The following is a 144,179-nucleotide window of genomic DNA, read 5'->3' on the forward strand; positions in this document are numbered from 1 at the left end:
ACTACATAAACTTAAAATATCGAAAAATATACAGCGCGCGAATTTTAAATGAGAATTTCCGAAAACTTTTCGGTCTTAATGTAGGTAATTGCACGGCAGTTGCCCATACTCCAGCCCAACCCAAGCGACAGTCAATGACGATCAGTGTACGAGTATAGTATGCACTCCGTATAGCTGCTGTTTGAGGATCTTCGTACATCCGCACTTGTTGCGTGTTATTGAAAGTGGAGCAACTTGCCGCCGCCTTTCCCTGTTCTTCGCAGATGTGCTGACCATTGGCAGCTACTAATGACGTTGATAATGACGATAAAAATGCAGATGATGAAGGCGATCATGTAGTTGATGCACTTGCGTTGGCACTAACTTATCTGCTGGCAGTAGTAATTACAGCAGTTGCGCCTACTGACGTACGGACAAATGGACGCTTCGGCATGCATACAGAAACACTGGTGCGCCTGCGGGGTAACTCCGTTCTAAAGGTTCTTCTCCAGACTTAATTTTGTATTTGTTGAATTACTAACTTTTTTCTTTATTAATTTTAAACGGAAATTACGAGTACAGGCAGTTTGCTCCCGAGCGATGTGTTCTGGCAAAAAACGTAGGTGGACCATTTCTAATAATGAAAATCATTAATAATTTTTAAAAAGTGCATTAATAAAAAATCAAACAACAGAATTTAATTTATTATTAATATTTTAGTTGTTTTCATTTAGCTTTATTTAGTTGATTATCTTATTCGATTAAGAGGAAGAACAGTACAGTAGTTAATGAGTTTTTCGCTTCGAAATTTATGATTTTTTATAAAAATTAAATTTAAAATTGAAATATTTTTTGCATGCATAAAATTTTGATTTAAATTTAATATTTTTGATTTTTTATTGAAATATTTTTATTGATTTTAATGTTAAGTAGTTCATAGTTAAAATAATTTTTGAAATGATTTTCTAGATATAAGATTGAAATTGAAATTGAAGAGATAAAAGTTTAATTTTAAGCTATGTTTAGATTTGATTTCTTTTTAAAAGTTTACAGATAAAATTGCTTATAATAATTACAAAAATATTTTTAGTTTACTAAAGTTTATTCACATATAACGAAAGTTAATATTTTATTAAAAATAAAATTATTTTGTTTATTAAATAAATATTAGCTAACGATTGTCATATTTCTAGTTTAAAATATTATTAATAATAACTTAATTTAATAACATATTTAAATTATAAATTTTAATATTTTCAAGAACATTTTTAAATAATTCAAGCTAATTAAAATATCACATGCTTACGAATTACGAATTATTAATCAATATTAAATAAACTTTGGTGTTATGCAAATAATTCTTCAGTCAAGTTTTAAACACTATAAACATCTAATCAGTTATGTCGAAACACTGCTCCAAAGAGTAATAATATAATAATAATATAATGATAATACGAGTAATTTCCATATCTTTGATTCCCTAACTATTCATCGTTTTATAATATTCTATATTAACCAATTCGCATGCGAGGTGGTGTGGTGCTTAAAAGAATACCACCAAGATATTCCCTCAAGAGATTTACTTTGATATTTTATTTATCATTTGGTAAATACAAAAATTTTCCATCGATATCCCGATTCGGAAAAATTGATCTATTCTTTAGAAATATCTATATTACTATACAAGCACATTTGAAAAAAATATTGATTAATTTGTCATACAATTTTCGAACTTCTAGTCAAAGGACTTCTAGAACTTCTAGTCTACTCAAAGGAAGTAGTTTTCTGTCGAAAAAGAAATATTTTCGTAAAGAAAATTCTCTATTTCTGTGTAGTTTATAAGAGATCACTCGACTTGTGGCCTGGCAAAATGACAACCAGGAAGAGTAACCGCGATAGTATCAGTTGTTCCACAAAGTTTTATCAACTCAACTTTGTGGCTACCTTCAAATTATTGTATGATATTGTAGACCTACTGATCTTTGGTAGTACGAAACCGTGCCACAGCTATATGCATACTAATCCTCTAATGACAAAGTCATGCGATATTGTACGATATAGACTTTATACTGCAAACGTTCTGGTAAACGGACGTATTCACAAACGGACAACTCTTTTAACCAAACAATACCAAAACAATATCACAGCTTCAATTTTCTTACAAAGTGAGTTCCTATAACCGGTGTTAATTACTAGTCTCATCTCTCGGAGTTCACCTAAAATTACTTTCTCTGTATTAGTATCTGTCGTTTTTAGTCCTTAGCACATTTTTATTCATATATAATTTTGTTATCAATTTCCGTAAATGATATATCGTATATGCAATAATTTTGGAACTCGTAAAAAATTTATTAAAATTTATTTATGTGTCTTTGTGATATTTGAAATAATTTGTTTTAAAAAATTTGACTTAAATTAATTTTAAAAAGCATTGGCTGTAAAAACTAATATCACAATTTTTTTTAGAATTCCTATATATATACGTAAATATATATATAATATTATATACATTATCCTTATAATTTTATTATACAAAATGTTTTTATTTTATTTAGTTTAGTAATATTTTAATATATTGTATAAATATTAATTATTAACTCTAAAAGGCATTTTGATAAAAATTTATTATAAAGTCTTAAGCTTAAATATTTATTAATTATTGCTCAAATTATTTTTATTACTTAAAATTTAGAATAAAGCATTATAAAAATATGTTTGGAAGCGACTTTGAGTAAATATACTTAAATATTTTAATAAATTGTTTAATTCTTTTGTCATGTTAATTGGAGTGTTTATTATTAATTAAGATTTATGATTATTAAGAAAAGCATTTAATGCTTATTAAAACTTCTCGGAAGCAATAAGTTTAAAATTTTAGTTCACATTATTTCAATATAATTTATTAATTTTAATTTTATTATTATTTATTAATCAATTATTAATTAATATTTCTTTATTGTTATAGTTCTATATACACAATAATGTTGAGAAATATTTTAATTAAAAATGCATTAAAATTTCGATGTATTAATTTACAATTTAATTTTTCATTAATTGCTTATATGTCAATAAATATTTTAACAATTTCAGATATAAAAAATTTTATAAGGCACTTCCGTGTGACGGAAATTAATACATTATACATATTATTTTTAATTTACTTGTATACGTATTAGTTATAAATAAAACTGACTATAATAGCTTACCGATCGAGGGATCTATTATCAAAAAAACAAAAAATATTTCTTTGGTTCTTAAGGATTTTTTAACTTCTACTAGCAAATTTACTCGGAGCAGCTTAGTTTAAAAGTGTTTAAAAAAATATGTCTCAAGTATTTCAACTCAAATAATAATTTAATTTATTATTGAATAAAATAGAAGAAAAAGTTGACATAGGCATTGACGAACCCTTAAAATCCTTCACACTCGCAGTCTTGTAACAAACTGCGAAAATCATGTTACAAACATAGATCACTGTCTGCTATTTTTTCAGTTTGTTTTTTTTTTACGGTCAATATCTGTCACTTGCAATTTGATATATGGAGGAAATTAAAGTAAAAATGTTTTCTAAAACCACTGATGATAAATTTTTGGACGCATCCGAATACCATAATAGCCGTATGGTCAACCTAAAATTTCACTAATATTATTTTATTATTATAAATTATAATTAATAATAATAAATATTATTTATTATAATACATAATAAAAATTAATTATAAATTATTTATTAATTAATTTCATTATTAACTTTAACTAATTTATACAATTAATTTGTATTAGCTTTATATATCACTTTATCTGATCTTATCTACTTTGATTCACAAGAAGGCAAAAATTTCCTACATATGTACACACAAATAGACAAACTAGATCTATTCCTCTTGGTAAGGTGATCCAAGCATGTCCGACTACACTTATAGTTTGTTAAAAATATCTTGACTAAATAAAAATAATCTAAATTTACAATAGTCTAGAGAGTATGTTGCTGTATATAGAGAATTTCATTGCTGCTATTTTCTTTGATAGTTGGTTACTGAACCGCACAGAGTGAACTTTGCTTTAAGATTTTCTATAAAAACTTCTTTAAAGTCTTTAAAGACGAATATAAGAACGGATGCAAAAAACAGAGGGACAATGTAAAGCGTTGGAGAACTATAAAGTTTCCGTCAGAGACTGTTGAATTTTCCATTAAACTAGACTTCAAATACTTGTGTTATTATATTCAAGTAACAAAATAGTAACGTCAGGATAAGAGCTTTAGAGAGTTGGAATGTAATGCCTAGGACAAGAATGGTTTAAAATTGGGAACTGCATTTTGTTGTAACCAATGGTATTACTGTCAGCACACAATTTGCCGCATAGTTGGGAGTGATTCAAAAATGATGAACTATTTTGTAGTACTGGATGCAACATATGAAATTGTTTTTAGAACACAATTCGTTGGACAATTGGGAAAGTTCAATATAATTTATGGCTTTGTAGTTGTAAATAATGAAATATTAAATACTGCTCGAGCTTAGCGTTGGACATAATCTAATAAATATTAATTTACGTGCCCACCTGCCATCGAACAACTTTGTGTTGTTCTCTTGGGTCTTCACTTAACGACTTAGGAGATTTAAACTACCTTGATTGCGGATTTAATTGTAGTTCTTAAAATTTGTTTTTCAATGTGTCTCAAATATCAACGCCTTGTTCTTTAATACTTCAATCCTTTAATTCTTTTTTAATATTTTCAGAACAACCGTTTGTCAAGTTAAGTATGCAATTTGCATAAAGAGCTAAACTCTCCATCAGCTTTAATAGTTTCATAAAATTTGTGGAAATTTTATTGAAGCATCCAGAACACAAGCCATTCAACCAAATTATCAGAAAAATTCCTCCAAATTTCACATGAAAATAGAAGGATATTCCAAAATTTTATTTCTGCAATAAAAGCGCACAACATAAGCAAACTTCCTCCGACCCAAGCAACGACAACGCAATTTGTACTTCATGTCAGTAAAGTTGTCGTAAATTTTTTTAGTCCTTTACCTTCCACTGTCGTATCCTTTTATTTGTCTTGACTTCGAAATGCATAATTTAATTGGACACACTTTAGAACTGGCTTTGAGCTAGACAAGATGCAAAGCATGCAGCGACCCTGCAAAAAGTGGACAAGGACCTTTTTTAGAACAATATCGTAGATTGTTATCAGCGACAGTGCGGCAAGGACAACGTGTTATGCATTTTCTACTAGAAGCTCCTTTAAATTGCTGCGATGTTGAAGATAACCCCGTATTTCAGTTATTCAAACTTGATTCACTCTATATTGTTTTTTTTCGTATTGTTTTTCCAGTATTTTGTTAATGTTGCTGGTGTAGTGCTATTGTTATTTATGACGTCATTTATTTGCACGTAAAAGTTTGTAGGTTGTAAACTATGAGCTTTATTAGATTTTCACAGCAGGACATAAGTGAAGTTTGTTTTTTGTTCATGCCTTTTGAGTTGCTTTTATCACTTTAGTGGCATATACTTCTGGTCAGGTGAAGTTGCACCTTGTTGGATGGCAAGCTGTGGTTAGGAGTGATGAATAGTTAAACTGTTGTAGTAGTCTTGAATTATACATCACTTGATCTGCACGCAGCATCCGCAATTTTATTATGTACTTTCATTATCAAAAGAATAATAATCATTGCTGTTTCTTTCTATTGTGATGTATTATGAGATGTAGGTAAGCAAGATATTGCAAAATATCTCATATATAATACACATGTCTCATACTAACACCACTTTATTATTTTAACACCTAAAATCAAATCAATCTTCATACACCGTTTTTCGTAAAACGATTTTTATTTTGGTTATATTTGTTAATTCTTAAATAACAAGAAGCAAAAAGCCAATAAGCAATATCATTAAGAAATTTGATGACATTTCTTAGTAAGAAATCTTTTCAAAGACAGGATCTTGAACCAAAAGATTTGATCAAAAATCTGAAATTGTTTGGGATAGCTTGGCAAATGTTCTTCAGGGAAATCAGAATAGATTTTATAGGCCGCGATGAACTATTATATTTTTTAGCAATAAATAGTAATACTACCTACAGAGTATCTCAGTCAGTTAAAGCAAGAAATTTGCCTTAAGAACGTATTGTGTTTCCTTTAAATTTTGAAATTATTTCAAATCATCTGTAAACTCTCTACAGAATCTTAGTCAGTTAGCATAAGTCATTCACCCGATATGCATATTACAGTTCATTAAATATTTGAAATGGATTTAAATCTTCTAAAATACTTTCCACAGAGTCTTAGTTAGTTGGAACAAGACATTCCCCCGTTAAGAATATTATGTATCATTAAATATTTGAATTGACTTTAAATCTGTTGTAGTATATATGATAACACAGTCTCATTGAATATCTACCGATAAACTAACCGAAATTGTATTTCTCGTAAGTGATATCCAAAATGATTTTCCAGGTTTCAAAATGTAAACTCACTGACCAATCTATTCAAATCAGCAAACTCTGTATTATTATTCAAGGAGTATTTACAATATCTATAAAGTGTTAAATAAATTATCTTGCCTCAAGCGTCATTTTCATTTCGTTAAGCCAATTGACTGTAGGAGGAGTCATGATTGTATCTATTAAATTAAGCCTCTTACTTTCAAATTAGCTTCCATTGTTTGTCAGAGATAACAAAAACCATTTTAATTTCATTTTTATAGTTTTGAAGTGTAAACAAACAGCAAACAAATACTTAAGTCTTTCTACACCACCGATGAACAAAGCCTCGAAGATCTTCGACTGCTGAAGGTGCCAATTATGATAAAAAAGAGAAGAAAAATTGTGTTTTATATGTAAATTTCTTAAAGGTATTAAAAAAGTACAATAAAATTCTTTACAAGTTTGTTTCGATATAAAATTACAATGTTTAAGATTTTAAGACTGGCTTTGTGGCAAAGAAAGAAGGGATTATGTAAATGACACATAGAACTCAATGACTAGAGAAAAAAGTTGCTAACTATTTTTTACCGTAATAAAAAAAGAATTATGAATGTTGCATATTTAATTAAACCCAAAAAAAAGAAAAATTAATTCAACAATATATTTCCATTCTAAATAAATCTAAATAAAAGCAATAGAAATACTTATCTATCGCATATGTTGTATATCTTAAGAGTAACTTTAAACATAAATTTAATAGGAATTGGTGTATCTGGAAGGAAAAATTAAGCTGAACAGAAAATACTTGTTTATAATATGCAAAATCACACCGCAATATCATGGACTTAAAGTTCAAAAGTATGCAAAGTAGCAAAGTAGCAAAGTTTCACTTAACGAAGTCATATCCTGGCATATCCTGTAACAATGGAACACAACGCCGGCAGCAAATATCAGAACTTAATGAGTGAATTTGCTGTGGCACGTCGAGGCATGCACAAAGCAAATAACCGCTCGGAGGAAGTGCAAAACAACATCACATTTTGATTCGGTTCTGTGTCAGGATATTCCCACGCTTAAGGCTAATGAATGCCGTGAATATCGCTATTAACTGCCGCAGCTTGTGAGCTTGTGGGTGGGCAGGCCTCAATGACTGGCAGGCATGCATGCATTCCGGTTCGAGTTTCTTGTACCACAAAATGACTTCCTAACACGAAACCGCAAAAGTCGGCAAAAGTCGGCGAAAGTCGGAGAAAGTTGCAGGCGTCAAGTAAATTTCGCGCTGATTTAAGGCTTTGCTGCAATGCAGATTGCGTTTATTATTTCGTCCTGTTTTTACTTACTTTGTGCAGTGCACATCGAATGAATTAATGAAACCGTTTTAAATGCAAGGATACTCTGCAACAAAACATGTCACAACTGGGATTAATGAGTATGTGGAGAGAAACCGTGAAAAAGCGAAACTTGGAACGGAAAACGGAAGTGAAGTTTACATTAATATTACATGTGAATTTTGACGCTAACATGACGCTATTTGCAGCAATGGGACATGTAACTGATGAAATCAATGGCAGCCAACCCGAAGCAGTCAATAGAGCAATTTTATAAAATAAATTTAAGCACGCGTAGTAGCGCTCAAAGGAAATAAATAAATTTTAATCAAAACAATATTAAAATTTTATGTAAATTGGTTGCTATTCGTTAGCATCAACAGTTCATTAGCAGCTGAACTCACTAGAGAAGTTCTTCCAACGTACCCACTGAGAGATGGCCAAAATAAATCCCGCGTGGCAGTTGTCATTAGGCATGAAAAGGCTGCATAAATCACGAGTGAACAATATAAAAATGTCCAACTAGCCACAAATGTGGGATTGATGTCGCAACTAAACCAGAACAAAAACATATAACGTATAACGTATAACGAATAACAACAACGGCAATGACAACGACAGCAGTAGCAACGTAGCAACGTAACGACGTAACAACAGTAGCAGCAACAATGGCAACATATGCAAATGCAACAAACAAACAAGTGCACTTTTTCATGTTGCAACATAGAAATGCACTACAGCTACAAGTGCTGTAGTGACAAAATGTTGCAAGCTGCACTGGACTTGTGACAGCAACAAAATAATCAACAACAACAAAGACAACTACGACAATAGCTTTTGTTGCCAACAACGGATGCAATTCGGCTTTAGCAAATAAAAAAAAAATTGATTTATTTTCGGCAGAATTTTTTTCTCCAAAAGAAATTAGTCAATTTTAAGCAACAAATCGACGGAATGTTCAGTTGCGAGTAGCTACGTCAGCAATACCACAGCAACACCGCATAGCACTACTCGTACTGCTTTTGTTTATGTTGATTGTGATGTTGTGATTTTTTCCAATTCATTTTTTCCAAATCCTTCATTGTGTTTAGCAATACGTCATCAAAATTAGCAACTTCCCCATCATGATAGCAATTCTGTTGTTGCTGCTATTGTAATTATCACAGCTGTTGTGATGAGGTGATTATTGGCAGCGTAAAGCACCAGAGACATAATTACCTACGTTTTCACATAAACTTGAAATGCTCTGAGATGAGTTCAGTTAATAACGCCCTATGCCCTTCAATACATCCAAATATGTTAACACATTAATAAAACTACTGTCAACAGAGGTAAATAATATTGTGCTCCCAGAGGATCTCCTCTCATAATTATTATGATGAATACAAGTTCGAAATTCGGTTATTAACTACGAGAAGGATTTTGTATATAACATAGAGGTATACCGAATAAATCTAAATTCATTTAAAATAAAATAAAATTATTTTAAAATATATAAAAGGAATGAAGCGGATCTTATTATCTATGAAACAGTAATATGGATATTAACAACTGAAACAATAATATGGATACAGTAGTTGACAGAATTAGACACAGAAATGAATAAGCTAGCGATGTTTGAAAAAATAAACTATAAATATTTGAGCTGTTACTAAAAAATGGAATACATCGTATCACGAATAACAATCAAATTAATCTAGTAGTCGAAGGTGATACAATTATACACAGATACCAGAATCAATAGAGATGACACTAAAAAAGAGAAGAATAAAAGGATATTGTGAATAAACTTTAAGTTCTAAATGAACTTTATTATCATAATGATGATGTAAGACAGTTCTCATGTACCTTTATACGAATTAAAAAAATTATACATTGTGACCGAAAAGTTTTCGGAAATTCTCATTTAAAATTCGCGCGCTGTATATTTTTCGATATTTTAAGTTTATGTAGTTTGGCAGCACTGTCCTTAATTACTATGCCAAAAATGGGAGCGCGATCTGTCAGACAGTTCGTTTACGGCAGCTGTTGAAACCAGTTCACCTCAGTAGTGCGTTGCGAAAAACAATGGAAAAAAATATTGATCAAAGAGTTTGCATCAAATTTTGTGTTTCGAACGAATTTTCGTGTGCAGAATCGTTGCGAATGCTACAAAAGGCTTATGGGGAATCAGTTTTATCGAAAACTCAAGTTTATGAGTGGTACAAAGCCTTTCAGGACTGTCGTACGACCGTCGAAGACATGCCGCGTTCTGGACGACCTTCGACCTCTACCACCGACGAAAACATTGAAAAGGCAAAGGAAATCGTGTTCAAAAATCCTCATGTGAGTGTTAGAGAGATAGCACGAGAGCTAGGCATCGGTCGTGAGATGGCTCGTTTGATTTTGGTGGACAATTTGTGTATGCGACGTGTCAACGCTCGGCTTTTTCCGATTCACCTCAATTTGTTCCAAAAACACCATCGTGGACAGGTCTCGTTAGACATGCTTGATCGTGCCAATTCCGATCCAACTTTCATGGAACGCATCATAACGGGTGACGAGACATGGGTCTACGAGTACGACATGCAAACAAGCCAACAATCATCGGAATGGAGAGGAAAAGACGAGCCGAAACCGAAAAAACCACGCCAAAGTCGCTCGAAAATCAAGGCAATGCTGATTGTTTTCTTCGATATTCGTGGTGTGGTGCATCATGAATTCGTCCCTGAAGGACAAACAGTCAATAAAGCCTATTATTTGACTGTTTTAAGACGTTTGCGTGAAAATATCCGCCGTAAACGGCCTCAATTGTGGAAGGATAATTCATGGATTTTTCATGACGATAATGCTCCCTCGCACCGAGCCAACATTATCAACGATTTTAAGGCCAAACATTCAATAAATACCATCGAACAGCCCCCGTATTCACCTGATCTTGCACCGTGTGACTTTTTCCTGTTTCCCAAACTCAAATTACCACTCAGAGGAACGCGTTTTGAATCCATAGAAGACGTAAAACAGAATTCGCAGAGGGAACTCAAAGCCATACCGGAAAGCGCCTATAAAAAATGTTTTGATGATTGGAAGAAACGTTGGCATTTGTGTATCGCTTCTAATGGAGCATATTTTGAAGGAGATAAAATAAATATTGATGAAGATTAAGAATTTTGCGTTTTATTTAAAATTTCCGGAAACTTTTCGGTCACAATGTATATTGAATCAAATGTCGTAATAGATTAACGGAGTAAATTTTTTTCTAATCATAACTCTAAGTTCTCTGCGGAGTCTTCATTTGTCGGGTTGTATAGGTTGTATAACTACTTACAAACAACAAAATTATTCACGATATTATGAATTAGTGTTAACATTACATTCACCAAAATACTGAGAATTTAATCTCAACCCAGCATAGTTTTCGCTTTCTTATTTAGTCAGATATTCTTATTTAGTCAGAATTGACGAGATGATTAACAGATATAAAGAATAAAAGTGTTTGCATTATGTAGAGTGAAACATCTAGACCTCATTTCTGTTTCTGTCATCAAACGAATCTGTACGAAGTCGCTATCTGGCCTTTATAATAGTATTAAAAGAAGTCTGAACCTTGAACTAAAAATCTCTGTAAGGCATGTTAATAACTTTAATATATATCCAGGTTGGAATTATAACACAAATGAAACACTATGCACGACGTATATAATGCGAGTGAAGTACGTCTCATCAGAGCTCATTGCTCTTGAACAAAGACCTGGAATGCGTAAGTGCTTGCCTACTGACAGTATGAATCCTATTAATAATAATAATAATATATGAACCATCACATATTTCTTCTCTAAGAAGCTGAAACATTTGTCGTTTATCAAATTATATATCAAATATATAATCCATTGTAACCGACTAATAGGTGATTGGATTATTTCTGTTTAAATTTTTAATCCAAATTTAAGTTTAAGTCAAAAAAGATACTCTTGATCTTGAAAGATACTCTTGCTACTAGTGGAATATTCGTCAATTAAGTGCATTATAAAGGTCTGGCTATACCATATGCAAAAATAAAACAATTTCAAGAAAAAAATCGTTACTTAAATTTTAAAAACAACAACAAATATATATAGAAAAATTAAATAAAAAAAATTTTTTTAATGAAATTAATTTTTATTTTATTTTATTTATTTTGAAAAATTTTTTTAAAAAGTAATCATAACCAATATTTTACATATTAAAAAAAAACTTAAAACTATAAATTATATTATTTTATAAATAAAATTAAATTAAATAAATTATTTTTTTAATAGTATCAAAAGTAGTTAGCCTATTTGAGCAATAATAAAAAACTTAAACAATTTAAGAATTATTTTTTTTATTTTATTTTATTTTATTTTATTTTATTTTATTTTATTTTATTTTATTTTATTTTATTTTATTTTATTTTATTTCAATACAAACAAAACATTTTTTAAATTTTAATAAATTCAACAGAACAGAACAGAACAAATGATATATATAATTTTTAAAATTATACAAATAAATAACAAATAAAATTGATTTTTAACAATTTTAAAATTTATTAATTTAGTTAATAATATTTACTAAAAACTGGCTTTTGTGTGTCTCATAGTTAACATGTGAAATAATTTTTTTTGATCAAAAGTTGAAAAATAAGAAATATAAATTAAATGTAAACCAAAAAAATTATTGAAAATTATTATTAAATTCAAGATTAAGAAAATCATTAATTTTGTTTTCATTAAATGAAACAAAATATTTTTTTAAAACAAAAATTGCAAATATTAAAATTTAATTTTAAAAATATTTTTTAGGAATAAAAATTTTGTGCCCCTAGGAGAATTCTTTGTCTTTCATTAAGTTTTTTTCAATCTAAACATGAAATAAATTAAATTAAATTTTTAATACAAATTGTCTTTTTGCTTTTAATAAATTAAATATAAAACTAAACTTAATAATACAAAACTTAAAAAGTAAACTAATTCTTTTTTTAAATAAATTAATTATAAACATTAAAATGATTCGGTTTTGTGGGTCCTTCAAACTGTTCACATCTTAAATCATACAAAATTAATTTTAATCACTTAATTAAATAATAATTAAATTAAAAGTGATAGCACTTTTCCTATTATATCAAATCTAATGTTTGTTGGCATCACAACCATCAAATATTGAAACCCCAAATGATTCTCAAGCCCTAAGTTAAGCCCCCGACAAAAGTGGAATGCTATGAATCCGTTTAATTTTTAATTAAAATTATAAACCGACAAAGTTTTTTTTTTTTGGCAAAGCTACAATGATAATAAAATAATATTGTGAGGATCATTAAAGCAAATTAAACAAAAAATAGAGATATTAATATGAACTCGAAAATACTAGATATGTCCCTTAGACATATACAGTAGTACATATCTAGTTGTCAAATTGCGATCTGGTAGGTGTGTAGAAGTAAACAATAATGTAATGGCTAAGCTTCTCTTATTTATACTCGTATATCTGGATAGAAAAAATTTAAAAAAGTGGTAATTTCAGATAAGTGCAATTTGAGCTAAAAGTTTTGAAGAGAGAAAGGAGTAGACACAATGTGGCAAGAATAATCAATATTTTTCACAGACGAGCTATTGGCAAGATTTGATTTTTTAATAATACTTATGCACCTATATCATAATAAAAAGGAATAGAAATATATATTTAAGTAGCTTTATATAACACAAAACTTGAGAAGAAATGCAGAGAGAGAGAGAGAGAGAGACCACAAATATATAGCTGTTAAGAAAGAAGAATGGATTGTAAATTGTGACATAAATACAAATCTAACAAGGGCTTAACGGTGAATCAATTATTTATTTTCAAATTATGTTTAAATTACTCTTCTATATCCATCGTTATGACATGTTCTTCGAGCTAATGATAACAACGTTTAAGAAAGAACCTTAGTGAAGCATTACTGATAATTATGTGTTTAGCTCACCCACCGATTTCTTATACATAAAAATGTTTTCAACTTACAAATCTAATAATTTTTTGGAACTTGATGAAGTCTGCATATGTCAGGTATGTTCTGACATAACTTTCCTTATAACTTATAACTATTTTAATGCCTTAACACCTATTTTAGTAAATTAATTAAGAAACTGAATTAAACTTAATTCTCAGTCTTTGCAGAGAGATTTTTGTCGTATCGTATAAACGTTAAACTAAGCTACTCTTCGTATATTTGCGCTTGGTTGATCTCTTTCTCATCGCAATCGAGAGAGCGCGTTTAAATATCATCGGTTGAGTACGAATTCTACTAGTGTTTGAGTATGAATTACTGTTTGTGTATATGTGTCGCGATAAACTTGTACACTCAAATACCTCCTTTGAACGTCCCTAAGCGCTTTCTGTTTTGACAACGATCGGCATATTAGCACCCAGACCAGAATGCATACTTGGATCCTCGTTCTTTAACAGTATCGGCAAATTCATTTTCACATCTGCTGATAGAGGCCGTGGAGATTTTGATTCGGTTGTTGTGTTGCTGCCGGAATTGTTATTGTTGTTCAATAGCGTTAAATTGTTGTTGTTGTTGTTGAAATTGCCCGTGCGTTGTTGTTGCTGCTGCTGGTGTTGTTGTTGCTGTGATTCGTAGCGTGTATGTGTTCGCATGTGTCGCGTGATCATATCGCGCCTGCACGCTGCATATGGACATTGCGGACATTTGTAGGGTTTCTCGCCGGTGTGTGTGCGCTGGTGCGTTGATAAATGATCAGAACGGGAGAACACTTGACCGCACACTTTGCACGTGTACGGCTTGACGCCAGTGTGCAACCGCATGTGACGTGTCAACATATCAGAACGTGCAAATGAGCGATTGCACACCTCGCAAGAGTAGGCTTTGGCAATGTCGTTAGTTGGATTTCGGGATTTATGGCGTGATGCCATGTGTTTGGCAAGGCGATCATGTAACGAGAACATTTGACCACAAACAGGACATGCATATGCGACATCAGAACCTGGAGGCATTTCTTCGACAACAGGTGAAACATCCAGATTGTAACGCCAAGCAACAGATTCCTTTGTGGTGGGTGAAGCGACATCACCTTTTATAACGGGCACGCCTACAATTGTTGTGGTGGTATTATGCGGATGCATAGTGTGCATTGGCATTTCCAGTTTAATCATAGCAGCAGCTGCGGCTGCAGCAGCGGCATGTGCAGCTGCGGCAGCGGCGTGCGGTAAACTGTAAGGTGAAACTGGAGCAGAACTGGATGTTGATGTGTTAGTAGCGGCGGTCATGATTGAACTTGTGCTGCTTGGCGATACTGAAGGAATGCTAACTGCGGATAGTGAATGCTGGCTTGGTGGCAACATCATTTTTGGTGTAGCTTGTGGTGGTGGTGTCAGGGTTTTAAATTTTTTAGCGCTCAGCTCATTAGTGGGCGTGTTGCCACGACTATGTACTGTTAAGTCCAGAGGGCGATCTTGGGGTGGTGGCATGATGGTTGGATCAGATGTGTTAGCGACATGGGATGAAGGTGAAGAAGGTGCTGAGCGTGTAGCATGTGTTGAGGCTTCACTGCGTGGAGGTGATGGTAAAGCAATGGATACTGTCGGCGTAGGTGATTTCTGTCCGAGAATAGTTCCGTATTGGGTGTTAGTAGTCAACGGCAGTGGCGGTGTATGTGCCATATGTGCAGACAACGACTTTGTTTGGCTTGTGGGTGAAATTTCGTCAGTCAATGAAGAAGAGATTGAAGAGGGTGTGTGCTGCATGGGTGAAGGATAAAGATCCTGTCTTCGACGAAATACTTCATTCAAATATTTTGTATGCAAATAGTAACCGAAGAGTGGTGATGGTATGGGGAAGTAGCGATCGTATGGATTTGGCAGGTGATGTTCAGTCTTAATATCGACGTGCAGAGGATTGTCCTCCAGTAACTTTGTATTCGATATAGCGCTCATAGGCGGCATTTGCTTACAGTCATTTGATAATAACTGTAAAGGACTCATGCTTATGCGCGGACTGTCATTGTCACAATTCGACATATGTTCCGATTCGGCTTCATCCGCACTCGCGCCACCGCATTTGTTATGAAGTGTACCGTGCAATTTCTTGATGTTGTTATTGTTGTTGTTGAAATTAGCCTCATTCTCATTCTCGTTGCTCAGGTCTTCTAATTTAATATCCAACGATTCATCGACTTCGGAATTATTATTATTGTTAGTAGCGACATTGTTGTTGTTGTAGTGCAATTTATCTACCACAGCTGAGAGACGTCGGCGCTTGCGTTGTTTCCACGGCATAACGTTATTGTTGTTGTTGTTGCTGATGTTATTGTTGTTGGCCAGTAAAGATTCATTATTATTGGTGTGCTGTTCTGCGACAATAGCTGCTGCAGCAGCAGCCGCCATAGCCTGTTGCTGCAAGCTCAGCGTCAATGGAAAATGCTGCGGCAAAGGATACTGCAGATGCGCATATGGCGCATAATGTTGGCTGTGCTGGTGCGGCTGATAGTGTTGACGTTGATGATGATGATGGGAATTTGCATGATGCCCCATGGGGTCGGTACCTTCTGCCATAGTCATCAGGTCAAATTTACGTGAAATTGTTTCTGCTAAAGGAAGAAATGCGACGAATGGTGAATCTGATGTGCTTAATGCGATGCTTTGTGCTAAAAGAAGTGATTCCGTATCATTTGGCGTTTCGAAGAGAGATCTGAAAATATAAAATAAAAAAAATTACTAAGCAAAAAATATTATTACAGATCTACAAATAAATATTTAAAGTCTTTCAATTTTGATGTCAATTTGTGTTCATCGTTCGCAAATCAGTCATGCATCGAAAACTTGAGCTGAGGCGTAAAGCGAAAAATGCTGACAGCAGCAATCACAACAACAACAAATAATGCTGTTTGGCAAGACCTCAAGGCAGACCAAGGGTTCCTCAAAGAAATGCTTACGCTTACACATGGGTAACATAAATTTTAGTGCTGAAACGGTTGGAACGGTTGGGACGGAGCAGGAACTCAGTCGGTTGTACTTTATTTACGCTGCGTTGGGTTGTGACGATGGCGACAATTTTTTCTATTAAATCTACTTTTCACTGTTGTTTTTATTGGGTTTTGGCTACACGGAGTCGGATGTACTTTATTTTTCCGCAAGATTTTATGGTCTGCAAATTTATTACACTAGCCTGACCAACAGCAGTACCAATGTTTTCACATTAGCTAACTACAGATGACACCGGTCTGACCAGTGAAAACCACCTACCGGCACCGCCAGGCCTGCTATAACGTAAGTGAAAAAAATAGACGTTTTCAGTTGGGCTTAATATTCGGCATAACGCCAATTGCAACCAAAAGTTGGGATGATAAGGCAACATGTGCGTACATCAATAGACACTTTATGATGTAGGCTACCTTACACAGTTGTTGATGCGATATTTAGGACACAAACTTTGCTTAAGAATTGCTAAAGTCATGAAGACTACAATTGTTTCAACGTTAGCCACCTTCTCTGCGACACACCGTAGTGTGAATTGTCGCCAACATTGCATGTACTGCAACAAGCTCAGCAGTGCGTCTGTGGGTGGCAATGGGCTTACGTTTGGTAGTAGGGGCCATGCCTGCCGAGACCATGACGACGTTTGCTGCATTGCGCTTATCCTTGTGAAATATGGATATTGTTGTGTTCATTTGTGCACAGGATATGAGTAGAACTATCAGTAAGTCCGCTTACTGTGCATAAACCGTGTTGGTGCCTTGCTGACAGGAGTATGGGCAACAATTGCTTCAGTGGCGCATGAAATACTTTGCCATTGTTTGCTGGTAGCATGCCACGCCAGAAACATAAACACAAACTCGATTTAGTGTAAACAATTGCCGGTCACATATGCTTTAAGTTGGCAGTGACGTTGCACAGTGGAGCAAAGTGGTTAATGAACTATTAATGTGCTTAGAAAATTATTAAAGAAAAAGGAATGAATATAGTGTTAACAAGATCCTTTCACCATTCCTAGTTGAATGAAACCAGAAAAAATTTTTCAATAAAAAGGCAAATTGACATTCAATACATCCGAATCCCAAAAATATTAAAACATATATAATTATATATATTATTAATTTAGTGCCGAAAATATTAACTGGGGTTAACTTCCCATAACTTCTCATTTACTGTATCCTTGCTGCACTTTTTTCCACAGTGCATTTTTCCGCAAGGTAGTGCTTTTTGTAAAAATTGTAAGCAGCAAATTTCTATCACTTGTGGCGAAAGGTCGTGTGAAAGTGTGGTGAGAAAATGAAAAAATCCTTTTCAGATTTACAGAGGCGAAAAGGACACGTAAACGAGTTCGGGTTAGAGTTGGCGTGGTTGGTGTTGACGTTGGAAGTTTACGGCATGTGCCGATGGCGCGTCCTGCATTTAGAGCATGTGTTGACTCTGCTGATGATGTGCAGTTTAATGGACTTAAGTCCTGTGGCAACGGGCAAATATGGCAGCATGCAAAACTTACAGCAAAACGAAAATAAAAAGGAAAGATATAATGGAAGAAGGACAAAGAAATACATATTGTTAAAAATACAAATTAAAGGAAGCCAGTTGAATTAATTAATAAGAAACTTTTTGAAATTTTAAAAGTTGTTTGAAATTATTGTTACTAAGTATATGAAATTTTTTTAATATGGTAACATAATGGTTTACCAGTATATTATATTTCTTTAATGTGGCAACACAATAGGTCACCAGTTGTTTAGCATGTAGATCTCGAGAATCACCGTTATAACCTGAAAACATTAATTACAATATGTATGGTAAGACTTTGCTTGAGTTAGAATTTTAACCGGAATTTAATGGACTATTACTTGATTTTCTTTCAGGAGAGATAGTGTCGGTTCATTTTTTCTTAAAGTTGAATAGAGAACTGGAGAATTTACAGTGAAAAACAATGATAGAAATGAAGAGTAAGAAGTGAATATTAAATGATATTGTTGAAAGTTTAAAACTCATAACTATAATGTCTTATGTATTGATTTTGGAGGGATTGCATTTGTGGAAATTTGAGGGTATGATCTGTCGAGTATTAAGTAATACAACTACGGTTAAACGCAGCTTTGTAATAATAAATACAATTCATCTGACAAAGCTATGGAATTGTATTTTACCTGTTCATGACTCCTTCAGAAAACATTAAGCAGTTAAATGTGAAACGTTCTGTACCGAATAAAAGAGAGTAAAAAGAAGCTCACGTATGAGGCTTTGAATAAGCAGTACGATATTTATCCTATTGAGTACTTCAGGACATTACTTTGCCTGCTATTTTGCTTTCTATAACAAGTCTATTAAAAAAATCTCATTCTAAAGATTTATATTAGTTTAATCAATAAATACACTTTAGGCGTGTTAATCTGAATATGACGGAAACCAAACATTGTCCCCACATGTAGTCGTCATATACATTAGCAGAGCTTTGTATGAGTCCATGCATTTTAACAATTTGACTTTATTCCAATGTTATTAGGACGCAGTTGGCCGTTACAAATGTGACAATATTGACGCTATGGTGACTTCATCTGTTGTAATAGGATTTTTCCATTACTTCTCTCTGGTATGTGTAGTGCAGAAACCACAAACAAGTTAACTTTGTGGTTTTTTATGATCTGCCATTGTGATGATTCCACAACGACTAGAAACAATGGAACAAACAGAATTAAACTTTTTAAATTAAAACTAACCGAAAACAATAAATTCTGGCAAATAAAAATAAAATTTCAAGGCCAGAAGGCAAAAGTTTTATTTGATTCAAATTTTAATATCATATCTGTTGTGAGCCGACAACTATGAAATATTTTCGTAGAGACTACAGAGCAATCGGGGAGCACCAGAACACATCGGAATTATTGGCGTGAATTTATTTTCATAATTAGCATAAATTTACAACTTTACACTTGTAATTATGCCAAAAGTTTTAAATAGAAAAATTATTTAAAAAAGGGCATTGATTTATGTGTTCTTTTTTACGGATATAGTAGTCACATAGTCTCTTTACTTCTTTATAACAAATTTCAACTCATCAGTTGCGGACTAGTTTGTAACACGCGAAATTCACATGAGTCCTGAAGGCTTCTTTATGGGTCGTCGGAAAAAAAATTCCTCGACAATTAGGAGAACTAAGCCGACTGAATACCGGCTGAGGAAATTTATGAGCAGAACAAAATCAAGAATAAAAATAAAAATAATAAAAATAACATCATTTACCAAAAAAATTAAGAAAGAGAAGACTATTACCTAAAAAAGTGTTTAAAAGGACGACTTTAAGTGACTGCAATTAAAATGCTTGGATGTGTTGGGGTGTATGAAATGCAACCCTGCTAGACTTACTCTTTAATTGCGCTAAAATGATTTTTACACTGTAAATATTTTTGGATTTTTTCACATTGCATCTTCTACTTTTTATACATTTCAACTGGCATTTTTATTTCTGGCTAATTTAATATAATTATGGCAGCATAGCAGCGTAAGGACACAAGGATACTAAATGAAAAAATAAAAATAAAAATAAAAGGGAGCTTAAAATAATCGCGTGAGTTTTGCATTTCATTGCTGTTTACACTTGTATTCTTTTGTTTAGCTTTTATTATTTTCCTTTATTTCTTAAAAAATTTGAATATTTTTTATTTTTAGCCATACAAGCTATTACCGCATTTTTGCGCTAAAAAGGGCGGTCATTTCGTTAAGTGGATAATGTGAAAATTTGTCATAAGGCGTTTATCTGAGTATCTACTTTGCTTGCTGCTGTCAGTTTGTTTTAATTTATTATGCAATACTGAAAAAATAATAAAGATTTTTTTAAGTATTTTTAAGGCAAAAACTAGTGCAACAAAATAAACGATAATAAAATTCTAAATAAAAGCTTTAAAATAAAGCAGACGCGATTTCTCAGTGCCAAGTCGGGGGTTTAGTATGCAGAAACATGACAGGATAATTGGGATACAAAAATTTTAAATACTATGAGGACTTAAATATAATATTTATATATGCAATATTATGTTTTTACATTGCAAATGTTTATAGATAGGTTTTGAACGGGCATTAATTGGGAAATCATTCATTCGTTTATTAGTGCTATTAGTTGGCACTTTGTTATTTAATTTTTCCATTTTTTTAGTGTAGTTAGCTAGAACTTTAATTTTAGACACTTTGGGCTATGCTGAGCAATGACTGATTGTGTGTGTGGAGTGAAGGAGTTTACTGTGTGATATAAATTCATATTGAGACTACAATTGAGACTACAGTATTTGCTTTTTTTTGTTTAATAGCAAATTTAGTTTTACAAACATCATAAAAAGTAAGAAAAAAGTAATATTTATATTTTAATTTAATCCAAAACAACACCCGAAGAGTTTTGATTTTTGATTAAAACTGAAGGAACTCGAATATTTGAATTTATTATTTTCAAATATACATAATACCCATTATGAAGAGTTTGTTATTTATGGCATAAGCACTGTTTCAAAAAAGAGTAACCTTGGAAGTCCTATATTCTCAACTACAGTTCAAAAATCAATTCATAGAAAAATTAAACCGTCTATATCTGATTTTTTCTCATCAGATATAGACGAGGTGCAGTGACGCCAAACTCAAAGACGTTGCCAGGTCACGTTTTACACAATTCGGAATATGTAATCTGGGCCATGTTAAAAAAATGTTACAAAAACTGAAATAATTTTAAAAAAATATCAAAAAATATTTTTTTATTAAAAAAAATGTTTATGAAAATTTCAAAACTTTGCGCAAAATGTGCGAAAGCTTAAACGGTTAAATAGAGCCATTTGTCATTTTTATGGGAACATCAAAAAAAGTGTCAGAAATTTTTTTTGTGTTTAATAATTTGTTATAAATATATTTTTTCAGCTTTCTGTTAAAAAACTATGAAAAAAAACTCCAAGCTGGTTTCATACAACTTTATTTTATCTGCAAGTGCAGCAAATTGCAACGCAAATTTCATTTCATTGTCATTTTGTGCATTATGACAAGCTCTTTTGCTGTTGACAAGTGCCAACAACAAAATACCAATAAAATTAAAAAAAAATAAAAACAAATTTATACAAAAGCTTATATAAATAAATAATGTGAAAATGACAATGAGGCTACTGTAATTCACACAAGCGCTAAATACACGCGATATTTAGTATGGAAAAATGCACAAAAACCAAAAACAATTGGGAAATTACAATTAAAGCACTTTTGCAATGGTAATTAACAAAAAATAATTATGAGCTCATACTTTAAAGTAATTAGATGGTTACACTGTAAAAAAACTGTACTTGAAGTACTCTTACTAACTCTAAACATGGCCATAACTTTTACTATTGGTAATGATATCATAAATTTTTTATTTATTTCATATCAGTTTTATATTTCTTTTTTTTTTGATTTTATTTTATTTTTTTTTTTGTTACTTAGAGGCCATTAGCCAGTAAATGAAGACGAGACTGACAGTTCCATGCCTTCTTGTCGTCTTGTTAAGCTTTTAAGCAAATAAAAATTGCTAAGTACATAGATAAACAAATATACAACAAATGTTGCGCAGTTGTGTGTATAGCAACATTTAACAATGTTTATATACATGCGAGAGCATGAGTTATTTGTATGCTTGATCGCCCCCATATCAGCGGCAATCAACGCTGATATTTCATTTATTAGTTTTGTTTTTATATTTGGAATTCCTATTAAAATATGAACACTTGCATTCGATATTAGTGAAGAGCAGCTTCGAAATGTGAAGAGGACATTTAACTGAATCAACATTAAGAAGATGAATATATTTAAATAAGTCTACAAAAACATTCCAAAAGCGTAGAACAGAAGAAGTTAGGATGAAGCTAAAGTATTTTTTTATTTAAAAATTCATAACTCACTAAAAGTAGCAATACACTGAAGCCCAGTCTAAATCAGTCATAAATTAAATTAGTCTTAAATTATTATTAAATTAGTCCTAAAGTGCTAAAATTATTTCCAACATATTTAAAAGATAAGTCATGCTTTACTTTAATTCTATCTTAAATTATGTATTATATGATGATATATTATTTTTGTTTTTAATTATTTCTAAGAAAAAAAGTAATATAAAATGTTATTGTGTTATTCAATAAATTATCTGTAGGAACATGATATCCAGAGAAACACAGGTTAGTTTGACATTGTGTGTCTTAGTTATAACTTGTATTGCATACAGTTCCGTTGATTATGACTACAAAAACCATATGTAACATATAAAAAGTTTTAGCGTTTGAGAGAACCTGATGGATGGTTAAATTGGTAGGATAAACGTGAAAATAAATTGCACTATAGAAACCCTTAATACATGGCATTTGTAAGTGATTGTGTATATAAAATTTCAACGATTGCGAGGGCATAGTATGGTTAAGGAAAAAATGGATTAATGAAGTAATTAGATAAACGTGATTAAAGAATCGTCAAATTGGATTATAGGAAACAATTAGCAATGATTACGGTACAACTGATCCATCAAGGGCTATACTGCTGTAAAAGATTTATGAATTTATTTTTATACTTTTTAATAAATGTTTTTTTTTAATTATCAATAAATAACATAACTTCAATTGAATATTCATTATGATTACCAATAGAGATTAAATAACAGAAGAGTACATTCCAAACTCTGCAAACCATCCAATAACAAACGAAAATCCTTGAAATGCAATTGACGCCATAAAGTGGCCTGCAGTTACACTTTGTGAATCTCAACAAAATGTCTAAGTGCAAAAATTAAATAAAAGAAATTAATGCCATAATGAATACTTCAACGCAGATTTATTGTTGCCATAATTGGTGTTGATAAGTACGGCAACAACACAAAAACTACAACAATAACAACAGCGAACAAAATCACTCAAGTATGCGATCATGACAGTCAATGCCTGAAACAAAGTTAGTGAAGAAGCGAACGTACACAAGCATAAGCAAACATACAATACAACAGCACAACAATAAAACCATATATAACAATAACAAAAATAAATAAAAACTCAAATAATGAAGTCAAAGAAAACAACAATAACACAAACAATAATAACAACAACAACAAAATATGGCTAATAAAACAAACTTCATAAGTGTTAAACACTTAACATTGGCTTAACTTATGAGCAGCAAGCACTGAAAAAACAAGAACAAAAAACTCATAAAACAATAAAATAAGAAAATTAATAAAAAAAATCATCAACACTCCTACGCTTAATGCAAACTGCGCGTTTCATAGCCAATGAGCGCAGAGTTAAAACTGTTTTTTTTCATTCATTAAATTTCAATATTATACACAATAAAACGTCTACAAAAACAAAATGATAGAAAAGCAGCTGTGAAGCTTTTGCTTGCATTGAAGTGTACACGACAGTGTATGAGGGGGCACGCCACTCCCCCACATGAAAAATACGAACGAAAAATTTATATAGCAAAAAAGCAGCTGCTGCTGTAGCAGAAAATTATTTACAATTACACAACAACAACACAACACAGAATAATGACAAAACAAGCAAATGAGTGTGTAAATTGTTAAAGGTGATATGGCAAGCAATAAACAAAATGTGGGGACTGCATAAAAATGGTGTTCGTACGTACGTTCACGTACATTGCGTTTAGAAGTATTAGTTATAAATTTTTGTTAGTGTTAGTATTTTGCATTTTGCTCTCTGGCAATTGTTTATTAACAATATTTTAGCTTAATGTTAAGTGTTTATAATTGTTAAAAATATTCTGCGTATCTAAGCTCTAACTGTTATACTCTATTAACAGAACTTACTGCACTGCAAGTAAAATGGGTACGGAATTTTTTTATTGTCATCTTTTTACGTATTAGAGCTTGTTTCTTTATTATGTTTTTTTTTTTCAATCAACAAAACTATTCCACTAGAAACATTATTACAAAAAAAAACAAAAAATAAACGACCCTTCAACCTAGTTTATTGTAGTGAAGTGTGGACTTAAGTAGTGAGTGAATTAACCATAGAGTGGCGCGATTGTTTTACTATAAAAATTATAACACTTTTGATGTTATTGATCCGCAAGCAATTATCGTGCCGTGTATCAATTGTTTACAATTGAATATGATTTATTTTGTGTGAATATTTTATTTATAATTAATTTTAAAGTTTTTTTTAGATAATCTGTTAAGTTTTGATTGGTTTTATTGGCAGTAACTGCCTACGGTTAATTCATTACTGAGAAAATAACTGCAAAAATTTTTTAAGTTGCGTTTGGAGTGTGAATTCAAGGTCTTTAAATTTGGTCTGTAACAACAAACAATAGAAATTATTTAAAATAGTAGTATTCTAACACTAATATATAAAACAATATATGTAATAGTTACGCGCTTTTGTTTGTTTAATTCTAAGAAATACATTGCTACTTCAAGCACCTAATATCAAAAGATAAGTAGAGGATGATAAGAAAATAATTACACAAAATGTGTGTGACTAATTTAACTAAATATTTATATGCAGAGTATATAAGCAGGGTATATCAATAAGTATTATTCATTCAGAGCTCTAATTTTTACCATTTCCTTTCCGATTATATTTCAATTCTTCAAGTCCGCAGAAATGTGGCTAAATTTAATTGATGAAACCTTAAATTTCTTTCGATTATGTTTTTCAAACGTTTTCTAAAAAACAATACTTCGTGGCTTTGTAGTATATTTTTTTAAATATATTTTGTTATAAAATTTATTATTCAAATCCGAATAACATCACAGTTTATATCATTAAAACACAATGTGTCACTTATAAAAGCATCATAAATTCACCTAAATTCACCACACTGCCTTATAAGTGCCGTGCCAACAGAATTCCTTTATGCACTTACCGGCTTGTGTTTGCACTTGCAATATTGGAACGATAAACATAAATTTGCAATTTTATGTGTTAAATTGGTCACTTCGGCGTGCAGGAATAAGAACAAAAGTAATAAAAACAACAACAACAAGGAACAACACAGAAGCAACCAAATTGAAGAGTCAATTTGATGCAAGGTCAATTTTATGGACTAATTTACACGCACATACCGACACACACGTATTTGTGTGTAATCGCAACGAGTGAGGCAAAATTGCTGAATTGCTGCCACTGTAAGTGCTACTAGCCACTAGCTACTCCGCTGCAAGAAGCTAAGCGCCTGCGCCACAATTGCATGTTACCGTTTATGCTTATTTAATACTGATTATTTTCTTAATATAAACAGTGCGATGTGCGATTTATATGTGCCCGTACGTCCGTTGTCTATTTGAATGCTGGATGGCTGATGTTGACAGTGTTGCTGTATCCTGTCTCGTTTGCTTGTAACTACTACGATTGCGATTGCTGCTACTATTTTTCCTGCACGTAACACAATTCTAGCGAGTGAGACATGCTAATTTCAGTACGGCTGCCGCTGCCACAGCCGTTGCTACTGCTACTTAATGACAATTCAATGGTTTAATTTAGTTGAAAAACTGCACTGCACAGCAACAGATGGGGGAACGAAACAATAATGGCGCACTTGTTGTTTTTGCAATGAAAACGGTTTGAAAATTGTTTTTCAACACACCACGCAAGTGTGCCGGGTAAAGTAGAAGAAGAAAAATAAGATCTAGAGCAATTGGTAACAATTGTTGAGACAACGGCAGCGACGCAGCAACGTAGCGACGTGAAGGCAGGATTTGTTTTTTCCTTGCGCATGGCATTTTGTTGTTGTAGTTGCGACTGCGTATTGTTACACCTATTTTGTTTTTTTATTGGTATTGGTATTGATATTGGTATTTTGTTTTACTTATTTTTACTTAGTTTTCTTTGGTTCAACAAATATGTTAAGTTTCATTGTTAAATTGACTTTGATCACGCGAACTTTTGCTACTGCAGGCGAACTTTTTGTTTTGACCATTGAACGTCGTCGTACGCGTTCGGAACGGAATGGAACGCCTGCTTTAGCAGCTTTTGCTTCTGTATTTCATGCCTCCTGCTTCGGTTATTGCCGTCGTAATTGTTTTTGCTGTCTTTGTTTTTGTTTTTGTTTTAAGTGTGCTCTTGCTCTGACCACTTTCGTTCCTTTATTTTTATTTTTATTGTTCCTTTTTGTTTTTGGTTTTTAAGTAATAATTGCACTCAACGGAAGTCAGTAGTGAGCTTAATTTAATGTTATTGTTGTTGTTGTTGATTTTGCTGTTGACCAGGCTGTAATAGAGCTCGAGGTGCATATTGCAAAAATAATTACATTTGACTTTGGCGGTAGGTGAAAAAACAAAAGCAAAAATGAAAATGAAAAGAAAATAAAAATAATACTCGTAAGTTGGATAAAAAAAAAATAAACGAGAAACAATTGTGCTTAAGAAAAATGTGCAAAATGATTACAATTTACAAGAAGAAAATAATAACATCAGCAGCAACAATTACAACAACAACAGCAACAATAACAACCGACAAATTCAAGATAAAAGTATTTACAATTGAATTTGAATGCAATTTAATTTTATTTTATGTAATTTTTATTATTATTTTTATTGCTTATCCTGCCTGCTTCTGGGCCATAGGCAGCAGAATACAAGAGCGGGCGGCAGTGTGCAGCAATGGGAGCAACTGTAACGAAAGCAACAACACAACGGCAGTAGCAGGAAATGACTGCAATATAAAATTATCCACTCACAACTCTCGCTGCATGCAACCTGGCCATGGCATAATCATAAAAAACAAACAATTTGCTGGCAGTCGGAGTGCTTGACATATTTAACGGAAGCTTTTTATATAGTTTCTTAAATAGTATTATTTACCATTATAAATAAATGATTGCTTGTACTTCATATAATTATATTATTTAACTAAAATTACTTAAAAATCGTTATTTACACAACGCTGCGGGCAAGTGTTGTGCTCGTACGCTTAGGTACAAACTGCGATACCAACGAAATCCAGACATTTGCATGTCTTGCTGCGCAAATCACAAACCCAAGAGTTCTGTTCGAAGAGCTTCTAAATACGAATATTATTAGGTTAATATTAGTTTTCTTAATTAGTTGTTGTAAATTGTTAATTGGATAATATGGTAAAAACAGATCCTTCACTATTTAACCTTATTATATTTTTTATGGTCGAATAAATTTTCTTACTTAGCTCGGTAGCTCAGTGAAATGAACTACCCAACTAAAGGCAGGTTCACATTTCTGTGCACTTTTTAACTTTGGCTGCCAAAGCGGATCAAGATGTTTTACCTTTTCAATATACAAATTGTTTACAAACAATGTTGAACACAAACAAATTATTCAAATGTCAAAAATTATCAAAACAATATTGCCAAGTCAATGAAAAGAAATTCAATTATTTTTTTGGAAACAACCATTATAATAAAATTTTATCAAATAAATGTTTAAAATATTAAATAAATGTAATAAAAATTTTAAAAAATACAGATATTTACAAAATTTATTGCAAATGGTCATTAAATAATGAAAAATATATGCACAAAATGATCAAGTTTTCGGTTAAAAGTTTTCTAATAATGATGATTAATTTTTTTTAATATAAATAAAACAAAACGTTTTAATAAAATTATTTTTTATTGAAAATTTCTATATTCATATATTCATTTAAATTCACATATGAAAATATTATCTTATGAAAATACTAAAATGGCAGCCCTGGCGATTTAGTCTCGACTTAGCCACCTCGAAAATATGCTAAGTATCGACACATCACTACATTATCGGCACAACTTAGAATTTCCCTCATTTAGAACGCAACTTAGCCTAACTCGCAACATGTCGTGTGCGAGTTAGGCTAAGTTGATGCTAAACCAAATGAGACTTTTCTTGGGATTTTTTACACTGCACACATTTAGCCACTTAGCCCAAAAAAGTGTGCGAGTTACATTTTTACAGCTTATATCAGCTGTGAATATGTTTTGATTTCAGAATTTTGTTTACATATTTTGCAATAGCGGAGCAAATTGATGAATCATTTTTATTTATTTAATTTTTCGAATTAATTTAATTAAATATTCGCCGTAAGATATTGATAAAGAAATTTTTAGAAGAATATCCAAAGATAATTATAAAATAATTAAATCTGATTATATGACAAGAACATTGCTTCTTTATATAATTTAATTACAATAATGTGTGGAATAGTTTTTTGGCTAATTAGTAAAACCAAAAAGATAATATTCAACAATTCAACTAATACATAAAATATATGAAAAAGTATAGATTAACTACCCTATTTACAATTTTAAAAATCTTTAAAAGACGATACATAGAATTATATATCATTTCAAGGTATGTAGGTAAGTAAAGTGGCATTAGCTCAGAAAGGCGTTTTAAGGATAGGCATATTAAAACCAGCGTGACACATTAATAAATACAAGCACATGGCTACATATTTGGTTGAATGGCTTTTCGAGCGTCGGTAGACATGTATTACAGAAGATTCGACAAGGCAGGTCGAGCCTGGCCCCTTACCATTATACAGCCCCGTGCCCTGTTAATACAGATATTAATCTAGTTATTTCACAACTGAATAAATGACGCTCCACTTCAAATTATATGGATTCTTTTATCGAATCAATTGTATCATAATAACTCTATTTCAACATATTGAGAGTCATTTTTGTTAATGTTATAATAACCACAAATGATTCTAAATCAACTTACAAGATTTGCTACGATAGTTTCGACTGCTGCTTCTTATTAGTGACTTCACTTTTAGTATTTTTATTATTTGATAATTTATATCTTTACTAATTGTCAGTAGGTAAGTAGATATTAAAAAATCAATTATGTTATTAAGTCCCTAACATATTTCTAATTGAGATCATAAATCTTTAATGTACCCAGCAAAATATTGTGGTTCAATATAATGTTTCTTACGTTTACATTTTAAATAAACTAGTGGCTTTGGTAACTAGTTAGCAAATTGTGATTTGATCTGTTATACCATAAGCAAACATAATATTTACATATACATCGATATACTGACAATAACTTTTTATGATGAACTAGTAAAGTTTCGAGTTACTGCCTCAATTTACTCGTTACTTGTCCATCGTGTAATTAAGTTTGACTAAGTTTTTGAAAATGCATTTAACGGTACATGATTTGCTTTAGTTCAGTCTTAAGCATTCCTACCCGAAAAATAATTATTTTGCAAACGAAGGGTGATATATAGTGATATATAGGTATTACAGCTATCAAGCTTTATTGTGTTTTAAAAGTTTTATCAATATTATGAATACTCATCAGTTGCGCACTGAACTTTTTAAAATTCTTGATGTGAAAATAAATAGAGTCGAAGACCTCAAATTAAAAATATAATAACAATGATAAAGGCGAAAGATCCTAATTTTAATATTGAGAATTTTAAAATTGTGCCTTTTTTAGATAACACTTCTGTGACTAATATATCCTTAGTCATGATAACTTAACTCCTTCAGTTCGTAAGAAAAGTAATCACATTGGAAAGTATTAGAAGTGCAATAAAAATATTGGTGTGGGGTTCGACTTAGTAACGGTAACGAAATTTAGGACTCCAATCGAATAGAATAAATTTTTTCGAATGGTTGTTCTTTAAACATTTAAACTGTTAATATATTTACTCGTCAGAGTAATTTCAACTAATAGTTGTGGTTTAACTTCGATCTTGCAACTTTAGTAGTTATTTTATTATTATATCTCAGTTGTATAAAAAAATAAAATTTATTAATGAAGTAACATAATTTATTGTTTCTGAAGTTAATTTTTAAATATTAAAGATAATGATATTTATATTTTATTTTTACAGCGATACTATGTACTAACTTTTATTACAACTAATAATATTTTTTTTTAAATATTAATATGAAACAACTTGATACTAACGAGTACACAACATTTTGTTGGTAAAATTAAACCAACTAATAGTATTTATCGTATATAAAATAATTTACTAAAATGGCAAATGGCAAATGGTAAATGGTATATACTTCAGGCAATTCACAATAGAAAGACGGCAGCTTATCGATAATTACGAGTATTTTTAGTAATAGAAACGAAGCCTACAATTTGACTTAAGGGCGGTTGGGGGTTTTTGGTAATTAACTGAACATAAGTTTTGTTAAATCTTTTTTAATTTTCTTTTACTAAATTAATCAGCAAATTAAATGCTAATTACCAGTTGAGCTTTAGTTGACCTCCAGTTCAATCTGGAAACTACGTTCGAAAACGCCTAAAACTACAACCAAGACCAAGTAAGATGGTCAAAGCGAGGTGGGGGAGAAGTGTGCGTAGACTGTTACTCTGGTAATACTAATGGAGAACGCCTGCGACTAAGAGTTCCATGATTTTTAGTGTTTTTTTTTCTTCTAAATTATATAAAATATTCAAGCTTAGGGGGCAGCAATCATCATTAAGCGAGACGCGCATATAATATTTTTAAATGTTTTTTATTGTTAATTTTTTTGTTTAAAATTTTTAAATATTAAATTTAATTTTTTTTTCATGTTTTAAGTAGAAATATTTAATTATTTGTTTAGTTAATCTTTGGCGATTTGTGCTGTTGGCAGCTTTTTGCATTATTCTGCGCTCTTACTGCGGGGAGGCTTGCGTAATTCAGAGATTTTATGGATTTTGGATTTTTAAGTAAAGTCCAATACTCGTAAATGTGCTAATAGTTATGTGCATGGAATTGAAATAGGTTTAGGGGCTTACAATGCCATAACTCAAACAGAATTCATTGAAAGGAAACGTTGATTGTTGGCTTCAGATTGTTGATTTAATAATTTTAAGAGACTTGAGCAATTTATGTAAAGTACCTGGTTTAATGGGTTTCAAAAGTTGTATTGCCCCATAATAATAATTCTTTTTTCCAGTTTTTAATGCGGCAAGTAATGTAGGCTTGAGCCTTAAGCCTGCTTTATCAGTCCTTTTGTGCCTTTAATCAGGAATGAATGCAGTATCGTTGCACTGTAATTTTTATTTCATAATCGACTTTTTTCCATGTTTAACTTCATGAGAATGCGTATTTGTAAATAAAATTGCATTTCTTGTGAAAGCAGGTGAAATTTGGCTTCGTCTGGCCTGTCTGCTTGGCCGCCTGAGTGCTGCTTGCATTTCATTGCAATTTACGAAAATGCAATTTAGATTAATAAATGCAGATAAATTCGAAAAAATTTTTATAATACTTAATAAATATCAGAATTTCAAAAGCGATTCTTTTAATGCTTAAATTCGACGCCAACACCACCACCACCGCCGCCGCCGCCACAACCACCAGCGCCTTTTCAAAAATTGTGCCAAAGGGTGATCCTTATCGGTAGCACAGGCAGGCATTCATACCGCTTGCAAATCAACGTGAGGGGCAAACTAGTACATCTCATATACATAATTTGCTGTATCATTTTTGGCAATTTTTTTATGAATTCTTTTTTTCTGGGTTTTTTGCATCTTCAAATTTTCAGCCAGAAAGTTGCATTGTAGGTGCGCAATTGTAATTTCTTGCCAAATTGGCAAACTGAAAACGAGCTGCGTTCACAGACTTTTAACATCAAAAAAATTATTTAGAAAAAAGTCCGCCAAATTGAACCACTAAATTATGTTCTGTGCTTTATTTTAGAACAACCAAAAATTGTTTTGCATTATGATTTTATCGGGTGGCGTGGCTCTGTTGGTTCCCTGTTCCTAGTTGGCTCAGATTTGCTGTGCTCTGCTGTGCTGTACTGTGTTGTACTGTGTTGTACTGTGTCGCGCCAAACGCACACAAAGCAGCCTGATAAGGATCTGTCGACTGCCACAGATTCTCATAGCTGCTTTTTTGCAATTGAGTCCTCAGTTTGATTTATGTGCGCGCAAGTGTTGCACTTTGTGGTTTAAAAATTCATTCAAATTTATTATACTAAATTCTAAATTATTTTCAAATATTAAAGAACTAAACAACAACAACAAAAGTCAACAAATCAGTTGACAGAAGACAGGAACAAAACAAATAAAAAACAACTCACAACACTGGCAAGTTGCGGTTTGAAAACATTTTCCCACACTTTGCAAGGAGCCAAAAGCTATGAACCAAAGATACGAGTACTCGCCAACAACAAACCACAAGGTTCATATATACATTATAGAAAAAAATCTATAAAAAATTTAAAAAATTAATTATAAATAAAATGCAGCAAAACTAAACGGCACTGTTGCACTGCTGAAGCCTATGCAAATGGTCAGGTTTCGCTAAGCTCCAGTACCACTCGTGAACCCAAGGCAGCTCAGGTAAATCAAGTAACTCGACCAACTCGGGCAGCTGCAAAAAGCACTTAGCTCCCGCATTAATTAAGCCGCGCTTGTAAACTGATTTAGCAGCAAACTACAACTTAAACACTTCAGCATATGTCGTTTCATTTCGTATACTGTTTCCTTGGCTTACTAATGTATCCAAATAAAATTTATCTCATTTTATGCATTGTCTTAGTTATAGCATCATGTTAACTGCATATCCTCGACTGAAGTCAAGTGAAGTCAAACACCCGCATTTACGGCTAACCACCAACAGCAACCGCATCGCTAAGCTCAGCCAAGTGTCTATATCAAGTGGGGCTGATGACGTCGGTTTGCAATATACACCAGAATCCATTATACGCATTGTGCTGCAACTGCAACTGTATCTTGCAGCTGCAGCTGCAATCGCAACAGCAACAGCGAATCGAAAACGAAAACTTGCATTTGCAACCGCAAAAACGACGGCAACAAGCAACACCAACTGCAGTCATAAAAAGAGCGCCTGTTCGTCAGTCTTTCTGCCACAGTTGTATCTGGTATCTGTCAGGGTGTCGATCCGTCGTCTTATCTGTCTAGTTTGGTGCGCATTTGTTGCTCCACTTCGCCATAAAATCAATAGTTTAAGCTTTGGTTTGTTTTACAACCGCAAGTTTGTCTTCAACAAAATTTTATGTCGCTCGATTTTTCACATTTGTAAATCTCGTATCTGGCATTTATGTAGATACAAATATTTTATTGACTTTGTGGTAATAAAGATTCTTTTTTTGTTTTCTATTTGAATTTTTTTAAGGAATTTTTGTGGCGTATCTCTCTCCACAATTGTCCATTGTTGTTGACAACAAGTTTCGTTTTCCAAGTGACAAGTGAACATTTTCTTTTGTTTTGGAATTGAGTACAGAATAGTTGGAATTTTTAAAGGATATCTAATGTGAGAACTCATTGAAATGGGTGTTAAATAGTCATTCTAGATCTTGAGATACATTTATTTTATGCAAAAGTGTTAGTTTACCATCTTTGATCAGATGGGTTTAATTCAAATTAAAAAAAGATTCTATAAAAGAAAAGATTTGAGAACTTTACACTATTTTTGACACATTCTGTAAAATACAGCACTACTTATACTCTACACACAATATAAAAAAGCAAACAATATATTGAGTTTTGCGGACAAAATTCTCATTATGGAATCTGGATCTGTACAATAATGATTAAAATTCAGTAGAATTTAAACTTTAATTAATTGGATAAAAATCGAAAAACTGTGTTACTGGTATGATATTTCAGATAATCATTACAAATCACCTTGAGCTGAGCTAAGGTCTATTAATATTGACATTCGGTTCAATATTAATCGACACACAACTCCCAATCTCTGGAAATCAAATAATGCATTTGATACATAATATTTATAAATCACATCTCTATAAGCGAAATGAATCTTTTTTAAAATTATTAGACATTGTGGCTACTTAAAAACTTTGAATTTCCTATGCTTCAAGTTTCGAGGACGGATTTTTTCTTATTTAAATTGTTTACAGAATGGAGCTACTAATAAATCTTCAATTTCCTAACCAATAAATTTCCAGGAGGGAAGCTTTCATGTCTTAGTTTTTTAGAGATCCGGGTTTAAGTGGGTTTAAGGAAGAAAGCCACTTTTTTCTAAATTTTTAGAGATTGGGCCACTAATAAACTCACAATTTTCTATGTTTCAAGTTTTCAGTATGGAAGCCTTCTTTCGTAACTCTTCTAGAGATGAAAGCTGCCAATTGATTTCACAAAAATCAGATGAAGGTATTGGATTTGGAAGCCATATGGCACCAGAATAGATTGTTTTCCAAATACATATATGTGATCATGTACTGTACAAAGATTCAATGCCACTAAACTATAAATAACTCGAATACGTTTTGTTTCCGAAATTTGGTAGATGATAGCTAGCTATTATAATACATCCATCCATTCATATGAGACGAATTTGTTGTAGAACATTGCCTTAAGTGTGGTATATGTGCGAAGAATCACCACTCTAATGCCTCACAAATAGTTAACTGCTTTTTCATAATTTTTTCCATCAAATTTTATACCCTCTGCATTTAGCTAACCTTTAATTTCGATAAGATCACCATCATCCGTTCAAATCCACTGTCGTCTTTATGATTTATACGCTATGTCAGAAGTAACTGGCAGATTGTTAAACACTTCCATGCTTCTGTCTTGCTTTGGTTTTATTTATTAACTAATATTTATTTAACACTTTTTATTATCTAATTTCCAATTAAAATAAAGAATTTAATATCCATTAATCAAGATGCAACGAACTGCAATCTGCAGTTGGTACGGACATGGAGCCATAAATCGCATGCTGTCGCGTCATATGCAAAACTCTTCCCCTGCATTTAGTAGCGCTTCACACACACCTTTTTTCAGATTTTTGCTTAAATACCACTAAAACCAACAGTTATGATAAGATATTTAATTATAATTATTATTAACTAATATTAAAAAATAATTACTTGTATTAAAAAAGAGAAAAATAACTGAAGGCGCACCTCGAAGTAACTAAAATTTAGAAAATTCATAAAAAAAATTATATTTTTTGTAAATTAAAAATATTAAATAATTATTTTCTTTAGTTTTGTGGCCTTAGGGAGATGGCCAAGTTCAAAACACAGAGACAGACCAATCCGCTGAGTGTATTAGTTAAGCCCCAAAAACATAGTCAATTTGCCTAAATTAAAAATCTATTAACACGTTCAATACAAGTGCTCAGCTGCCAAAAGTCCGCGATAAAATCTAAATTGCCAAAATAAAATAAAACTAAAATGATCAACAAAAAAAAAAATAATAATAAATAAACAAAATAGAATTGCCACTTGTGCTGCATAAATTATTGTAGGTATATTCATTCCCAGTGTTTCATCTATAGGAGGTAAAAAAAATTACAAATTTTTAATTTTAATTTCAAATTGTTTGTTGTGTTTTTGCAAAATTTCCATAATACGCGCTGATTTAAGGAAAATTAATTAGCATATCAAATACAACATAATTTGAGATAATCGCCCAGCAGAAATGCCACCAACACACTTGTACACATGTTTCTAAGCGTCTGTATACAAGCGCGCGCTAGACATGAAACATGTTGCTCTGCTGCTGTGTATGGCGGTGGCTGTGTTAGTGTTTAGACACACAAACATGCTTTGAAATTGTGTCTTTAAGCGATTTTCTTGTAGATAAGCCATTAAACACAATAATTAATTTAATTAATTTGTTTATTTAAGCGTGCACTCCTCCAATGGCCCGCCGCTTAACAGTCTAAGATGTTGTTGTTTGTTTTACGGCAATTTCTCGTAGTTTAAAACAATTAAAATATTTTCATAAATAAAATAAATAATGTAAAAAATAGACAAAATATATTTTCTTTCTTTAATTTTTTCATTTTTTAAACAATTTTTAATTAATTCGTTTTGATGAGTTTAACAGCAATAAATTTATAGTAACAGAAAATGGCAGCCTTGAGGCCACAACAAAACACATATCAACACCTTCAAAATCACAACACATATTGTTGTTGTTGTTATTATTATAATTGTTGTTGCTTTGGTATACCACCAAAGCAACATTGCCATATCTGTGTTTGTGTATCTATGCTGTCACTTTTGTAACCGTTATGCTTTTTTCAATTTCTCTGATAATATTTTTACTGCTGATGTTGTTGTTGTTGTTGTTGTTGCTAACACATCACATCAACTTCCCCCTTTCAAAATGTTTTAACGTCAAAGAAATTATGTCTTTAGGCATATTTTGTCAACTCTGGCGTCAAAGTTGCCAATAAACTGCAAAATCCATTTGTGCATTTGTGCATTTATGCATTTGTGTACACAATGAAACCACAAAAATAAATCAACGGAAAAAATATTGAAAAAATTGTGAATAAAGTGAATAGATTGAAGTTGGCAAATCTTTCGAGTGGTAAAAACATAACTCAAACGCCAAATGCAGTTAAATAAAAATAATAAAAAAAAAAAAAACATTCATTTTAAATGCAAATTCTCATGCACATTTGAGGCTCAACGGATTTCACATCGAAAATCTGCACTTGCAGTTCGCCAAGCAACGTCAACCAACAACAACAACAACAACAACAACAACAGACCAAATGGTGAAATGTTGCTGCCACAAAACGAAAACGGCTTAAAACCGTAAAAAAAATATTGAATCTTAACAAAAATTTATAGTAGAAGAGGGAGGAGAAGAAGTAGAAAAGAATATTAACAATTTATTATTGAAGGAAAATGTAAAACGCATTTATTGAATTTTTGTGGTTTTTAACGATTTGTTTGATTAGATTTTTTCTCTGTTTTTAATTTTTCATACTTATTTTTTATTTTTTATTTATTTTTAATTTTGGTTTTTAGTTTTCGGATTTGGGATTTGAGATTTCTGTGGTCATTGTGTGGCGCAATTGCCTTTGAGAGTTAAACGACTCAACTTAATGTTGCGTTAATGTTGCGCTGCACACGTTATGTGGCCACAATGTTTGCGGTGCACCCATTTGCAAATGTCTCCCTAATATTTTCGCAACCAAACCGCATACAGACTCAACGACATCAACACACACGCACATACGCACACATAAACGTTCGCAAATGCAACACTGCAAAATGCAGCACGAAATCAGGGTTGGCATCTGTGATGATCTATGATGTGTCGGTGCACTTCGCCTATTTGATATTTTTGGATTTTCTTTGTTTATTATTATTTCTATTATTTCTATTCTTTTTAATTAAGACTTTTGTTCATTATTTAATTCTATATATTTAACATAAATGATTTAATTTTCCATTTACTGCTGTGTTATTCGTAGGCTTCAGAAATGTGTAGAAAATTTATTACAGTGCTGTACATAAATCAAACAATTATTAGCCTTAAAATATGTTTTTCAAATATAAATGAAAATTTTTATAAAATAAAATTAATATTTATTTCAACAATCTACACAAAACCACTTCCTACATCACCTCCTCACCTCTACTCTACCCGCCAAACCGCGGCTCAGCAAGCAGCAACATTTTGTGTAGTTGGTAGCAATTTCTGCTGGCAACAAATTAATTTCAACTTCAACTGTCCATGCTAATTTCATTGTTGCTTATTTGAGTAATGTTGCGACTGCCGTTCGTAATGTAATGTTGCTTTAGCTAATCCTCGACTACTCTGGCACATTGGCTGTGGCTACCCTTACTTTTGTTCGCATTGCATCTCAGCCGCTTCGATATGGTTGGCTTTTATAGAGGCTAAGGAAGCTTACACCAGAGAATAGCTGCATTCTGCTATGATTTGAAGCTCAGGGCGATTTTTTGATTTTTAGATGATCATTTTTAGTGCTTTTTGTACTGAAGCTAAAGTTGCTCGCACATTGCCAGTCAATTTATTGTTGCTATTGCAGCTACAACGATTGCGTGGAGGTTGCGTTGCAGTTCATTTGGAAAGTTTATGATTTTACAGAAGCGCTAAAAACTTAATTTTCATATAAATTGAATTTATAAAGACATAAATAAATAAGGAAATGTAAGCGGATTGGTTACTGAAGTAACCAAAGGAACTGCGTTTATGGCAGAGCAGCTTACCAAACAAATGTTGAAACTTATAGTGATCTGATCTTAAAGAGATCGAGAGGGAGAGAGTTATTAAAGTGCATTTTCTTTTTTGCGATAATTTAAATGACACACCATTGAAGAATAGATAAATACTAAATAATATGTAATAATTAAGTCAAAAATTAATTAACATAATGGTTGATATAATATGTACCCACAGTATTTTAGTATATTTTTCAACATTTTTGAACGTTTGTTTTGACCATTATTATTCAAGACCACCTGTAATTTTGCGAGTGAATTTATAATTCCTTCGAACTTCTTCGACTTAATGACGAAGAACTGGGTCAAATTTCAGCAGCTGTTCAGCTGTCCAATTAAAAGAGTTTTGCCGACTATAGTCAATTGGGGCAAGATTCGAGCTATACGATGAATGCATTAAGACATCCCAACAAATATAATGTTTAACACGAGTGACACATTACACAAATGTCTTTATAAAAAGACTGTGGCCTGAAATGTCACCTTCCAAACATTACATCGTCTGATGTAAATAGATTATTGTTGCCAGATATATAACCATCAGCACTATCTAATAACAAAATCGGCATAATACTTTTTATATTATCTAATAAAATATCTAATAAATTTTATATGGATCCATATTATATGCATAATATGGATCGAAAACCTGGCTAGCTAACTCCGAAGCCGAAAGAAGACGCAATCATTTATCAATCGATGCTTGCGCAACATATTAGGCATATGGTGGCCTAGAACGATTTCAAATGAAGAGTTATGGAGAATCACGGACTAAACAAACGTAAACGACGAGATAAAAAGAGAGAAATATGGTTGGATTGGTCACCCACTGCGTAAACCTTATGGAGATATCGCGCATGCTGCACTTACTTAGAGCGCTCAGGGGAGTAGGCGCAGAGGCAGACCAGCAATGACCTGTAGAAGGGCAGTTCAGCAGGAGCCAAGCAAATCGTTTGACGAGTTGAGAGCAAGAGCACAAAATACAAACTTGTGGAAAACTTTTAAATACTCCTTAAACTCCTAACGAAGTATGAAAATAAAAATAAATAAAATGGAATTCTACAATATTGATATTTCTATACTTCAATAAAAGACGACTTGAAAAATAATATCTATCTGAAGTACAACTCTAAATTTTTAAAGGAAATTTCTTTTCAATAAAAATATATATTCTGGATTTATTTTAAAAGAACCCAATAAACATCTACTACTCTCAATCTACTATTGAACCAAACTACTCCATTTTATACAGACTGTATATTACCTTTGTGCATATAATAATAAATGTTTTATAATATTGTATAATATCCATTTTACACTCTTACACTACTAATTGAACGGTATAGTCTGCTTGAAATATTACTGCCCTACCGAGCTATAATTACATTTAAGCGAAGGCGTGCTTAACATGTTGCTGTTAGTTTCTTCTATTTAACAGTAACGAAACTCATTAGCGCTGCTAATTACTCTGTTGTGCTCTGTTGTGCTTCTGCTGTTAATTGTTGAGGCACAAACATTTTCTATATTTCCTATGCAAGATCGATCATATGGAGTTGATTTTTATCTTACTTTCGCATTTAAGACTAATTTTTTGGTAATAATAAATTTTATGGCATTTTCAGTTTTGACTTGAGCTCATTTCAACTTAATTGGTTAAATATTAAATCAAAAGATTTATCAGATTTTAATAACTCGAACCGTTAATAATTTTTAATGTTTGTGGCTATTATGGTTGTTATTGTTGTTGTTGTTGTTGTATTTTTATTTTCATTTTTCACAATAAATAATATCAACTAAGGATTATGCAAATGAGGCTATTTTTATTTTATGTGCCTTTTTATTAATTTTATGGGAAAAATGTTCGCTTTATTAAAATATTTCTTAATGAATTGCGTATTAAACAAAAACAAAAACAAAAAAAAAACAATTTTAATTAAGCAAAACACGTAGAAAACAAAAAACAACATAAACTTTTATGAATAAAACATTTTGGTTTGGCATAAACAAAAATTATAAATTTGTCAAAAAAAAAAAATAAATAAATAATAATAAACATGTATATACATAAAAATTTACTAAAATTACTTAACAAAAAAAATTAAAAAAATGTTTTATTTATTAAATAAGAAAAAAAATCTTAACAAACAAAATTAAGACAAAATAAAGATAAGAAAAAACGCGACGACCAGCGAACAAAATTCTGTAGTTCCAATTAACAAAATTGCAGTTAATAATTATAATAAAAATTAAGGAATAAATATTAAAAAATGTATATATAAAAGTTATAAACAAAAGCCGTATGAGGCGGGAATAAAATTATTAGCAGCAAGTTTTTCCTTTGACCACTTAAGTACTGACAACTTCGCTTGGCTGGCATTTTTATTTCATTTTTAATTTTTAATTTTTATTTTTTTATTTTTATTTTTTAATTTTTATTATATTTTGACTCATTTTTATGTTTTAATAATTTTTTATGTTTTGCGCTAATTAAAATTTGTGTTGTAGTACGAGAATTCGTTACTTGACCACATTTTCCGCTGACCCAACGTAGTTGGTGTGACCTTTTTAGCGTGGATTTCATTATTTCTTTCCTTATAATTTGACACTCTAGGAAAGTTTTTTAATATTTCTCATAATCAGAATACTAGCAACAAATGTGCTTCATTTAGAATTTAATTGTCAGTAGAAAATTTTAGAATTTCAACAACTTTACGATTGAACGTTTTTTCCGTCCCAGTTCTTGTGCAATAAAAATGCTGCATGCGATTTTGGCTCAAATTTGCAGCAAATCAACTTCAAAGCTATTTTTCATATAACAAAAAAATCTATCATTATAATTGATTGCAATTTCATTTGAATATATGTATTTAATATTTTTTTAATGAGTAACAAAAACAAATTGTTGTATAAGTAAGTTAAATTACACATTTGCACAAAAACTCACATCAATAAGTTTCAACATGTAACTATTTTATAGCATGCTATAAAAAATATTTAGTGCTATGCATTTTTAATTTTATATGATAATTTTGCTGCAGTTATTTATCAATCACCATCATAAAAAAAATATATTATAAATTATCAAGTAAAATTACATGCCACGGAGAAGCAATCAATCTTTTTACTTGTACGTTAGTCAACAAAATAAATTTGTTCAATTTAATAAATTTTACAAACTTTAATACCAAATTGGTCGATCGCACTAACGTTAGTTAATAAATAAAACAAAAGCTTTAAAATCGAGAAAAAAAATATAATTGTTAAATAGCAACAGCGACAAAATAGGCAAAAACGTCTAGAACGTTAAACAATTTCAATGGCAGCAGTTGCAGTTGCTGTTGCTGTTGCTGTTGCCTTAACTCTTTAACGGCTCTGGAAGGTCACAGAGCCACAAATGACTTCCAACTCCTCCGCCTCCCATGCAAGTTACGCACGAAAACAACACAAAAACAGCAAAAGTTACAACTGACAATGCAACTCAAAATAGCAATTCAATGTTGAAAAGTTAGGAGTTATAAGGCATTTCCAATCCAAAAAACTGTGACAGGCAATTCGCTTTACAAGCAAACAGATAGACGCGGACAGCCGCAGACAGACAGTTGGACAGACGGACGACTAACTTACACATGCGTGCGACTATTTATGCGCATAAATTTATCTATGCGAAACATTAAGAAAGACGACACTTTAATGCGCAACTGGACAGGCTGGTATATGTGATCGATCTTGCCGATCTTACCGAACTTACCGCTTGCAATGATCTTAGCAACCGCATCGATTGCAGTGGCGATTTTGACGCGTGAGCACCGCTCGAGCACATGCAACACATGTGTGTTGCATTGCGTATGGCCAGTGTAGCTCATATAAGTCCATTTGAAGGCGGACTGGTGTCAGAGTTTCGGTCGATCCACCACCTCAAAAGGCAATGTGGAGTAGTCGCTTGTATGCGTGCCTATATGTGTAAATATCCATTTTTATTGTTTTATTAATTTGTACATATTTTAAAATTTTTTATTTAATTTTATTTCATTTTTTTAATATTTTTTATATATTTACTTTTTAAACAGACATTTTAGGCACAAGATCGATCGAGAGCACCTGTGCATTGCTTAAATAAATGTATGTATCGGGTGTATACATATATTAAGACATACATCATAAGAAATTAGTGCTTACTTTTTTGTGATTTATGTATATATATGCTTATACTATTTATTTACTATTATTAATTAAAACCTGTGAAAAAAACTGTGTAAAAATGTCATTATAAAAATTCCCAACTATTAATTATACATGCTTAATATTATTATAATTATTTAGTTTAATTAAATTTATATAAAAAAATAATTATGCATAATTTTAATCAGTAAAAATAATAAAATAAAATTATTAAAAAAAAATGAAGAAAACAAACTCTTAGCTAATCCTAGCCACAGCATGGTCCACTGTTCAGAGCCGCAATTTCCTGCAATTAATTCGCATGCAACTTTTTTGTTGCCAGGTTTTTTTCAGCGAAGTTAATTCATTATATGTAACTTTATTTTTTGTTTATATTTTTTTATGTATTTAATTAGTAATTAATACCACTACAATTGCTATAAAGTCCACTATTAATATGAAATCTACTTTTGTAATTTAATCAAACTGCGTAACAACATATAAACGATAAATAATTTTGCTTATAAAAATAATGAAGACAATCACTCTTCATCAAAATGATAAATTACCCGGAATGTTTCCCTTATCGTAAGCTAATAATAAAAAATATTTGAAATAAAAAAATGTTTAGCATAAAAATAAAAATAAATATAACCATAGTATATATTTTATTTTTTTTAACATTCGTTTGTAATGTTTTTGTTTTTTTTTCTAAAAACAATAAATTTGCATGTAATCTGGATGCAAGCGAAAATGTTGTTAAACTTTGGCTGGCAACAATGTTTAGATGCAGAATGCAAAGCAAAAATGCTTTGCATTTTCGATTGATGACTTCCTTGCTCCTTTTCAAAGATTACGACAGTTTAATATATAAATAATATATTTTCACGATTAGAATTTTCTTAATTTATACGAATTCACTATATATAAAATAAAATTTAAAATATATGTATATAAATTTTAGTTTAAATAAGAGATGATGTTTTGACTTCTTTTAGGAAACCAACATCTTTTATTTTATTAAGAAAAAAAGAGACCACCTTGAATTATTATTGTTATTAAAGAAAATAAAGGTTGGCATGAATACACCGAATATTTTATTGCTCAGAATAGAAACCTTAGAAAACTACACAGAGTTTAATTTGCGAACGTGAATAATATATTAAAGTCACAAAAGTCACATTCCATAATATGTAAATAAAATAAATTAAATTAGAAACTTACCACAAAAAGTTTAAACAGTTCATTTAAATTGAGTTTGTGATTTGATGTTCGATTTAAGTCTGAAAATATAAAAAAAATAAATAAATTAGTTTCGAAAATATTTTACATATTTAATATATAAAATGTGTTATATAGTTTCTTAGTTAAAAATACAAAAATTAAAAAAGAAAATTTATATAAAAGCAATCATCGATGATGTGAGATGCATAATTAAGCTCACATTTTTTACAGAAGTTGTAAAGAATTTCTGTAAGCGACATTAAACTGTAATGAATTAACAGTAAAGGCAGGGTGGGCAAAAGCTGTTAAGATTTTTATATCACCCAATAAAATTTTATTGATATGTTAAACAAAAATTTTTAAAGAAATATTCAGTAAAATCATAATCGAACTGTAGCCAACACATCAAGAACAATAAAAAAAAATTTATTTAAAAAAAATGTGACTTCTAAAACCAATCGTAAAGGCATCCTGCCGTGCATAAAAACATAAACATAAAATTTTAATATTGCATCACTTTGACTATGACAGTTGGCGGTTTATTGTTACAGAAATCTATTTAAATGCCTCAGAGCAATGAAATATTCCAAAATTATTGCATTATTAACAGGTAATCACAGATGCATTTTCAAAGCTCGGAATGAAAGCGGCTTTTTAGTAAAATAGTTCACACAACATAAAAACACAAAGCGAAGTACTTCCACTTCTTTAAAGAACATTATTAAGAGAACTATGTGAGCACGGAACATACCTCCAGATACGATTAAATACGATCCGTACATGAATATAAAATTTATATGATGCATCATTCTATATGGACGAGATTCGTCAGGTTTCTTGATTAAGACATTATTTCATTTCAATAAATTGAAGTTAAGAAGCTTTAACTTAATTATTGCCGAAGAAAATTGCCAGCTGACATGTATTAGAAGTAAATGCACCAAATTGCGTGATAAAAAATTAAAGTCTATAATTTACAAGTTTTATTATTTTGTAAATACTTTACGACTTTTTCAGTTTAATATTTTGTATTTAATGTATTTCTTTAATGATAACAATAGCTTAAATGAATTTATTTTGTGTGGCTAAACTAAACAATTTCGTTTTGACAAATTAGGTGAGGTCGCAAAAGTCACCTCACATGCGTTAAAGTCACCTATTAAACATTTTAAAATGCAATTAAAATTCTTCAAGTCATTCAAGTCGACTTTAAAAAAATATTGCTAAAAAATAGTTATTAAATTATAAATAATTTACGATCCCATTAATGAATATAAAAATCAAACAGAAATATTATTGCCAAAGCACACCAAAGTGCAATGCAAATGTATGCTATTTTGCAGCACTTTTTTTATTGCTTGACTTGTTGAACACACAAATACTTATATAATGTCTCACAGTTAAAAATGTTTAATTTAATATTAAATTAGTTCATTTAATATTGAAATAATAAGTTCTTCCTAAATTGAATTTTCTTCATTTAGGAAGTTCTAATAAAAGATTGAATAAGACTTAAAAAGTATATAAATTGTTGCTTCATATTGTAAGAATCTTAAATTATTATAATCAAATTATATCAATTTGTTTAGTTGAGATTTATAAGATTGTTCTTCTATTTTTTCACTTGTTCAGTGTAAAGAAAGTAATAGGTTTTTGACAACATGATCATCATTATTACTTAAAGCTACGATACGATGTGGCTGCATTTTGGCTTCTTTTAAGTTTTCTGCCATTTCTGATTAACTTCCTTTAAATTTCTTTTACCAAGAGTTCTCATACCTTTGACGATACACTTAATAACACGTGTTTTTCTTTACTCTAAAGCATATCAGAGTTCTGTTCTTACAACTTTTACTATCCTTCTCAATCTCTGTGATTTTACCAACATATATTTTTTAATGCTTAATACCTATATAAATATTAAATTATTTAGACAGCATTAAACTGTCAACTGCCAAATCTATTATACAAACTCTAATTTTCTTATAATTTCGAATCTATTATATTTCTTTTTCAGCCTCGAATTCTATTTACAATAATTATGACTTAAAATTCTCTCAGGCACTCTTCGTATCGAATTAGTGGATTGATCTCAGTTCTTTTTCGAAAATCGAATTTAATGACTTAAAGTAACTAAAAATATTCAAATGAAATAAAGTTGCCGCAAATCCTTAAGGCGAAATACAATCATCAGGAAAACGCTTATATAACTTTGCCGCCAAAAACAAAGAAAATAATTAACAATAATGTAAAATGAAATATTAAAAAAACACAAAAATAAATGTTTTAAGGGTAATTTAATGTATTTAATATAATTCAAACAATATATTGAAAAATATTATAAAATAGAATAGATATGAAAAGTATAAAAGTAGTAATAGAAAATAAAAATCATATAACAAAATATGTAAATAAAAAATGATAATAAAATAAAACAAAAACGCTAAACATTTTATAGAAATTAAAACTTAAAAAAAATTAGTAATTGTAATTATAATTGTAATTGTAAATAATTGTAAAATAATTGAATAATTTTTTAAGTGTATAATAAATGCATTACGCACAAAAGTAATAATAAAAGATCAAATAAAAGCACCGTTTTAAACAAGAAGAAGAAGAAGAAGAAGAAGAAGAAGAAGAAGAGAGACAAATATAAACAATAACAAAAATGCAAATTCAGGTGCAAACTTCATTAATCAAAATTTAATTTATTATTTATGTAGATTGAGAATATGAATAATAATAATGATCATAATGTCAAATAATGTAATTGGCCGTTATCATTATGACTTGTGTAAGTCATAAAATTTTATAAGCACTACCACAACGACAATTGCTAAAGCTCGTTTTGATCATTTAATAAAATAATATAGTGGAACAACAACAACAAATCTTCGTGAGCACAAATCAATACGAGTAACATATTTGTTGCTGTTGTTGTTGTTGTTGATGTTGTTGTTGCGATCGATGCTGTTCGTAAATTAACAAGGTTTTTAACTTCGTTTCGTTTCAAATCATTAAACACTGCGAAAGCTTCTTAATATGTATTTTGCATTGACGTGCTTAGCTGTTATTTTGTATGCGTGTGCTTGCTACTGTTAGGGGGGAAATGTGTGCAGAGGGAATGAATGCACTAACGACTGACTAACTAACAGCTTTGTATGCAGTTAAACAGGTAGCCTGCCTGGGCATAAGTTAATAAATTTCAACTTTTAACAACAATTAAATTGTACTTAGTCCCTGTCCGTAGTAGTAGTTGTTGTTGTTGTTACTGATAATACCACTTTAATGTTGTTGTTGTTGTTGGTGTTGCTGTTGTACGTACGCTGATTGTCTGCCATTGAGTATTTTGTAGTTGAACGTGTTTTTTTTTCATTAACTATGCCAGGCTAGCGTCGAGACAGCGTGTCTTTCAGCGAATTAGCCATTATGTGGTGGGGGCTTATAAAATTAAACATTTTTATTTTCAAATTAATAATAATAATAATACAATATAATAACAAATGCATATATAAAAAATATATTTAAATGAATTAATAGATGCACATCAGTTATAAATGTTGTTGTTGTTGACTATTCGAACTAACCAAACTGCCACATGCAACTTATGAGCTATGACTACTACTTGAGGCCATGTTAAACCTATGAAAAATCTTACAAACAGATATAAAAAAAAAATAATTTCATATATCATACTAAATAAAAAAATAAATATGAAATACTAAAATTTTAAAATACTTAGAAAATAAAATAAAAATAAAATTAAAAACAATAACAATAATAGAAAAAAATCTATGAAAGTTGCTGCTTGTTAGTTGATTTGATGTGGTTAACGAGTAACGAGTAAAGATTACAGACCAACAACCAACAACCAAAGACCAAAGACTAAATGCGCAATCCGATTTGTTGGAGGACGTTGATTGATTAAGTGTTAGCGACGTTTTAAATTGTGCTTGAAGACATTACAAAAAATCCGTTGCAACAACAATAATAACAACAATAACAACAGCGAGTAAAATAACAAAAGTACTTAAGCAAATGACTAACCACATTCGTATTCATATTCATGCTACCAAAGCGAAATTGTTGAGAAATGCAGGTACACATGCCGCCGCCGTAGCGGAGAGGGAGTGAAATGAACTTTTTTACCATAATTTTTGAGTTATGAATTTAAGTTATGTTAGTGTTGCCACCCTCAGCGCAAAAAAAAAATAAAAACAAAATTAGTTAGAAAAAGTAGCGAGAAAAACAAAATAGAGAAAAGAAAAGATACGAGCATTTGTGTTAAAAATAAATTAAGTGGGCGTGTCATTATGTGTGGTGGCGGCAAAGTTATAAGCAAAATTATGTGGCAAACAAAAGCCTTGGAAGGTTTCTGAAATTACTTTTTTTTGTTTTCAGATTTCTTAGACTTTTTTTTTTTTGTTAATTAATTTGAAGAGTTCGTAAGTTAAATAATTAAGAAAATTAAATCGTTTAATCCAGATGATTGATGATATAAAACAGTAAATACTAAAACTATTATGCATAATATGCACAATACTATATATAAGAAGTAGTATACTTATCTATACACATATATACTCTATTTCAAAAATTCGTGGAAATTTGTTTTCATTAATGGAATCCACGTAGTATGTTCAGTGCAATTCAAACTTTACTGATAAAACTTGTATACGTAAAAAATACATAAATCACATTTTTCTTGTATAATATATTTATGTTTATTATAATATATTTAATATAAAATTTATGACGAACTTATAAATGAAACAAAATGAGAGGAGGCTTATATCTGCTCGTTTGTCTTGGGCATTTGTGTTTTGTACTCGTATTAACAGAGTTATGCGATTTTTGATTGGTAAATCTAGGGTAACTTCTTCAATCGAGATCCACTTTTAGTGCAATTTTCCTTTTTCGATTGATGAATCTCGAGTGAAATATAAAATACTCGAGATTAATTTATTTAATTTAATTAATTTATATATTTTGCCAGAGTACCGAAATTACTCTAAAATCAACAGCTGTTTTATTTGACTTGATAGACAAAGTATGATTTGATTCGATATACATATGTATTTATGAAAAATGTAAATGTCTACTAATATTACTACAAAAATATTGGATTATTCTAAAAATGTTAAATTGAGCTGCAACATTTGACACAGCGAGAGTAAATCTAGGGGTTAATGTAGAGTAAGTCGAAGCATTCCAATTGAAGTGTTCAGGCTTTCCGCCTCGCCTCGTGTCCGCTTTGTGTTCGGCTTCATCTTGTTGAAGTAATTAGGTTTCTGCTCCTCGACTTAGGTTGCTTTCAATTAAAATTTCACCTATTCATAAAACGCTCCTATTTCCAAACAATCATTTTCTTTTTCACACTTCCTATGTCCAACCATATTCTAAGCCATGTATTTATATTTCTCGAGTTTTTTTTCATATTATCTGTTTCATAGATCTCGCCACGCTACAACAACAATGTAGTTGTAGTTGTTGTAGCCCGTAGAGAGTGATGAGCATCACTTAGTCGTCAACCTTTTTAATTTTCTCATAATATTTTATACCGGCTTCAAAGGTTTATATGTCCTATATATGTTACTATATTTCCCCTCCGAGTTCACATACTTGTTTTTTATTACTATTCCATAAGGTACACATTTTGCGGATAGAAAGAAATAAATAGATTCCCTTTAAGTGAAGTGAGTGTATGCTTGAAACAAAAACAATAATCAATGGTTTTCTGATGTCATTAAATATAAACCACTATACATTGTTTACACTTGAGATTTTAGAAACTTTTCTTACAGTGTATTTGAATTCTTGCCACAAAATTCGTTTGCTTTTCCCACTGGAAATTTGATCAGCATTAAATTTTAGAATTTATCTAGATACTTTTATATTTTATTTTATTTATTATTTTAAAATTTATTTGTAGAATTTAGCTTTTTTGTTAGTTTATCTTCCGAATTGAGTAGGCGTTTTGTGTGGACCAAAAACTATATAACACAGCATGGCGCAATCATAATTACTCGCCTCTGATGTTTTGTTCCATTTAAACCGAGCAGTTCATTGAAAAGATCAATGTCTCTTGTTTTCTAGTATGTACGCGCTGCTGCATTGGAACGCGATAAGACCGTCCTGATAATGATACGTTCTCGATGATGATGCCTTGCTGTTGTTTTTGTATATTAACTAATAAACCAATTGCAGCAACATAGCATAACAGTGGAACAGTGCAGAGCACACACAACACAGAGTCGAGCGGTAAATTATGAGCAACAATTGTGGGTGCAAATGTTGCTGTTGTTTATTGTTGCTGATAAGCGAGCATCAAGTGATCAGTTATTATCAGTTTCATTGACACGTTTTCAAAGAAAACTTATTTATGTAAACTATAATTTACAGTTGGTTGAGTTGAGTTGCGTTTATGTTTTTTTTGTGGGGTGGTTCGGGGTTAAGAAATAGTTCACAAAGCCAAAAACAAGCAGAAGAATTTATGATATTAAAATTCAACTCAATTTAAATACGAATTTTAATTAAAATGCAATAAATGCATTTTGCGTATACTGCCACGCCCATGGCAACAATCTATTATAGTTAAGTCAAATATTAGTATTTATATAGATTAATAAATTTATGAGTAATAGTTGACTTGTATCTGCAAATCCGTCCATCCGCCGCGTCGTTTGGGTCTATTTATTTGCAATGCAAACTCAATTGCCGATTGAAGTTAATCTACTAGAATTACATTTAAAATGGGTAAACAATAATAAATAATTCGTCCGTCCTTCCAAGCAACAATGTTTATACATAAAAATGTTTATAAGTGAATAACACTGCAGTTGTGGATAAATTATGCACATGTGGTACCGCATGTGCACATTTTTCTTAAGGTCGCTTGGTTTGCCTTGAGTTCTTTTACTTTTTGATTTGATTTTAATTTGTCTAATTTTTTTAAACAAGTAATATTACAACTTTTATTGTGGTTGTTGTTGTTGTTATAGTTGCGAACCGCTTCACCACTGCATGCCGCATGTGTACGTTAAATTCCGAACCGTTGAAAATCGTTGGGAATATATTTTGCACCCGCAACATTATCGTTGGTGACCATTTGGCGGCTTTGGTTGAGTTTGATTTGGTTTTTGCTTGGATTGGTATTTTTAAAAATATTTCTTAAGGCCACCACCGGCACCGCCACCGCAAGTCTAGACGTCATTGTTGGAATTTATCGCATTTCACAAAAGAGTTCACATTCATTTAGTTCTACTGTTGTTAATGAAATGGTTACTTGATAAATATTTTTTATTGAGATTATTTAAACAAAAAAAATTTTAAATAAAAAATATTTTTGTGGTTTTGAGCAAAATAATTGATATTAAAATATTTCCCATTTGTTTTATTTTTTTATTTATTATAATAATGTATGGTAAAATATGTTTACAAGCTCTTAGGCATAAACTTGTGGGTAGTGTGTTTGTTATAAAAAATCCAAAAGAAACCAAACTTTGCATGTTGAGTGATAACAATGCGGTCAGTCATTGTAATTTAGATGCCAGAAGTTTGAAAACTGCAATTAAGTGTTTATACACATGTTCTTATTTGTATGTAAGCATGTATAGAGCATTTAAGTGTTTACACTGTAAGCCAGTGAAAGCGAAATGTGCAAACATGCAAGCAAGTCTGTTGTAATTCAAGCAAAAAAGGATGCGGCAGATGGAGTAAAAAATCGCTGAGATTAGACAAAATACACAAAGTAAATAGTAAAATAATGTAAATGGTAATAAAATATTTCACTTTTAAGTACAAATTATATAATTTTTTTTTATTAATACAATTTATTTTAACTTTATGATTTAATATTACTTAATGCTGACTAACATAACCAAGCATGCCTCAGAAGAAGTAAAAAAATTGTTATTTTTACCTACCATAATAGCAATTACTAAAATAAATTGTAATAAAGTATTTTTGTTTTAAGTACAAATCACATTCTGTTTAATTGATTTAAGATGTTTATATTCAATGGCTTTATTTAACTCGAAGCTAATATAACCAAGGATGCGTCAGAAGAAGAAAAAGGATGCTCAGGTTAGGTTAAATCTAATATAAGGAAATACAAAAGTAGTAAAATATTTCAAATTTTAGCACAATTTTTTTTTTTTAATTAGTATAAGATATTATTACGGATTGATTTAACTTTACTCAATGCTGACATACTTGAAATCCTACAAGATTTTTCATAAATTCTCTAATAGTCTACAGAAATATATTTAAGTAAAAATGATCTAAAAATTATTACATAGACAATTTCTATTATTGTGATCAAATTTGCTGCCGAATGGAGACTAATTAAGTTTATCAGCAGTTCATCAATATGGACTCATTTTGCAATTTTCTGCTATCACACAAACATTCACTATTCAAAAATCAACTCTAAACAAGCAAGCAAAAGTATAAAAATCAGTTTATTATTATGTATCCAATACAAAACACTTATTCTCTAACAAAAGTAAATAAAGTAATATTAGACTTGCACATAAAAACTAATTTATTTCTCGAAAAACTAAAACTTCACAATCTTCGACTTAAAATTTATTGCAACAGGTGTCAGGTAAGCACAAAGCACAAAGCACAGAGCATAGTTGCACTGTTGCACTGTTTCTGCTGCAAGTGTGGCCAATTCAATTTAAAAGCCAAGAGAAAAACTATACAAAAATGACAATAAAAAATTGTTCATAAAAAATCTGCAAAATCAATTCACTTTACTCCTTGCCAATCTATTGGATGTCAGCTAACACCGACCGACCGCTCCACTTGCAATTGTAGCTGAAATTGCCATTGCAAATGCAATAATCGCAGCCACAGATTCAGTTCACTTGACTTGTGGTCATTTTTTATTGGCACTTGTTGCTATTGTAAATGTTGCTGGCTTTAAAAGCTGTTGGTGGTGTTTCAGTTGTTAATGTTGCATATTGCCTAAGTTAAAAGTAAAATGCTGTTTTGTCTTCCAAAATGCGTGTAAACGCAGTGCACTGCGTGTTTATAGGTAACAGCAACAACAGCATATGTCCAATGTGGTCTACACATATTTATATGCAAATGTATATATGCATCGTCAATATGCTTGCATAAGAATTATGTTGCCTGCATTGTAATTTCCGAATCATATGGCTAACAAAATCATATGGCTAACATGCTAATTATGCTAACCTGAGAAAATAATTTTTTAATAGCAATATAACAAGAAAACGAGTTGTTATTATCTTTGTTTTTATTAACAGAAATATTTTTTAAATTAACGAATTGTAATAACAGCAAAATTTTTGTGAATCATCTAATGTTTAAATCTCAACTAACAATAAGATGGTATGTGTGATAAATAACTACTCCTTAAAAATATAATTACACATATTTCAAATAATTAAAATTCTCATTCACTTTCTTTCAGTCACAAAGGGCAATCCACTAATAAGCTAGTTTCCACTGACATTATTTTTTGAATGACAATGCAAATAATATATTGTAGATATATTGAAGATATATTTATATCTTGAAATCCGCTACTGTTTTTATTCAAGTAGTAGGATTTCACTAGTTTCATTCATATCTCCAATATAGTTTCAAAAAGTTGTATTCTGTATTATACTCGTAATTGCAAAGCCTCATTATAAAATTAATTTTATTGATCTGTCAATTGGTTAGAAAATTACGTTTTTTCTTATCGTTTCTTATCGTTTAACAATCTCAGAATGTTGACAATTTTGTTATAATACAATTTATTAAATCATATAACTGCAACATGAATTGCATATTTTAAATAATTATAAGTTGCCAACATCAAGTAGAAGTGACAGCAAAAAAAATGAATAATGCATAATTAACTAAATTTACAGCAAAGCCACTTGCTTGAGTCCGACTGCGAATGACTAATAAACAAGTAAAATGTTGACAGCTACGTTGGCAACATGTTTAGAAATGTTTTTATGTGTTTAGAAGTGTACAAGTAAAACATAAATTATATGCTTAAAAAAATTGTTAATAAATTACTTCAAATATAAACAAAACATTTATTTTGAATTTATATAAAATTATATCACATTTTAATAATTTAATATTTTATAAGCTTTGCATTTAAATAGCAAATAGACCAACAAACAAAATTAACTTAATCTGATGTAATATAATGAAATGAATAAGGAAACAAAATGTTTAATGTTGTTTATAATATAGTTAGATATGATATTCTATATGAAATAAAGAACTAATAACTTTCATTTATTTGGGTCTGAAATTATATAGTGTTTTTTATCGACTAAACACCTCACATAGTCGATCGTATATTTGGTAAAAATGTAAATAAAATCTATATTTATTTAATAAAATAAAATATAAAATGAAATAAATACTTATATAAACATTAATAAATTTGTTTATATTTAAAAACCAATAACAGTCGTCAAAAATATTGAATTTTCCAGTGGAGAAGACAGTTGGCACATAATAAAACATAGGGTTGCCAATTCTCAGTATATAAATAGTGACCCTTATATGTATAAAAATGAACTCGTTTGTACTAATTTATCTGTTTATTGATTCGGAAAGACTTTAACTGTTATGTGTTACTATTGTTAGATTGATCGGGACAGAATATTAACTTAGCTCAACTAAAATTTCTAATGCTTAGGATTGCCCCAATGCGCAGAATACACACAGTGACCCATATAAATATATATTTAATAGAACTGCTATGTACTTCTCTATTTCTTCAATACATCTGAGTGACATTTTGATGCAAAGATGGACAAAAATCTAAAATTTATCAAAAGTTTATGTAAAATTTCTACTGCATAGCATTGTCAGCGCTCACACATTATATAGTCACCTTTATATATATCCCATATTTTTGTAGTTATTCTTGTTACATACGACGTATACTCTGTTGTTAGGTTACACTAAAATTAGTTTAAATATATTAGCTTGAAAGTATAATTGTTGACACCATCAAATGATGTACTAAGAGAATTTTGAATAGAAAAAAAATTATTTAGTTACCTATAGGTAAAAAACTATAGCTTAGGTTAAACATGAAATTAATAGAAGTATATATAATTTAGTAATTTATTATATATACATGCACATTAATTATTTTTTATATTTCTTTTAATAATTTTTTTTATAATTTTTGAGTTTTTTTTTAAATTTAAATTTATTAGCAACTTTTCTGTTTTGCTTATACGGCGTTTTGGTTTTGTTGCTAAATGAAATCTGAGCTGCGCGTTACTTGTTAACAACAAACTTCCTATCTGTCATATTTTCTAATATTTAATAACTCAATTTAAACTTGATTTCTCCGTCTCCGTTAAAATATAAAAATATAAAAATATTAAATTTCTGGCTTTTATTGTGAAGCCAAAAAATGTGCGTGTGTCGCTGTTAATTAAATTCAGATAAATCATATCAAAGCAGCAGTAAAAATCTATTTAGCATGACAAACGAATTATTGTATAAATCACCGAATAGATAAATGTTAAAACACAAATAAATTCCAAACAAAGCATAAGAAATTATTTAACAAAAAGATGTGAAAAAAGTATCAGGCGAGTAGCGAATTCTTCAGCAGATACATTTTCGTTATCAACGAATAAAACGAATAAAACGAGTAAAACGAATAAAAGTCAGAAACACGTGCAACGTGTCATAAGATAAACACTGCAAATACCTACAAATCAAGGCATCTCGAAACCGGCCTGACATATTTTTAAAGGTAATTAAAAAAATTTTAAAGAAATTAAATACTATGAAAATAAAAACAATCTTAAACAGAAATTCACAAAACTTTCTGCTAATAGCGAACTCAGCTTTTCGTTTCATCTGCTTTTATTGCTTTCTATACAAACCTTTCGAATCTTAGTCTTCAGCGTTAGTCTTTATACTAAATACTCAAACATATTTACCTATGTATATCTATGCACGCATTCGTGTGTATATGGATATATTTTTCATCGTTACTTAAGATTGATTATAGGCGGTAAATGTTTTAAAGCTGAAACACGATTTTGAAAACACTTCAAATTTATAAGATCTCATTAGAAAAATGTTGTAATTTCCAGCTTTTAGCCGAACGCTGCCATTCACTGTTTAGATAAATAAATCAAACGACATTTTTATATTTTTATTTTATATAAATTTTATCATTTCTAGCAAGTGTTAGTTAAATTAATGTCAAATTATTAATGCGCCACGTACGACAATAAAGTTAATCAATTCGAATATGAGGCGCTGTTGAACTTCAGCGAGTAATCGGATATTTTTAGTACCCACTGTACACACCAGACAGACTGTAGTGTATAAGCAAGGGAACTATGTATTAATAAATTATAAACTTTAATGTTATTTTGTTTATTGCTTCATTATGTGAGGTATTTTCGAAAAAATTTGCAAAACTATGCTCAAAGAAGAAAGCCGGATGATAGCACCCTTAAAGCCGAATAAATAAAACAACAAGTTGAATTCATGGTAGAAAAAGGGGGAGACCTCGAAATCTATATGTATTTGAGAAATAAAACCATATCTCGACAAACAAAAATAATACTCAACAAGGCTCTTACAATGTCCGTCCTCCTGTATGGTCAGACACTTAGACAATAAGTTACTCTGATGGATGGGTATTAGCAGCATTCGAGAGAAAAATTCTCAGAAAGATCAATGTTACTTTAATCGTTTGTCAAGTGTATCAAATAAGATACTACGACATTGACATAGTTAGCGCTTAAAATTCAGCGGTTTCTCTGGTTTGTTCATGTCGTGTGAATGGAGGAAGATTATCTGGTACGAAAAGTGTTTGATTCGGTATCCGCTATAAAGGTATAAAGGGGCTCACAACTATCAACTGGCAAGCCACTGACTGGGCTGGCTGGCGGTGGCAACTGAACGCGGCCAAGAACGTTTCACGGCTTAATCATCAACAAAGTAAATGGATAAGTAACTCTTAAAAATTGAACTTTAAACTTGCATAAAAAATAAATTACATAATAATTTATTAGCGGGCTAATTGGTCGTTTAAATAGAAATAAAAAAAAAATTACTACAAATCTGAATAAATATATAATAAGACTCCAGATACCCACTGTGATCATAGTAGATGATCCTTTGTATTAGATCAGCAATATATTCATCTCAAAGGAAGTCTGTTGTCTCTCCCTCTATCTTTCTCTCTCATTCGTACCAAGCAACTTAAAAAATTTAATGTAAGCTTTCAACAAGTGTTGAGGATATAAAAAACTAGTACAATAAATAGTGCTATTTAAACCCATAACATACTAGCTACGCCCTCTCTTGTACGTTCAACGAACTCTTATGGGAAACTATAACTTTTCGTAGTAAAAATTTTATTTTACTTTTAATTTTATTTTATTTATTTTTAAAACATATTATTTTCATTTACCATATAACCAAATATGGTACCCTTTCTATGCCCCACTTGCTATTTCTCAATCTTCTAATATTTTTTTCTAATTAGATTTTTAACTATTTACCATTTAAATCACTTTTCCATTTACCATTTAACATTTACCATTTTAAAAAAAATTTACTGACAAAAAGTTAATTACTAAAGCAACAACAAAAAAAACTTTTCCAGTAAAAACTCATAAATTAAACCAAAAAAAAAAATAACAACAAACTCACAATTTCTGCCCGAAGCCTTCACCATTAAAGCCAATTTTCTATGATTGCACCACAACGCTCTGCACCGTAACACACCAAAGCCAGCCACTTAAAGTCAAATTCTATTGCCAACATCGGTGCGGCGGCGGCGGCGGCTGCGGCGGCAGCAATTACGAGGGTGGCCAGCTTAAATTACACTTAACTGCTGCTGGTGTTTACTGGTGTTTGCTGCTGTTACTGATATTGCAGCTTAACTACCAATTTGGGCAGCCACATGGACTTGCTGCCAAGACTTGAAAGAAGCGGAAAATGTAGAATTGAGAAAAACAACAACAACAACGATAACAACAACTACAATTGCTATGCATATTTGCCAATTTCATTTTCAGTTGAACAAAAGCAAAGCAAGCCAAGCGTCTGCTTGTTAGGTAAGCGCACTGAGTGAGCCAAGCACATCATTAAAATCAAATTGTTTAAGCAAAGTGCGCTGCTTTCGTGGGCAGCAACAAAAAAGCAAACAGTAGCCGTAGCTAATATTAGGCTCAATTCTGCTCTGCTCTGCTCTGCTCTGCTCTTCAGCAGCAACAGCAGCAGCAATAGCAGCAGTGAGGTAGTAGAACAGTAATCGTACAAAGTGCAACAGTTTTAGTTAAATGGTAGCGCAAAGGCCAAAAAAAATTTTCCTAGTTTGCACAACAACAAAATAACAGCAAAAATTTTCTAATAATGTTGTTGTAGTTGTTGTTAGTGGTAGTAATACATATGTTCTTTTTCTTCTTCTTCTTTTTCTTCTTGTTATTACTGTTATCGTTTGGCAAACAGGAATTAGCAGCGCGTGCTAAAATAGTATAAAATGAGAAAAAGGGTTTTTGTTCTTTATTTTTTTGTTACTGTTGTTCTTGTTGTTGGTATTTAACAACAATAGCATTGTATGTGAAGTGAAGTAAAATGTAGTATAAAAAAAAAAAAGTAAGAACAAAAGATGCTAATAACAATGGAGGCAGCAGCTATTCTACGCTGCAAATAAGTAGCAAATTCGGTTGGCATGTGCGCACGCGCTCGAGCCTTCTTTTGCATACGCCTCCTAAAACAGCTTAACGCCCGCCTGCTCGCTCGCCTGCAACTTAATGCTCTACCAGCAAAGTGTAGCACTTAAATTTTTTTTCTTAGTTTTTTATTTTTCTGCTCTTCACTTTTTGTTTTTAAAATAGCGTAAAATAGTAATAGTACAACAACAACACATATAATAAAGACAACTGAGCGAGCAGTAGTTAAGACGTGGCAGCACCAGTAGTAAAAGGAATGGTGAGCAGTAAAGCTTGCAAGGGTAACCCTTAAGTAATTGCAATCATTACATGGTCTAGCAATTTTGCAGTGGTGTGTTGTTGTTGCCATCATTGTTGTTGTTGTTGCGATGTAATTCGTGTGTTTTGATGGGCGCGCGTAACTTAAGTGCACTTTTGCTATTTAAATTAGTTTGTGTTATTATTGTTCTTTGTGTTTGTTGTTCTTTTAAATATTGTTATTGTGTTCTTTTCCAACTTGTACTGTGCTGTGCTGTGCTGTGCTTTCAGTAAGCAGTAAGCACTGCAGTGGCGGGCGTTTTTTTAATTAAACTACTTTAATGGCGTAACATTAAAGTTTTTCTGCACTGAAATTTTAATTCAAACTGCAATTATTTTCATTTCAAATATTTGCTCAGCGTTGCGTATGAGCAACATGTGTTTTTGTGATTGCATCGATTGCACACAACGTCTTGGACGACCAGTGGTGGACGACTGTTGATTGTTATTGTTGTTATTGTTGTTATTGTTGTTAGAAATGTGAAACCACAAAGGAAAGTGACAAAAATTGTTGTTATGCAAAGAAAAGGAATAAACGCGGATGTGGTTAGTTGGTTAGTTGTGGTGAGTTTCGTAAAGAACTTTATTTTTTTTTTTTCAAATATTATGTTTTTTTTCACACTGCAGTTATATTCTCTGAGATATGAATTTTTTCCTTTTTTTTTGTTTTATTGTATCGTCACACTATAACGATATTATTATAAATTACAACAATTTTTTCCTGTAAAGAAACAGTTTAACTGTTATTGAAACATATTGACGGGAATTGCAAAGAACTTTATGTATTTTATGTATTTTTGGAAGAAGAATTTGAAAGAATTGAAAACTTTTGTTGAAATATTTAAAAAAGTCTTGTTATATTACGAAAAGAGTGTAACGTATCCAATTCATAGCTAGCTATTAACCTAGATATTTCGGATTGACTTCTATGTACCAAGTCAGTGGTTCTACATTTGGTGTATAAGGGCGGTATCTATATAAGAGCTCTTGATTAGTGAGCTAAAAACAGACGCGCTGAAGTAGAAAATATCGTATCAGAAATATGTATGTACCAAGTTGCTGGTTCTATATTTAGTGTATAAGGGCCATATACCTCTTGACCTGACTGCTTAGAAAAGATTAACTTATTGGCAATATTAGTGAGCTAAAAATAAAGTTGCTGGAGGAGAAAACATTTTATCAAAAACAATAACTTCTAGAAGTACTTGCAAATTTGTATCAAGAACAAGTACATATGTTTCATATTAAGGGAAAATTATACTTTTAAAATTGAACTTGTGAGTTTAATATGGACTTTTACTTGATTCAAAATAGTTTCTTCTGATAGTACAAAAGTAATTTTTAATTATAAATTTTTCGTTATTTATTTACTTTATATGTTTTATTTATACATTTAATTTTTGTATTTAATTTAAGTTTTTAATTTAATGTTTTTAATCTTACTAAGAGGAACTTAAACCACATTAAAAGCAGTTACATTTTTTACTATAGCATATATAAGCTATATATGTAAATACAGTTTATAAAAGTTAAAAATACTGCAAAACAAAAAAATATTAGAATTAAATTATATCCGGTAGAAATTGCATATAAAAATTTCCTGAAAAAAAATTAATAAAAACAAACATATCTTTCTCTTCCATTTGAGGGCGTTGATATTGGCTATGTTGTTCCCGTGCTTTTTTTTTTTGACTTAACCACAACGTAGCATATCTCACTTTTTTTTTTGTTTTAAAATTGATTTTTTTTTCAGTTTTACGAAAACAATTTACATTATACATTATCGGTATTGTATTCTTCGGTATGAGTTGTCGGGAACTATAATATTTAACTACATAATCTCTATTTTTTCTTTTTTTACTTTGACAGTTGCGGTTTTTTTTTGTATTTTTGTTTTCTGCTGTTTACAGTGGTCAGCAGTATTTTTCATTCGTCGCTCTGTGTTGGTTGGTTGGTGTTACCACCAAAGGGACAAATTCAATATCCGCTTTCATGCAATGCTGATATACATGTTGCTAATGTTACTTACAGCAACAACAGCAACAGCAACAGCAACAACAACAGCAGCAACAAATCAAATCGCTCGAGCTTGAGTAAGAAGCGTGAAATGTTGTTGCAAACCGTGGGAGCGTAATCGATAGCCATAAACATGTGACCAACTTTGGTGCAGTTTTTTTCATTTTTTATTAATATTTTTTTTTGCTTTTCCATTTTGTTGTTGTTGTTAAGCTGTTGCAACAACAACTTAAGTTGATAAATATTTTTTGCTGTTCCTTTGAGGTTTTTTGCTGTTGCTGGTGACATTGTTTTTATAAAACTGTGTTGCTATTGCTGTTGCTGTTATTATCGTGTAGATGTTTTGCTGCTATTGTTGTTGTTGTTGCTGTTCTCATTGTCGACCTGTCATGCCAAAAGGAAGTGACATTGACACGCTTAAGTTACACGTACACACGCACACGCAGGCATACAAGTTTGCTGGCACGCAGGTAGGCCGGCATGCGGGCAGGCGGGCAAGGCAGGTAGGCGCTGGCAGACGCTGGCAGACGCTGGCAGGCGAAGGTGCAAGCGAATTCAGTGCGTATGCGATTTATTTAAGCCGAAATTGTCAGACACAGCTTTTGTGGTTGTTGCTTTTTTAATTTATTTCAAATCACATTTTTTTTCATTACAATATATTCAGAGTTTCTTTTTTTTGTCTTATTAAACTTTATTAAAATTTTTTATATATATTTGTTTTTTTCTCTACTTGAGCTGCTTGCAAAAATGCGGCATAAAAGGAATTTTTGATGCATCGAATTCGTAATTAAACTGATGCTTTTCATATAAGAAATTAAAATAAGCAAAACAAAATTATTATGTATGATGCGAAGCGGCTTTTCTCATCGCCCCACAGCGCTGCCTCTTGCTATGCTTTATGATATAGTGGCTAACCAAGCAACGACGCATACATTCGCGCACGCCCGCATACGCGCAGTCAATGGTGGGATACAACAGTAATAGCGGCACCACCAAAACAACAACAACAGCAGCTTTAATACATTGAAACCAACATTGCAGCATGCAAGCAGTGTTGTTGCAAATCAAAATAATTTGCTGCACACACAGAAATTCCGAAATTCAGAAATTCAGAAATTGCACAGCGCCTGGCCTGAGAAATGATCTTAGGCTACGCTTAGCTCCTGCTGCAATGATGATGGATCACCGTAGATAAGCATTTTTGCGTAAAGCGTATCTGGCGTATAATCGCATCAGTCAATGTGCGATGCGTTAAGTTGCATTTGCATGTTGTCAATGTTGTTTGCCCATTGAAGCGTTTCTGCATTTGTATAATTGTCCATTCAAGCGACGGTCAATCCACCAAGCCGCCAATCCACCAATCCAGCGAACAGTCGATCTATCCCAGCAGCATCGTACTGATCATCATACTGAGCATCGACCCATTTGTCGTTGCACAAGTGCAATAATATCAGCAGCAGCAGGATCCTGTGCTTTAAGCAGGATGATGCATGACAGTTGTGTAAGCTATGAAATTTGTTTTTCTTTATATATTTTATTTTCAGTGTGGATCATACTGTTACCTCTACTGTTGGTGCTGTGTTTATTACTTCTCTTCCTGTGCCACATGCAAGCCCGACATTAAGCCAGCCAGTTACTTGAAGCCTGCAGCATGTGGCAGCCTTTTTTCCTAATTCTGTTTTGTTGCTTGTTGCTTGTTGCTCGTTGCTTATTGCTTATTGCTAGCGGCACGTATTTGCTTTTTCTGTTGCACCACTTGCTGTGCTTGGAGCGGTGGGTGCATCTCATGCAGTACACCACGCAGCAGCAGCAGCAGCAACAGTAACAGCAACGGCAGCGGCAGCTGCATGTGAAAATTGAATTTTCCGTTTGAACAATTTTTGTTATTTTTACGACTTCAGCTTAAGCATTAACGTGTATTTTTATTACATTTAAATTATTTTTTTGCTGACTTAAATCAACTGCAATTTTGGTTTAAAAAAATTTAGTTTTAGCACGTTAAAATCGCTTTTAAATTAGTTGCAAGCTACAAATATTTCATTACTCATATCCAGACCTACACACTAGACTAAAAACAACAACTGCAGCGGCAATAACAATAACAATAACAGCAACAGCAACAACATCAACACCAACAACAATAACAATAACAATTGCAGACAGTAAAGCACTATTTTACGCTTGATCTGCTATTCGAAGTCATTTCGCTGTTAAACACTTAAAAAGCATAACGAAATTTTAAATGATTTCCATCAAAATGCTGCTGACAGTGTCTAGCAACAAAGACCAGATACAATATCACACACACACACACACACACACATAGTACTCTACTCTACCTCTAGTAATGCACAAATATTGCAGCAACAAAAGAAACAGTAACAGTAACAGAAACATCAACAGCAACAGCAACAACAACAAGGCGCTCAGAGCCTACACAGTTGCACTGCAGAAGTCGAAAACCTTTAACCAAAAATATAAATAAAAACTTAAAATAAAACAAAAATGATTTTTTCAATTAAATTTCGAGGCAAATCGATTCTCCTATGCCCATAAATACCAAATAAAAATAGCAACAAATTGAAATTCCTATTGCCACCTAAGACCCCGGTGCGACCTTTTGTATATCATTCGCCAAGCCATTGCCATGCGAGGCATTGCCAGCAAAAATTGCCACATAAAAGTAAAAAACGTCATTTTTTCCATAAACCTTTCCCCAGCGAAGGAGTTGACTAATACGTCAACTATTTTTTCGTCCACTTCGGATAGAAGCAATACAGTCGATTGCGATTCGGATGGCTTGGTCATCAACAGCTATGTTGATCAAGATTTAATTACTATTTTATATGCTGTAAAAAGTGCTACAATAAAGCATTTAGCTACGCTTCAGCAAAACGTTAAACTATTCTGCGATTACTAATCCAACAGTCCTTAAAAGTTATTTCAAGTTAATTAATTAATAAAAAAAACAACAGCTTTTTGTGGAAATAAAACCAAATAAGATTGAAACATAAAGTCTGATGATCGGTAATAAAAACAAAACAATCTACCAAAACTGAAAACTACGATGATCTGAATAAGAAACGATAAAAATGTAACATCTTATTCCATATATTTTTAGATGGAATAATACAGATTTGAGTTATAAAGCATTGGATTAGCTTCCACAAAACGAATTATATTAATTAAAATTATTAGGACACCAACTATACATTAACCTATAAAAAGACGGATACAGGGTTGTATAATGTATTAAGTAATAAACTACAATAGAAGATATGTTGTTGTATTTGGTTAGCTGAAGAGCATCCGGCATTGAAATTTTCTCCGCAGATCTGGTGTTCCATTGCTGCAATTAAGCACCACAGTAAATGGTAGACTATAATTATCATGATTATCATATAATTTTTTATCCAGAAAAACTCATTAAATTATTGCACAGGTATTCTCTGATTTAGATACAAGTATTTGCAGTAGGTTAGGTTAGTTTTTACCGACGATCCTAAACGATCCACTTAAGTCTATTCACCCATTCTGTTACAGTATAAAAAAATCAAAGGTTTAAAAATCATCCTAAACACATGGCAAAGCCTAAAATACTATTTATAGTGAGGCCTTGAATTAGATTCCCAAAATTAAACAAAGCAAATATGAAGCCCTTTTACCGTATACCCTGTAACTCTGACAGAAATTATTAAACAAAAGATTCAAGCTTCCAACATGATTCTAGTGTATACCTTTATATGCCTTTATGATTTTATAAACAACAAAGCATAAATCTTATACACTAACATTGTTTTCGTTAATGTTACAGAACGGCTCCTACACATTTATTTGGCTAATATCAAAATAAGAATTCAAGGAAAGAACTTTTAACTTGAACGTCAGTAGCATTATTAGCAATAGTAAAATATATACCATTGCATGTATCACTGTGTATTCAATAGCTATAGTCCACAATCAGTTGACATAATCAGAGTAACCCAAGTGATATATTTGATTTACTGGTATATTGAAATAAAATGTGGATGCAATGAGTCAACCTGTAACTATATTCTGCAACTACTGTCAACTATCAACTACTATCAACTATTATAAACTTTAGTTGATACTGAAGTTTTTTTAAACTTTATTTAATCCACTGGAAGTCAAGCAATTGTTCCTAGAGTTTCCCGATATCCGAATAACTTTCGAAAGTTAATAACAATTATATAAAACAGCTGGCACTAGCCATAGATCGTCACACATGAAATATATGAAAGCAAAAACCACTTCTATAATAAAAACGACCAAAAAAGGTGCTACACTTAAGCACTTCAGTGCAACACATTGCTCTAAAAATTTTCATATGCAAAAACATTATTGTGAATCCAGAAAAAATGTTGCAATAAAGCACTGAACAAATACTTGGAATTTTTACTAAATGCCATATATCAACAAAATACATATGAGAATCTCATCTAATAAAGGAAAATATTTGCTTATCATTGTTAAAAAATCTTAACACGCCACTTCATTAGAATATCGAGTGGCTAGCAAGAGACAAGAGGCCACAGACAAGTTACACGCTTACACGCTTACACGCAGTTTACACAAAATGTTTTCAATTTCAATCTTTTCATTTCATTATATTTTTTTTTTACTCTTTTAGTTTTTTTTAATTTTTTTCAATTTTTTTCAATTTTCCCAACTAAACTGAATTATGAAGAACATAAAAACTGGCGCCAAGAAATCTTTACACTATTTGCCTTCACTTTTCACCAAAAAAATTTCTAAGTCGAATATTTGTGGGTTTTTACGCGTTGCACCTTCGCGTATGCACCACTGCACGCGTGTTATGCTGCCTGCCACATTATGATGACAATTGATAAAAATCACGCTGAAATTACAACAACACACAGCAGCACCATGACAACACAATCGGACCTCAGACCCTGGACTGCACCACATAAAGCGCCGGCAATCTACATGCAATAGCCGCACAACAGTCGCGCAACATCATTAAAATCATTAAAATGTCAGTTAATTTTTTGTTTTGAGCATCTTTTGATGTGGTTCCAGCCGAGCAGCCATCGGGCAGATGAGCCAACAAGCAAGAGCAGGGAAGAAAAAATGCTAGCAGCAGCCGCTGCCACCGCCACAGCCACAGCCACAGTTGAGGAAAGCAGCTAAGAGGTTCCCAAAAATAAAAACAAAACAAAACGCAGATGAGATAAGAAGCACTACGCCTGCGCACACAAGTGCTTGCACGCTACTCGCCGATCGCCGATCACCGATCAGCGATCGTCGCTCACGTCCGCCCGCTTTATGGCTTTTTGGTTTATTGACTGAACAACTCATTTGCGTAGTCTCATTTCATTTGGCTGCTGCACATTAAATGATGAGATGAGCCAGTAGAAAATGCATGATTGATGACCACTTGGGTGGGTTCGGCTGCAGCGATACTTTCAACTATTTTTTTTTGTTTCAACTTCAATTGGTTTTTGGAATACCCGCGATAGATGTAACTCATCAACACAATATCAGGTGTAGGTGGTTCATCAACTAAGTTTTGTTTTACGAAGGCAGAAGTTGATAATCCGAAGACTTATACTTAGTATAACACAGATAGAAAGTAGTGCATAGAAGCTAAGAAAGCCTCCTGAGTCCTTTATTTCAGTGGATGTTATCAATACGAATAATAAGATGATGGCAATGCATTGTAGCTTCTATAATATCTTATATATTCCATTTATCGTATGACGTTGAATGGCTCCAACTACTCTTTTCTAGTCTGCAAAATGCACAATTCATTACTGTAAGTACACCTCCTTTTAGGCATGAAGAGTAGATCTCGTGATGTTTACTCAGACTTTTAAAATTTAACTCTCAAGTGTATGTCAAAGAATGTTTATCTTTCATATTTAATTTTTTCAGGTGCAAGAAATTAATTTATTACCTAACTAATGTGGTAATATTACTTAAAGCAATAATCTTCACAAGTAGGATGCGATGGATCCATTAAAATTGCAACAAAGTGATAATGACGAAGTGTGATAATGTCATGTTGAAGCCAGAAAAATTTTTAATTGCCTTATAGAATATAAAAGTCGTTCTCTTAAATACCTATATAGAAATATACTAAATATTACAGGCAGAAGCCAGTGGCATAGTGTCAAGAAAAAAGGGATAAAATGCAAAACACAAATATCTGCTCTAACTAAATATTATTATGGAGGTCAAGTATAGAAAGACGATCGTTAGCAATTTGGACGAATACGGCTTTGAGAAACATTATGGAGTCACGCCAAAACCCCATATGTACAGAGAGATGGTTTATAAGTGAGAGAGTTGATTGTTGAATACATTAAAAGTATATTTTAGCGCATACTATAAAAATTACTCTGAGATGTAAACTAAGTGACTAAATAAATCAATGGAGACGAAGGAAGAGAAGGCATACGAACAGATATTTTTTACTGATAGCGAATTATTAATTGGAGAGTATTAAGCTCATTCCATTAATATCATAATATCTTTGTCGCAGAGATTTTAAACTTCAAATAGTTCTGAAGAGCTATTGCCTTTGTATCTCTTTCTGAATGTAGAACAAAGCTGATCTGTACTATTTAATATTGTTAGAAGAAAAATGAATTGAGCTCAGGTTACAGTCTGACCCTCATCGATAAAAGTTTATATATCACAAAATAACGAAAGAAAATAAACCTTTATGGTTTTTATGGAAAATTCATGTATATGAGATTTTTCAAAACTGAAATCTGAATGACCTAATTAGTAAACCAATTAATAATTGTGATACTGTACTTAACTGTCTTACAACCTAGACGAACTTAATAGGAATGTATGAATGCAATTAGAATAAATTAAAGAGAAAAGGCATTATACTACTAACCAGAGTCATCACAGGGCACAACACAGCACCGCTATAGGAAACTTTATGGGTGTAACATGTCAATCATGTTTTGAGGATGTGGATAACACAGAATACTTCGTCTGTTATTGCTTAGTGCAATTAGTGTAACATTTAATGCTACTACGATTCTGATACAAAATACTAAAAACACCGCACACATTCTAACCTTAAAGTTCTTACAAATAATGGGACTCGCTATATCGTACAGTTTGGGACCTTTAAAAACTCTGAAGAAATTTTTGAATTTATATATAAATCAGATAAGTTTTTCTTTTTTAATTAAAATAAAATTTTAGTTCACCAATCTTTTTTGTAAGATTTCTTGTTTTTTTTTCTCCTAGATCTCCTACATATAAACCTGTTATTTTTCTTTTATGTTTCCCTGTTTTTTGGTTTTTTTTCAAATAATTGCATTTCATTTGCAACCAATCTCTCTCAACCCCAACTATTGACACCACTGCCAATTGAACACCTTTTAAAAATATTCATTACATGTGTTGCATATGTTAACAAGTTCCAGAGTTTTTATTTAGCGAAGTCATCAAGAAAGTGTTAATTGGAAATCTCAATATTAAAAGTGAGAAAAAAACCAAAAAAAAAACTACGAAAATATTGTATTTACAGCAGAGCAGACTTCACTTAAACAACGCCATTACGGCATGACCGCCCGCATTTTTACTTAAGCTATGCTATATACAAAAAAAAAAAATAATAATAAAATAAAATTATATAAAAATTTTAAAATAAAAAATAAAAAATTGCGAAGGAAAACATTTAAGTTCGAAAGCAATAAATCAAATATTTTTACTTATTAACACCTTAAAAACAAATTTGATATTCAACGCCACAAGATCACGATCAACTCCTATTGCTGATAACGATCGGCAGCAACTGCAACAAAACAGCAGCAATAACAAAATTGCAACAGCAACAGCAACAATTTTGTAAAGATGCCTTATCGTGCAACACGTCATTTGTATCATTTTGTGGCAAATATTTACAGGGGCAGTGAGGTGAAGAAGAGAACGAAGCAGAAATGCTTGGCAAAAAAGTAAGTAGCGTTAAGAAGAAGAACAACGAACAGGAAACTCAGTTGTCTTATGTTTGTGGCATGTTGCAGGATACCATTACAGTAAAAAACTCTGCATAATTATGGCTTGAAAATACACTTGAGCAGAATAGTGGAAATAATGTAAGCCAATACGAAATACATGTAATGTAGATTTTGTATGTGCGCCCACAATGTACAACACAAATTGCCATAAAAACAAAAATTACACGTAATCAACAATAACAACTGCAACAAATGGCAGGCAACATGCCACAGCAACCAACAGCAACAACAACAACAGCAACAGTTTCAGCTTCAGCAACAAAAACACTTAGCAACATGCGGACACTGACACTGCTACTAACTGCGCAGGTATACTGTATAGTGAGGCGTTACCCCACCCACCCAAACAAATAGTTGTTTCTTGTCCAACAGAAATAGCAATGGAGCCAACAAACCGCAAAAAAAACAAAAAATAAATCCAATGAAGTTACCATAAAAAATTTCTTCAGACCTAGCAACATAATTATTAGTTGCAGGCAGCATACAACACAATGTTGCAACTGTTATGAGGGCATAATGACGTGCGGTGAAATGAAGGATGAACAATGCTACATAAGTTGCTATCTGCTGCTCCGCGCCCAACTGCTGGCTCATGTCTATCGATTGTTGGACTTGTTGGAAAGATGGACTAGGAGGTGTAAGTGCAAGTTGTTTTTTTCTTTGACTTATAGAATCTGCTGTTTTGGTATGCTTGGTTATAATGAAGTCAGACAAACGTACAAATCCAATAATTTAAGTTGATTTAATCATTGCTTTTAAGCTTTTTCACTAATGGTAACAACAACTATTGCTGCCAAACACGCTTCGTGCAACAGCGGCCAGCATCTTCCGCTGTGCAGTATTAGTGACAGCACTGCCAGTGCACCTAACCACAACCAGTAGCCATAATCTAACTGATGATGCATAATGATAATGCAGCAAGTGAGGGCAAACAGCGGACAGACAGCCCAAACTGACAAGTCAAACAGTAGTGGCAGAACTTTAAAGTATAAAAGTTATTAAGAAAAAAAAAAATTTTACATTATGCATACCACAAAGGTACGTCCGAACTTACATATAAATAATTGTTGCCAATTGCTGGCAATGCGAAAGCGCAGGTGCTGTATGTGTACTTCAAGCCGCTACTAACAACAACAACTTTGTTGTTTTCTCTTGAACAATTCTCCACCGATTGTTTATGTAGCACTGTAATTTCAACAACTCAATTTTTTTTAACACATTTTATACATTTTAATGCATTCACAAAATTCTACTCGCAACAATCAGCCGCCGCAGTCATAAAAACAAAAGACTTAAGCAACAAACTTGGTTTTTAGATAACAAACTATGCGCCCTCCGCGCAAATAACGTAAGTGGCGCAAATGGCGAATGTTGTCTAAGCGTATCGTCCGACAACATCGCGCAATTATTAACATAATATACTACACATTATGATCGTTAATGATTTTTTTATACGAAGTTGTTGCTGCTTTTATGGGTAGTATGTGTTGTTGTTGTAAGAGTTTTGTTGTAATAATGGTGCTGCACTCAGGCACTAATTAGTAAGTTTGCAGAACGAACACGGTAGTAGTGTAGGGTGAGGATCACAGTTGCTTGGTATGGGTAGAGTAATGTCATATGATCGCTAAATAATGTAAGAGAGATGATGGGTTGAAGAGAACATTATTAAAATAATTTATCAAGAGGTTGCAGTTTGAAAATAAAACACGAAAAATACTCGCAATGTTACTAATTTCTGTGAAGAAAACGAAAAAACATTGTGATCCCTTTTCTTACGAAAGACCTAGCTAACAAGATTATAATGAAAAATATTAAAATATTTAAATAAATTAATTAGAATTTATAATTATTCAATATTGTATCAAATAGTTTCAGAATATTGTAGACAAAAAACCACATTTAATATTACAAATATATTAAATTTATATTTACTTTATAGAATACTCGAAAATAATTATCTTCCTGCAATACAACATTCATAGAGAGAGCTATCGTACCAGACTATAGCAACGATCTGAGACTCCAGTGAAACAAAGCACTGCAACTGTAGTATAAATCGTATAATCCTTGTGTACTTATTAACTTAATAGTAATGTTGTTGTGTAAATTGCAATAATTATTACCCACAAAATAATATTAATTTAAAATACTACTGGTATTCATTATAATAAGTAATAACATTTATTTACCAAGAAAAAATACTGAAACATTGAAATAAAGTTAAGTTCGTTATTAAGTAAAAAATTAATAAATAAATATTAAAAGTTTTTAAAAGATTTAAAAAATTTATACATAAAGAATCAAATTCACACACTAAAATAAAATGAAGTCCACAAATAATTAAAAAAAAAAATTTTTAAATAAATATCACAAAATTCACACACTCAGCATAAAAAAAAATAATTGCAATAATAAATAAAGTCAAATGTGGTGTAAAATTTTTAAGGTAAAGTATATTTCGTGGTTGTGTGTATTGCATGTCATGTCTTATGTCTCATGTCATATGTCACATGTCACAATAAAGTTATAAAACATATCCTTGCATTTAACAGGTTACACACTCTCAAGCTAAGCTAATCACTTAAAGCAGAACAAGCGCAAAACTTTTCTATGCGTGAACTTTTAACATATTAAACACCAACAACAATAATAACAACAACAGCAGCAGCAACAACAACAAAATGAAAACAAACAAAAACAACAATTCCACTTGCTTGTACTTATTGTACAAAAACTCAATTTAAATAATATGTGTACACGCAACATACACACACATATACACAAGTCCATAAGCAAGCAATAATATGCCAGCAAACTAACTCGTACTTCGAAAAAAACAAAAAAACAAAAAAACAAAAATGTAAAAGCACATGCAGCACCCTCACTGCATTCGCACACGAAGCACCTTCCGCACTTCCTGCCATTTATTGGTAACAGGTACTTTTGTATAAAAGTTTCTACGTTGCTGTGATTTTTTGTTTCGTTTCTATTAAAGCACAATCCCACAACTTCCTCGTAAGCACTTCTCCCGAAAGTATTACATACTAAGACGATTTAAGTCGATTTTATAAGCCGCCAACGACACCAATAATTTCCGTTTCTATTACCACAAATTGTTTTTCAGCGGTTAGCGATTGCTGCAGCAGGAACTGTGTGGTGTGTATGGGTATGGGTATGCAAGTGTTTGTATGTGTGGTGTGTTTTGCGCCAAAAAAATTCACTTGATTCGTGTTTAATGACATGAAAATATTTCACAAAGACTATTTGTGTGTGTGCAGTTGCATTGCTGCGGACTTTTAGTTGGAGCTCGCAATTGTTAGTTGGAAGGGGGATTTCTAATAGTGATGAAAATTGTTTAAATATATTTGCTTAGTAATTATGTTAACTTGATTAATTTTTATTAGTTTTTATTTTCTTAATAAATAAAAAAAATTTATGTACAAAAATTAAAATAAAATATAATCTTTAAAATATTTGCAGAAACCACTAACACCTCAAGACAGATTGTGATAATTGATTTTAACCGCGAATGTACTTTGTGGAAAATATTCCACAGAAAATATTTTCTCTTAATTCATACACTTTGAATGGCACTGTGGTTTGCCGTCGCTACTGCTGTCATTATTTTTATTAATGTTATAATTTATGCATGTTTGTGTACGTACTACTATCTACTCTAGTAGTAGATACTCTTACTACTAGTGGCGTACTATTATACGTCTATAGTTAAATACATAAGGAGTTTACTGACTGATTTAAATTGCCTCCCTTTATTCTCCTACGCGTTCCTAATCTGGTCTAGTGTTCAAATGGAAAGATTTCGAACTCCAAAGAGAAAAGAACTTCGTAACTGTGATACTTACAATCACAAGCATAATGGCCACTATTACTCTAATCGAGTTCTTATTCTACCACCAATGCGGAAGGTGGACACGACAAGCACTTGTTGCCTAACATTGGCGCGCATACTTTTTACACGTCTCCTCAATCTCCCTCCTGATATTCTGCATACTGAGGAGCTTTCCACTAAGCTTCTCCAGGCTCTCTCTCTCAAGGGCCTTGCTTTATATTTCAATAAGATTCATTACTCTCCCACACAATGCCTTCTGAGTTGTCGCCATAAACTACTTCCTAATATTCTGCACACCGACGAACGACCACTTAAGCTTTCCCAAATTCTTTCCCATATCCCTAGCTCTCTATTATAATGCGATGTAACACTCCATCCACACAATATCGTTGTTCAATCGCGGATATGGTAGCCCACTCCACAGAGTATTACAGTGTATTCTAACTCAAAAATAGTTTTAAACTTTTGTAAATCTCTTTTGTAAACTCTTAAAACATTGAAATAATTTTTGAAAACACCTTAAATATGTCTATTTAACTACGTCTCTGTCTTAGAACACCAAAAGTTCTTCCTAAGTTAAGGATATTGCCTTTCCATGCAAATTCGTGTTAAGCAAACTGCAATGTAGACGAAAAGCGTAAGTTTGGGGCGGGCATAAGGTATCACAGGCACACGCACTGCAGTAATCAAAGAAAAAATAGAAACTAAAAGAAAAAAACTCAGAAAAAGTTTAAGTTTGCAGTGAGCAGTAAAAAAAGTGTTAAAATTATATGAAAAAAAGAATTACTTCTAATAGATTCTTTATTAGGTTAGCAAAGTTAGCACTATTAATTCTGTTTAGGGCAAGACGCTTGCAAAAAACAAAAAATACCGCAACGTCAATGTTAGTGTAGTTGCGTTTACCGCCTTATGCCAGCCAAATACGTTGTGCACATAGGTGACTAAGAGTGCTTATTTCTTTCTAGCATTGAGTTCTTGAGTTTTATGCTAGAATAATCTAAACATAGGCTATACTATTTGTTGTTTAAAAATGTTATCACTTAATCTGCTTCTTGCACTCACCCGCGCACAATGTTTACCATAGATAGAGTTCGTTAAATGTTTTTTTTTATTTCTAATTCAGATGATTAGAGAGTCATTTCTGTAGTTGCAACGTGTAATATACTTTACGATTTTTTCATTGATTGTTACACAGTTTATTACTGAACAGCTTACCTAAAATGAAAAGAATAACAAAAAATATTACTAAAATGAAAAAAAAAACAAAATAGTATAAACTCGATATGTAAAATTTTTTATATATAGTAAATATTAAATAAATTTGTGTAATTAAATATAAACTTATTTTATCAAATTTTGTTCGGGTACTTAGTATAAGTAAGGAAAATCTTATGCTAGAACGATTGTATACTACAATCATTCTAAGTTCCTACTTCCCGTATCCTATTACTATAAAGCATCCCAGAAAAAAGTTTTGCCATTAAACAATTGACAATAATTGAAGCTTTTGTTTTCATCCAACATTAGAATGTTTTCTTCCATTCCTCTCCTTCCGTGATACTTCCTCAGTTTTACTTCACTAATTGAAATTTTTGCAAGTCGTAATTAAAATAAAAACTATAATTACGACTGCAAAAAAATAAAACAAACAAACACGCTCACAAACACGTTACACAAAAAATTTCCCTCTTACTTCAATATAAACCACACGTGTTGCATTCGAACTTCTATTGACGTATCATTTTTAAAAAGTGTTAACAGAATATTATCACCCTACACCTTAATATAATATCGATTTTAATCAAATATACATAAATGTGGATATATGTACTGTATTTTCATACACATTTTCATATCAAAGCTAAATTCGGCTCTTCAAATATTATGTGTTTGTAAGTGTAACTAGATCATTAAACTTTTGGAGGAAGGGGTGCTCAAACATTTTAGTAAAGTTTTTATTCTAGGTTTAGTGAATTTGTGTAAAAATAACTTCTTATTCTAAATGTTTTGTATTGACTTTTAATATTAAAAATGTTTATAAGGATTTTTCTGTTATTTTCAGACATTTTTAAAGATACAAATGCAGATGGTGAAAGAGCTTCCAGTTTAGTCTTTTCCTCCTGAACCAGATTAAAGGCAGTCTCTCCCCCTTCAAAGCCTAAACTATTTTTTATAACCATAAATCCAACTATCTTATTGATATAGTAACACTGGTTAATATTCTCAACAGACAAACTGTCAGCATCCTCTGCTTTATAGAATTCACAAGTCTTTTCGAAAATATAAGAATGAATAAGAACTTTGGTTTGGTAGTTGCCTCGAGTATTGTAAAAATGGTAAAGCTTCCAAACAACTTAAGCTAACTTTTTATTGTTATCTGAAATGTCTGTCTTCTGTCTTCTTTATCCAATAAATTCGGATCTAAAAGCTTCGACAAAATGTTAGCTTACTTTGCTTGTTGTCTAAATTACCATACCAATAATGTGACGTCTTTAGTTTCTTTTACAATTTAACAATTTAACTAGGTATTAAAAGTTCTACAAAACTATAGCTGTTTTCTTATTTTTAATCATATTTTTTTTATCATTTCAATTAATTCACATCTCTCATATTACTATATTTTACCTAGTAATATCCCTAGTTTATTTCATTTTGAATGAATATCAGTTTTGTAAGTAATACTTAAGTCGGTTTAGATGTTCATTTCGCTACTTAAGACTACGAATTTCTTCAGAAGACGCTGTGCGCCTTTAGTTACTTTCGTGTAAGCATTTTAATTTTAATTTCTATAATAATTTTAATTACAGTTTTTGGTAAAAACCTCTACATGCTCTGATTTAATTACACATTACGACTTGAAAAGTAAACAAATGCCTATCCACCCACAACTCCACGCAAAGTAACGAATACTTCTTTCACTTGTTTTTCTTCTTCTTCTTTTTTGGCGGCGACGGCTACTTACCACTAAAGCCGTTGTTATTAAATGCAATTAATTGGCTTATCGCAACTTGAGAAAATAAACAAAAAAAAAAACGTTTCGATGTCAAAACGTTTCAACCCATTTTAACTTCGATTCAACTTCGCTTGATTTGTGGTTGGGGTCAGGGTTTTAGGATTTAAGCACACAATTGTTTGGATCAAAATTCAAGTGCTTTTGACTGTTTAGCTCTTAAACCAGCAACGGCTTTTATTAGCGGCTACCCCGGTTTACTGCAATTTTTTATTGTTAATAATTATAATTGCTAATAATTATTGTGAACAGAGAAAAATGGCGTCTTTTTTTTTGTTTTAATTGCGGCAATCAATTTTATGGAAAATTAAACTCACAAAAAACAAAAAAAAAAAACAAAAAAAAACAAATTTTAAATAAAAACCAAAACGAAAATAAAGTAATTAGTTTAATTAAAAATGTGTGTAACGTAAAAAATTAGTTCGAGTATGTAGTGAAGTGTGTATTTGGAACAAAATTAGCAATAAACTCGTTATAATAAACCGCAGTGGAAAATATTTATTCATTAAAATAAAAATATAATTGAGTGCAATGTTTTTAGATACACGAAATGCAAAAATTTATTCCAACGAAAAAATTAAGTTGGTGCAATATTCGAAGTCGAACTCATATTGAAGTCAAATTCATTTTCAGTAATTATTAATTTTTTTTTTGAAAATAATTTAAAAGGGAGGATGTGTTTTATTTTCTTCTCTCATTTCTATTAGCTATTATCTTATTAGCTAACAACAATTAATTTCATATTGTGTGAAAATGTTAAGAAAATTTTTCGAATATTTCGAATTCATTTCTCAAATGGAAAAAAAACTGCCAACTCATCATTATAATTCAATTAATTAATACCCGGCAAACAATTTCTTTATTAAAGACCTAAAGGGGCGTGCACAATGGGTTAAATCCAATCAATGCGCTTCATAATGCCAATAAATTGGCTTAAGCAACAAAAGCAACACAAACGCTTCCTGCTTGCTACCTTCTTTCTTTCCGCGCTACGAAAAGATATGTTAGATTTGTTGAAAGCCTTTTGCGCCCGCACTAATAAAACTCAATTCAATGGAAAGAGACACGTCATTTTCCGCTGCAACTATTAATTGCGTTTGTATGTTTATATGTTGACGAAAGCAACAACAAATATTGTGGAATATTGTGGAATGATGTAAAACAATTCTACACTTGATTTGTTGTTGTTTTTGGATTTCAATGTTTAACGGCTTACGCTTTGACTACGTAAGCGGCTAATGTATCAGTGATTCATTCATAGCAAAACATAATTAGTTCACTCTTCGCTTTACAACAACAACAACAACAACAACAATATTAATAACATTGAGAAGAAATAGAAAGAATACAAAAAAATTCACTTCTTAGAAGTGTTTTAATCCTTTGAATTTGTTTTTAATTATTTTATCTTATACAAAAATAAAATGAAAATATACTAGCGCGTAAATATGATTAAATATTATATCATTATTAACCAAAAATGTACAACCAAAGATAATGTGGATATATATGTACCTATATGATTATTTCATATTTTAATTATTTGAATTGCTTTGTTTATTATAACAAATCTTTCTTTTAAATAAAAGCTGTATATTAAATGAAATTAAATCCATTTCCAATATTCAATGTCACACTCGATTACTGTAGTAAATAATATTAAGTATTTTTGCTTTTAAAAAGCAAACTTTTAACTATTGATATACAATAAATCATTAGGATTTAAATCATTATTGTATGTATTTTATTTGAATTCCTTTATTTAGTATAAAAAATTATTTTTTTAAACGAAAGTTTTCTAGTATTAGTTAAAAAACTAATTTCCCCCCTCACCTTTAACAATTTTTAGCAATCTCATACCAGACAGCAGCGGATTAGTTAGCGTTGCAGCATGATTTGTTGCATCTTCAGTATTTATTATAATTACACACATACACACGTCTAAATGCACATATATGGCATTGTGTTTTGTCATACAATTACTTTGCCAGTGTCATTCATCCGCCTAGCGATGAGCCCATACCATACATACTTACATATTTATGTTATGTACACAAACTGTGTCTGCATACTGTGCAGCAGACACACAGTTCGATATGCTTACCGCGGCTTAGTGTATTGAGCTGTGCATATCAATGTTAATGTAAGTGTTGTTGTTGTTTTCATTATTGTTACTATTATTTTTTAGTTTTTGTTGCTGTCATTCTTATTGGCATCCAGCAGAAATTGCTGTTGTTGTTGATGTTGTTGTTGTTGCGTTTGTATACGTAGTTGTTATTGTTACACACATATTTTTATATCATTCATTGGACTACTTAAGTACATTGATATTTGTCCCTGCATTTTTTTATTGGTTTGTAGTTGTTATCATCGTTGTTCTTTGCATTGTTGGCGGCGTCGGCGGCATTAAAGATGCTGACTGAATGACTGACCATCTTGTTTTTGTACTGCTTAACCAGAATGCCTTATACTTGATACACAATTCACTTGTACTCTTCATTCGACTGGCCGGTTTGACAGGTGTTTTAGCTGCGCATGCCTTTGACTTTAACGTTGACGTTGACGTTAAAGTTGTTGTTGCTGCGGTGGATCGCAGCGGGCTGATTTGCTTTGCTTGCCTTAATAAGAATTTTTTTTTCTCTTTTACTTAACTTTTTTGTGAGAAGTTTTTATTTGAATTTGAATTTATTTTTTGAGTATTTTGTGTTGGATTTTTTTGAACGATACAAGATTTTGAGTTTAACTTAGTAAGCCTGTATAGTTATACATATATATACCATATATACATATATTAAAATTTATTTTACTTTAATATATTATAGCTCATTTAGATCTGCATCAGTGTACATTTATAATAAATACAATAAAAAAAATTTATTTAATTTCATGCTTAATTTTTAACTTTTTATAAGTAATTAACAGCCTCGCTGTTAGCTTTTTTCAACCCGGTTTTATTTCTTTTAGACGAGTTTTAATTTAAAATAAATATAAAATTTTTTATTTAATTTTTTTGATTATTTAATTTTTTAATTTTATTTTACTACTTATTAATTATTACTTATCTACGTAGCGTTGTCGTCATCTTTATTAAACTTTATAAATATAATATGTGGAAGCGCTGATTGCCACTTATCTTTTATCTACCAAAGAACTACTAAAGCTGTTGAGTTTTCAACTAGATTTTATGTATACCGCCAACGACTATAACAACAACAACAAAAATAATTTAGTTAGAACGACAACCTGTCTGTGTTAAACGAAAAAAAAAACACATTTATATTTTGAATATTATCGATTCGTGTCGGTTCTATGCCTGCTAGTTTCTTACGAAGTGAATATTGAGATATAGAAAAATATTTATTTGTTAAGCAAAGCAAACAAAAAAACCAAAATTACAAAAAGAATTTGCAAAATTATTGCGACTTTAATATCCATAAAATCATAAAGTCGTAAAGCTAAAACGATGATCATTTTGCGGTTTCTGAACGGCAACACGCAGATGCTGATAAAGTCGAAAAGAAAGGCTTCGAGACTCAGAGCCAATAATCAACACTCAACACTCAAGATTCAACAGGCAACGCTCAAAACGCAAGAACAGAATGGCAAAAAGTGAATGCTGCACTTGCCAAACCGCAGATTGTGGGAGTTGCAGAACGTCTGCATATTGCGGTGCAGAGTTATTTTTCACTTAAGTCTTCTTGTTTTGTTTTGACTTATTTTGTTCTTTTCATTTTTAAGCATACTTGGGTTATTGCACATCGACAACCCATATCCCATATATCTGCTTTAGCACAAACCGCAAAATGTTAACCATGTAACATGTCCTTCTTTTGGAAAAAAAAGCTTATAACAAGCAACGATGTTTTTTTTGTTGTTGGCGTAGTCGGTGTAGTTGGTGTAGTTACTGTCACCGTCTTCATCATGAACACACCACTATTCCAACAAGAACAGCACACCATCACTCCACCACTAAATCGAACTGAACGTGGGAACCCTGCACATCTTTCAAAGTATCAATTTACTTCATTCCACACGTCGTCATACCACGACGACCGGATTTTGATTTGATCCTCATTTTCATTTTATATTTATATTTTAATTTCTTTAAAATTTTATGTATTATTATCATTCCGCATTGATATGTTTTTCTTTCCTTTTGTTTTAATTTTTTTTTCGTTTGTTTGTCTTGTTTTATCATTTTGCCCTTATCCACACAATAACAAAACAAATGCATAACGAAAAAAAAACATTTGTTTTGATACCAACAAGCACTTGTGTGTGCTTTAGCTTTTTCATTGCTGTCGATTGGCGTTTGTCGATTCTCGATTGTCGATTGTCGGCTCTCGATCCTTTAATACTTAACAGCTAACATATTTGTGTTTTGGCAACGCAATTCATTTCATTTCAATTTTATGCTGTCAATGTGCGCAACAGAAGAGAAGGCGTATGTGTAACAAAAATCAAACATAAAACATAAACACACACACATTAACAGAGCAAAGCAAGAATTAGAAAACTGAAAAGTAAAAGCTGAAGTGCTTTCCGCTACAGTCAAGTAAAGCTCAACACAATAAAAAAAAAACAAAAACAAAATCAGACAAATTACGAACAAGTAGGACATTACTGCCCACAACAAAAACAACAACTATATCAACATAAGCGAGTCAGTACAGACACAAAGTACTTATATAAAACTTCGGCAACAACTACTAAGAAAAATAGTTGCCTTAACATCAAGCAATTGACTAAGGAGACCAGCAGCGGGAGAGTGGATGAAGTGCTTGTAAGGTGTGCGGTGAGAACACAACGGAATGACTTTGCTGGAATTTTGAATTCTTTTATATTGTAGTTTGTTTGATTTTATAAACTGACATCGGAAATAAGTTCGCCACTCAACAGGCTTCCCTTTTCCTGTTACGTTTGCATTTACTGTTGTTTTCATTCTTTTACTCTGTGCTGTTCAGTTTTTAGTAGCTGTTGTTGTTCTGTTATTTGTGCTGAAGTGTGCTTTGTATGTGGACTTTTTTCCTGCCCAGGGACTCATTGATTTGCTTCGTGATTTCGGTATTTATTTTAACTTCCCTCAGCAGAGTTGCAAACTTAAATTTTATGCTACTCTTTTTCTTTTATTTACCATACTTAACAACATATTTAATGTAGACAATAAAGTTAGTAAAAAAAGAGTATATTTCAAATTATTGCTATTAAAGCAAATTTACAAATTTGTATATGAAATTAATTTTTTATGTTGAAAATGTTAAAGGTTATTATTGAAATTTATTGTTTTTGGGTGAAGTATAAAACAGTACACATTTGCAACATATATAAAGTACCTTTATAGAATTGCCATGAAGTCAACGTCAGTTGTTCTTTCAACTCTGTTAAGTATTTAAATGTTATAATTCTTACTTAGAGCTGATAACCAAACTACAGCGTATTGAACGCACTTTAATTCTGGAATCGGAACGAACCCCACATCTTTTCACAAACATTTGATGGAGTAGAAAACTAGAAATACTTTTTTGATCCACAGTTAAAATTTTCTTGACACTCAGCTGTAACTTTCTCTTCCATTTCATATAAATTATATTTTAATACAATAAAAACAAATTTACCAAAAAATAGTACATTCCATTCATTTAATCCATAAGCAGTGAATAAGTGAAGTTCCATATAAGCACAGAAAAAAGAATAAATAAAAAGCGTACAATAAACAAATACTAAACACACTTAATTTATGTAATTTTAAATATTTATCTTAAAATCCACAAAATCCTCAATCCAACAAAAATCAAAATAAACAACACAAAAAAGAAGCGTCAATATGCTACGACGTTATGTGCTTATATGCGCGCTGCTTGTTAACAGATTCATTAGATTAAGTGAAATTGCTGTTAAAAGCAAAAAATGACGAAAAACTACAACAGCAACAAGAACAACAGAAGAAAAAAGAAACTGAAGTGACATTACAAAAAACAAAAACAAAATCAATAACAGCGAAGCGTAAAGCACATTGAAAATTGACCAACAAGCAGTATTAACTTAAAAATTAACCGAAATTTTATTAGTATTTGTACAGCTAATATTTAAACAACAACAACACTAACAACAACAACAAAGCACGGCTGCACAAACATTGATGTGCAATATTGAACAGAGCCAGCCGCAGAGAACTAACAGCGACGACTGCAAGTGCGAAGTAAGCGAAGCTGTGAGCTGCACATGGACAGCATGAAATTTGGTGGAGCAGACAAAGTTAAAAGATTTAGCTGCTTTTACTTAGATTTCTGTTCGCAACGAGGGGGTGTGCTGAGGAGTGCGCGAATAATTTTTAAACGATTTTTACATTGATGTGTGCTTAGTAAATGGAAACAGAACTCAATGGAAAGTCTTTGGAAAACCTTAATGCAAGAGAAAATAAATATAAAATATTGTCCAGAAAAATATTAACAGATCTGCATGCTTAATAAGAAGAGGAAGAAAAAAGAGTTACAAAATTAGTTTATTTAGTAAGAAAAACACTAGAACACTATTTCATTGTTAATAACTAACTTTAAACCTTGTAGTAGCTAGTTATACTAATAAAAAAAAAACAACAAAATAAAATAAAGTAAGACATAAAAAATCAGAGAAACAGTCAAAACGCTTAAAAAGCCTAAATAAATACGCTAAATGACGCATGGCAATTAGAGTTGACACTTTTCAGAGTTGGCGGCAACTTGTCAAAAGCAGCTTAAAACTAAAACTGCAACAAATCGAAATAAAAGTCTGCAAAAACAACAGCAACAACGACAATAACAGCAATAAGAGACAAGTTAACTAAAGTGGCTGAAATAGTGCAGGAACGTCAAGTGTCAAATCCAAAAGAAGATGTTTAACTTAATACTAAACTACACAAAATCACTGTCTGTCCATATGTCTGCAGCAATGCCATTTATTATTTTTCTTTATATTTTTTAATTTTTTTTCTAACCATTTAGTTGAACAGTAAGCAACGCAACAAGCGGGAGTATGGCAACGCTGCACACTAAAAACTGTTGCTGTTGCTGTTGCTGTTATTTTACTTAAAACTAAACACAAAGAAACAACAACAACAATAAAGTTAATCCGCACATTTTTGTTGATATTTTTTTTCTGAAGAGTCCTCCCCATTGCTTATACTTTTTTTATTTATTTTCGTTGATGCAATGTTGCGATGCTGATTTTATTGTTATTCGATTTTGTTGTAGTTGTTGTTATTGTTGTCATTGTTGTTATTTATTATCAATATTGACAATATCAATATTGATAAACTTTGTCTAAAGCAAACCAAAATCAAGGCAAGTAAAATTTTAAATTTAAGCATACTTTCAACGCTGAAAGGTATGTTCAGTGTGTGTATATGTGTATATATTCGTGTGTTTATAATGTGGAACTTACGTTAACTAAAAGACAATTGTCATATGCCTAAAACCTAAAACCTAAATCCTAAATAAGTTCTAAGTTTCGTTGTACACAAAAGATTTCCACAACAATAGCGTGCTTAACTAATCATAAATAATTTTCGTATATAAGGTAAGATTTCGATCTTATCAAATATTCGTTTTTTCTGCTTTAATATGTAAAATATTTTTTTTTTTCATTTTACTTATCGCTTACAATATTTTCCACTTTGGTAGCTACAAAGAATTGTATTGATAGGCAATTCAATAATTTTTTTTTTATTTTTTTTGTTATAATTCTTTGCATTTTATTTTATATTTTAATACGCTATTAACATATGTTTTGGCTTAAGACTTGTAGGAATTTTAATAGGCTAAACAACAAATTTACAGATATTTTAATTTATGAGTTCGTAAGCTTGTATCTAATTTTGTTCGCTTTGTCATTGTTTGTTTTATTGTGCCAAATACACACGGCAATTGTGGCATTTATATGTAAATAGTTAAGCTGCAGCACAGCACCCCGCCCTGTTGCTTGTTAACCACATTGTTTCGGGGTGGCAACAATAACACAACAAATCTACTGTCAAATTGTTGATTGAGTTGAGAGCGAGGCTCACAACAATGAACCACAGCTTGAGCCAATGGTGCGTGCTGTCTGTCTTTTTGGCCATTGAATAAACTATTGTCGGCTTAGGTATGCGGCTCGGCTTAAAATTAAGTTGTAAACGGTAGTTTCCATTATTGTTATTGTTGTTATTGTTAAGTCAATTAGTCGTTGTATCGAGTAATGTAAAGCGGAGCTTAAACTTATTGTGAGCGACTGAATGCAAAGCAATATTTAACAGAAAATCCTAGTAGTCATGTTTCTATGACAATGAAACGGAAATAAAATGACTATACATATAATAAGAAAATATTTCGAAAATCAAAGGATAGGTATTTTAAATAATAATACAAGGTGTTTCCTTAAGATATGAAACATTTTTTGCCATAAACTTCAATACATATACAATACACATATAAATTATTGCATACGATAAATAAATTGTATATAATATTATTATTGTTGTATCTTTAATATATAAACAAATCAATTAATGTTTCTTAAATGTATTTAAAGTGCCTGAAGACTTAATATATGACGTATTTAACCTCAATAATACTTAAAAATCTATCAAATATATAAGTTGGCAATGCCAATAGCAGCTTTAAACTATTCGTTCATACAACACCGACTAAAAATAATAAAATATATTTTTTTAACTACCCATAATGTGACACCGACTAACATTAATAATAATTTTAACAAATTTACAACAACAACAACAACAACAACAACAGCAGCAGCAGCAACATTCATACTGTAGATTCAGCTCTTCTACCAAGTCTTAAATGCAATTGCATTTAAATTGCCTAAATCAAATGTTAATCAGTTGCTGCCGTTTTTAAAATGAGTACGCATGTATCTCAATACGCACTGCTCGATTTCTAAATCATTGCAGCAGCAACATTAATGGCAGTTAAAGCATCAACATCAGCAAAGCAACATAGTTAAAACTGTCGCGAAGCTGTGATAGCAACGCGAAGCTGTTATTTTGACAAATGCACACGTCATCGGCAACATGGCTGCATAAATTAATGTTCTAAATTAGCTGATATCAGTCCATACAGACACACGAACAGACAGTCCGACATTCCAACCATCGAAGATTCGCACATCGGAACAATTGGACAGCTGGACAAGGAGTCAAACACGCAGCGTGCTAGTAACATTGATGATGAGCACCAGCACTTGCAGACACTCACTTGCCAATGTAAACCCAAACGCAAATGCCAGCATTCAAGAGTGATTTCATGCGTTGACAACTCGCTTTGCTAAGATACAAACGTTTTTTTATTTATATTTTTTAGTAGCAATTACATTAAATTTTATTTTACTAGCTTAAAATGCATTAATTTTTTAAAAAAAGACAATAAAAATATTGAAAAATTGAAAAATGAATGTTTAAATGTCTATTTTAATGTTTCAAAATCGTAAACATTTGAACTAAGCAACTACTAAGCAACATGTTGCTGATGGCAATAATTCAGGCGAATTTTCATGTTGAGGATGGGGAAATAAGTACTTTTCATATATATTTATTTGTATTTATTTTTTATTATTAAAACAACTAAACATTCTTTTGAACAACAGTTTTTGTAATAATAAAGACTACTTTCTTTTGAGAAGTATATTCTTTTTTTGTCAGTTTAGGAAATTTTACGGAATTTAAAAAAAAGTGGAAGGAAATTATTTATTCTTATTATGCTAGACCTAAAATGCACTGCACTAATGCACGTACGGGATAGGCTCCTAGAAATGTATATTCTTACGGAAGAGGCAATAAAACTCTGTAAAGTAGATGCTATACTTAGAGACCTACTCTAAACCCAGAAGGGGGTACAATAGACCCAACGGTCGCAGTGCCACATCTTCTAACAATAATAAATAATAATAGACCTAAATATTTATTTCTATGTATTATTAACATTTGTTTATATATCAAGTTTGAACGCACAGTCGTGGGATCGTCAAGAATAATTGAAATCAGACTACATCTACGTCGTTACATGACATACGCCGCATAAAAATAAAAATACATAAAAAATAACCACAACGAACTGCGATCACCTCTTCAAAAATTTTTCTTTGCTTAATAGCTAAAAAGGGTTTCTCAACACATCATGAACTTAAGTGGATTCAAATATAACCTATAGAAAAAAATAAAAGGATAAAATATAGCAATATCCTTTAGGTAAATTACATAGTAATAAGTTAGGTTGAGATCGTATGGCCTAACACAAAGGTAAAAAACTTATATACACCATTTAACTTATAGGTCTGAGAATACCAAATAGTAGTTGATAAGTATGAATCATCCATGTATTGAAGAACAATCTGATTATTGCTTAAGAACAGCTGACCAAGTCTTTATTCTTCTAAAATTCAGAAGACTTCATACATATATTGTGTTTTCATATTATATAGCAAGTGAATGGATTTGTGCCAGGCTCTTTATTGACTTGTACCATGTTTACACTATGTAGATTTTATATAAGAAATGGTACTTAATGTTGCGCAAATGTTAAGTTAATTATAATAGTGTAAACGTAATCTTAACTTTATATCAAATTTTTAAGTTTTATTTCAATTTGTTATGAAGCTTATTCACTACATATCAGTTTATAATCATATAAGTTAGAAATTTTTGTTAATTGCTGCTATTCAAATAATAAATTGAAGTTTTTATTGTAATTTTAATTAAGATTACAAATTTTATTCCATCAAATTCTTGAAAGCGGCACTGCGACTGTTTAATAATATCGCTTACTGCAACACAGTCAGTCTATTTTGCCCACGCACTTGAATACTGCCAATAAAATCCATTAGAATAAAAGTAAGCAATTGTTGCGCTAACCGACCGGTTTGAGACTCGAAAACAATTTTAGCTCCAAAGGACATAATCAGACGAACACTAGTCACTGCCATTAAACTAACTCTCGGGCTTAATGTAGATTACAGTTGCAATTCCGTCAGCAAATCTAAGCTGGGAAGTAGAAAGACAACGTCATTAAATTTGAGTGGTGCATTATTTTGGCGCATATTATCGTTAGTTTAAGGCTGAAAAGAATTTAAATGCATATTTAAATGCAATTTACCTCAACGCTACAACAACAACAACATCAACAATAATAATAATAAAGGAAATAAAAATAAGTGAGACATACATGCGTGGCTTAATGCGTGCATAGCAACATTTTATAAAATAGAATTGTTTCCATGTTTTTCTATTGTGGTTGATGTTGATAACGCCGTATGTTGCAAGCATGTTGCTTAGGCAGTAGCAGAGCAACATTTTTACCACTGTGCATGTATGCATCATTAAAAAGTAAATGTTATTTGAAATTTTTCATTTCAAAGCTTTATGACAATTTTTCAAATTATCAGTAATAAAAAGTTCTGTGGAAAATACTAATTTAATAAAATTGTGTTAACTCTTGTTTAAACAAATAAAGTTGTATTGCCTCATTCCCACTGTACCATATAACATTAACACCCCCATAAACGCCATAAAGCCATAAATATTTATGATCAATATTATCTATAGCCGCGCAAGGTAAGTAGAAGAAAAATATACCAAATAAAACACTTGAGGTTTTCGATAGGTTTCGATAGCACAAAAAGAATTTTTTTATGGTTTTCTAAAATAAAAAAAAAAACTAAAATTTAATTGCTCTAATTTTGTGACGTAAATTAACGTTATTATAAATTTCATCGATACGTGAGTACTCGTAAAAACTAACACATTTCAAGTTGGTGATAATGTCAAAAGTTGATGAAAACGTCGTATAAAAAAAGAAAGAAAGAAAGTATTATAAAATTTACTATAAATAAACAGAATCTATACGTTTTAAATAAAAAAAAAATATATATATATATATAAAAAACAACAATCAAAATTTGATTTGATAAGCCAAAGACTGACTACATAAAAATTGGCGGTGGGTGGCAGCCTGGGTATGTCTCGAGCGAGACTCAAGTGGCTAGGCCAAGGCGTTAGAACTCGTATGTCGTATGACGTTAATTGAAACAATGCAGATAAGCAAATAGATAAGCTTGGGTCTTTTTTCGAAGACAGTACTGCGTACTTCTCCGGTATTTATAAGAGCAGATACGTTCTTATAAATATGCCTGTGTATGTGGTATTTTCTTAATAAATACATTTATTATTTTTATTTATTTAAATGCGTACCCCACGTAAATATTTTATATGCACTTAATTTAATTTTTTATGAGTGATAATATTAAATTTTTTGTATTTATATATAATGATTTTAGCATGAAATTTATAATTATTATAATTTTAGTATATTTTTGATTAAATTGCCACAACGCGTTATCGTTGAATTGATAACATTGACATTTGAACGTCATGGGAATCCAAGTTAAGTGCTGTAGTGGTGAACTTTATGTGGTCGCACTTTTTATAAATAAATTCATTAATATTGCTTCTTAAGTACTTAAATAAAAAAATAAAATCATAAAATGAATTCACTCACTGTTGTTTTTAATTCCTAAATATTATACTCAATAATTCATTTATATTCATTCACAAAAATTTGAATAACAATTTATATACTATATCCAATACCACTGTGTAAATACACAAAATGCTTTATCTAGTTAATCTATATTTTAAAAGTTCGAAGTTGTGGAAGACGTCGTTTATTTGGAAACCAACGTTAACATCAGAAATGACGTCAGCCTAAAGATTCAACAAAAAATCACCTTTGCCCACTTATATTACTTCGGGCTAAATAGGCAATTGATAAATAAAACCCTCTCTTAACAAACAAAAATTACTCTCTACAAGTCTCTTATCGTCCATGTCCTGCTATAATTGCCATCAGTGATGAGAAAATGTTCGAGAGAAAAATTCTTAGCACAATCTATGGTCCATTATGAGTTGACAACGCGTATCGAATTATACAGAACGATGAGCTGAACAATAGTGGCAAACGCGGTATAGAACGTCCGCATCTCCGGTGGAGGGCCAGTTGACAAACAATATGAAGGCTTTCGGTACTACTAACTTGCGATAACAAAGCATCGATCGAGCTAGCTTTCAAAAGGGAAACAAACAGATGTAAAAAAATGTATAGTACTTATTTTAAAATAAAATGTAAAAACAATCTATAGAAGTTCTCATAAAGTAAGGGTATTACGCAAAAAGAAGTTCAATCTTATAAAATTTTGCTGCAATCACTAGTTGCAACAATTTTTTTTTTTTTAAATTTTAAGTACTTCTACTAAGTTACAAATTTTTAAGTATTTAAAAGACTTTTTCGACTATTCTTTTGAAAAAGTATGTGTTATAATATATTATATTCCACCTATTCAACCTGTTCTGTAAATTATTTATTCGAAGTACATAAGCTGTTAATTTGTTAAAACCCAAATGCATGATTTAATTAAATTAGTAACTCTATTAAGACAATATAAATTAATTCTTCCATAGATATTTATGTATATGTACCTGCATAGATACATCTTAAAGTAACTACAAGTACAGAAGCCACACTGCAGGCCCAGCACAGCCCCACCACAGTCATGGAGTATTTAAGACTGTTTGTTTGTTACACTTTTGATGGCATCAAATTTGCTGGACGCTGTTAATTGGTAGGATGCAATTAGTTAGGCTTTTCTAATCAAATCAAAGGCAACTACTACGTAACAAATAAACCCTTGAGTAGACGCTTTTCATAAAAGAATAGTAAAGGTTACAATAATTAAATTTAAAAACATTTAAAAAAAAAAATTAAACATTTTGTTGCCGTTCGTTCAGTCAGTCTTTTATTGTTTATTTGCTTTAAATATTGTTACCACTATCTATAAATGTTGATACAAGTGCCTACATTGCTATATGCTACTTTTCAGGTTTTATTGATTTTTTTTAGTTTTGGTCGGTATAATAATAATAAAATTAACACCTTCGAGAACTAAATAAATTTATTGTTTTGCTCACGCGCACGTGATGAACAGTTTTTAATTTTCACTTATTATTAGTTTTTATTATTATAGTTATTGTTGTTATTGTAAACTGATTCTATGAACATTTTTTATAAAATTCACAGTAAAATGTAACGAATGAATATAAAATTATGCATTGAAAATTAATTTTCTGCCACTTGAGCATTTATCAATAGTTTGTGAATTCATGTGTGTAATATAATTTTCATAGATTTTCAATTTAATTTAAATATATACTAGTAAGTTCACATTTTTTGCATCATCTTAGAACTAAAAAAGATGATGTAAAAACTAACAATAAAAGGGATACATAATATATATACACAATACATAACAATTTACAAATTATTAGGTAATAAAGCAAATAAATTATAAAACAAAAAAAAAAACAAAATCAGAGCAGATAATTAAATATTTCAAACAAAAAAGATATCAAAAAAACAACAATTAATTGGTGCTGTAGAGTTTCTTACGCTGAACTTATCGAGTAAACACAGTAAAGTAAACACACCCTTTGCATATGCATTTCACCAAAATTTTCTGAACTCTACCACAGAGGAACTGTCTTTCAAACTAATATTGCTACAAACTGAAGAAGAAAATAATAAGCTTATAATAAATAAATTGATTTTATTCAGTAACAATATATATTTCTATTATTTATATTCTATTTTTTTCTTGTTTTTATATATTATTTCAAAATTATGTTAATTGCAGTTCGATCGTTTGAACTCATCGGAATAAAATGCATATTAAGTGTATAAATGCCGCGATTGCCACTCGGACAATTTTACATCATATTAAATAAACAACAACAATTATAATCATAACAACAACAACAACAACAACAACAACGACAGCAACACAACTACCGCAACAAAAGCTACAATAAAGCACATTAACAAGCCATATTCTGAACTTTTGCTTGTATGCAGTTGAAAATATGTTAATTTTGTACACATGAATATTCCTTGTTTTTTTTTGTACACAGAAATACACACACACACACACAGATTGTCATATGCAAAACATTATAAAACGTTTTATACTACGTAGTCAGTTAATATGCCGTGGTCAGAAATAAATTAACCCATGCCCCGTCCGCTGCCAACAATTTCAACCATTTTATATAAATATTTTAGTGCAATGTGTAGTAAGTGTTCACCCTCACCTTCTGCTACCGCTTGCTAACATCAGACACACACACATATACACACAGCGTTCATTTACGCAAAAAGGGTTAATAGTCCAGTTCAGTTCACTACAGTTTTGGCGAGTGTATTCAAGTTGAGTGGAGTCGAGTCGAGTCGAATCGTATCGAATTAAATCGTCGTAGTGCAAATGTTTTGTTCTTCTTAAACATTTGCATGCATGCAAGTATGTTTGTATGTATGTATGTCTGTCTTTCGTGTATATGTAGTTTACTATGGTGAAGAAGACAAAATGAGGTAGGAGTTGCGGGTGAAGTTTATATTTATAATAAAGCTTTTTATCGTTTTTACTTTATATTTCATTACTTTTAATTGCTGCTGTTGTTAATGTTGTTATTGTTGTTGCTGTTGCGTTTGCTTTTGCACTGTCAATTCTCTTAACATCATTCACTGCATTGTTGTCGCTGTTATGTTCTTATTATTTTCTGTTTCTTCATACATTTTTACGCATATTTACAAAAAAAAAAACAATGTCGTATGATGACGACTTATAGCGATTTAATAAACATTAATTATGCTAGAGTGAAACAGTAAAATGTCCTTTGGACTTTATTTGTTTTGTTGTTATTGGTATTATTGTTGTTCTGCTTTAATTATTTTTATTGTTGGTTTGTTTTGTTTTGTGAAGTTTATTTTGCTGTTGAATTCATAGTACGTGTGCGTTTATAAGAATGCGTTTTTCATGTTAGAGTTACAAAATAGTGCATAGTCTACGATTTATTCTGTAAGTCAGCCGATAACACTTTATTTTGAAAAATCTGTTTACTATAACTGTCATTGTAAAGTTGTGAAATTGTAGTAGTTGCAAATATTACAAAAAATATTATAATGAATATAATATTTCTTTCGATTGAAAGAGATTGTCAGGAACAAAACTCAATTGAATAGTCCAGTTTTTTTTAAAAATTTCTTAAAGAACTTGTAACTAATATGGCTATGAAGGTTGAAAGAAATCTAATTCGAAAGTATTAGAATGTGGACCGAACTATGATTAGTTCCGGGAATTTGTTAGCAAATGTAATATAAAAATTCGAGTGATAAAGTCCTTTTTATGTGATATACAATACAGGAGTTCAAGAGACATAGTGCATTTCATTGAGAAAACCACTGAACAACAATAAACTATATACCGAAAAAATAGTTAAAACCGATTTCATACATTTTGTTGTTGCATTACTGCCATTTTCTACAGAAATGCACTATACCACTCTAAGCACAATGTTTTAACCCGTAATTTTAACATTTTTATACCCTTAACACTATGCTATGGGTGTTCTTAATGGGTTTGACGAAGCCGATTACGAAAACATATATGTATTCCTGATTTGCATGATAATATGAATAAATTTAGCAAAGCACGTCTATCTATCTGCCTACACGTCATTACATCTGTCTATTAAAACTCAGTCTACTCTTTTAATGTTTGAGGGAAACCTTGAACAAAATTATAAACATATATATTATAAGCATATAACGTTCATGTAATATATCTAATTATATCTAACTTAATTTTTTAACTTTTACACTGTAGGGTCTATAAAATTTCTTCTATTTTAAAACAGTTGTCATATGATCTTTCAGAAAATTAAGTTAAGCTGTCCATTTATTACAATATGCAGTACAAAAACATCATATAACAAACTTGCATTAGAAATAAATCTGTTAACAAGCTAACAGTGCATATCTGTATAGCATAAAAATCACAAAACCTCTAAGAAAAATGTGTCCAAAGTCGGAAACATCCATCAAATCATCAAACTGAACTAACTGATATTTTGCAACTCTAACTGTTAGCACATCAGACGGATGAGTCGCTCGTTGTAGTATTCACATTAAGCAGCAACAGATCTTGCTAAGTAGATACAGTATATAAATAAGAACAGAACAACAACTACACCAGCAGCAACAACAGAAATGAAAAATGAAAAACTGTGAAAAACGAGTAAAAAGAAAACAATACGCGACATATTGAGAAATGTTCAATAGTTTAATGACCATATTTGGTGCACTTTTATGGCAAGTTAAATTTATCAGCGATCAAGCGAACAATCGCTGAAGCACACGGCATAGTGCATACTGCATACTGCATATTGCATGCGCTCCATACGCGCATTTTGTACGCCAGATTTTGTATGCCGCCAGTGGCATTGTGTCTCTTTCTTCTGTTTCCATTTATTTTTATTTGCCTTTGCGGTTGAAGTCTATCGACTAGAGACCCGAGATCGGAGACCGGAGACCAAACAAGCAACGGTGCGTCTAGTAACTAAATAATTTTTGGCAGTTTGTTTTTTGCGGCCATTTATTGTTATTAGTTTAGTTACTCAATTTGGTTTTTTTTTCGTTTTGCTGTTATATTTTGCTCTTGCATAAATTAAGTAGCTCATATGGAGAGTAATTAAATTCAGCAACTGCAACGCATTAAAGTAATTGCACACGTGATTAGATTACGCGTTGTACATTAATGTAATGCGATACTTCAACTCTGGCCATGCACTAAGCACTAAACACCAACAACAGTAGCGCAATAATAACAGCGGCGACGCAGCGCAACCGCACATCACAGCAGCAATTGCTGTTAAAGCTTCAGCTTCAACTTCAGCATCGGCATCAGCAGTAAATAGCCTTAAAGTGATGCCTCCACAAAGCAGTCTAACTGACAAATGAGCAGCTCAGCGTATGTCAATGCATGGACGCTCACTTTAAAAGGGTATAAATTACTAATGAATGACATACAATTTAATTGCCCACATTATACACACAAGCTACAACAACAACAACATGCAGCAGCAAGGCTGCCTTGAACAACCAACCAACCAACCAAGCAACCGAGTCAAATGAATCGTAAAGCCTTCGCTTGTAAGCTTGTAAGCGGGAGTTGTTGTGCAAAGTGTGTGTGTGTGTGTGTGTGTGCGTGTGTGAGTAAGCGGAAAAGCACTTACACATGAGGCGAGCTATGCAATAATTGTGTGGAGCATACATTGCCTTGTCTATACGAGTCAAGTGAAATGCTTTTGTGCAGCAACTCCTGCAATTACTTTTCGCCTTGTCCGTCCGCGTTGGCTTTTGCTTTTGCGTTTGGATAAGATTTGAGTGCTCACTCATACGAATTTGTCATTTTTATTGCTGTTTAACAGTTTAGCAGTTTAGCAGTTTAACAGTTTAACAGTTTAGCAGCAGGCAAAGCGCAAATAAAGTGAAAAAGTTATTAATAATTTTTTTTTTAAATATTTAACACTTTTTATTGTTGTTTTAATTTTGTTGCTATATTTGTGCAGGCATTTGAAAGGTGTTAGCTGGACATATGCTTTTCAGTCATAGGAATTCCATCTATTTGTAACCTAAAATGGACTTGGCTCGTCACCGCTTGGTTATCTGGCCTAAAGTGGCGACACACATTTATCATTTAACAATAAATTTAAATTAATTTTATTTAAATGTTATTCACTCATTAATTACAACATATGGTAAATGTATAACATTTTTAATAGTTTAATTACAGTTATTAAAAATTCAAGTTCATTGCTTTTATTTAAAGAATTCACGTTGTACACTGAAAAAAATGTCGCATCAAATGGTCAGAACAACTTGGCAAAGCACTTTACTAAACAATTTCAAATATTTCGATATGTTAAAGTGCGTATTTAGCACTTGACTTTCGAATTCTTCAAGAGAATGTGTTTTTTAATTTATAATAAATTTAATTTGATTTAATTTTATTTGAAATTAAAATGATTCAGATGATTTTATGAAAATAAATCAGAAATACATGTGTTTTGCTGGGTAAAAATTACTTGAATGAGTTAAAATAATTATTTTTTTAATGAAAATAATTTAATTAATTAAATATGCTTTCATTTACCACTTTGAAAACTAAACTTAGATAGTGTTAGTAGAAAAAAAGCTAGAAATAATAATTAACAGTTTTGGTAGATGATAAATTTCTTTAAACTTTATGCAATCTAATAATACATAATTGTTTCTTAAAATTTATTTTAACGCCTGTTGCAAGGATCACGAAATGTGCATATCATTAAGTCATATTTGTGAAATCATGAATAGTATTTTGGTAATAAAAAAGAAAAGGACAAGGAAATATGCAAAAAATGAAGGTAACTTAATTGATATACTAATTGTTAAATACAATAAATTGAAGTGTTGGATTATATTTTGTAAGTTTTAATTATTTTAGTTTATTTTTTTTTTCAATGTCAAATACAAACTTTACATTTAATCAGGAGATTTATTTGTAATATAACAAAAGGCAATCAAAAAATTATTCGCGCAAAATATTTGTCATGTTTAGTCCATCCTATATGACCACCACTTAAGTCAATTCTGATCATTCACTTCATTTCAAATCTAAGTTTATTTTATATGAACTGATTAACTAGAAATGATTATTTGCAATATAAGAAATTAATAATAAATATATAAACTATTTCACAACTCTAAACAATGACGTTGCGAAAATGAAAAATTTCTAACAAAAAAAAACGATGCTGCAACGGAAAATCTTAAACAAAATCACGAAAACAACAAAAACAGCAAAAAACAGCAATGAAATAAGCAACGATCGATCGTGTTTTAGAATACACCAATGGGGTGCGCATGAATGAATAGACCCACAGACAGACACGCTGACCAACCCCCCAACAAGCGCCTACTCGCATGTTATGCTATGCCCGTCATTGCTCCCGTTCGCCGTTAGCTGTTAGCATTGTTGCTCTTCTTACTGATATAAGAATTTGTCTTTAATTTTATTTTATTTAATTTTACTTTATTTTATTTTACTTTGTTTTGTTTTAATTTAGTTTTATTTAAAATACTCGCGCCAGTGTTTATTTATTGTATTGTGCGTCAATTTTAGGTACGCGATGTCACAGCGGTGATTGACGTCAAACTTGACAATCAGCTCAGCTCATTTCACTTCACTTCACTTCACTTTAGTTCAGTTCAGTTCAGCTCGGTTCAGTTTTGTTCAATATGAATATGAAAAACGAACGATTGCACACAACACAACACAACACACACAAGCAGCAAAAATTCATAAATAACAACAAAATTAATAACAAAATCAAAATAATAATAATAAATACAATAAGCAAAAATAAAACCAATGTTTCAGTCTTTCAGTTTTTTTTCCTCTGCTTAATTTTCATGTACAAATAACTTTTGTGTGAAAAGTAAGTAAACGTTCCATTACATTTTTATTATGTTTGCTGCATTTGTTGTTGCTTTCGTACTGCTGCTGTTGCTGCAGCAGAAATGCGTTATTCTTGTGTGTTGTAGGAGTTTGGAGTTGGTGCCTGTGTAGTAGTGTGGACATCGCTGTCACTGCTGTTGGTTGCATTTATTATTGACAGTTGGTGGCTTGCCTGTTGTTTTTGTTATTGGCGTTTTTTTCGTGATGGTGGCAATTGCGCGCAAAATGAACAAACTATTTATAAGAAGAAGAAGAGAAACGAACAAAGTCATATTGAATGAATGAATGAATGGCAGACGAATTGTAAGTAAATTGAAATAAATTGTGGATCATTTAAAAATATAATGATTATTGATTTATTTTATGTATTTAAATTTTTTTTGTTGTTGTCACTGTTATTGTTGCGTCTTGATTATGTTCTTAGGTAGCGTTTGTTAGTGCTGTTGTTTTTGTTCTTATGGCTAGGTTATGTGGCGTTTATTACGAAATTTTTGTTTTGTTAGTATTTATTTCTACATGTGTTCATCCAGCAATTGTTGTTTAATATTATGATCTTGTTGTTGTTGTTGTTCTTATACACCTCAAATTGAAAATTATTGTTATCGACGCGGCTTGCATACATAAAATATTGATAAGAAAATTTTAAACAAATAAAAAAATTTAGTATTTAAAAGAAAAAAATTAAATAAAAAAAAAATTTTAACAATACAAAAATGAAAATATGCACTTCAAATCTGAAAATATTTAAAAATTTTAAATTTTGAAAGAAAAAATGTTTAATAAGCAATTTCAGTCTGAATGCATATTTCTTATTTTATTTTTTATAATAAAGTTTTTTTGAGAAAAAAAATATTGCGACCATTGCTGGCGCTTCTTGGGGAAACGTTCTCGTAAGCGGACACCAATGAATTTTTTTTTGTGGATTTCACCCATCGTTTTTGCAGTGTACGCTTGTATGTTTAACAATTTGAACTTTTGTTCATTTGAGTTTTTTGTTATGTACAAAGCATTTTCGGCAATTTTGTTGATTTATTCAAAATTTTAGACATTTGGAATTTTATTCGATTATGAAACTGTTTTCAGCAATAAAATTCAAATTTTATATAAACAAGAATTCCTCAAATGCTTTAATTAAATTCTTTGATATTGCGTTAAAATATATATTATAGCATCGCAATTTACTTTTATTACTCAAAGCTTTCAATTATCGAAACTACGACTGAAGTCCTCCTATTTTTAATGCGTTTAATGTGAGTTGAAAGCCAAATACCTGATTAGCTGAGGCGAAGTTGCACGAGGACTCCCATAGAATGGAAGAATCTAGAATAAAGAAGTTTAAACGTAAACTGTCACAGTCTCTAGTACTCTTACATATATATCTAACAGTAGTCCAACGCCAATGTACAAGATCATGGAATAAATGTTGTCTGGCTCAATGGCTAGAATTTGTGGTTTATGATCGTAATCATGATTGTAATATCAAAATAACAGAGAAGAGATAAGATCTATCAGGATTTAGCCCAGAAATCTGTAGTCTGTAGTCATAAACATGACCCTAATTTCAAAATAGGAAAGAAGAACTTAGATCTATTAGAGGTTAGATTCTGTAGAATCGGTATATGTGAAACATTATCTTAAAATTTTAATACCATTAAAAAAAGTTGAAAAATGATATATATTATTTCTTATGTCATTGTGTCACATTTCTTATGAAATATGATATTTTTTATAATTTAATATATACAAATACTAAAGAATACTAAAATACAACCTTAAAATTATTTTCCTGAATTAAACATAACATTAATGGTCATCTGTATGACTGTCCGACTTAGATCTGTGCTAGGAAAAGAAACTATGCCTGAAGCTTATATCAGCATAGACTCAGAAGGCAGAATATTTACTATTCGTTTAAGGTTTTATTTTTTTCTTTTATGTGAATTACTTGTATGCTATCATAAAATACTATTTATTTCATCATTAGATTTTACTTAAGACAATAAAAAGGTATTGTATTCAAGACGAGAAAAGTCTAGCATATCAATTATATTTTCCAATTGATAAATTGGATCAAGAAGTAAAGTAAGCAAATCAAGAAAGAAGCAAAAAATAACATGCAAAATATATATGAACTAATTTATGTTTTTTGGTAGGAATTTCTATCATTTGAAAGATTTTTTCAGCTGTGGAACAGAGGAAGAAAAGAAAAACGTAACATATATATACTAGTGATCGAATACTACCCCACACCAGAAAACATATATTTACTTCAATGTTTCTTTTCCTGAAGTGCTGTTGAAACGAAGAAGAAATTTTCCGGTCCAATACAAGAGTATTTATATCTAAATAATTTTAAAGCAATCAGCTGTGATAGAACTTAACCACACTTTAAGCGAGAGTCCCTTGCAAAACTATCTGGTATTGGTACCTGTTATCTAGCAACTTATACTAAACATGATCACTTATTTTCGCAATATATGTTATATTAATTGCATTTATTTTTAAAGATAAAATATAAATGGTTGCAATACAAAGCCATTATTTTCAAAGTTCCAGGCATGAAAAGATTTCCAATAAATTCTTACTTGAGTAATTTTTTGGACTCAAAACTTATTGGAATTTAACTTGGACTTTTTCTTTATTAAAACTTAAGTATTTCTTTTTAAATTAATTATTTAATATTTCATGTACTTTGTATCTCTCTTACAACCACCAATTTTATATATACAATAGAATCTCAGTTATTTTGACAATGGATGAGATGTTCTAAAGACAGCAAAGTAATCGACAGCTGTTTTCAGTAATTGTAAGAAAGAAGGACATGTTTTGAAACAGCTGAAGAAAATACATTTTTAGGTATAAAATCAAAATCTAATTGGAATTAAGCAATTTTGCAAAGAAGACACGTTAAAAAATTATGTAAGTATTTCGAGTTCTTCCATAAATTAGATCGACTGTAATTTCAATCATTTTATTTGTAATGAAAGAAAAATAATTTCAATGTTGAATCATTTTAATACACATTTTTTATATGACATAAAGGATCTGGAGAAACGTGGGAGAAATCATCGGTATATTTGCAATGAGTAATTATAACTAGGATAACATCGCAGTGGAATGTATCTTTTACAGATTTTACATACATACATACTGGAAGAGATTTTTTAAGACTATAAACCTCTTAGTCTACCCACAGTAAGGAATAATTCTAATTGCAAGTCCAAAAACAAATTCGGATAAAAATTAATGTAAGAAAAATTATGTTGTTTTTGAAATAACATGTTAGTACTATACTACCAATATTTATAATATTTCACAGTGCAGTAAATAAAACTAGCTTATTAGTAATAAGGCGCTTATTCTCTTAGAGCGAAAGTCATTAAGATGTGTACTCTGAATTTTCGTATAAGTCACTATATAAAATAATAACACTTAAAAATATACAAATGAACTAAATAAAAATACTTAGGAATCCCAAAAAAGGTTTAAAAATTAAAACAACAGAAGACGTATAACTAATCTATATTATTCCTTCCAACTGGACAACTTATTTCTCATCCAGCTTAATTGTTATACAATGCTTCTAAAATTATTGGAATCTCGTTTACATTTAAATTTATTTCCTGCTGTTATTTTTTGGTTTTATTATTTAATTATAGTTTAATAATCACCTATAATTACAATACGTTAAAAACTGCTCAATTTAGTTTAATGCTCATTAAAGAACTTGAGAGCAAAAACGAAGAACTAATACCTATTCTATAATAATAATAACTTAATTTAACTATCGTTGAATTATTTAACAATATATTATTTTGTAATAAACTATCAATAAAATTGAAGATATTATTGTACAGAAAACGACATAGATCGCGATGTACCATTAGTTCGTTAATTAATAATATATTAAAATAGTGCCACTCTATAATATTAACATTCCTACTAACCTTAACTTTCAATGGAGCCTTAATTTATAACCTACCATATAAAATATTATAAGCCTCATTACTTCATAATGTAGTAATAGCATTAACTCTATTGTGCTATGTACGATATATCTAATAAACTAAGACGTATCCTTATCTGTACCATAAACATAACAATAATAAATCTTATTTATATTAATAACAAAACTTAGGTATAATAATAATAATGAAAACTCTGAGTAATATTGTATAACATATAATATTAATAAACTCTAATAATGAAATAAAATTCTAATTAATAGAGTAAAGAAGTTATAATAGAGTAAGAAGTAAAAGAGAAGAAGTTATAATAGAGTAAATCTCATAGATTACTATGTGCCATTGTCTATTTTAATAATATTAATGTTAACATATAACTATAATAATAGTTTTCCTACCAATCATAACTTTTAATGAATCCTTCAGTTATAGACCTATGTAATATTATAAACAATAATATGTTTTTAACTATTGCTATAGAGTAAATCTTATAGGTAGCGATGTACCTCTTTTAATAACTACATTAGTATAATAAACCTAGTCATAATTTTTCTACTAATTTTTAATATCAACAGAGCTTTAATATATTATAAGTAATAATAGAAGTATAATAACATAAGTATACTATAATAGCGCTTGTTACTATAACAATATAATAGGCCCAAATAGTTCAAAAACTATTGTAAGAGCATTGGTAAAATAACGGCGTTCTGCGTCGATGTCAATAGTCCTTCCTACGCTATAATATAAATTCTATTATTTCAAAAAGAAAAACACTTATCAATATTGGATAGAGTGCATATGTTTGAAAATCTGATTTAAAGAGCTCAACATCGAAGTTCATTATTAACTTTGGACCAACTCTTCTCAACACTCTTTATGGGTTAATAGGTTTTGGCGTCGGCAAATCAAATTTTTTCTTTGAGTTAAAGAACTTTAATCTTTATTATGATATGTTAATTAAAATATTATTAAAGTATCAAAATAATATAAAAATTATAAAATATTGGATAATAGAATTTTGGAAAGCCCTACCTTTTGAACGATGTTATGTGCTGTAATCCAATCCAATCCAATCCAATCGAGTAAGTTGAATCGAAGTCGGGTTTCAGGTTGCGTTGCGTTGACTTTTTAGCACCTCGAAAGTGATCTCGAGCGATCGAAATGATCGACTTTTATTGAATAGAAAACACGCACTTGAATTAATCAATTTTTCAGTTATTTATTTAAGTTTTCATATATTTAATTTTTATTTTTTTTTATCTTAAAATTTTATATTTTTAAGGTAATTAATTAATTTTAGTAAAAATATCACACAGCGTTGTGCTTCGTAGTTTTGCTTATCTTACAGGCGTTTTAATAGAAAAACTAATTTTATTTATTTTTATTTTTTATAATATTTTTATAATAAAGTTTAAGTTTTAAGGTTAAAAATTGGCAAGAAGCTGTAAAAGTTTAAATTTAGTTTTTATTTTTAATAAAGCATTTTTTTATTTTAAGTTTAATTTTAGGTTTAAAAAGTATTTTAAGACACTTCGTTTGCTTTCTATGCACTTTAGTATATAATAATTGTTATAGTAAAATTACTTTAGTTCCATAATGGTTTAAATTAATTATATTTTAGTGAATTTCATATTAATTAATTAATTTTATGTTATACATTTCAAATTTAGAAAAAAATATTTTACGCAGCAAATAGGCAATTTTAAAAAAGTGATTGCCTTTATTAATTAATTATTTTTAATTAATTTTAATTCTTCTGTTATAGCTAATGTTGTTTTGTTGCATTTGTTTTAATTAATTATTTAAAATATTTTTCAATATTTCTGTAAAAGGTACTGTTTAGTTGCTTAGTTTAGTTTTAGTTGCAGTTTCGTTGTTTTTTTTTTTTAATTTTTATTGTTAAAAAGATTTTGGATTTTTTGAAGGAAGAAAAATTGAGCCTTGGACTTTCTTTGAGCGAAAAAATTTGTTGTTGTTGAAAGCGTTTTGAGCGACGTTTAATTTGTGTTTTGATGTTTATTTTTAATTTTAATTAAAGTTTAAAAAATTTAATCAATTTCCTTTAGTTGTTTAGTTTACAAGAAGCAGCGTTTAGAGAAAAATTAAATTTATTTTAATTGCGTTAAAAAGCCTTAAGAAAATTCACAAATTCATAATTTAGAAAAATTCTTATAAAAGTTAAAAGTTTTTAATTTTTTCACTTATTTAATATATTTTTCGAAAGTTGAAGTTTTTATTGTAGAATTCACCAGATTTCACTTATTTTTTTTTTAAAGAATTCCTTATTTTTATAAACAAATGAAATTAAATAATATTTCGTTAAACACTTTTTGTTTTGTGAAAATACTTTTTTATTCGTTTTACTTTAACTAAATTTGCGTTAAAATTGTTTGTTGTTCTGTGTTGGCTTTTGTTTGCTAACCAAAAAGTTGACGACGCTTTTTCGGAATCGCGTTACACGCACCGTTCACCGTCAACGTGTAAATAGCAAATAAGTGAGGAAAATTTTCACTTCACTGCAATATTACGAAAATGTTTTTCCTTTACGACGTCGTCAACATCAACATCAACATGAACATCGTCGTCGGCATCGGCATTGGCATCGTCTCTGTAGCAATCGGCGGTCGGCTTTAAAATCATAAACAGAAATCATCAACGGCAAACCAAACGGCCACCAAACACACAACATAAACTGTTAAGCAAGGCTTTATCCCGACACGTACGGTTCGTTCTGACGTTGAACCGAAAGTGCTCGCAGTCGCAATTGCAATCGTCATTCGTCACACCAAAGAACAACTAACCAAAAAGAGAACGTAAATTCACCCATCCGTACACCACTACATTGAACGCACGTTCAAAACAAACTGAGCAAAGCAAAGCAAAGCAAAGGCATTTTGCTTTTCGGTTGCGTTATTGCTTGTGCTTGTGCTTGTGCTTTGGTATGTCAGGCCGGTATTGGCGCTGTTGCGCCACTACTTTACTGCTCTACTACGCTGTCGGCAGCTGAGCAGGCACAATTACACAAAAACTACACAAATTTATTCAACATTGTGAATGTAGTCGAATTCTCATTGTGATTGGAGTGTGTAAGATCCTTATTTTATTTAGTTCATTTATATATAAATTTATTTTATTAAATACACAAAATATATTATAAATCATTTATGTATCAATAAATTTTGTTTCACAGTTATTTAATGCATCTTTAGAATTTTTATAGATATAATGACATATTTATATATTTTATTATAGCATTAAAAAAATTATTTTCGAAATTTATTAATAAATAAAATAAAATTTATTATTTAATGTAAAAAATCAACTTTGTTGTAAAGTTTTACAATTTACATACGGTTAAAAATGCCATGCAGTTTGTTAAAATAATGTCGGCAAAATTAAAATATTGTTATAAAATATTATTTATCTATTCAACTTAAAAGTACCCAATTTCATCTTCTTCTTCATCTTCTTACAATCTTTGTTGTATAATAGTTGTTATCATAATTATTAGTGGTGGGGAGGTGAAATGTTTTATGCTTTATTAATAAACGCACAAAAACATTACCTCTTCGGAGAGACCCTTCCGGAACCGCTTTCACATTATTTCGGTGGAGGTTTCTTTTATGTTGGCAGTATAAAACACGCTCTTTTCTTTCAAGCCTCTACTTTTAAACGCATTTTTTAGTGTATGTCTTACTTATTAGTCTGTCTTCTTCTCCTTTTTAAGTCTAATGTCTTCGCTTTAAAAGCCTTAATCACGTATGACTCTATCAGTTGCCAGTTCTCTAGGTTCACTCCCATCTTTTTTACTATATTTTCGGGATTTATTGTTCAAATCTGGATTTTTATCTCTTTTCTTTTCTACAGAAAAAGAAAATTTGCTCAATCTTAAATATATCATATATACATTGCAATACAGGTACTTACAACAGTATTCATAACCAGTCAGCATCTGAATGAGATAATAATTCATCTCTTTCGATTTCCGTTTGAGCCTGGTGATTATAGAAGGTATCAGTCTATAATTAGAGATTTCCTTACGCGCTATTGTTTCATCTTTCTTGCCACATTGCTTTCTTAATCGATGAAATACTGCTAAAAATATGAGAAGTAACTTAATCTTCAAAGTCGGGCTTTAAAAAAGAATGTGACTTGAAGCATCCTAACTTTCGAAAAATGTGTAACATCATATTACCTCAAATAAACCCATCTTATTTAAATTTTGACGTTGACTAGCAACTCATATTCATATAGAAAAACTCTCTTAAATGGACAATCATCGCCAGTCATTCTTTATATGTTCGAGAGGTGTGTCCGATTTAAAAACCAGACTCAGTTTAACTGAAATGTCCATTCAATAGTATAGTCTGCTGCAAGAGTTTTCACTGTAAACTATTTAATTAATGCTAAGTTAATTAGGTTATTATTATAATTAGGTTTACCCTTTGTGTATCCGCTTAAGTCCTGGAAAACTCAGTTCATTCCGAACGAAAGTCCTAACGAAAAGTTAGACATTCTTGAAGGTGAAGATTTGTAGTTTACATAAATTTATGAGACATATTACTCAGAAAGAGCAATTCTTATTATTTATCTGACGGCAACTCTTCCTAATGTGATTCCTCATCCCTTTGGGTCCTTTTCTGTGGAAATCTTTAAATAACAAATTACCTAACAATTACCAAAAGAAAAGTCTCTCTCTTCTTCATGTATTGTACTTCGATTATCTTTTATTTTTATTAATTATTAAATTAAATAAATTTAATTTGAATTAAAATTAAAATTGTTGTTTGCACTTTAAGCGTGAATAATTTTTGTTATTGTGCCTACAGCGACTTTACACAACACAAACTGCGCTGCTCAGTCGATGCAAAACACGCGCTCTCTCAATGCTTTGCTGCGCTGCTTCCAAACGTCAAACGAAACGGATAAAAACAGTTGACTTACGCTCTGTAGAGCAGCCGCATTGCATTGCATGTGTTGAGCATTGCTCTGAGAGCAAGAAGACCACGTGCAAATTTCAACTCCTCACGCCGCTGCAAGGGAATTTGTAAAAACTACTGCTTTATTTATTGTTGCTACTTTTCATGTCATTTTTGGTAGCACTTCATTCATTTTCTTTTACTTTTGTTTATTTTTTGTTTTTGTTTTCGTTTTTAGTTTTGTTTTTGTTTTTCATGCTGTGGACGTACATTATTGCAACTCTTTTGGTGCGTGGGTTTTTCTAATTGCTGCACACGATATGCCAATGAGACTATCGTGTTTGGTTTCGGCTTGCAATTGTTGTTGGCGTTGTTATACGAGATATGCGCCTCCTACTTTAATCGAGATTATTTTTTACAATTTCATTGCAAATATCTTTCGCAAATTGACAAGTGACAGATAAAAAATAAAGTTTAATAATATAAAATATATTTACTTACTTTTTGTTTGGTTTAATAATAATTTTTCATATTGCAAAAATACTTTTTTATTAAGTCAAGTAAAGCGAAAAGGCGCGATAGAACGAACGACTAACTAAGGCGCTTTATGTAGGTTTTTTGTCACTAAAAAAATTCGAGCTGACAATTCTGAAATTGTCTATGGCATTGCCATGTGTGGGCTTATTTAATCGGACGTATCACTTATTTATTTATAAAATATAAACTAAATTATAAAATAATAAACTGAATATTATTTCTTTATCTCTAAGAATCTAAAAATCTACAAAAGTTAATATATAAGTTTTCAGTTCTTACGATCACTGCTCTGGTGCATTAATATTATATACATATATGCACAAAACAGATATATTTACGATGCTCCGATATATAGCGTACTATCGTAACGTATACATAACAAACTTTATAATTAATCACATCTACATATATTTATTACATAAAATGACCAATTGTGAACTCCGACCAATTTTAAACTGCTTAAACGTTCGAATTGGTTTCGGAACTTCATCCATATTTCGTCCAACGACAGCTGATTTTTTAGTTTATAATATCAGACCATATCATATGAGTCTCTGTTCTTAATTACTTGATAGAGTTCAAATCTAAAATACTGATCATGCTATATTTGGGTGAAACTCACACGAGTGATGATTGTTAGAAACCTCCAATACCTGAATGTGAATATATTCCTGATGACTCAAACGACAGCACTTTATTCTTAAACTGGCAAAGCTATACAATTACTCAGTGGTAATTGGAAAAAACTACATTTTCATCTGCTTCGCTTCGAAAGACACATTTTTATTCAACTATACTTATCTGAAAGAATCCTATAACGAATACAAAAAAACGAGCTCAAAAAGACCTAATTGTCACGTGTTCCAAAAAAAAAAAACTAGGGTCCATAGCACAAAGAAGCTATTGAGTTTGTATAACCGCTACCAATTACTGAGAATTCTCTTTTTACTTAAAAGTGTGGCTAAACGATAATGATGATATTCAAATGGTCTGAAGCAATCATGTGTCGCCGATTTTGCTGGCAATACCAGTCGATAATGGGTCTCTACTGGTATTCTTGAATTTTGGTGGAAGTAAAATGCGAATTATTGACGAAAAAGGGTTTGGAAGGTGCTCTTATGTTTGGAGCAACCAAACATTTTTCTGAGAGAGAAAAGATGTTTCAACAAGACACTCCACCTATATACAAAGTACTTGCCAAACAACAATGGACGAAAGACAGTTTTCCATACTTAATTTTGACTGTATAGAAGTTTCCATGGTCATGAGATGCGAACTCAGTCGACTTCTCCGCATTGATTATTTTGCAGATCAATGTCAATAATAAAATATACCAGAGTATCAAAAGTCCTTCTTAGTAAAATGATTAACGTTCTACAGGATTACATTAGTGCAGCGTGCAACTAATATGTTAAACGTCTAAAAGTAAGTTCCCGTTAAAAAGGCTGTTTCACAACACATTTAATAGGAGTGTAGACTTACTTACCTATGTTAGAGATTTTGCTTGAAACTATCTTCATAATACTTGGCAAGCATATTTGAGACGAATGATAGTTATTTGAAATGGAAAATTGGTTTTCGGTTCGAATATAAATTACAAAGGTCAAAAGGGAAACATGGTCACCATCTCTTAGATGGTCACCTAAAAAATGGGGCAAATGGACATTTAGTAACGATGCATATTAACAAATTGTCTATAATTTCCTCACATGTATATATTGGGTTGCATTCCAATGGATGACTGGCCGTTCACTACGAAGAATAAGGAAAACCCATACATACATTGACGAGTTTCCACATTGTACCATATGTACCAAACCATTTCGATTAACATTAACTTCATCTGTTAGACTTCGCCTTTTAGTAAACATTAATTCCAAGATCCGTAATAATTGTATTAAACAGAATAATTCCAGAGTCTACAAATCCCATTTGCTTTCTTCGGAATTGCTTGGCTTCATTTATTTTTAACGCAGTCATATTTATTCCGTCAAAGTATAAGACATCATATGTGCTCTCCTCACTTGTTTAGTTTATCCGTTAAAAATATTAAATCGAAATTCTCCCATGCTCTTTGCGGATAAAGTACTGTGGTGTGTGTGTTTTTTGCTCTCTGAGCACGCAAGGGAATGTTTACAAAATAAACGGCATGCCAACGCGCAACTAAACAAGCAATATATGTTCATTCATAGCGTGGTATGCGTTTGCATACGCTTCTTGCTCTAAATGCTGATAGTGTGTGTGTTCTATTTGCACCAATGTTTATTTGCTTATGCCTCGTATTTCTTAACGTTGTTTTTTTCTTGTTTTTTGTTATTTATTGTGTACTGCATTAGTGTTGGTGAATTGTGGGCAGGGAAAAATAAACGAAACCAAAAAACGCGAAAACGCGATTCGTACAAAATTTTTAGCTTGTAGTTGTTGTTGCTGATGCATATACACCGTATACAACAACAACGCCTGTGGAAAATGGTGTAGGCATGCGGGTTTTTAGTTGGTTTTGCTTTTTGTTTTTGTATACGCTACAGTTGTGCTGCATATTTTTTGTGTGGAGGTGGCAACCAATTCACAGCTACTATGAGAGTAGCGCGCTTGGAAACAACAACAACAACAATATGTACAATGTTCAAATAAAGAAATAAAATACTAAAATAAATTTTTTAGCTGTTGAATGTTGAATGTTGATTCGTGTTTTATGTTTGGCATTTGCTTTTGATTTAATTTTCGCTTTGATTTTGTTTGTATTTTTGTATTTTTGTTTTTTCTTAATCTTAATTTTTAGGTGTATTTTCATTGATGTTAGTTTTTGCGTTGGTCGAATTCGATTGCATTTGATTTGTTGTTGGCGGTCTGATTTATTATTGCCGTAGTTTGTTGTGGTTGATTTTATTCTAATTTAATGTTAATGATAAAATAATGTCACATAAGTTGATTATATGCACATGAAAATGCTTTATATTAAAATGTAAGAGCGTTTATGTAAATAACATATAAGTAGAAATTTTATTTATTTTCTGGCTGCTACTTATTGACATTAGCAAGGCAGTCATATCTTATGAATTCATGAATTACGAAATTATTTTGAGATTTTTGTATTTATTTCTTTTTCGTAGATCAAAAAATATTATATAATATTATTTGGACATATTTAAAAAACAAACGGGAAAATAAAGTTGTAGTTTCTCGTAGTGTAATCTGAAAAAAAATTTATTTTAATCATACATGTCAGAAAAGCACAGTGTTTCAAGAATCGTAGAGCAGAAATTGAAATGATTATGGAATTATTAAATGAATTAAGAGATTTTTCATGGCATAAATTAGTTTTACAGAGTTACCAATTGTTTGAAATTGAAAAGAATTAATGAATTCAGTATAACAGATGCAACTAAAACGAACAAAGGCTTACATTTTTTCCCACACCTTTAAATCAAAAACATAAAATGTTAATATTTTGTCTTGAAAATGGCAGAAAAATGAAGAAACCTTCAAAAAGCACACTGAGTGGATGTGATAACAATAGCAGCGATTTACCACCAACACCCCATAACTCATACGACCTCACATTCACATTCACACTCACACTTAAATACGAGCATAACAATAACAATTATCAAGTAATGCGCAGATGTCCAAAATTCCAGCAAACTTCAAATGCCGTTAAAGTCTGCTTCACTCTGCTCCTTACCTTCACTCGTTTCGTTTCGGCTTGGCTGGCAACGACATGGGAAAAAATCTTCCCACGGTCGCGAAAGATGACGCTTTGCTTTGCATTACCAAATGCCAAATTTCAACAATGCTACGTGGCGTAGTAGGTAAGTAGAAACGCAAATCACTGTACTCATACGTCACCCTCTTCTTGTTCCTTAGTGTACACGTACACGTACACCACCAAGCAACCCCCTAACTTCTGGCGGGAAACTATGCATAAACTGTGCATAAACTGTGCACGACTGCGCAGACCTAAATCAAAATCAAAATCAATTTCAAAGGCAAAAAAGCAGAAAGGCTTTAAAGAAAAGAAAAACAAAAAAACAAAAAACACAAAAATTTATGCAGCAATAACAGCAAAAACAGTTTCGACAAAAACAATAGCAAATGCAACGACGGAAGCGCAAGCACAATCAAAGGCAGCAGCCTCAGTAGCCGTTGCACGCACAGTTGTGCACAATTTTAGGGGAAGTAGAAAAGCGAAAGGTAAAGAAAACTTTCTTGTCATGACTGAAGAATAGAAAATATTAACATTGATAAGCATACAAAAACACACAACAGGGGGTTCAGTATGCCTAATACAAAAGCAATGCAACAGCGTCCACACCACCTCAGGCCGTATTGTATTTACTTTGCTCTTAAGCTGTGGGCTGTGTTGTTTTCTCCTTGTGCTGCGCAATACCCTACCTGAGTGCTCAGCTCCTGCGCATGATGCGGCGTGGTGGTGGTAAGTAATCCAACGTCATTAAAATTTTTATACTTAATTTTCTTTTGTTTTGCATTTGCATTCGCATCCGTTTGAAAAGCTGCTTACGGCGTTGCTTGCTCAGCTAAAACCTTTTCAATTACACCCCAGCCGTTGAATTAAAGTAAAAGGATCCATTCCACAGTTGCCGAATTTCCATATAGCCTAGCCGAAGACATTGACGACGAATGATTTACGATTTAACTTTGTTTTCGTGCGCACTGTGAAGGTCAAAACAAATGCCGGTAACTCTTTCCCCTCCCTAGCAGCATTGACTGCATTGAACGTTATTGGTGTTGAACTGAAGTGCACTAGCGAACCGCTTGACTTAGCGAATATTGTTTACTGCTGCAGTACAGGGGACGACTGCCTTCCCCTGTAAATCAATTGTCAAATACCAAAAGCAAAATGTCAAATATTTAATGAAATTAAAAGTCTTTGACGTCATTCCAATGGTTTTCACATAACTCTTAAGTATGCAAAAACAAATTGCATTCATTGATCTGCCACAAAGCAGCGGTCAGCGAAAGGCCACTTTAATGCATTGAAGCATTCAAGCTTATTTTGATTTCCTGCAGGGCAGTGAGCAGTGCTGATAGCAAATTTATTTGAAGTGCCTCAGAATCTTTATATGTTTTTGTTGTAATTTAATGACTTCACGTGCAATTATCTTGGCTTTTACTCACTCCTTCGTCTCGCGCTTTTAATTACCACAACAGCAATTGTCAATTATCATTAAAGTCAGTGCCAAGCCACATGGAAGCTGGGCTATGCATTTCCGATAGTCAACACCTTTTGCGGTAAGACAAATTAAGAATCTTCACGCTATAGATACATTATTTGCCCACTCTTCACTATTGTTTAGATAGTTTTTTATTGTCGCCGTTTTCTTAATTAGGAAAAATACATTGAGTTTACTGAATTGACTGAATTTACTGAATTTACTGAATTAATTGAATGACAATAAAGCAACCAGCTTTGGTTTCAGTACTCGTATTTTTAATTAATGAATGAATGAATGTAAATGGCAAAGTAAGTCATTAAAATGAATCTCAATTTGGTATCGCAATTGAGTTAAACCTTAAGACTGTACTATACAAAGTATCAATGACTCTAACATAATACTGAATATGGGTTAAAAAGGTGCTAAAGCAAATAAAGATTAAAATGCTTCCTAAAAAGAACAAAAGCAAACTGTTTGACCAAAACTTAAGACTTGATTTTCCAGCCTCCAAAGCTGTATGGAAAATATTGAATTTGATGAAGAACTCGAACCTCAAGCTATACTATACTCCATATGAACTCTTCTTACCCATGTGCATCGACTGTGTTTAATCCTGCGTTCACTGGATCCTGCCTGTCACTTCACCGGTGACACGATATTGATAACATCTTATTACACTTATTGTCACCACGGAAAATGGGTAAAAATATTCGCGAGAATAGACATACCTGTCGTAAGAGTACTAAAATCTAATGGGCATCGCCCGATACTATTTGGTATTGTAGTGAATGAGTTTCATTTACCTCACCTGACCGAGATGTAAATATAGTACCACGGATGTCAGATCCCACAGCCAATCAATCAGGTTCGTGACCAATTGAAGTTGGATCGTGATAGCTGTGGTAAATGCTTAGAATTATGAGGGTGAAATGACTGTATTCTTTACTTTCATTCGATGTGGAGGTGCTGTTCTCAGCTGCGTTATGTGAGCGAGGCACGTATAGCTTCAATTCGTACTAGCGAAATTACTTGGCGTTTATCGTTACATTATACTAAATACTGTACTAAATGTAAATGGCATATAATCATGTTAAAAAATATGATCTATCTCTGTTGAAACAATATTTTGGTAAAGTATCGGCTTCTCTTTTCTGAACATAATTTAGACAAAAAACGTCATAAGTTGATTAATTCATAAATTTAAATGTCATGGTAACACTTAGAGAGTTCTTAGTAATAGGTTGTTGTTACTAACTCGAATAGTACCAAAGATTCTATAAACAAATTTTCAGTCGAATAGTCCCTGTGTCACAACATCATTTTGTGTTAGCGCACATATTTTTGGAACTTACAGAAGTACAGGCAGAATTAGTGGCTATTTGCAAAACAAAATCCTGTAATTAAAGGGTTCATTAAATTGAAACCAAGTTCACATCTTAGGTGACCTATATTATACCTAATGATATCCATATGTTAAAATTAATTAAGTAAGGTTTTTAGGTTTTTCAATTGCTCTTTGTACTGTTATCCACTCGTATTTTATAATCATGTAGTTTTGATGGATTTAAAATTTGGTACTTTGACAAAGTAAGATCAAATTAAAGTCGCTGTTCTTTTTATAAATCTAGAATTATTATCTCTCAAATATTTTTGTCCTTCTATATCACTTATACTCTCACTTGCTTTTAAAACATAATTATTGTAATAATGATTATTCGGGTGACTATGGTCGTATGATATGTACAACGCTTTTGGATCTGTACAGTGTCTATAGTGGCGATGAATCGAAGTTATAATGCTCAAATTTTTTGTAACGTTCATTAATAAACACTTTTTTCGAAATGAATCATCACAGAAGATGAAAAATAGATTAAATAAGAAAGTTTTGAATGTCAACGATCACTGTCAAACGCGGGTGATTGAAGAGCTACAGCGATGGAATTATAAAGCTGCCCAAAAAATGGTAAGTCATAAATAGTAATGATCAATATGTATTTAAAATAATTTGATTTTTAATAAGAACAATGTTTGTTTAGAAATGCACATAAAATCCGTGGATGCTTTCCAGTCTCACCCATTAAAATTTCATTATTCCGTTTAAAACATATTTTTTTGAAAACATTTTTAAGACGTTTATTTTCTATTTCCTATTACATAAAAATCGGTGATCTGGTATGTCATGAGATTCATGACATTCTTTCTTCTGAATTCCCTATCTACTGTGCGGTAGCAACGAGTTCCATTAATTATAATATATATATGTATATTAAGACACATTCATAAAGCTTTAGTTGGTTTCGGAACTCATGAAGAGTAATATATTAGAATCCACTTCTTTATAAGTATCTAACATTCTTGTACTCATCAAATTACAATTACGTTTTGTTGACTTTTTCCAACATTTTACTTGCATTCATAATTTTATTAATAATTTAATTTTATTTTATTTATTTATTCTTGTCTGTGAGCAAATATTATTTTATTCATTTTAATTGAGTTTTATTGCCAGCGCCATGAAATGCTCCATCAAGTTCTTGCTTTTGCGATTAATAATCTTTCAGGCACCACGAGTTTCATGGCCATTCCACCACTGTTCTAACTGCTCCATCTGTGCATTTGCGATCTCACCTTTTGCATTTGAGCTCGAGTCTACATTTGATTCGCAGATAAAACTTCCTCACGCCGCAATATTTTACCGCGAATGAATTGCATTTGTTCGAAAGCGAAGTCTTATAATTAAATTGCTAATTAAATAAAAATAAATTATAAATAAATTTATTTCCTTCAGTCAACAGAATTTAATTCGCAGTGCATTTAACACTTTTGTAGATTCTAATTTTTATTTGATATATTGTGGCTAGAGCGATATGCTCTATCGAAAATATATACTCTTCTGAAGGAATTGTAAGTAATGGAGCAAGAAGTTCTCTTAAAATTTCAAAGCTTTCGGACTAAAAATAAAAATAAAGTATAAAGTATTATAGATCTCTTATTGTGAAAGATACCAGAAAGGATAATAAAGTTCATAGTACGTATATACTGACATTGATCGTGATCCTGTTACTATCTTTACCCAACTTGGTGTGTAGCATAAATGTTAGATCTATAAAAGTATTAGACCGTAGTAATACGTATACAAGTATTATTCAAATCAAGATATGTAACTTACTTTCCATATATTAAAGTTCATAGGAATCAGTATCAGTAAAGTCTATTTTATTTTTGTAATTTTATTAATCCTTAATGTATGTCAACGAAAGGAACCTTTAATTAACGCAATGCACATATGCCCATCTCTGTTATGGCATACCTGGTGTATAGTAAAGAATAAAATAATATCCTACAATGATGAACACAGTCGTACTGGAAACTTTATCATTTGTTTATTTTGAATGAGAAAAGAAGGCAACATCTTCTGCTAAAACCTTCACAAAACGTCCTCCGACTTAATACCAATTAAATACTGTTCCAATAAGAAACAAGGTACGTGAACACCTTTCGACTAAATAAAACTAAATACAAATCTAGTGTATAGAGGAAATAGAGTAAAGGACTGTCTAATACTTACTTATGACAAGAAGCAAAAATGGACAGCCTTAGACTTTCCATGCGGTTACTGTCATGCAGTTTCTATAAATGTCTTAGTTGAAGTTCAGTATAAAACCGTAGTCTATCTTCTTCCACCGACTTCTTAAATCATAAATAAGTCTTAACAACTAAGGGACGAGCTGTCATCGATATCAACTAAAGATATATGTTTTCAAGCAATACGTATAATACTTTATTGCTCAAAATTCCTTCATCTAAACTACTAAACTAAATCTTTTGATAAGTTTAGCAAGTTTCTGAGGTTAATGTCTCGTTTAAAAAGTTTTGATTAATCATTTACTTAAATATTAATAAAAAAAATTAAAAGAAAGTATGTAAAATTGTTTGCTGTTTTCCAGTTTATTCTCTCACGACTTACTCCCGCATAAAATTATTCATTCATTTTTCGAATCTTCATATATCAGATACTCAATTAATGCGTAGAAAGGCAAAACTAAGAAGAAGCATCAAACCAAAGCTGCCAAAAAAGACTAAAAATTTAATAATAATTTGAATGTAAAATCAATTTAACTGTGCCAGTCATAAATTTAATTTATTGGGAAACAAAATATCTTAAAGATTCACTCTTAAATTCATACAATCGAAAAAAATTAAACTATTAAAATATTTAGGCAATCATCAACAAAATAAACGCAGCTTCGAAATAAACGCAGATTAACATAAAAAAATGTTGGAAGAGGTTCACAAAAGCGCTGCGCAGCAGCAATAAAAGCCATTCGAATTCGTAGTCGACTCACCTGTAAAAGTGTGGGAAAGAAAAGTTACCACAAAGCAGCTGAAGTGAGGTTTCGAAGCGATTCGATATTCAAATGAGCCCCGCAATCGTAAATAAAAGATATTATAGCCAATCTAGCTATAAAATCGGCTAATCTCCGAAGCTACGCATGCGGAGTCTCTTATGCGAGCTTCGCTACATTGTATCCGCATAGCAAGCATTAGAAGAGGGAATAAAGCGGAGCAAGGTTCAGGTGATTCTACTACCGCTTGCCGCTAATGTCGCTAATAAAGTTGTTTCGCTTTTAGAAGGTTTTTCACTACCGCGAGTGAGTTCTTTTGTGTGGTGCGGAGTGTGGATAGACAAATATCCGAAGAAATCGTAATGTGCCACCGTCGCACTATTCAGCGGATTAAAATGATACGCCGATACACCGTTGCTGCAGAGTACAAAAGACACAACACTATGTTCGATAACAAAATAACAACAATAAAAGAGGAAATTCTTCTGGATTGGAAATCACATTTAGTGACGAAGAATTGCTTGAGCTGCATTTGTAGCTAATTTTTATCCGAACTTATGACCCCCCGCTTTTGAAAGATTGGCCATTGAATGGAAATCAATTTTAGCTTAAACCTATTGTATCAGAGAATTTCAATTTGAATTTTTTACAGATTCTCGCCTCAGTTGCATTTATTGCAGCACTGCACTTTTGTCTTCGTTTTCATCTCAACAATTCATTGATGAATTCTTTCTTAAGTTGTAGATTCTCTGCACAGTCCCTCATCGCCTGAATGGTGAAGCTAGCAGAGATTGGATAATGAGCAGTTGCAGTTGTGGTATCAGTTTTTGTTGTTGTTGTTGCTGTTGCTGTTGTCGTTGACGATAGTAATACTTTATCTGTCTGTTTATTTTTGTTGGCATTTGTAGGAAAAAATGAACTGGTTTCGTTGATTGCTCGAGTTGATTGCTGAACCGCAAAAGAATTGAATGATCCGCGCAAACCCACCCGACCACCAACTCCACACCGGAAACAGTATCACTTTTTTATAACTTCTTGTTTTTCTGAAAGATCTGAAAGATTTTCTTCTGCTCTTAAATGCACTGGGAAAAATGTAACGTAAACAGATGAAGAAAACGATGCTAATTGAATTGTTAGGGTTTAGTTTTTTAAGAGGCAATGATAATGATAAAAATAAATCCTACGAGTTTTTTGCGAAACCCTTTATGACTTTATATGGTTTGCTTTAGATCACGCAATGTTACACGGATGCTCAAATGTCGGATTAATAGCTTTCTTAGATTATTCAGTAAGATTTAAAACGAATCTTTCTTTAAAAAATTGAATACTGAATTCTAAACTTATACTCTTATGCTATTCCTTATGATTAAAAGTATGAGTGAAGTTAATAACTTAATAAATTAAGTTAGTATTCATATTCAAATACTCGATTGAAACTAAAAGACGATTGAAATCGGCTTTTAGGATATATAATATAGTTCTAAAAATAAGAGGGTACGCTTTAACTCTAATATTTTTAATTATTACCTTTAAAACAATAAAGTTGTAGAGTACTGTAAAAGATAATTATATTGTTATCATAGAAAACAAGGTAAAGTTTATTGTCTTTTTAAGCTAGGCATAGATAATCGTTAGAACCAATATAAAAGACCAAACTGAACCCAATCATAGTAGTAAATTCTAAGTGTTGAAAAGATGTTTGTCTTCAAGCGAACATATCGATTTTAAATTGAAACAATAGTTGAAATCTATTTCAGATTTAAGGAACTATTTACTATAAGGGAAAAAAAGTAGAAAGTAGAAATGGTATTAATTTTCTTTTGGTTTTCGGGATCAAGAGTGTAAAACCCAAATAGATGACAGATACATAAAGTTGAAGTTGAGGCTTTGCTTAGGACATTAGATTGGAACAAACAGCATTAAAGAAGTGAGATCTGAAGGATACTGTATATTGAGTTGTAGCTTGCAGATTACATACCGTTTATATATTATATAATCGATTAAATTAATAGCAAGAAGGTGTAAGTGCTCAATAGCGAATTGGAGTTGATTATTTATTGGACAAATATTAATTTAATGTCGACCAATGTATATTTCTTTCTTTTATACTTTGTTTCATATTTCAGCTCTTACTTTGTCGGATCTTATTTCTATTCGCTTTCATTAATATCCACCAGTAGTATATAGTAGTAGTATACCATATGTTGGTGTTCTCCACATTCTTCTAGTTTCTTATTCTCTATTTCATAATTTGTCTCTAATTATTGTCTATAATTATTTATATATCTTTTCTAATATTCGCAAAAAATGTGAAAAAGTGACTGACTTCTTGTGTAGTAAAAATCAATCAGCTTTTCTTATGGATTTGCTTTAAAAGTAAGGGTAATGCTTTCATCATAGTAATTACATCCATATACTACCATATACTAAAGCTAGTGATGCAACTTTCACACGATTAAGACATTACGATTTTTCAAATATTGTTTTATCCACACCATGCATTCCACAGAAGATAGTTGGTGAAGCACTGTATTATTAGCCATATATAGCTAATCGTGATCTTGATAATTATAATATAGAGTTCATAATGCTACATGTGGAGTCATAGATGTGAATAAACAACTAAAGGTAGGCATAAATATCGACAATATGGAAGATAATGTAACTATTGGGAACTATATTATATTTTTAGGATTGGCAATAGCTTCGATTTGAAAAGTTTAGTTAAAGTGAAGTAGTTAGTGTGGATAGTAGATTAGAAATAATGATCATAAGAAAGAAATTTGTTGTGAATAAAGAAGCTGTTGCCGATCCGGATATATTTCTCGAAGACTTGTAAGAAAGGTGTGAAAAAACATTCTGGCCATTTGCTTAAATAGTTAGTACTTATGTACGACATTATCGGTGGTGTGGGAAGGGTCATAGATTAAGTGGTTTACATAATAAAATTTCTTTGAACCATTCAAGAATAGTGCCAAAAATGCTGAGTAAACATTAGTTAATTGCCTGAAATTTCTCACAGTGTATCGTAATTATTTTAATAGTTTTATTAACACACATGCATTAAGCCATTAGCCCACATTAAACGTTTAAACTTGATTATTTAATTTCGCTTCGCGTGTTTACTGCTGTTTTCGCTGCTTGGCTGTCATAAATTTAATAAAGATACAAATGTGGAAATAAAATAGACACAATAATATTATTAACAAATTTTCCAATTAAACAACGTAAACGGCCACATTCAAAGGGTACGAGTATTTCAAATTAATTTCACAAATGAAAAAAAAACAAATGAAACTGCGAGCAGCGACTACCGACTACCGACCAGCGACTAGCGAGCGGAGAACGGAGAACGGCCCACAAAACGCTTATTTCCGCCCAACCGGCGGCGAGGAAAAAACCTCTACGAAAAGGTAAGTCATTTGCGGAAATTGTTTATTAGGCGTGTTTAATGCCTTCTGCGAAAAAAGCACATAAAAATGTGTGAACAAAACAAGCAAAGCAGGCGAAGAGGCGAAGAGGAAACGATGAGCGGGAGGCACTGCAAAGGAAACAACTGCAGATATTTACGAGTAATTAAAAAAAATTTATTTATGCAAAGAAAAATCTATCTAAGATTGAGTTGCTTGAGTCACTTGAAATCTTAATTGAATATCCAGCCTTGCTGCGGTGGAGATCAACTGCAGTTTCCTCATATGCTTCCCACAACACTTTTAGTGCCTAAATCCGCCATTAGCCATTAGGAGTACGACTATGACTACGAGTACGAGTGCGGGAACGAGTGTGAGTGTGAGTGTAAGTATTTCCACTATTTCCATTGCCGTAGAGCGCGTATCTCATATCGCATTTCGTATCAATTTCATTGCGGCCAGCATAGAAACTTTCAGTTAAACGACATGAAAATTAGTTAATAGAACCTCGAAGAACATAAAAATCAATTTACGCAACTCGAGACAAAAAAAAGATACTCGTACAACATAAAAATCTCATTAAACTTTTATTTTTATCTGAAGCCGGCGAACGCACTTAAAACATAAATATCTGAGCTCAGATGCGGAGTCAACCACGGATTCATTCATTATTTCTGTTAACTTGCGGGGAAAAAAGTTTTCATTAAGACTTTTTTGGTAAGATTTTTTATTTTTTTTTTTTCATTCGGTAGATTTGGCTTAAGTTTTCGGTTAACTGGTTAGCGTGTTTTAATGAATGAAGCTGAAAAACGCTACAATCTTTTTTGTTAAATCTACGAGATGAGCTTGTAAGATTGCTGTAGGTAAATTGCTGACATTACGGCACTACAAACAGAAAGCCAATGACGCCGTTTAACCTGTGGTTACATAAAGCCGGGGAAGTAGAAAATGACGAAGTAAATGAATTTGTACCCGCACTGATCGGTGTATTTGCATGTTTTTAATTTTTTATAATTTTTTTATTTTTAATTTCTACTTTGTTAGATACTCGGAACAACCAAAACTGTTGTAAATCTTGGCATGAAGTTCACAGGAATTAGGCAAACAAGGCAAATGTAGAGTTGCTTATTTTTATTCTGAAATCGGCGAAATTGTAAACATTAATGTAGTGTTCCGGAGGTCATGCTTTCTTATGTACTACTTAAAGTAAATCTGGAATAAATATTTTCAACATCATATTCTGTTAAGTTCAGTTCAACGATTTGTCATGATGGTTAGTAGAAACTTATAAGTAATTAAGTTCGGTTTGGATTGAATGGTGACTCCATGGATTAGGGTTTCACATACGCAGAGCAGAAACACCCCAAAAGGGCTATAGTGGTCACTGTATAAACAACACTGATAGGAACGACTACCATATTCTAGTAAAAGTGAATCAACCTGTTCAGATCATAAACTTAGTTAAGACTCTAATTTTGCAGGAAAACAGTTCTGTTAGATCGATAAGAAAAGATGTCCCAAAAATATTTAATTTTTAGTGGTAAAAGATGGCTTTTGCCAAAGAGGATAAAATATTAATACCTCCTTCTTTCGGAACTTACAAAAGCAATAAAAATCACTATAGGGTAAACCCAGTCTCATAACATGTCTTCCTAGTACGTAATGATCTGCAAGCACCGATCCATGTTTTTTTTAGTTATACTCATAAATTGTTGATTAATCACCAGCTTCGTCGTGCAAGTGGGATAACAACATCTGAGAAAAAAATGTTACCTTAAAAAGTACAGTAACTGCACGAAAAGTCTCTCTATCCAGGTACCCAAGTGTCAGTGTTGGACAATAAAACGGCTAACTAGATATTATACTCTACATGTATTTCATGTAAATAAGAAACTCGCCTAACTAGTTATTATACTCTATATGTATTTCATACTAACAGCATAACTTTTTAAACGATAACATTTTAAATTATAGAGCATTAAACGTGTATATCTTAAATATAAACTAGTATATTAATATATGTACATAAAAAAGATTATTGAAGTATATATATTTTGTGAGTCTAATAAAGAATATACATCACAGGCCACTCCAAAAATCTTTAGTATCTGATAACTTTAATGTCTAATTTCAATCATAATTATATCGTCAATAACTTTAATATTCGATATTCCTAAAATTCCATTAAAAACCAGCTTGACCTACATTTAAGGATTTAGCACTTAAGTCAACGCGTTCATAGTAGAGTTTCCCAAATAATATTAAGATTTTTTTAAGGAAGACTTGTGTTTTATTCATTCTTCTAAGCAATTTCAAAAATCGTTTCATTTTATACAATTGCCTCATAAGTCCTTTATATTTTCACATGATCGCACAATATATCTTGAAGACTCTTACGTCAAAGGAAAGAAACAGTACAGCTGTTCATGAATCAAACGACACCCTCAATCCACGTGAATGAGGAAGCAAAGGTAAGAAGAGAAGAAGAGAATGCAATTATTGACAGAAGATTCTTTAAATGTTTAATAGTTACATTCCCAAATGTTATTGTAACGAAAAACTGTAAGAATGACGATAATGTGTGATGGATAACAATGAGAAATCTTGATCAGAAGTTCATGGCGTGCAGCTGACATGCCGAGCTTAGATGCTAAGATGTGAGTATGCACCCGAAACGGAAGGTAAAGGACCTCGAACAAAAGATGACGTTTGTGCGTGAGCTAATGACAATAGGAGATTTGCTATGTTCCCTTGCTGCCCGCTGGTATTTGTAATTATTACTGCGGTTAATCGAAACAAATATGTATGTGACGAAGGGAAAAACTACGGGAAAAGGCAAGGAAGAGTGTCAAAAATAGTGTGGAAAGTGGCATAAAATTGCAGCAGTGACATATGTGCAGCAGCAATGAGGTAAGTTGCAACAGTAAATGGCTTTGCAGGATAATTACAACTAATTGCAATGTGTTGCGGCAACAACGCTTAGCAGTGGCGGCAACAAGTGCAGGCGTAGGCACAGCATGTAGAGTAGATAGCCATGTAGAGTCGAGTTAATTGAAGGGAACACGCAAATCGATTTGATCGACTGAAAAAATTAAAATAAATGCAAAACGTATTTATAAAAAAATACTAAAAATATTTATTTGGTTTTCTGGTACCGTTAGGTTCACCTACAAAAACAATACCGTTATCGCATTTGTAGTAATTCAGTAGCATTCGATATAACGGTTCCAGCCTTTCTCCCAGTCTCCAGTTTTTATCCAATCACATTGGCTCCATCCGTTAGCAAAAACCACCTCGAATGATATTTTATTGAAATAAAATATTAAAACGAAATGCTTTTTATATGAAAAAGTTTACGAATGGACTCAAAATTAGCCAAAAGTAAGAACTACAATTTAATGAAATGTTTCTTTCTTCGCAAATGCCCCCGGGCACGCCCACTTAAATTGCGTGCTATACCAAGTAAGTTATCATTATCATCAACAAAAAGGTAAGCGCAATTAAATTTGCATTTGTAGGAACTGCGCGGTTAGATCGACGGGTATGGCGGGAATGACGGGAACGACGGGACAGTGGGCAGCGGCGATCAGTACACATTTGTGCGTAGGAAACATTTATCACTGCAACCCTGAATTAAACAAAAAAGTGGGGAATACAAAAAAGCAAATATCTCAGCAGAGTTTGCAGTCTGAAATTCACGTTGCAATGGACTCGGAACCGAAAAAAGTGGTTACAAGTGAACAATAAAATAAATTCTTATAATTTTAAATGTTTTGGCATAAAAATTTATTTGCAACTATTAAATGCGAAAAATTCCAAAGCCCAAACTGCGGCTTCAACCGCAGAACCACACAACTAAAGTTGAAGCTGAAGCCGAAGTTGATTTCGAAGCACGGCCAGCGATTAAGCGCTTTAGGAAAAAAACTTAAGACGCAGCAGAAACACAACTTAATGATAGGGTTGCCAACACAATAGCCTAAACGAAAATGCTTAATTTTAATGACATAAGTGCAGTGCTAAGCGCGGCTTAAAGCGCGCACGCGTGTTGCTCAAACAATCAAATAAATGTGAAAATTTTGATAAATCGCTGAACCAGCATTCGTTGGCTACACAACCAAAGCAAATAAATGACAGAAAAATTACAATATTTACATGTTGTGATTATTCAAGGAAGGGGAAGGAAGGTAAAGAAATAGGTGTCACTTTTAATTCTATCTGAAACGGTAACTTAAGTAACATTCTATGGTAAGATGAACTGCGATTACTTAACTCATTCTTTTCTTTGTGAATTTCCCTTAAACTTAATAAAAATTTGTTTCGAATACATTTGACCCATAGCAGGATCATTGTACGATTATAATCTGTTACAAGGTCTGGCAAAGAAAATGCCTATTCGTTCTTGGTGTTTAGTTGGACTTAAAAATGGATTGAAGAAGATATATATAGGAGGAAATGTAGGCAGAAGGTGTGGAGGATGCTGAGACTGAATCTAACTCGAATTACAAAAATACTATCTAGATTGAACAGAACTATAAATAATTTCGATTAAGATTTTCTGTGGCATTGGATAATTAAAAAAACAAATGACGCCAAGAGAGGACTTGCATCAGGTATATATACAATTATGTTATATATGTGAAGTTACAATGAAGCAACTGGTTATATTCCGATCTTAATTAGGATAAAATAATTAATGCTACCCTATGTTATTGTCTTTCTTACTGAAACATATAATACGTATACCTGTTAGGAACTATATTGTTATAAATATATTAGATGGTAGTATTAAATAGAGACAACATAATAGATTCCGTAAATTGCTCAATAAAAATGTAGCAGTAATTTCTAGTTATTGAGATTTCAAATTTATCTTTGGATTTACAATTCATTTCAAAGTGACTCATTCCACTAAACATAATTTCATTTCAAAATGATATATTAAGATTTCTATATACCAACTTCCAGTTACGAAGTTACTGTCACTTGCTTTCAATTCATATATGTTAATAGAACACTATCTAATTTAAGTTAGTTAACTTTGTTACAATGACCCCAAAAATCGCTTGTGACTTAGATCTTCAGATTTATTACCTTAGATATTCATATGACAAGTTTATATATCCTATATAAGTCAACAAAATTATACGGGTAACGTTAGCTTTTGTGGAAAACTTAGATAATAACTGGTTTGTACTTATAAATATATATTAATATATATTTTTTATCTATAAAAATATACGTGCTATAAGTATACATTTCATAATATTAATTATACTATATATCTACACTATAAAGTTTTATATCGCAGATATATAGAATGTCTACTCAAGATAGCAATTAGACTCTACTTTTGACAGCTTTTTTAACTGAATTTTCAATATTTAAATACGATTTGAGTAATCATGACGATATGCTGTATATTGAATCGCAAGGTGGACACTCAATAGATAAAAGTATTCTTTATTCTTCAGGGTTTTTCCGTTTTATGATTTTTGACTTATACAGTAAATCACATTCCAATTAAGCCAACTGAAATACGATTATTTCATCAAATGCAGATATACTTTCAAGAAACATATTCAGCTAGATAACTCCATATTTCAATCACAGGTATTATTTCTAATAATCATATATAAGACCTCTCTATATAAAGCATCTCAGTTTTCATTAAAAATTCGAAATCCTAAAGGATTTAAAATCTATTTAGGTCCCTTAATAAAGCCTACGATACTCTTTAGGTAGATGTTTTGCAACTGTCTCAGATCGTTTATGAAGTAAGCATATTTAATCTATGTTATGCAAAACCTCTGAAGAATGATAAAGAAGATATGAAGAAACTTTTCTCATCTCACTCTCACTTATATCTATCATAAAAGTCGTTAAAAGTGAATACTCATAATCCCGTTATAGCGACACGTTTATCTTAATTTATTAAAAGTTTAAAAGATTGTCAGAATTAATTATTCTATTTTTTTCGGAAGAAAGAACACACAAAAATATTATATTAAAAAGATTACCAACAAGGACACATTTCATTTGTTGCTCTCCATTATTTCATATCAAAGTCTCTGACGTTTACGACGGTGAAGCTTTAATAGCTTGAATTATTCTGCTTAGTAACAGCGAATAACAATTCCGAAACTCACTGAAACTGCGCATCTGTGAGATACTTTTGCTTCCGAAATATTTTTAACGCAGCTGTGGAACTTCTTTTGTGCCGCTACCATTGCTTAAATAAGCTTTCCGGCTACTTAAAGGAAAATAATTAAAAATTAAATTCAATGAATAATCTTGACATTTGGGCTATAATATAAATTATTAATGCTTGCTGAATAGCTCATGACAGTGTGGCCCACCTGGCTTGCAGTTACGTGAATATCGCAATAGATATTCACTGGGGTGGTGGGGTTACTATTCGATGATCTCACCACATGAAGTGATCGTATTCTATTACGCGTTTCACCCTCTGCAACAAAACTGTATTGGGCTACTTAGGTAGTTGCGCAGTTTCTTATCCTTTCCTCCTTTCGACCAAAGAAGGGTGTTGCTACGTAAATAGGATACAAACCGCCCTATGAATGCGCATGTTTCAGTTCTTGGAGAACTCGTTTCGGCTATGAATTATTCCACACTATTTCGCTATTTTTCGTCCTATTTATAAAGAAATAGGATGTTAGGGGTGAAGTTTCGCTCATCCTTCAAATTAATTCTAATGCGCAATTTCTGTACAATAAATCAAAATTATAAAAAAAAACTAAATTATTACAAAATGCTTCGTCTTTAAGTATTAAAAATCCGGAATGTCAGAGGAAACTTGGTTGTTTAATTCAAAATGGCGATTGTGTTTTGAAATACCTTTATTGGCAAGACAATAGGATTTTTTAAATTTATATGAGTTTCTAAGGTAGTGGGGTCGGTATAATTTTCTTCAAAAACTATTCCTTTATATTTTTGCTATGACTCATCAATCATTTTCTTTAAAATTCGTATGTTTGGTAAATAAATGATTGTTTTGTCTTCTTTTTCGATTTTTATTACTGAACAAATATTGATCAAGATTCGCATCGGAAAGTGTCCCTTTCCATGCTATTGCCTTAGTCCTTTAAATATTATTGACTACATATTTTGCTTCCAAGTCAAAAGGTCACGATATAATTGAAATAGTACCTAATAATATTACTCAGTTTAAGAATTGTAAATTGGGATGAGATGATTGTAGATTCTGCAAGCAGCTTGTTCACAAAATGGATCATGTGACTTGCAGACACGTTTGTTGAATATTTCTTCTAAGTTAAGGATAAGTAAACATTCTAATAAAGAACTTGGATAAATCATTACTAAAAATAAAAAAAAACCTAGGGATGGAATTGGTGCTGCAGAATTGGACCATGATTGTGCTATAAAATCACTGATGTTAATAAAGAAGTGTTTTCTCTTATTTATTCTATCATCCAAAATTCTAATTTTGAAAACTACTACCACAGAAACCAATAAAGTTTATGACTTCATAAAGAAACTTAAGTTCCTTTAAAATTATCTTATTATCTAGTAGTAAAAAGTTTTATATCCAAGATTCTGGCACCCACAGAATATTTTGTCCTATAAATAATCAAAAATTAAGTTGCGAAAAAAGGGCGGAAGAGCAACTAGAAGTTTGTGTTGGGACTAGTGCTTCCAATGATGTAATAAATCAAAAATTATAAATTTTAACTAATCTATACTATTACTTCTTTGACGACGAAGTCTCAAATCTAAAAATGAAATCGCCCTTTTCGGTTACATATGAGATTTGTAAATAACATATTCAATGCCATTTTCATCTTTGGTCAATTCAACAATAAAGACTCAAAATATGGAATAGACTCATAGAATTTGCTTAATATAAATTGAATATATATTAAGATTTAAATATTAAATGAAGCAGATAAGTAAATTTTAATAAAAATTAAAACACAAATAAAAATTGCCACTTCGGAGCTATTATCCATTTCACCCTGTGGTTATAGCACTGAACACATAGAGTATAAGTTGCGAAAGTTGAGAGAACATCGAAAAACTCTTACATAGCTATCGGAAAAAAGTTTTGGATATAGAAAAAGAAAAGATAATTTTTTTTTAAGATAATATACAAAATTTTGTCAACACTACCAATATCGGATATTTAATTATTAATTGAATAGAAAAATAAAATAATCTACGTTCATCATAAAGTGAAACACCCTACATACATGGTTGGTTTACTTACCCTTCATAAACGGTTTTAAATTACATTCAAAATATTATAAAAGAAATATAAATCACCGAAGACATCTCATCAAATTAGTTGTGAACACAAAAGTTACAAATTTTCAATTATCGAAAACACATCATTTTGAGAGCCTCCGACTCCCTGATATCCTTCGTTCATTCAGTTTCGTTTGTCCAAGTTTCCCGTTCCAGAAGAGGAAGAGGACATAAATTTCGTCAACTACCGTAACGAAACAATGTGACATTTTGTGTAATTTTACTTTGTTTACACACAAAACTGCAGAGTCCTTAAAGACATGCGGGTGTGTATCCTTGCAGGATGTCTAATTTCTCAATATCCTTGCCATCGTTTGTTGGTGTATATCGGCTGGCAAATCTTCTGATCACTGAATCTTCAGTGGCAGAAGGGAGAGATTATTCAATAAACAAACAGAAAAACAAAAGTGGAAGAAACGTGCTACAGGCTTTGTCCAAAGGGAACGCACCGGTCCGAGAGGATAAGATGCAGCGCGCGCAAATTTCAGTAAATTTTCGAATCTTAAAGAAGAGAAGAAAAGAACACAAAAAAGCAAAGCAAATGAGCACAGCTGATGTGTGATGCAAGCTGCTGCGCCGGCAGCAAACGTCAATGAACGCATGACAATGACAGCACAGCAAATCTCAAACAAGGAATAATGAGTATAAATAAGAGCCACAGAAGCAACAACAACAGCAACAACAACAACAACCACAACAACAACAGCAGCAGCAATAATACCAACCAGGGCTACAATAATGATCTTGTGCTCCTGCCAATGCCTATAATAGGATTTTTGCTTCAGGTGATATAACAACAACAACTACAATAAAAACAATCAAGCAAAGCAGAGAATGTGTAAGACGAAGCGAGGGTGTTTGTTTGAACTTCCATCCGAAGCAAAGCATTGCGCAGCCGACAGAACAACTGTCAATGCTACTGTTGCCAGCGCCGCTGCTTAGCACGTGTCCTGCATATTGTGCAAGTTCGTTTATGGTGCTGCCCTGTTGAATCCTGTGAAGTTGGCGCTCTTTTGCTGATTGTTCCCGTGTTGTTCCTGTGGGTGCACGCTCATTAAATTATAGAAGTTTTCGTATCTGATTTCAACGATTTCTGTGCACATTTTTTACAGATACTTCGATGGATGATTTCAAGGTACGGAAACCAATTCATGCATGCGATTTTTTGTTACTTTGCCAAATTGCGATACTTAACACCTTTGTGAAAAAAACATAAAAACATTCCGAGGTGATCGCCATCCGGTACAAGCCTATTTGGGCGTTGCTGTAAATTGCGGAAGTTCCTTTGCATAACACGAATTTATTTTCCACTTCACTGCCGCGAAAGGGTTTCTTCTCTGACGTTCGCTGAGGATCTTAATTTGTGCCGAGAAATGATAATTAATTTGTAATCGGACACTTTTTCGTCCTCACACTGTAGTTCAGATATCTTTCATTAGCTTTAGGCATTACTTTCGTGTTAAGAGCTTGACACATATGAGTTTGTATACCGGATCAAGTATCGATTACCTGCCTCTCATTACTCATTGCCATATCAATTGCCTTGGAATGTCAAGAAAAAATGATACAAATATTTTTTGTTTACTGCATAATCACAATATTTGCAAAGAGAGGTAGAAAGGAAGAATAAAAATTAATAATTGTTTTTATTTCCTTAATAATATTAATTATTATCCAAATAATTTTATACCTAATATTAGAACATTACTCTCTGTGTTCTAATTTATGGATAGTGTACGTGGGTTGGTGTGAATTAGCATCTATGCCATATTTTATGGATGGAGCTATTAGTATCTCACTGGGGACATGATGCTTAAGCGTATAATAATTCGTTACTATGGAAAGGTACACGTACTAATTTTTTTTTTTTTTGATTTCGATGTTTCCATAGTTAATTTAAGACTAAGTAGTAGTATATGAATGTTTATCATACATAGTATCATATACGGTTTACGAAACTATATTCGAACGTTAGCAAACCAAGGTTCGTATAAATCTTACTGTGTGTTGGTACAAAATAGAAAGATAATGACTTCTGGCTCAGTTTACATTTATATTAACGTCTAATTCCCATACAAATGGTTGATTAAAACTTCTGCAATGATTTCACCTATAGTGTTTTTTATTGGTAGAAGATGTTAAGATAATTCAATAGATAGATACTTCATTTATCAACTTAAGATATCTGAAACAATAATTCAAACAAATTGAGTCCTGTAATATCTTATTTTAAATTTTAACCATATGCAATCTTCTAATGCAGTAAAACAGTTAAAGATTCCTTTAACTTTTTCTAGGAATATTGGTACCACTCTGTCGCTATTCCAGTAATCAACAACCCATTTGTTACTTTTCAAATTTGATGTCTTCACTGACACTGTGGCAATTGCTGTATATCAATTACAATTACTACAGACTTTTATTGCACGCCTTATACTACACACTGTAATCTTTGAACTAAATTGCATTCAGAGCAAATCCTCTAATGCTATTCAAACGTTCATTAGAAATTCTTTTATTTATTCTATGAGTAATATAAAACAATTCGTAGTTATTAATAGATACACATGTCTTTAAATATCTAACATAACAATGTTAACAACAGTGACAATAACAGAAATGGATTCAAATGTAAATTTGAACAACATACATTAAATAAATCTAATCAGATTTAATTTGTTTATCTATTGTTTTGTTAATAATATTCTCTTTTCTGTTAGCAAAATATTAAGTAATGTTAATTACAGAGAATAGTGAAAAGGTAGTAAGAATATAATTATTGCTCCGTAGAAACTTCCATGTCCTCCGAAAAGCACATCGTATATCTTAGTGCAATCTAACAACTCAAAAGGTCATGCTTCCTAAGCAATAGCAGAAAGCAATCGAATAGGTGGACAATTTTAAACATTTATTGCTAAAAAACCCACTGAAATTTTCCCAGCAAAAAAATGTCGGACTCTAATCGGAGTACTCTAATCGGAGTGCTCCAATCGGAAATCAAATGAGTAATAGTGAATACCAAAAAGCTCAATGTAAGTTGGTTAACATGGAAATGTCAGGCATAGCTTTCAAAATCTTAGAAGAGTTTTCCGGTCAGTTCCCCTCCATCATATACAAATGCAACACCTTATATGTTTCCAATGACTTTTTACTAAAGCTACGGAGATTCGTTACATCAACACAATGGTTCAGGAAGGAGTAAGTCACATGGTATAACAACAGGTCAATTTCGCTTAAGTGTGTCAACTGTCAACTCAGAAAGTCGAACCTAACAATTTCGAAGCTTTTCTGTCACATACAGAGTTAAATTTTTGGTATATACAGTCAATATAACCTTTATACTTTGATATGAAGATGATCGATATCTGGCTGTATGCAAAATCTCATATTAAATTAATATTTTTTTTAATAGTTTTTCAGCACCCAATAGATAATACTTATATGTTAAAAGCATTTTCAATATATGGAGACTATACAGGAACATTGTTTTAGTGTTTGTAAATAAATAGTAATTCTAATCTTATCCTAATGCATTTTCAATGTGAATTTAAAACTGTCGTGACGGGCACCCCCATTAAACGGATACCTCTGTTTACTTAAATAATTTAATAAAGCTGGACCTGCCTAGTGAACAAAAAATTTGACAAGGAAGAGCTCCCTCACAAAAAAATTTTTAATGTTCAATAGATTGACAGGCATAATCTATATAAAAGTAGTGACGAAGATTACCGAAATTAAATAAAAATTAACACTAATTTACCGTAGATTTATAGTTTAACGCTATCATTTATACAGTCTTTCTTTTACGATCTTTGAACTGTGATGCATAGTTTGTTGCTTAAGTCTTTTGTTAATTTGGTTAGAGAAATGAAGTTAATTGGCAATTGTGTTAAGTGATTGAACGGAGTAAAGTGATTTTGTAAGTCAAATCAATTTCCATTAACTTTTACCCAATAAAGCAAGATAATTTTGTCTCCCTGTCAGTTAATTACACATTTGCACACTTGACAGCAAATCCGAATGCCAAAACAATTCCAACTCTGAGTTTGATTTCGACTCGGACTTAGATGTAGACGTAGACGCGAACGCGGACTTGTCTGTACTTGTAAACATTTGTGTTCAATTAAGTAACAAGCAGGAAAAAGTAACAAGAAAAAAATAATAAAATAATAAAATGAAACATTTTATAGAAGCAGAACATAGAGCGCTGGAATGCTATGACATGCCAGGAAGAAGCGTTATGCTCGCTAATGAGCAGCCCGTCTAAGCCTTATTTGGAAAGCGGATTTCATTGATTTGACATTATCGCCTGCGCGCCATTTGAAGCAAAGCACGTGCGTTTAAATAGAAAAACCAGTAATATGATATATAAGAATATACAATAAGCAATAGATCTTCTAAGCAATGAATTAAGCAACATTTAAAAATATATGTTTCTTTGCATAAAAATAGGAAAACAAAAAAATCATAGAATATTTGGAATACAAAAGTGCATAGATTAAAATAAATTACTTAAAAGTTTGTTGATTTAAAAAAAAAATCACATTCACATTTGCTACAATTTCCATAAGCACACAAAATCCACTGCGACGGTAAGCAGAGATCACAAGCTCAGAATGTGGTACTGAGATTCTGTTGACAGCAAAAACAATAGCCACTTGTGTGGTCCTCATTACTTATCACCTGGGAATAGAGTAAGCCGACTTCCACGTTTCTCTATTAACTTTGTCACTCATTTGGCATATGTCGTCTGTGTGTGATTTTTTTAAGAAATACGCAGCACTACCCCTCTGCCAACTCGCCTCTTTCTCTGTAGTGTACATGAACTGTGGGAGCCGCTGTTGTGGCTACCACTAGTCGCAGAGCACTGATCAATGCGAAATCTGACCAGGCTTTGCCAGCGAAACACGAGTTTGCGGTCATCGCTTGTTGCGTTTGCTGGCCTGTTTCCTTTACATGCGACTCCGGTTGTTTACAGACTTGTAACCATAAATCGTGTGAAATATCGCATTTCCTTCGCAGTTGTGAATGCTCTTTTCTTAAGAATATAAGGCGGACACGGACGAGTTTCAGTTTGCTTCCTCACAACAAGTGTTGAAAATGCTGTATCCAAATTTTTAATTAATTTTTTAATTTTTTAATTTATTAATTAATTATTTTTGAGTAAATCTTTTGTGGCAGAAAAAAAAAAATGCAGGATTGCCTACAAACTCTGTGTTTTATAAAAAATATACTAATATTAATATTTTGCCACTACAAAATGAGTCAGTTCACTGTATACAGATCTTTTTAATTCTGGCTTTTGTTTGGTAACCTCTTTTATATTATGTAATAACAAACAACGTTTTAACTTATTTTGCAATGGGTCATCAGGACGTTTACTATTTTATAGGATGAACTTCTTTAGAATCGGAAACTTCTTTAGAATCGGTTTTGTTTCATTCCTTAAATACGATGCTTTGAAAGATCAAAGAAGTCGCCATTTTTAAAGTGATTCTTCATATAATGGATTTTAATTTGCTATTTATGTTAGTTTTTAGATCTTCAGGTTCGGAACTTATTACTTACTTAGTTGGCCATTACAGATAACTGTCGTCCTTGGCCGCGTTGAGTAGCCTCCGTCAGCCAGCCCGATCAGTGGCTTGTGTCGCCAGTTGATAGTACTGAGCGCACCCAAATCGTTGGTGATCTGCTCCTTCCAACAAAGACACGTACGTACTAAACACCTTCCTAACTGAAGCACTTTCTTGCATTCGCACGACATGACAAGACCCGCTTAACTATGTCAATGTCGCAGTATAGCTCATACTTCATAACCTATAGTTCTAATTCGATAAAAGTTGCGAAAGCGTAAGGACCATAGATTGTGCGAAGAATTATTCTCTCGCCTTCTTATCACTGTTAGTAGTTGTTCAAGCTTATGTGCCATAAGCAGGATAGACATGATAAGGGACTTGTAGAGCCTGATTTTTGTTTGTCGAGAGAGTGCTTAATTATCAGTTACCTACTTAGCCCGAACTAACATTTGTTGGTAATAGTGATTTTTCGTTGAATCTCTAGGCTGGCGTCATTTATGGTGTTCTCAAGACGCTCAGGAGATTTATTATTTAACAGAAAATTCAGATCTTATAGTTATCAAAAATAATATGATTCCCAAGATCAACGTATGATTTATGTGTTCACAACAGAGATGTTGAATGTTGAAAAAAGGAGTCAAATGACATCGAATGCACCAAACTTACGAATAAAATAGTGATATTCAAAGCTTTGCGAAAAATATATAAAAAAGGATTGAGCAAATTTTTTTCCTTCGGAATATATAAAGTCCCATATTAACACACTTTCAGTGGGTTTCTGAGAGTTTCAATCCAGAGTGTGGTTATTTTATTTAGTTTACGTGGGGTAGGTTAAAATAGATAACAACTCATTTTAGTATTATTTTCTAAAGAAATTAGGGAAATTTACAATTATTTCTATTTTTATTATTGTTTTTTTTTAATTGATATTTTTCTTTAATTATCATTTTTTTTTGGTTTTTGTTTTTTAACTTTCTGTTTGTAATGTTTATTTTTCTATTCTAAATTTTTAAATTTTTAATCTTAAATTTAAAATTTTTTTTTATTCTTTAATTTAATTTAATTTTTAATTTAATTTCTTCTCTTTCTTTCTTTTATTTTTGATTTTATATTTTTTTTTTGCTTTATTATTTAATAATTTGTAATAATTTATATATTGAGTAAATAATATCTTTTTTATCTTTTTTTTTTGTTAGTTTTTAAGTTAGTTATAAGATGATGCAATAAAAGGGTTTTTTGACCCTTAAAGCATTTTTTTAAATAAATAAAATCAGTGTCTATTAGTTCTCTGCTTCACTTGAAACTATCTATCTATAATCAAAAACCGTATAATGTAAAAGAAAATTTATTTCTTAAGTATTACTTATATAATAATATATACATAGTATATATATAACTTATATAATTACAATCTGTCTTCTTATTAAATTCTTGTCCAAAAAGAGGTATTTTTTTATTAGAGGGTTTATCGATCTAGTAACTTTGTTTCGTAGTTACCAAGTGCTAAATTCAAATCCAGGTCAGCCATATTCATACTTTCGTGGATTAACTGGTACTTTTTTTGTGTTTTAGTTCCAATCCTTTATGTCACTTTCCAATACATATTTGTGAACTACGTAGTCGTAAATTTTCGTTTCAGTCAATAAGTTTGTACCAACTGGAACCTTCTTTTCCCACTTCAGAAAGTACTTATCTCACAAACTAAATGCAAAGACAATTTGCAAACGAACATTTAATCCCTGACAGTGTATAAGCCAGCATTTGCTATCTGAATTTTTATTTGGAAATCGTTCAGGCTAAACGCCTACAAAAACTGCATAAAATTTTGTCGAAGATAAAAAATCATTGGACATTTTCCGCTCGAATTCAGTTGATGACAAACGTCGCTGCTCAATTGTTGCGATCATGTTGCGCGCCTACAAAATCATGTAACTTGTCAGTGGAACATTGTTCTTGGCAATGCGCAGTGACAACGGGGACAAAAGGATGTGCCCAACTAACGAAACAACGACCACCAACGCGTTAACTCCTTAACTCCAATCCATGCTTCTCTTTCTCTTCCTCTTCCACTTCACGCTCTTCGCCGTCACTATGCATTCGTGTAAGATTTGAAAGCGAATACTTTTCTAACTGCACTCGCGCTCACTTACAATTCAATTGATACTTCAGCAAAAACTGCTTTGACGTTTAACATGTTGCAGCAACATGTCGCTGCCATGTGCTGCCGACATGCGACTTGTGTGTGTTTGTTGTTGTTGTTGCTGCCGTTGTTGCTATTTTGCATGCCAACTGCACAACTGCAGCATTTGACAAATTGTTACAAGATGTTTTTGTGCTGTACTCGTTGTTGTTTTTGTTGTTTTTTGTTGTTTTTTGTTATATGCAGTGTATGTTTAGCAACTTTTTTTATTGTCAACATGTGTAGCATTTTGTAAATCATTATTAGAATTCTACTTACTTTTCACAAAATACAAAAGCAACATTTTTCCTTTGTTAATAATGTTTTGTTTTGAATTTTGCTTTTTATTTTATAAAAATATGCTCACGTTCGCGCACATAAATTGCGCAAGCAGCCGGAAGAGGAGGTGTAGTAAATTTTATGTTGTTATAACTTGGAACGAAAACACCAGCAACATAAATCAATTGCGGCAGCAAGAAGCGAAACATCTCCCGCGCATATTGTCTGCTGGTGCAGGCAACGCATAATAATTGCAACAACAGCAGCAGCGATCATAAAACCTGATAGCCGTGCGTGCAGTCAAACACAACCAGAAAGTACAGAAATTAAATCTGCAACAATAACCAAACAACAAGCAAACCAACAACAACAACAACAGCAACAGCAACAACTTCAAAAACGTTTTCAATAAATGCAAGTTTGATCGTAATGATGATGACGACAACGACGCAAAAAGTGGGAGGATGCTGCATCCTTTTTCGTTTTCAGCAATTTGCAAAGCAATTTTTTCCAAATATGTTTAAATTATTTGCTCTTGTCAGTGTTGTTATTTGTTGTTGTTATTATAGTATAGATGCGCTCCATAATAAATACGCATACCTCGCTATGTCGTTTTGGCTGCCTTCTCTCAATTGCCAACAGGCACTTAGCAGCTAACGACGAGACTCGCTTTGTTCTTTACTAAATTAGAGTCCAAAAACAACTGCAACAACTGCAAGAACAAAAATAACAACAACAATGGTGTCTTACAAGGATCAGTGGCTCGCAATGCAGTTCAACTTTCCGATTTTGCAATTTTGCTTCTGTTCTGCATTATTTTAATTTTATATTTCAGTTTCTGTTTCTTTTTTATTTTTTATTTTTGCGTAATTTTTTCAAAAAGTTAAAAAATTGTGCAGCCTCGGGTCAAATTAGCTCGATTAAAGCACAAAAATTGTACCTTGATTCCTCAATGAAACATAAATGCAATACATGTTGCTGCTGTGAGTGTGTAGTTTGCTTCCTTCGCCGCCGAAATATTTCCTGTACTGCAGTGCTGCGTGGTCGGCTGCAGAAAATAATTTACTCCTTACGCAAAAACAACACACGTACAATACATCGATCTGAAAAAGTTGATTCATATAAAAGCACAACATATCCAACCTATAATATCCTTTTGTGTAAACTGTTGTGTTCTGTGTTCTGTTCTGGATAGGAAGCATAGGAAGAATGCTTGTTGATATGTATTCCGCTGCGCTTTCGCCTCTTACTACCGCCCATCCAACTTTGGCAACACAGTGTGGGTATCTGCAATGAGAACAGCTTCTGCAGATACGGCAGCTAATTGCGTTTATTGGCGAACTTCGCATTACTTTGATGGGATTTTATGAGATTTTCGCTTACAGATAATAAAGTTAATCATAAGCTTTCGAGCACTTTAAAATTCTTCATTATTGTTGCACTGTTGTACCCTTCCGTTGCTATCATTGAATCCGCAGCGAGATGTGCCGGTGCCGGTGAGTAGAGAATGTGGTGTGTGGAGTATGCGGTATATTCCCCAGCATAAAATTCTGTTGTAATTTTCGATTTCCGTTTTATGCAAAGCCAATAAAATGACAGCTTGCGTATGACTGGTAGCAAATAGGGGACATTCAAATCACCACTCCCTCCACTTGCCACGGTAACCACGGCAATTGACAATTTAAAGTACGTAATTGAGTTTAATTTTATTACTTAAAATTGCGGTGAGTTCAAATGTTTGATTTGCATAGGGTATTTTAGCGAATTTCATAGTGAATTTTATATTTTTGTAAGGAATTTCAGCTGGCGTAATGCCCCAGGCTTTTACAATTTCAATTTGGAGAATTATCTACCATATACCATATAAAACAACCATATAAAAACTGTAACTGTCATGAGTTGGCATATATATATATAGAATTTTCCGCGGCAGATCGGTTCATTTTACTAAAAAAAATAATCTCTGTAAAAATTTTAGTTCAATTGGATAAGTGAAAATGGCGTCCCAAGAGCCCCAAAGTTTGGAAAGTAACCTTTTTTTCCATAAAATTCATATTTGAGTGCTTATATCTCCGACATATTTAATTTTACATAAAAACTGTCTTCCCATATGTTATAGATCTATTAAAATACAAATTCAGATTTCAATAAATACCAAAAATACAGTTGAAAAGATGAGAGCATACTCAGAGAAATTGCAAATGATTGAATTAAACGTGATTAAAATCTTCAAAGCGGTCAAAGTAAACCTAGAAAGGAAAACCTAAGCTACTAAAACAACGAAAAATGTGGTAAAAAATTGCACTCCAGCTCGTGCATCAAAAGAACATAGTTTAAAATGCCTATATAAACAGATCTTCCCCGAAATAATGTGAACGCGGTTCCGTGAAAGGAATAAGTCTCTCCGAAGAGGAAGTGTTTAAGTCCGTATACTACATGTTAGCATGTAAGGTAATCGGGCACAATATTTCAACGACGGTCGGTTGATGATGCATAAATCATTTCACCTTCTCTCTGCATAATAAAAAATTTTTTTGTTCTCTAAAACATGAATCAATAAGTTATTTTTCTTTTTTGACATTGTCTGATAAAAAAAATATAACTGCATTTGTATATTTTTAAACTTCATATATTTCTGGAAAAATTATCTCCTGTACTTCCTTCAATTATTTTCTTCGTTAACATGGTATAGAAACTTTTTATTATTGATTATATATAATACCTATATTATTATTATTATATTATATTACATACGTTATTAAATAATTTGAATTAAACATGTAAATTAATTTTCATTGGGCATTTATATTTATAGCAGGTGACACCTGTTGGCCCGGCCATTGTCATCGATAAGCGTACTAAAATTCACCGGCTTCGCTAGCTTGTTCATGTCATTCGAATGAAATAAATGCCTTTGCCAGAAAGGTGTTTGATTCGGAACTCACAGGTCTAAAACGAGGTAGAAGAGGTCATTACCTTTGATGAAAAATGGAAGGCACTTGGTACTACCAACTAGTGACAGAAAGCCACTGATCGGGCTAGCTAGCAAGGGCTATTGAATGTAGCCTAGGACGACTGCCGTCTGTAATGGCCAAGTAAGTAAGTAAGTAATCTGCAGGTGCGCATTACCGAAATTGTGATTTAAACTTGTGAGCTGCAGCAATTCATTTCCTCTTGGTTGTTATCATCGTTCCAATTTTTTGGGTTTCACTCTTATATTATGTCAAAATGTGAGCATTTTTTTAAGTTGTATATTTCGATAGAACAAAATGCACTCAGAGAAGTAAGTCCTCTTTGTAATGAGCACATTTACGACGCTTCACTTAATTAGTTTTCTATATGATATAAAGATTCTTCATTAATCTTGTATAAACTCAAAACAAAGTATTTAAGTAGTGCACTTGGAAATAGTTTCACATGCATATTGTTATGGTGTTAATTTATAGTTGAATTCACACCAAACAAAAATTAAAATATAATTTATGGAGTCTTTGGGAACTGATTAGATTTTCTAAATAAACATAATTACTTCAGACTGGACAAGTGATGTCCGAGGCGACCGACTTCTTCACAGACTGGAATGCCACGGGCGAATATTTCATTAAACAAAACTACGAAAATAGAGAAAAATTTCAACTCACATTTGTTTTATTTAAGCAAAGGCAAAGGATTTAAATATTTAAAATATATAATTAACTGTTGAGGATCAGTGTTTTCTCTTTTTTGAGTTTGGAGTTTTGAGCGCTGCATTTATGAAAACTTAAAATATTTATGCAAATTCACCTTTATTGTTAGCTGGTCCTGGCCATTGGCTATGAATTCCTACGAATTGAAACAACAACACCAACAACGAAATGTATACCTTTCATTTTAAGTATTTGAGCTTGGCTTTAGCCCACAGCATTCGTAAGAATTAAACGCTGCAACAACTCCACCAACAACATCACCAACATTACCAACAACACCACCAACACTCACAACAACAACACTGGCAACAATGGCAACATTATCGAGAGATGAAGAAACAAATCAAGCAAGGGCATAACAACATTTTAATAACACCAAAAAGATTGTGTGGGCGTTGAGACTCGGAAATTATCTTGCTAAGAATTTCATATTATTGGCGTTGTTGGCGTTGTTGGTGTTGTTGTTGGTGTTGTTGGTGGTGTTGCTATTGTATTGACCATTTACTCGTCTTTCTTGGCCTTACTAGCTGATCTTTTGTCTTTGGCGTATGGCATATAGCGTATGGCGTATTGTATTTTGTTTATGAGTCGTGTACGCTCTGAAAACGCTTCCTTAAATATGCAACTTGCCCGCTGGGCTTTGTGGGCGCATCCACCAGACAATGATCTAAATCAGGTATTCACAGACCGTCAAGCAAATGAAACGCAAAACCGTGGCTTAAACAGAGCACATCGATCGGTTATTAACTAATTTAAAAGTGCAGTGAAAACGATAAGAAAACTACAAACACAAGAACGAAATAATTAGAAGTTCAGCTACGAGTTTAAGAAAAAAATTTAATACTGAAACAGTGGCGTTCTCGGTGTTTTGGTAGACTTTTATCTCATTATATATGTATATTTGAAAATTGTCTCTTAGTCACGATCATATTCCTATTTCAAAAAGAAAGCTATTATTGGGTATTAGTTCCTGACTTATGCAGATAGTTTCACCACAACGAAATCTTCTTTGGGGCAATATGTTATTTATCGACTCCCTATTTATCGACTTTCTGCAGAACCACAAACTGTATTTGATGCAGTTAAATGCAGATTCTATATTCCTTTATTAATAGCAAGCAAATTGTCATAAATTTTATATTATGACAAATACAATATTAACGTATTTCTTTATGAAATCAATTTTCGTTATCATAATTATTTCCATTTTTCTTCTACACTATCACAAATGTGCCCTAAACATATTAAAAACCTCTGAGACCACATCTCCACATCTTAAATTTCATAACGCCACTGTTAAAAGGACAAGCTATTTAGATTAAATTTCGGTTCATCAGATATTGTTGCTTTAGCACGTGTTTTACAGTGGCTGATGACCGCGACGGCGGAATTCAAGCTCGAGCTCAGATGCACAACTGAAGTTCTCTGCAGTTTCGCGAGTTGCGCTCTGAGGCTAATTGAAGCGGAGGAGTACAAAATCAGATCTGCTAAGTCCAAAGAACTGAAGCAGCTTTTAAACAATTCGCATATATTATTTTTTAATTTATAAAATTTCGAGGGCGTTTCTTGCAATGAAAAGTTTTTTCTGAAACATCAAATAAATTATTTCTTTATCGTGTGCTCTATTTAATTAATTAGTTTTACTCTCACAGCGTTCTGAAGTATTCAACTTTAATTAGAAACAGGATATGCAGTGAGATATATATATCTAGAAGATTTCTTTAAAAAAAATTTACACAAATCGGAAAAAAATGGAATTTTGATGAAAATGATGCCAATATAAGTTATTTAACTTTCCACAATAGATGCAACCTTTGCTGTATTGGACACAAGTATATACTTTAGCAATCCAATGATATTGAATATGGACGCATAAAGAGCATGGCTCTAGAGATAATTAAAGCCCCATATATATCAATAAGTGTGACTTTGTTTAAAGTATTCCTAAACGAACAGTGGGTTAACTTGATATTATTTGTTTAAATCCTTTTTATTGTATCCGTGATAACAGCTTGAAAAGTTACTATTATCTTTCCTAGTGACTTTATGAACAATTCTTTTCTTTTTTTCTCAAACAGATACTTTCAACCTAATGTTTGACTTTGCAAACTTTTGAAATGGATTCTAGAAGACTGGCTTTATGTTATAAAGTGGAACTGATTATTTAGCAAAATCAAAACTACAAAAACATCACGTTTAGCGTAAAAGCGTATGGTACAGGTTTTTTCGAACAATCGACCGAATTTAATAATGTTTTGGTCGCTTTGACAGCAATTTTCTTTATTTTCGAAAAGTCCACCAATCATATTAACACAAATTCCAAAAAATGCTATCAATTATGGCAATTATATTATGTCTTTTAAAAATTTGAGGGATTTCCATTGTGTAAACCGACAATTTTGGTTGTTTACTATGAAATGCGCCTCATCACTCGTAATGATGGGTTGCTAAAAAGCCTCCTGGGCTTCAGCGCGTTCGGCTAGTATGAATTGCTTTATCACAAAGATTTCGTAAGACTGACGTTTCAAATGCTATTAGTAGTCATTCTGACCTACCTTGTTGCAGTATTGCCAGATCGGTACATCCAATATACCTCACTCTGTGTAACAAAGATTTCGTAAGACTGACGTTTCAAATGCTATTAATAGTCATTCTGACCTTCCTTGTTGCAGTATAGCCAGATCGGTACATCCAATACACCTCACTCTGTGTAACAGAGTCCTAAGCAATATGTGCAACCAAATCGAAGCTTGATTCAGATGTAGAACAAAAATTTTGTTAAAGAGATCGAACAAAAAATTGCCTGACGTAATAAAAGACATGCACCATTCTTTTCCAGCACCATCTTTCCATTCTCCACTGCCAAAAATCCTCAAGTGTTTATTAATAGAATCAGTTAACCTTGTATTTAATTATAATCTGAGTCTGATATGCATTAGGTTATACTCAAAAACTTTGTTTTACAGGATAGTACTCACAATATATATTCTAATCAGTATATTTTGTCAAGTTTCGTCATGCTTTCTCCACTTCTCAGTCGCGGCAGTTTTTGTGGAAATGTAAACTGATAAAAAATCGATATAATACTAAAATCGAACTGTAATCAGATTATGTTACGGTTACATAAATAATGAATGTGGGATTGATGAAAAATAAATCTTTTCAATTAATAAGAAAAGGATGATTATATACAGCAGTGTAAACTATAACTATAAGTTAACATGCTCATTATAGAATGAGGTTAAAAAAGTAAACTTATAGGGATTTTTCGAAATTGGAGTTTGTAGGGATTCACTCTGAGGTTTCATTGAATAATTATCCAGTTTTCTAGATATTGATTAGACATCACGCTATCATGAGAACAGAAGAATTATTTTTTCCTGAAAACTTCTTAGCTCTAAAGAACCAAACAAAAGGATTTGACTTTATTTACTAAATGAAGACTTGGAAAGTTGAACACAAATTCGTTTCGAGGGTAACGTTTTAGTGTCAACAACTGCAGTCCCAACGCGTTGCAGTCCTACTAAATCGAAATCAAAGTTCTTACTGCGTATATTTTGCGGTGGCGGAAGTACTGCTGAAATGCAAATTCGTTTCGAGCTGTCAAAGGTCAGAAAGGCCTGAGCAAACAATAAACAAAGTAGTCGAAAGTAAACAATCGAATCGCTGCTTTGTTTCTTATGCGTGAAACGTACCCTGCACTGCATAGTAAAACTAAATATTTACATAAAATTAAAATACACCAAAGTACAGTGGAAAAAATTGCACTTATAGTGGTTAAAATTCATATGTTACAAAAGCTGAATAAACAGAATTATAGAATATGTGAATCATCACCATAATCGTAACCCTTCTTTTATTCAAAAATATCATATTTATCATATTAATAGTTTTAACATAACAAAAATAATAATTTCTATTAAATAAATATAATAACTTATCAGATTGAATTTAATTGCAGGAACTGTGTAGATCACCGTTCACAGAATCTTAAAAAAACCACATTACCTATATAAATTATTGTAATTATGAGCATGATGATCATATGGTTGTTAAATTATATTATGACTTTAATGGTATTAGTACAACGTAAATAACATCATTATACTCATCCTAATCGTCATCATGATTTTCGTTATGATATACATATATATATGTATATATATATTATGATATGCATATTATATTATATCATGAGAGCGTGACTTCACATCGAAGAATGTAACATATTAAATTATGTTATATACTTATATACCAACATATCATGATAAATAGTTGACTTTTTACGATATATGTAGCGAAATAATTTAGAAGCTCAAGTAGTAATTAAATGAATGCAGCCATTATTAAATGCTGTTAGTGGACTTATCAAAGAGATCGAAATATATTATCACAGGATACTGGAAACATTGCAAAAAGGTTTTGGATGAATAATAGAAATATAAAAATGCTATGTCGATAGAATGTCAAAGATGTGCCTTCAATGTCTTCCACACAAAGCATATTTTGAAGATATTCCTTAAACATCAGAAGCATTGGAAATAATTTAAATTAATTAACTACTTTCATTCGAAGAGTATAATTTACTTTCTATATCGATTTAACATGTTTGAGGCTATTTATGTTAACAGAATAAATCTTTTTTAACATGTTATATGCGTTATGTCGTTTGGAATTGCATCATGTGTTCTTGAATATCAATATCAGTAGAAAGAATAATAAAATATAAGAAAGAACATAAAATATATAAAACAACAATTTGCAAAATGAAAAACCCCTTATGAAAGAATACAAAATTAAAACATAGCTTAATATTGTTTTTGGATAAAAGAATTTTTTTACTCTTTCAAACCTTAAAAAGTTAGGTTAACTTCTACATTCTGTTCTACTGTACCGAATATGACTTCTAAGTAAAATATTTGAGCACACATTCCACTTGAATGCGGAAAGAATAGTGCATTGCGTGCATTTCTTATGCGGGAGGTCACCCGATGGTAATAATGCAATTTAAAAGCAAAAATATCGTGACAAATATTGCACCAACACACATACCAGCCAAGTATGACTGCACTGAAATATACTATATATATATATATGTCTCCATCTGTACTATATACTAGTTTATACTAAAACAAATTAATACTCGTACATACGCAAATTAGCATACTGCGTATAGGAATTTGTAACAGAAATTTGCATAGAAATGACGTTCGTTTCATTTGCATACCACAAAAATTTCCGGTAAAAGTTTAAAAATCCATTATTTTCAAAGGGTGAATTACACCAGTTGAAGCAGCACTTAAGTTCCGAGATTCTATAAGAGTGCCTATCGGCATTGTAAGACTGTTGGTTGTTGTTGTAGCTGTTTGCTTCTATGTGAAGTTGTAGCTTTCAACTAGGTCACAGACTTAACATTTACACAAGCCATAAAATCCGTTGCGATTGGGTTTTTTTCAACGTTCCTATACCTAGTTAGAAACTATGTTCTTCTAGGT

The 144,179-nt window shown here is 31.6% G+C and overlaps 1 protein-coding gene across 1 annotated transcript; it reads right to left on the bottom strand.

The window, feature by feature from the left end:
- Positions 1 to 13,445: 13,445 nt before the first annotated feature.
- On the bottom strand, positions 13,446 to 101,518 carry LOC119670655 (zinc finger E-box-binding homeobox 1). The gene is made up of 3 exons (XM_038081007.1): positions 101,325 to 101,518; positions 44,008 to 44,066; positions 13,446 to 16,426 (listed from the first exon to the last, which is right to left on the bottom strand). The coding sequence occupies exon 3, from the start codon at positions 16,294 to 16,296 to the stop codon at positions 14,101 to 14,103; it is 2,196 nt and encodes a 731-aa protein (XP_037936935.1). The 5' UTR covers positions 16,297 to 16,426; positions 44,008 to 44,066; positions 101,325 to 101,518; the 3' UTR covers positions 13,446 to 14,100.
- Between the last annotated feature and the right edge of the window lie 42,661 nt (positions 101,519 to 144,179).

The sequence above is a fragment of the Teleopsis dalmanni genome, chromosome 1, assembly GCF_002237135.1.
Source record: "Teleopsis dalmanni isolate 2A chromosome 1, ASM223713v2, whole genome shotgun sequence".
Taxonomy (NCBI): Eukaryota; Metazoa; Arthropoda; class Insecta; order Diptera; family Diopsidae; genus Teleopsis; species Teleopsis dalmanni.

Bases quoted from the DNA above. Each gene is read 5' to 3' on its own strand.
- LOC119670655 (XM_038081007.1), bottom strand. From the start codon at position 16,296: ATGACTATGGCAGAAGGTACCGACCCCATGGGGCATCATGCAAATTCC.